We start from the raw sequence: 144,179 nt of genomic DNA, 5'->3' as shown, positions 1-144,179 counted from the left end.
ATCAGCAACTTCTTAATTGAATGCAACGGCATTTTCCCCAAATAATCATCTAGGAGAGTAAGAAAGAGTTGGGAAAGTATTCCCTGAACTAATATTGTGACATCATTCTGAATTTATATGTAAATCAGCCTACCGGCTATTAATCACAAAATGAGATCGAATATAGGAAAATGCTTGGTCCATTATTCAGAACTCCTTTAATGTGATCTATTGTTATCACCATTATCATCACTACTTGTACTATTGCCGTATTTGAGTTTGAGGTTGAAATATATAACAAAATAAACGCTAATTCAGACTAACTGAGAGAGAACGGTCTAAATCATACACTGTTATTAAAACGTAGTGTTACTACAGTGAAGTCCATAGTCTCCCTTAAAGCTACTGCTAACACAATGCAACCAAATAACAGCCTTTATCTGTTCTACTTCAAGATAAAAAAAATCTGTAGCTGACACTACACATTTACATTCTGTAATTAATGCACTAGATTCCTTAGAAAAGAATTTATCCTGTTAATTATTGTAAACATATCTATATATTAAAACCTCATGAATCCAGGCTTCCAATAATTCAGAGTTTAAGCTCATTTTCCTTGTGCCAAAATGAAATATACATTTCTTCCCAGATAATGTAAAGGTATATTTCAGGAAGGTACAAGCTGAATTAATAAAATTTAAGTATATAATCTCTGGAAAGATTCTAGGTGAAAGGCTTTCAAAATCCTCCATTGCTGCCATCTGGTGGCCAAATGTGGTTCTCTACTATAATTTTAAAATGCAATCTATATAGACATAAAACAATTTGAACTCTACCAATATGTGTATTTTGCTGCAAATTTAAATGTATTGCCATAAAGTAAGTGCACATAGAGAATTTATAAATGCACATTCATAATATTAACATGCCTAAAGAAATTCTTCACTTGAACATGTTCTATAATGATTTATTAATTACTGTATAGAGCAAGGTCCCTGCCTGTGAATACAACCCCAAAACAATAAGGAATAGTCTTTGCTAAGGCTATTTCATGCTGTTTTCTTAGCATACTTAGAGTTTAACAATCCGTGAGCTTTTCAGTTCTATTGCCATCGATGCAGGCCACACAAGATACTACTCCTTATTAGTGAAGTGAATTTTGGTAAATAACCCAACTGCTCTATATGCTCTATACCTTATTTCCTTATCTGAAAAATGGGGATAATTATACTTACCTCTCAGACTTGTCGTGAGGATTGACTGTGGATGTATGTAAAGTGTCTGACACATAGTAAGCATATGTTGTTTAATGGTAGAAATTACTATCGTTTCTGTCCTAAATAGCAACATATAATAGACTCAAGGAGAATGTACAGTTCTTGTTTGGAATGTAAGCCTGAATTTTCAGCCCGCTTTTACCAAAAGTGCAAATCAATCGCTCACTTTCTCTCCTTCCCGTGGAAACATTTAGGAAGAGTTTCTTTGCAACTACTCCTTATACTATGAGTTTTGCCTCTTGAAAGGCAAAATATTTTTTGGTATTTTCAAAATAGCCAAGAACATAAGGAATTCACACTAAAACATGGGGAAAATGAAAAACGTCCACTGAATTAACCTACACCTTGAAACAACTTCCTTAAAGAGCAAAGTTCTCAGCCCAAGAATATTCCTCCCAGTGACTGAGTTAAGAGGGAAATTCAGATCCTGATCACTCTCCATATGTCTCGGCATTCCAAAACAGAAGGGGGTATCATCTGGACAGCCAGTTGCCCCCCCCCCCGCCGACTATGCCCTAAAAGAGGTAATTTGCTACCCGTGTGTTAACACTGACTCACCAAGAGTTGTTTCATACACTCTGGTTTTTCCAAGGATTTGACTCAGATGTTTAGCCTTAAGTGCTTATGTCTGTATTAGTATGTTTTGTGGCGGAAAACCAGCATGAGAGGTTTTATCTTATTGATGTGGCATGCTCCGGTGACTACATAACCCCACTCAGAACAGCCTGGCCAGACTTAACTCTCCCAACCTGCAAGCCAGTAACATTCATTAAGTGTCAGATATGTGCTTGCATGGATCACTGTACTAGGTGATGAAGATTAGTCAAAAATGGATAAATAGGGGCACCTGAGTGGCTCAGTGGGTTGAGCGTCCAGCTCTTGACTTCGGCTCAGGTCATGATCTCTCAGTTTGTGACCTCGAGCCCTGAACTGGGCTTTGCACTGACAGCACAGAGCCCCCTGGAGATTCTCTCTCTCTGCCCCTCCCCTGCTTGCATTCTCTCTCACTCTCAAAACTAAATAATTTTTTTAAACTTTTTAAAAAATGGATAAGACAGAATCCCTATTTTCAAGAAACATAATGTCTAGCTAGGAGATACCAACGGTAACAAGAGAAATACTACGCAATTGAATTAATATAATGCAGAGAGAATACATGGTTCTTTGCAACATGAAGAAGGTAGAAATCAGAGCACACTGCCATGATTCTAATCTTTCAGTGCCTCTCACTCACAGTAAGCATGATTATCATGCACTCAGTACACTTCTCTCTTCCACATAGCTCATCATTAGTCTACCTTGCCCCCCGCCAAAAAAAAAAACAAAAAAAAAACCTTAATAGCTAAATTACTTATAGAATCTTTAATTGGTCACCAATTACCATGTACAGAGAGCCTCTGAAACAGTCCAGTGTGATGTTCTTGTTCTAGGAGCATATAAACAGAAATTGGTTTATAAATTTCAGTTAATACGCTTGAAAACAACTGGAGAGGGATTAATGTACAATTCAAGTTTGTCATAATCAACCCCTAGATGCAAGAGTCTAGACAGGCAATAATAAAGATTAACAATCTTATCAGCATTATGAGGCAGCAAATTATTGGAAAAGATATCTTTGATTTATTATAGTCATCAAAGGAATTATTCCAGAGCTATAGAAATGTGAGTCAAATTCCAGAAGAGACAGAGTCAATTGTTAATCACTAAAGTGACTTGTATGTGGGTATCTCAAAAAGTATTTGAAAACACAACAAAGAAATTAATTCTGTCTATCTCAGAAAGGAGGATATGTAGCCAAGTAATCAGTGCACATTTGTAAGAGCCTGAACGACATCAGACCACATCATGTCTTTTGACATAACTCAACTAGTGACGATAATCTATTTACAACTTAACAAAGCACTCAACACTGTTTTGTGATGAAAATCCATGAAAAGTCTGTAGATATGTGGATAAAGGAGCTGAAGGTGACATAGTAACTAATTAATTGGTTTTTAGAAAGGCTTGTTAAATAACAGTACCGTTGCCTATTACCTCTTCTCTTCAGTTCCAAATGACAACACAGATTTTTGATGCATTCCATCTTCATAAATTAAAAGATCTGTCTCAGAGCACATAAATGCTGAAAGCATGGGAGGCAGAAAAGAACGGATGTAGGGAAATAGATCTGGGGGCTGAGAGATTGTGGAAACCTCTGATTGAGAAGAAGAATCACTATCTTGGTTGACTGTCACTTTGCCACGCCCTGCAAGACACCACGAAGTCATGTAAATGCGTGACGTTTGTTCCTTCCAACTACCATGCCGCTCACCCTCAGTGGTGAGGACCGTATTTTCCCCTTTTGTCACTGTAAGCGTGAGAATGTAAATTCCATTAGGGGGGAGATTTTGCATGTTTTGTCAAGTGCTATATCCCTAGTGCTGAAAGAGCGCTCAATAAATAGTTGTTGAATAAATGGTAAGTATGATCAATGATAGTCACTGAAATAATCCATCTGCTGAGTACAAGGTAAATACTCTGAAATCAATCGCTTCTCTCTGCAGTGGTCATAGCACTTACAAATGCAAATGGAAAAATATTCCTTTCACAGAAGTGACAAAAACTGTAAAACAGCCATAATACAAGCACAGCACATATATGAAGAACACTGCAAACATTGCTGAAAGACAAAACACAAAAGAGTAACAAATGCAAAAATGCCCCCTCTTTGGATGAGAAGACAATAAAAAATGTCAATTCTCCCAGAAAGAATAATGTAAATCAATGTAATTCTGATTAACATTCCAAAAGAATCTTTTATTTCAGTAAGATTATCTTTAATTTTATGTGGAAGGATAAATATCCAGAATGGCCAAGAAAAATATTTAAAATCTAATGACAATGAAAGATATACTATAAACCCAATATAATAAAAATCAGTATGGTATTGACATGAAAATAGATTAAAAAGAATAAATCAATGAAATAAAATGGATAACTCAGAAATAGATCCTAATGTATATGTGATAAAGGGTACATTAAATTCATGAGTAATGAATTGACTATTTTCAAAAGCATAATGGTATAGCCAGTGCTCCATAAGGTGAAAATACAGTTAGGTGGGCCTCTATTTATACTATACACAAAACAAACTCCAGGCGTAGATGGAAGTTAACTGGATAAATAAGTAAAATAAAATACAATAAATAAAAATGTTAGAAGAAAATGAAAGAGATTGCATATATGATCTAGATGTAGAAGAAATTTATTAACCAAGTGAGAAAATCCAAAATCTGAAATAAAGAAATAAAGAAGAAGGAAGGAAGGAAGGAAGGAAGGGAAGAAAGAAGGAAGGGAGGAAGGAAGAAGGGTAAGGGAGGGAGGGGGGAAGGGAGAGGCAGGCAAGCCAACTTCAAAAGAGCAGGAGAATAATAGGAATAATATAATGCATAATATAATGCCATTTTTAAAAACAACTGGAAAACTGCCTTCTGTTTGTATGCTTTTGCATATATGACTGTGTCTATCTATAGATATAGTTTGCTTATAACTATAGAGCATGAAGTAAAACACATCTGTAAGGGGTGAGTTCTTCTTGATTTGAAGAGGAGGAAAGGGGAGGGGAAAGAGGCAAAGAAGAGAAAAAAAATTATAGCCCTAAAAAATTATTCTTCACTTAAGCATTTGTGTATGCATGCATACATATAAAGAAAAAAGTTTACTTTAGAAACTTAAAGAGAGAGAAAGGAAAGGAGGAAGACAGAAGAGTGGAGGGATAGAGGAGGAAAGAGGAAGAGGGAAAGACAGAAACAGAAGAAATTCGCATTAGCAATCATGAATCAGTTACATCACATCAACTACCAACTTCATTTGCTAGTGACCTTGACAGTTTTCAACGCTATCAGATTTTTAACTTCAATCCAAAATGTGAGAGTATTTCTAGTGTTTGTCATTTTTCTTTTCTTTTTCCTACCTTTTCCACATCTTCCCCTTTTAAAAACAGGAACAACCTACTGCCAATATTGAATGTCATCTACTACATGGCTCAGAAATTTTACCTTGCTGTGCGCAAACCTTTTAAGCTGATGTGTCCTACAGGCTGATTCTCTAAGCATTTTGTAGCATGTATGAAGTCTCAGATAATCTGTTGGTGGGAGGCTTCTCCTAAAAGCAAAACTGTCCAATTCTAAGAAAAGCTTGCTTTTGCAAAACAAGAGCTTCCATAGAGACTACATTTTCAACACAGAAGAAACAATTTCTAAAACACCTTAATAAATCTCAGTAATTGTTAGAATACCATGAAGTCAAGCAGAAAACAAAGAAGGATATCAATTTCTCAAAAGATCAAGGTCAATAGAATTGGTTTCAGCAACCATTCAGTAATTTATAATGAGATCAAACTTGTCACCAAATATCTTGGGAAAGTAATTACAACAGACATACTTTGAGGCTATGGGTTAGCATAAGGTGTCACCAAGGAATTAAGAATGATGACGATATTATAGGTTTAGAGAACAATGGATGGGGAATACAAATGCCAGGGAAAGAGGTTTTAATACAGACATCGAATCTGCAGAGTAAAATTAATATAAAACTTGAATTGAGGTTAGTATCATTCAAATAATCTATATCCATTAAAATGTTATAGTCAACCCTCATCTAGTCATTCATTCAACCAGCCTCCCTCATCTTTTCCCCGCTTTAGCAAGGATAGAGGACTGACCCTGAAATACATCAATTAATAATAATCCTAGCTCTTTTTTGTTGAACCCCTATTCTGTAAGAAGCACCCTTCCCATCATATCTCATTTAAGCATAATTGCAATTTTATGAAATAGGTATTTATTTGACCACTTCAGACGAGAAGACAGAGGCTTGGAGAGGTACAATGAATATGACCAAGGTCAAGGAGCTAGTGTCAGGGCAGGGATCCACAGCCACGGCTAACTTCACAGCCTGAGCTTTTTCTGCTCCACTGCCATGGGTCTCTGTTTAAGTCCATCCTGTCCTGGAGACAGCCCAACACGGAGAACTCACCATCTCCACAGCCATCTAGCTTGGAGTCCCTGATAGTATTACAGGCATACCTCCTTTTATTGTGCATGGCAGATATTCCGTGTTTGAAAACTCGAAGGTTTGTGACAACCCTGCGTCGAGCAAATGTATTGGCACCATTTTTTTTCAACAGTATTTGTTCCCTTCAGGTCTCTATGTCACATTCTGGTAAGTCTAGCAGCATTCCAAACTTTTCTATTATTACGACATTTGTTATGGTGATCTGTGATCAGCGATTATGACCCACTGAAAGATCAGAAGATGGTTAGTATCTTCTAGCAATAAAATAATTTTTAATTCAGGTACGTACATTATTTTTTTAGAAATAATGCTATTGCACATGTGATAGACTACAGGATTGTGTAAACATAACTTTTATATGCATGAGGAAACCAAAGAAAATGTATTTGACTTGTTTCATTGCGATATTCACTTTATTGTGATGGTCTGGAACCAAGTACGCAATACCGTCACGGTGTGCCTATATTCATACTGGGCCATAGTTGTTGTTAACTCAACATCAGAAGACACAGCTGCCCATCCCATCAGCTCCTCTCTCTAGACACTCATCTAGTGGGAGGACACGCATGCCGTCTGCCCCAATCAGTGCACACCCCACCCCCACCCAGCCACCATCAATATCCCAGACTCCCGGGACTCATAAGTAAGTGACTTCAGGAAATCAGTCATGACCCAAACCTTATCTTCTTCGTTGGAAGCATACACATCTTCTCCTCCTAAGCTCAGAAAACCTCTTGGGAAAAAGAATATTAAAGGCCAATGGGTGATTGAAATACGGCTTCAGAATCTTATCCCTGAGAACATTGTGGGCTAAAGCACTCCCAGACTATGTGAGCTGCGGGTCTCTAGACCGGCACTTTAACTTTACAGCTGAGGAAACTGGCCCCAAAGAGGTGACACGGGGTCCTTCCTGATGCAGCCCTTGCCTACCCCTTTCAACCTCATTTCATGCCCTTCTGCCATCACCCATGTTCCCCAGTATAACACACAACTCAGCACAGGGCAGCTAGGTGCAATGGACAAGTTGCTTAACGTGGCTGTATCTCTGTTTCCTCACTTTCAAAATAGGGACAGTTCAACTTTCAGTTTTTCAACATATTTTTTATTGAGATTCAACCATACTGGGAACTTTCTTGCCAAACTCATAGGGTTTATATGATGGTTAATTCATTAGAATTGATTAATGAGGTTTAAACTCTACATAAAATTCTTAGCCTCGTGAGTGTTAAATAGTAAATTCTCTATAAATTTATTAACTGTTGATAGTTTTATTATTTCCTTATCTCACCTCTGCACCTTGGTACACATTGCCCTATCTGCTTCCCCAGCTTATTCAACTGTCGGGACTCAAGATATCATCTCTCTGTAAAGCCTCCCCTCCTTTTTTGTAGGAACAGACACTGGCTTCTTTCTCCTCTAGGCTTTCTTTGTACATATAATAATTGTAGAGGGACACCTGGATGGCTCAGACAGTCAAGTGTCTGACTCATGATTTCGGCTCAGATCATGATCTCATGGTTCATGAGTTCGAGCCCTGCGTCAGACTCTGCACTACACTATCTATCTTTCCCCTTTCCTTCTGGGCCCTGAGTTCCTTGAAGGCGAATAGGGATGGTGTCTTAGTCACAGTATAAGTTCCTATGGTTAGTGCAACAGCAAAGACACAATGGATTCTCCAGACATGAGTGCTGAAGAAGAGGATGGCCTGCCTGAGTTTTTATAGTCAACTAGCCATAGGACCATAGATCTCAGGTCCCCTGATTTTCTGCCTTTGGCGCTTTTCTCTCTCTCATGCTGCTTCTCTGAATCACTGGGAAGAGGGTCACAATGTGCTGTCGAGACGCTACAGAACAGGGGCACCTGGGTGTTTCAGCTGGTCGAGCATCCTCCTCCGGTTCATGTCATGGTCTCACAGTTCTTGAGTTCAAGCCCCACATCGGGCTTGCTGCTGTCAGTCTGTTAGTGCAGAGCCTGCTTTGGATCCTCAGTCCTCCTCTCTCTGCTCCTTCCCAACCTATGCTCTTCCAAAAATAAATGTTTTTTTTAAAAGATGTTACAGGGCAGTGCTTCTTAAGTGGACTAGGTCAGTCTGGGTCCAGTCAGGAGAAAAAAATCTACACAGCGATTTAAACAGGGAAAGATTAATAGAAAGAAATACCACACTGTGGCTTAAAGGTTACTTTAATATGTAAGAAAGGTCTATACGGTACCGTGGAGCTAAGGGAGAGTACTCAAGGAAAGACAAACATAAGAGGCAGTCCCCTTTCCATGGCTGGAGTTCAGATCTCAGTGGGAAAGGCATAGCTGCAACCCACTAGATGGCAGAGAAGTTTATTGGTCCCCAGTCATAGGGAAGGCAAAAAACAACTCTCTGTGTGCAGGCAAACTATGGCACATGGGCAGGTACACATGTGCAGAGGATGTGGGGGCACAGGTGTAGGCAAGGAGTCTGGGGAACCCAACGTCTGCACTGGGAGAGCTATAGCAGAAAACCTGAGCCAAGCAGAGAGGATTGGGGTGCCAGGGTGGACAGGGACCTAACGGGTACAATGTCTGTGATCGTCAGTCCACACCCGGGCTGCAAGATCATCAAAGGACCCTGCGCTCTGGACTCATGGCTGGGGCAGAGCACCACTGAGGTCCTCACGCCCACACAACTGATAGACATTGCAGCCACAGAACCAACACGAAAAGCCTTTCCTCCCTCCGCATCCTTCCAGGAGCCCTCTATGAGAAAGCTTAATATCATGCTCACGGTCAAGAAAAAAATGTTTACAGTTAGCCTGTCCATTATTGCATAGTAGGTATTGAAAGATGAATTTGGAACTGGCAGGCAATAAATGGATAACTGGCACAAAGCCCAAGTGGAAATTTCAGGGTGCAAAACTGTTTATGCTAATTCTGTTCAGGTCCATGACACTGCCAGTCAAAAGTGAACATCGGGGTTGATCTGAATAATAATGAGACAACACAGGTAAAGATGTAGCACAAAATATGCTTTCAATTAATATTTTTCCCCAGTCCCCTTAACATTGTTATAAAAGTTTGCTATATTAGTTATCTCTTGCTATGTGTCAAATTAATGCCAAAACTTAGCAGCTTAAAACAATGTGTACCTATTTTCTCATAGTTTCTGTGCGTCAGGAATCCAGACTCAGTCTTACTAGGAACTCTGTGTCAGAGTCTCTCACAAGATTTCAATCAGGGTGTCGTCTAAGGCTTTAGTCTCATCTGAAGGCTTACCTGGGGAAGGATTTGCTTCCGAGTTCACTGAGATGGTTATTGGCAAGACTCAGTTCATCGAGAACTATTGGACTGAGGGTCTCAACTCCACAGTGGTGATTAGCTTGAGTCTGCTCAGGTCCTTCCCACATGGAAGGACCAGCTGATTTCATCAGAGCGAGCACAAGAGAGGAGCCAAAAGGAGTGCAAACAAGACAGAAGCTAGTCTTTTGTAACCTGATTTTGGAAGTGGCATTACTAATCCTTGCCATATTCTACTTACTGTAAGTCCAGCTCATACCAAAGAGGAAGATTGCCCACAAGGACAGGTATGCCAGGATGTGGGGTCATTGCAAACCCTGTCAGAAGTTACCTGCCACATTGCCTTTACTTTTCATTTCTCACTATTTTCCTTTAAGAATATAACATTAATCCATAAATTGAATCCATAAAATCTATTAGAAACATTACAGATTAGAAACGTAAATATCTTGGAGCACCTGGCTGGCTCAGTCAGTGTAGCATGCAACTCTTCATCTCAGCATTGTGAGTTCGAGCCCCATGTTCACAATAGAAATTGCTTAAAAATAAAATATTTTTAAAAAGAGAAATCTAAATAGCTAATTCTGGTTAGATAATATATTTAAGAGAGCTTTGATCATGCAGGAAGCAAACATAAAACCAGTTGTCACAAAAAATGCTTCATGATTGATCCATTGGCTGTCAATCACATATCTTCCTCGAGTTAGACTAGTGCAACCATTTGAAACAAATTATGAAATGTTTCAAGAGTAAATCTAATCCCTAAATTAATGATATAGATATCCCAGTCATGCATACTTAAAAATTCTCTCAAAAGTTTCATTGGCCATTTTGTATTTACAGCTACCCAAAATAACCAACTCCAAAGCATTATTATCATCTTGAAAAACATTCATTAAGGATACAATTATGCTCACCACTGTGTATATACACAGTAAGGGTCTTACATTCTAGTATTTACATTCTAAAAGATTTAACCCTGATGTGACTAAATACAGATATGGCAGCAGTAACAGAATCTTATATTACACTTTCTTATCTACTCACAACATCCTTCCAGGAACAATAGGTATTCAGAAAGTGATATATTAAAAAAAATTTGAAACTCATCTCATATTTGTGAAATGCCTATTACATTCCAGAAACTACAGTAAGCACCGGGAATACAGTGATGAATAAGGCAAAAAAAAAAAAAAAGTCCTGCCCTGATAGGGCTTACTCTGTAGTGGGAGAACTAGACAATAAACACATAAGCAAATAAATAATATAAGTATACAAGTGGTAAGTGCTGGAAAGGAAATCAACACAGTTATGTAAGAACTGAGAATTTAGCTTATATCAGGTGATTAAAGAAGGCCTTTTTGAGCAGGGTTTATTTGACCTGAGAGCTGAAGAATGGGAATGAATTTGACTTCCAAAGAGCTAAAGAAAGTATTCCAGGCAGAAGGAAGGGTAAGTACAAGGACGCTCTGTGGAAAAGAGTTTGAGTGACTAAGAAACAGAAAAAGAGACCCTGTGCCTGGTACATGATGGTGGAGGAGAGTGAATATAAGATAAGCTCCTTGAGGGCAAAGGCCCCATCCTGCAGGACCATGTATATAGGCAGGGAAGGGATTTTAGATTTAAGTATAGAAATGATGTAAACTGATTTACTTTATTTTTTTAGTATTTATTTATTTATTTATTTTAAGACAGAGCAAGGAAGGGACAGAGAGAAAAGGAGACAGAATCCCAAGCACACTGTCAGCGCAGAGCCCTATGTGGGCTTGAACTCACAACCCTATGGGATCACAACCTGAGCCTAAATCAAAAGCTGGATGCTTAACCAACTGAGCCACCCAGGCACCCCTGATTTATATATTATTTAACCCCCCCGAGTTCCCATGTGGTAAATGGGTTTGAGCTGGCAGGACCCATACTGAAGCTGTCACAGGTGGACAGGTGTCAGATGTTAGTGGCTCAGACAAAACTTGTGGCAGTGGAATTGGAGAGTGAGTGTTTTCAAAAATATGTTTGAGGGTTCAATGAGAATGGTGAAAAAAAAAATAAGGACCCAGGGCTGGTCCCTAGACTTGGAGGTTGAGCATTTACTGAGACCGAGCAGAGCAGGGCTCTGGGCAGAGCAGGACGCGGATGGGGGCGGGTATGGCTTGCAAGGCTGGAGAGCTCCACTGAAAACATGTTCAATTTGAGATGCCTATTACTCATCCAAGTGGAGGTGTTAGCAGTGACATTTTCAAGGTTATAGCTCAAGAGACCAAACGAGGCTGGAAATATCAATTCTAATGTAATCAGCAAATAGGTGGTATTTCCAACCTTGAGAGCAAATGAGATACCTGGAGACAGACTGTAGATGGAGAAGAAAAGAGTGGCCAGGAGCAAGCCCTGGGGTACTGAGTCATTTAGAGACTAGGTAGTGGAAGATGAGAAGGAAGAGGGATCAACAAAGGAAATTAAGCAGGAGGAAAACCAGGAGTGCAGTGTCAGGGAAGCCAGGAGAGGAGAGCATTTTAAGGAATAGGTAATGGAATCAAATGCAACTGACCTACACCCTGAGACCTGCCCTTCATATTCAGCAGGATGGATGTTGTCGAGGACCTTGGCCCAGGAAGTTTTAGTCGAGTGGTTAGAGACGGAAGTAAGATCTGAGTAGACTGAAGAGTAAATGAAGACTAAGAAAGTGGACACAACTGGTCTGAGAGGTATTGGAAGTAAAGGGAGTCTTAAATGGGTGGCATTGCCTTTAATGTCTTTGAATAACTCAGAGCATCCGAGAGAGCTTTTGCAAGTAAACTAAATGGAGACTATATTAGTCAGGGTCCTCCAGAAATACAGAACCAATAGTGTATAGAGATGTGCAGAACAAGATACATTATGAGGGACTGGCCAAACAATTTCTGAAGCTAAGCCCCAAGACGTGCTGCGCTGTCTGCAACCTGGAGGCCCAGCAGAGTGGGTGGTGGGGTCCCAGTCCAAACCCGAAAGCTTGAGAACCAGCGGGGCCCAGGGTGTAAGTCCCAGCCTGAGTCTGAAAACCTGAGACCCAGGAGCACCCAGGTCTGAGGGCAGGATAAGATGGATGTCCCAACTCGGAGAAAGTACATTCACCCTTATTTTGCCTTTCTTGTTCTACTCAGGCCCTCAGCAGATGAAGGATGCCCACTCACCACGGTGAGGATCATCTTCTTTTACTCAGTCCATGGATTCGAAACACCCACGCAGATGCACCCATAAGTCATGGTGCATCAGCTCTCCAGGCATCCCTTAGTCTGGTCAGTACATAAGATTAACCATCACAAAGACCAACAAATATTTGTGAATAATAATATTTATTTGTTCAAGGTATATTTATTAAGCACTTCATTATGTGCAAATCACTGGTGATTTGGAAGTAAGAAGCTGGACAAATGTAGTTTCTGCCATCTAACCATTACCAGCCTCTTTAGATAGGTAGGGCCAGCACTTTCCAGCACAATATGACGTGCTGGCCTAGAAGTGGTTACGTGAACCCAGACAAAGAACAGCAGGTCTGCCTGGGGAGGTAAGGGAGATGTCGTTACTAGAGTGAGACTGACAGTGAACAATTACAGAGCACTTACTACAGGCCAGGCCCTCCTCAAACACACTGCAGATATTGACTCATTTATTTCTGGCAACTGTGTGAAGTAGGCACTGCTATTATCCCCATTTTACAGATGATGAAACTGAGGCTCATAGGTTTAAATTCACTTCCCAAGGTCACGTGCCCCGTAGACGGTGAAGCCAGGATTCAAAGCCGGACAGTCCCACCTCAGACTGTATTTTAACCATTATACCTGTGGTTCTCAAAGTGCGGTCCCCAGACCAGCAGCATCAGCAGCATCTGAGAATGTGTTACAAATGCAAATTTTTTAGGTTCCACCCTACACCTTTTGAATCAGAAATTGTGGGAAAGAGCCCCACTTTATTTGTTTTAACAAACCCTACAGGTGATTCTAAGGCACACTAAAGCTTGAGAACCACTGCACTGTATTATATTTCCTAAAAAAAAAAGACAAACAAGTTGGCAGATAGACAAAAAGTGGTTAAGTTTTCAGGGGGAGGGAGCGGCGGGTGAGAAGACAGAACAGAAGAACCTGACATATGGTGGACCAGCAGGTAGTTCCATGAACTGAACACGCTCTTGCTTCCCTTCACATCTTCTGAGCACACCTCTTACTCCGGCCACTGCTAAAACATCCAGTTCAGTGCAGATTTTACTCTTCATGGCATGGGTCTAATTTGTTAGTGCCCTTTTTCCCATGCCTCCCACTTCCTGCATTGGGGTTTCTCTGACACCTAGTTGTGGGACATCCATGGGAACCATCTCAACACACACATAAGCTTGTCTGGACATGTGGGGGTGTGGGACCATGTTTTGCAGTGAAGGAGGATGGAAGTAGATGAATAAATGTTCCCTCTCTCATTCTCTAGGCAAATAAGGTTCCTCCAAAAGTCCTGGGAGGATCAGGGACCATTTGCTCACAGTGGGAATCAAACCAATAGAAGACCCCTACATTAGTTTTCTTTCTGATGCATTCCCCAGCCCCTCACTCCTACCCTCTGGGAACATGTTCCCAAATAAGGTGCCGGCATATAAGCCTTTGTCAGCTAGATGAATGAGGAAGGTGAGGACAGGTTCAGAGAACAGGATGTGAGAAAGACCAGGGTATCTTCATGAGTTGAAACAAGTCTAGCATGGGCACAACATAAAGCACAAAGGAAAGAGTGGGTAGAATTGACCCTGGAGAGGGATCTGAGATCTCCTATGGCCTTGTGTACCACGTAAGAAGTTTGTGTTTAACCTCAGAGGGGAGGAAGCCATTGAGGGTTTGAAACAAAGAATGGCATGATCTCATTTGCATGTTTAAAAGCAGACTCTGGCTGCATAGATTAGAGGTGACCAAGGATGGAGACAAGGGCACCAGGCAGTGGGCAGGAGAGATATTGCTGATCTGGATGAAGGCACTGACCATTGAAATGGAGAGAAGTGGACAGAACCTAGAGGTATTTACAACAAAAACAGGAACTGGTGATTGATTAGATATTGGGACTGAAGGAAAAGGAGTGTTCAAGAATGAGCCCAGATTTCAGAGTTGACACCTGCCAAGGTGGTGGTGAGATGGGGGAGGGAGAGGAGGGTGTAGAGAAAAATAGCAAATTCAGCTTTAGACGTGATGAGTTGAGGAATCCATGTGACATTCTAGCTTGGTGTCAAAAAGGCAATGGGATACGTAGATTTGGATATCACGAGTAAGGTCAGGGCTGGATGCAGATTTGGGGATCTCCAGTATATGTAGTTGCTTGAAATCATGAGAGAAAGTAAGATTGCCTAGCAAGAGAAGTTACAGTGAGAATAAAAAATAATCCCAAACACAACCCCCAAAGGAAACCACCATTTAAGGGATGTATAGGAAAGAGGGAGGCAACGAAGGAGCTTGGGAAAATGCCACCAGAGAGAAAAGGATTAACATCAGTAGAGTTTAGTGCTGTATCCTAAGCCAGGGAAAAGGACATTCCTGCCAGAGAATGGAGTCAACACTATCAGCCGCTGCTGGGACTTCAAGTAAGATGAAGAAGTGAAAACATTGGATTTAGTAACCCAATGATGGTGACTGGTGACATCATTGAAAGCCCTTTCAGTTGGCTGGCATGGGGAAGCCACACTGCAGGAAGTTGAGTGATGAGTAGGAACTGAGTTCTCTAACAAAGTCTCACTGTGATAGAGGAGAAAAACAAGGAGGTAGCAGAGAAGAAGACAGTAAGGAGAAGTGGCTGATACCTATGGTGGGGAAGACGTGAAAACTTCAAAGTGCTACTAGAAAGAGCCAAAGGAGTGGCGGCGGGGGGGGGGGGGGAGGGCGCCTGGGTGGCTCAGTTGGTTAAGCGTCCAACTTCAGCTCAGGTCACAGTCTCACGGTTCATGAGTTTGAGCCCTACATCGGGCTCTGTGCTGACAACGCAGAGCCTGGAGCCTGCTTCAGATTCTGTGTCTCCCTCTGTCTCTGCCCCTCCCCTGCTTGAGCTCTGTCTCTGTCTCTCAAAAATAAATATTAAATACGTACATACATACATACCTACATGAATACCTAAACAAATAAAAAAGAAAGAGCCAAAGGGAGGGACAGACGAGACAAGAGAGAGGTAATAACAGAACAGAGGCCCTGAGTTGGCAGGAGGACAGGGGTTCCAGTGCCTACATGCTGGGATCAGCTTTGGTAGGGGAGGTTCTCACTGCACCGCCCAGAAGGAAAGGAGGAAAGAATAGGTAAAGATGTGGTACGCGGTGGGGATGCTGCTGGGAATGTGAAGGGGGCCCTGGGATCTTCAAGCTCTGTGTGAAACAGAGGCGAAAATTCTCTGCTGCTGGGGAGGGAGGTGGGGGACAAGTCTCCCAAGAACGTGAATCAAGAGGTGGAAATGAGGGCTTGCGGGGACCGGGGTGATGTGAGAAGGAATCGGAGTAGGATGAATCACTAGAGCATGCAGGTGTCGATAGGATTTTCCACTTTAGTAAAATACTTCTCTTATACCCGTGACACGAATGGTGGAAACATCATGAGAACCCATAAGATGTGGGTGTCTTTTCCCCAAGTCACAAGAGCAAGGGACTGCTAGTGCCCCATGTCTGCCCGTAGCGAGTCATTTCACTTGGTTCCCCAACCGAGGAAGAAGTGGAGCCGCATCCAAGTTCCTGCCCTGCCATGTATGTTGCGCTTTTTTCACAAAGTGCTTTCCTATCCACAGTAGTGCTCTGGCTCCCATAGCCAAGCCTCTTCACGACAGGCTGGGGTCCCGGGGCCTGAGCCCACCCCTAGACCTCACTCCACACTTCCAGAATAAGCCGGTGCCGGACGCTTCCCCCAGCGCGGTCATGGGAGGGGTGGCTATTCGTGCAGAGACGGTCGTGGACAGTTTGTTTTGCAAGCTGAGAGGACGGTCCCCCTACACACAGAAAAGCCGTGTGGGTGCCGGATAGGGCTGGGGTGCAGGGCGAGCCACAGGGGCATTTTGAGCTGTGTCAACCCTCCATCCCGCCATGTTTTGGTAAGAAACTCTGAGAAGGCTAAGAATTCTAAGTCAGGCTTGATTTTCTAGATCATTATGAATGTATGTTTATCATGGCGGGAAGATAAAAGTGTTTTCTCTTTTTTTAAATTGTTTTCAGTTTACTTATTTGTTTTGAGAGAGAGTCCCAAGCAGGCTCTGAACCACCAGTGTAGAGCTGATGGTTCTGAGTCAGATTCTTAACCTACTGAGCCACGTAGGACTCCAAAAGTGTTTTCCCTTGACTTAACTTTTAAATATTTAGGCAAATGTCATGTAAGTCGCTATTCGTCCTCTTGCCTCGAGCCGCGCAAAGATTGGGTGAACCCCATATTGGGTGAACCGCACAACGATTGGGTGAACCTCCCTGTCCATCCCAGCGGGGTTGACTTGGGTTCTCCTAACTCCTTTAGCGCATTGACATTGCTACTGCTGTGGCAGCAACCTGAAGAATCCAAGTTCTTCTAGTCTGGCCAGATCCGGAAAATCCCCTCTAAGAAAGTGACTTCTCTCTTTGTGAACTGGACTCCATGGAAAGTTGTCTCACCACCTTTGGTGCCTGGCACAGTGATTGAGCTTCAGTTTGAGGACTAGAGTTGTTTCCCAACTATCACTTAAATGAAGTCTGGAAAGTCTAATTCTTTCTCTCCTCTGGAGGGAGGAGGGTGTCTTTGGATTCCAGCAAGTTAAGGTAGCTCTTCCCCCCTCCCCTCCTGCAACATCACCTTCCATTTCCCCTTCCACAGGTAAGCCTGGCCTCCACCTGAGGATTCACTCCCAAATAGAGAAGCAAATTCAGTCCTGTTCTCATTGCCATTCTTAGTCTCATTTCCTCTACCTCCCTCTCTCCCTCCCTCTCCCAGGGTCTCCCTCTCCCATTTTCTCTCTCTCTCTCTGACTTGTACAACTCATGAGTACCAGTCTCCCATTTGCCTTACTCCCCATCTCTTCCTCCCTCCTACTTCCCCTCATTGATTTTCCAATCCAGCTGTGACAGCTGATTTGCCTGATAAGGATTTTGACCACAGGTGACCTACCACACCATTTTTGTTATATATCCTTAAACTTCCCTACTTGCAACTTTGCAGACAAGCTTAAACTCACTTAGTACCGACTTAGAAAATAGGAAACAGTGTCTTTAGGGTCATTTGTTTAGAAGATTACACACAGCCATATGAACTACTCGGTGCCTGCAATTCAATTTACTTATTCATTGCACCCAAACTGTTCCTCTTGGTGCCAACTTTGATCTTAAATGGTTTTTCCATTTGAAATAAATTCAACTTGCTTTTCAGAGTTGGGGGCATGAAGTAGATCACCAAAATAAGTATGTAACATTTCGCAACTGCAAAAAGATGTACCAGTGTAAGATAGCAGATCATTTCAATTCAGAGACTGAGGAAAAGTGTCACATGGGAAAATCAGTTTTTCACTATGTCTCCTTCTAGAAACTTGCTAACAACATCTCTAATGAGAGTAATCACAAATGTTTCTTTATGCTTCTTTGAGAAATCACTCCTAAACTCCCTAGCCAGGGGAGGGGGGGGGGGGCGGGGAACTGCTTCAAAAGCTAATTTGATATCCAAGCGATCCTAATTTAGGCTTTTCCTTCAAATATGAGAACTTAAGCGTACTCCAGTAACATGTATTAGTGTCACATTTTCTGTCCTTCAGTTTTAGTTACATTTAAGCAAAAGTAAACATTCATTTCTTTCCCAGCTGCTGTAATATCATAAAGAAATTTTTTAGACTTAGGGTAATATTAAAACTTATTGAGGTTGACAATTTCTGTTTCGGTCATGTCATCTTCCATTAACATAGGTCTCGGCTTCATTGTCAAAATCCAAGACTGCTAAAGAAATTTGACTGTCCTAAAATTACATTATATGATATGTATATGTATGTATGTGTGTGTGTATGTGTGTGTGTGTGTGTATACTCATATATATATATGTATATGAGAAAGGTGATCACATACTGTTAAATTACAAGTTGCTGATACCCAAATGTATAATTTAAACTCTCCTCTCTGCATAATATTCCATAGTTAGCAGAGATGCAGAATACCAAAGAGAATCATGTCATTGGAAAGGGTGGGATTTATTTGTGTGTTGTGAACAAAGATTTATGTGAAAGTGATTTATCTGCCAAGTAGGCACATAATGGACAACTTATGAGAGAAATGTGCCCTTTTTGCATTTATGAATTGTGGAAGAAACCCCAAGGACCTGCCAAGCCTCAACTTAATAGCTTGACCCTATGGGATTTCACCTGCCTGATTTCAAAACGAAGATGCTCCCATTGTCTCTTCTTCCCTTTCACTTTTTTATGCTTCTAGATAATGAGAATCTCTTATTACTTTTCTTTTGTGTTACCATTATACAAATTGAAAACACTTATTTCCTTGTACAATCTTATTTTTTTTTTTTTTTGGCACTTCTATCTTCTGTCAGCAGTCCAAAATGGTAAAAATGTTTTCACATAATGAGGAACAATGGGAATTACATTTTTTCAGTTTTATTGATACATAACTGACATATAATATTGTATTTGTTTAAGGCGTATAACATAATGACTTGATATATGTATATATTATGATACAATTACCACAATAAGTCGTGTTAACATCCATCACTTAACAGTTATGCATTTTTTTCTGATGAGACTTCTTAATACCTACCTTTTAGAAGGTAATACCTACCTTTCAGAAACTTTTAAATATACCAAACTGTTAACTGCAGTCATCGTGCTATACATTACATCCCCAGAACTTATATGTCTTATAACTGGAAGCTTGTACTTTTGGGTCACCTTCATCCATTTCCTCTAACTCCTACCCCCTGCCTCTAGCAACCACTAGCCTATTCTCTGTTTCTGTGAGTTTGGTTTTTTTAGACTCTACGCATAGACTCCACATCATACAGCACTTGTCTTTCTCTATATGACTTATTACACTTAGCATAACACCTTCAAGGTCCATCCGTGTTGTCACAAATGCAGGATTTCCTTTTTTATGGCCAAACAATATTCCAGTGTGTGTGTGTGTGTGTGTAAAGATCTTCTTTATTCGTCCATCAGTGAACACTTAGGCTGTGTCCATGGCTTGGCTGTTGTAAATAATGCTGTCATGAACATGGAGGTGCAGATATCTCTTCAAGATAGTGATTTCTTTTTCTTCAGACACATGCCCAGAATGGAACTGCTGGATCATATGGTACTTCTATTGTTATTTTTTGAGGAACCTCCATGCTTTTTTTCATAGTAGCTGCACCAGTTTACATTCCCACCAACAGTACACAGGGGTTCCCTTTCTTCCCATTCTCACTGACACTTGTTATCAGTTGTGTCTGATGACAGCCATTCTAAGAGGTATGAGGTGATATCTCTTTTTTTGATTTTCATTTCCCTGGTGATTACTGATGTCAAGCAACTTTTCATTTCCTGTTAGTAATTTGTATGTCTTCTTTGGAAAAATGTCTCATCAGTTCCTCTACCCATATTCAATAACAATGGGAATCCTTCAGCACTGCTCATGGGAGTATAAATTATTAAAACAGCCTCCAAAATAATTGACAAAATCTAGTGAAGCTGAAAAGATTCACACATTAAAATCAAGTAATTCCATTGCTACATATGTGCCCTAGAGAAAACTCTTGTGTATTTATATGGAGACATGCATAAGAATTTTCAAAGCAATCTTATCTCTAATAGAAAAATAATATAAAGAATGCAAATATTCAGAAGAGAATGGATTAATTGCTATGTATTCATATATTGGGATATTACATAAAAGTAGAAATCAGTGAATTAGAGCTACATGTATCAACATGGATGAATCTCACAAATATAATTTTGAACCAAACAGGGGCACCTGGGTTGCTTAATCGGTTAAGCATCTGACTGTTGGTTTCCACTCAGGTCATGATCTCACGGTTTTGTGAGTTCGAGCCCCATGTCAAGCTTTGTGTTGCCAGTGCAGTGCTTGGGATTCTCTCTCTCTCTCTGTTTCTCTCCCTCTCTCTCTCTGGCTCTCCCTGTGTATGCTGTCTCTGTCTCTCTCAAAATAAATAAACATTAAAAATTTGTTTAAAGTGTCCTAATATGTCAGTTTGTTTTAGTTTGTGTTTTCATATAACTATGGTCATTTCCTCATATATCAGTGAGTTATTATCCATTTATTTGAATGTATTTTTATTGTGTCTTCCCCTTTACTATTTTTTATGATTTTTTTTTAATGTTTATTTATTTTTGAGACAGAGACAGAGTGTGAGCAGGGGAGGGGCAGAGAGAGAGGGAGACACAGAATCAGAAGTAGGCTCCAGGCAGGCTCTGAACCGTCAGCACAGAACCCAACATGGGGCTGGAACTCACGGACCGTGAGATCATGACCTGAGCCAAAGTCAGATGCTTAACCGACTGAGCCACCCAGGCGCCCCGTGTCTTCTCCTTTAAACAGTAAGGGGCATGAGAACAAGAATCATGATTTATTTTGCTCGCCATGATAGTCTCAATATTTCCCAAAACAATCAATAAGGATTCATTACATATTTGTTGAATTAATAAGTAAATAAATAAATGAGCAAGCAAACATGAATTCCCACTCAAGAAACTCAATAGCAGAGAAAAGCCACACCCATCATAATCCACCTAACCTTTCATTCATAAATAGAAACAAACAACCGAGGATCACTAGATATTTGGAAAACACGTTTCATACAAGTACTGGGTGACAAAATCTATCAAAATGTAGAACTTGAATATAAAAGTTTGATAAAGAAACAAACACTAAAGACATGGCTTATTGCAGAAAGTTTGAATCGTATATAATAACAGAGAATATGTAAAATGAGGGTGGGAGATAATCAAACAAATACAAAGAGAAAATATTGCAATAATGAAGAAAATCTCGAAGATTTTAATCAATGGATAAATACAGTATAAACTTCTATATCAATAAGAAAACTGTAGCCATCGGTGGGGGGTGGGATGGGAAAAAAGGCGGTAAATAGCTGTACAAGAGTATTATAGCATCAAGTCTAAAATTTTTCATGATTTTAAACTGATTTCCATGGGGCGCCTGGGTGGCGCAGTCGGTTAAGCGTCCGACTTCAGCCAGGTCACGATCTCGCGGTCCGTGGGTTTGAGCCCCGCGTCTGGCTCTGGGCTGATGGCTCAGAGCCTGGAGCCTGTTTCCGATTCTGTGTCTCCTTCTCTCTCTGCCCCTCCCCCGTTCATGCTCTGTCTCTCTCTGTCCCAAAAATAAATAAAAGACGTTGAAAAAAAATTAAAAAAATAAATAAATAAACTGATTTCCATGGAAGAAAGTTGGGACAGAATATACGTGTTACAAACCTTGACTATATGAAAAACAATGTACCCCTGAAGCTGGGAGGTTGAAGAAAAAAAGGGACAGTTCTCACGCTAGGGACCTGTAGACATGCGACTTCCTCACTTCATACAGTGGGACTCAAGAGGACCTGCCTAAAGATGGTATCTCAACTATTCATTAAATGTGCAAAGGTAATCAATGAGCATTAAAATTAATATAAAAAAAATCATAAAAAATGGAGTTATAAAGGACAATCTGAGTTAATTCCTCATTTTTCAGGGTGGGAAGAACATGAGTACTGTATAAATTAATAAATCAGCTTCTAGAGATGAAAGTAGGGTTAGAGAGGTAAGCATTGGAAAAGCTAAAAACAAAAATAATTTAAAAAAATAAATTCAGGGAGTAGAACTGGAGACACAGGATGTAAGAAATTTTTACTTGCCATTGATAAACTTTTGAATATCTTGAGGTAATTTTTTCCATATGTTGGAATTACTTGTATAATAAAAATGGGAAAAATGATGAAAACATAAAAATAAAAAATACATGATCACTGTAAACCTTTTGAAAAATATATATAAAGTTGTTTTAAGTCATGTTTATTGTGGTATAATTTATATAAAATAAAACTCATCTTTTTCTATCAAATTTGATGAATTTGACAAATACATAGTCATGCAGCTACCAGCACAATTAAGATATAGAATATTTTGATCATATCCAGGAGTGGACCCGTCCCCAGTCCCAGGCCCAGCTCTAGGAATCAGTCATCTTATTTCTGTCCCTAAAGTTTTGCCTTTCAGAATTCATATGAAATGAAATCTTCAGTATGCAGCCTTTTGGTATTTGGTTTTTTCCATTTAGCATAATCCTTTTGAGATTTATCCATGATATCGCATATATCATGAATTGTTCTTTTTGTTGCTGAATATCTCATTACTTAGATACGTAACAATTTATTTATCTATTCTAGGTGATGGGCAGGTGGGTTGATTTTTGTCAATTATTAATAAAGCTGCTATAAATACTTGGATATTGGTTTTTTGTTGGATATATGTTTTCATTTCTCTTGGTGGGATATATATATATATATATATATGTACATATATATATGTGTGTGTGTATATATATATATATATGAGATTGCAGAGACATATGCTAAATTTGTGATTAACTTTATAAAAACTGTCAAATTGTTTTCTAAACTTATTTTACCATTTTGCATCCCTCCACAATAATGTATGAAGAGTTCCAGTTGTTTCACATCCTCGTCAGCACTTAGTATTGTCAATCTTTTTAAATTCAGTCATGCTAATAACTTTAGAGAAGTATCTTACGATTTTAACTTTTCATTTCCCATGACGAATGATATTAAGTGTCTTTTCATGTGCTTATTTGGTAGCCCTTCTTTGGTACAGTGTCTATTCAAATATTTCGCCCATTTTTCAATTAAGTTGTCTCCATATTATTGAGCTTGAAGAGTTTTTGTAAATGCTGGAGACAAGCTCTTTTTGGACCTCTGTGTGTTGCAATTATTTTTATCCAGTATTTTGCAAACACTTGGATTATCTTTTAATTTTATTAACAGTACCTTTTAAAGAGCAGAAGTTGTTAACTTCAATGCAATTTATTGATGTTTTTATTTTACAACTTGCGCTTTTTGTGTCCTAAGAAATCTCTCCCTATTCAAGCAAAAATCAAGACATTTTCTTCTATGTTTTCTTCTAGAAATATGGTCTTTTAAGTTTTATTCTTAAGTTTATAGCCCATTTTGAATTAATTTTTATATATGATAGAAGGAAGGAGTCAAGCACTTTTTAATGTTGATTTCCAACTATTCCAGCACCATTTATTAAAAAACAACTATCCTTCATCACTGAAATATTTTGTCCCTTTTGTCAAAAATCAGTTGAACATGTATGTGAGGATCTATTTCTAGACCCTCTATTCTGTTCTTTTGATATATAAGTCTAGCCCTTACTCTATCACACTGCCTTGATTGCTGGAATTTTGTATAAGTTTGTAGTGTGAGACCTCCCACTATGTTTTTTTTTCAAAATTGTTTTTATTCTAAATCCTCTGTGGGTGTATTTAAATTTTAGAATAACTTGTTAGTTTCCACATAAAATATCCTCCTGGGACTTTGATCAGGATTGCATTGAGTCTATAGATGAGTTTGGGAAAAATTATCAAAAATACTGAGTCTTTCTCTCTATGAATCTGATGTATCTCTCCATTTATTTAGATTTTCTTTCATTTCTTTCAGGAAAGTTCTATAACTTTCAACATTTAAATCTTTCACATATTTTATTGATAGCTTTTTCCTTAAGCATTTTGTGATTTTTGGATGCTACTACTAGAATATAAAAATACAATTGATTTTTTACGTTGAAATTTTGTCCTGAAAAAAAAATTTTTTTTTTTAATGTTTATGTGGCAGAGAGAGAGAGAGGAGAGGATACCAAGCAGTCTCTGTGCTGTCAGCACAGAGCCCAATGCAGGGCTCAATCCATGAACCATGAGATCATGACCTGAGCCAAAATCCAGAATTGGACACTTAACAGACTGAGCCACCCACACACCCTTATCCTATAAACTTGTTAATACATGTACTAGTTCTGGTACTTTTTATAGTCCTTTAGAATTTTCTACATAGATATTCATCTGCAAATAAATAGAATTTTACTTTTTTGTTGTCAGTTGAGAAGATGTCTATGCCTTGTTTTTTATTAATTGCACTGGTTAAGAACTCAAGTACAATATTGAAAACAAGTGATGAGAGCAGATAGCTTCACCTTGCTCCCAATTTTAGTGGGAAAGCTTTTAGTCTTCCACAATTACGTGGAAGTTGACGAAGTTCTTAGTTTGATAAGAATTTTTATTAACCAGTGGGTGTTAGATTTTGTCCAGTGCTTTTTATGTATGTTTTGAGAATATTATTATGATTTTCCTCTATATGGCAATTTATATTACTTGATTCACGAATGTTATCAAATCTTACATTTCTTAGGTAAACTTCATTAGTTCACAACCTATAATATTTATTTATTTATTTATTTATTTATTTATTTATTTATTATTTATGATGGACTCGTAAATAAATTGGGAAATATTTCCTCTTCCTCAATTTGCTGAAAAGAACTTGAGTAAGACTGGTGTGTGTGTGTGGTGGTGGGGGGGAGTGTTTTACTGTAAATTTTTACAGAATTAACCAGTGAAATCATAAGGCCTAGTTTCTCTGTGTATGAATGCTTTAAATTATGAATCCAATTTATTTTATAAATATAGGTCCCTTTATACTTTCTATTTCTTATTAATTCACTTTTCAGTCTTTTAAGTAATCTATCCATTCTATCCTAGTTGTCAAATTTATAAGCATAAAGATGTTAATAATATTTCTTTCTTACCTATTGAATATCTATAAGATCTGTAGTGATGCTTCCTATTTCATTCTGTTTCTGGTTATTTGGGCATTGTCTCTTTATTTCTTGATTAGTCTAGCTAGAGGTTTATTAACTTTATTTATTTTTCAAATAACCAGTTCTTGGCTTCTTTGATTTTCTCAACGGTTGTTTTCTACTCATTAATTTTTACTCTTTCTATTTTACATTTAATTTTGTTTCTTTTTCTAGTTTCTTAAGGTGGAAGTTTATATAATTGACTCTACAGCTATCTTCTTTCTTTAATATAAACAATTAAAACTATAAATTTTCATCTAAAGCTCTCTTCTAGCTGCATTCCATAAATTCTAATATATTTTGTTTTTTATAGTGTCAGTTCAACATGCCCCTTAGCTTTCTTTTTTTTTTATTTTATTTTAGCGTTTATTTATTATTGAGAGACAGAGAGAGAGAGCATGAGCATGGGAGGGAGAGACAGAGAGAGGAGGAGACACAGAATCCGAAGCAGGCTCCAGGCTGAGCTGTCAGCACAGAGCCTGACGTGGGGCTTGAACCCACAAACCGCGAGATCATGACTTGGGCCAAAGTTGGACACTCAACTGACTGAGCCACCCAGGAGCCCCCCCACCTTAGTTTTCTTTTTGATGTCACCTTTGACCCATGGGCCATTAGAAGAGTAATATTTACTTTCTAAATACTTGCAGATTTTTCCATATGTTTTTTTGTATATGATTTCAATCCCTTCAATTTTATTGAGATATTTTTATGGGCCAGTATGTGATCTATCTTGGTGAATGTTCCATGTATAATTGAAAAAAAAATGTGTATTATAGTGTTATTGGGTGTAGGGTTTTCTAAATATCAATTGGTCAAGTTTGTTGATAGCATTGTTCGAGTCTTTATATTCTTACTGGGCTTTTTTTTATCCCCTTGTTCTCTCCTTTACTGAAAGAAGAATATTGACACTCCAACAATAATTATGGATTTGTGCGTTTGGTTGTTTTTTTTTTTAGTTCTGTCAGTTATTGTTTTGTGTACTTTTAGGTCTCCTTCATGAACCAATATTATTTAAAAACGTCTCTCAGATGCCTGGGTGACTCAGTCCATTAAGCAGTTAAGCATCCCACTTCGGCCCAGGTCATGACCTCATGGTCCGTGAGTTCTAACCCTGCGAGCCCTTTGTCAGGCTGTCTGCTGTCAGCACGGAGCCTGCTTCGGATCCTCTGTCCCCCTCTCTATCTGCCCCTCCTCCAGGCTCTGTCTCTCTTTCAAAAATGAATAAACATTTTTAATTTTTTTAAAAAGTCTCTCTTTATCTCTGGTATTATTCCTTTCCTAAGCCTACTTTGTCTGAATTTAATACAGTCACTCCAGCTTTCTTACAATCAGCTTTTTCATGCTATATTTTTCCATATTTTTGTCTTGACCTCTGTCTTTACATATAGTGTTCACTAGCCCTAGAATAAAGATTAATGTTGACCTGCCCTAATAATACTTATTAACAAGGCTCCAAAAATCAAGCTAACCCCTAAGTCACATATCCAACCTGTTAAAACAAAATTCAAGTATTTTTTTAAAGAAGACAACAAAATCCAGGAACTCAACCACTGAAGGTTACAATGACAATCGAAACCATTCCAGATAGGCCAAGTAGCAGGAAAATGTTACCTATAACCAGAATATAGATCAGTCAATAAGAACAGTTCCCCCAAATGGCAGTGATAATGAAATTAGCGTAGAAGGACATATTCAGGTACTGATACTGACTGCCTAGACTATACAGGTCTAATCAACCACATCATTTCATTGAGTCTTATCTCAGTATGGATTATTCCCAAGAACGTTCATATGAGATATATAAATGTCCTATCTGACTTCAGCAATGGCTTTCCAGAGCCTATAGCCTCACAGAGATGTGTCTTTAATATACTTAGTCAGTCACCACTCAGGTGCCCAACCAGATAGCTATGTTGCTAGTCATGGCTCAAGAGTCAGTAAAAATAAAACATAACTGGCCCTTAGGAGTTTTTTCTACAGCAACAGAAGGCTCTTTCAATTTAGGCCATTGTGCTGACCTGACCTTATCATAGTCAGTCTTCCAAAATTCTCTTTGGTCTAGCCAGCTGCTGCCATCCAGTAGACACCATTAGCTTTACATTTGGCTCAGCTCTCAGAAAACCAGCTGCTCTTTGTCGGAGGCTCCAATCAGCACTGTTGTTAGCACTAGGTACCTCTGGTTCAAGGACATCCTGGGGCTCATGGGCCCCAAGAGTAGGTAGGGTGGCTAGAATAGCCTGCTGCACTGCCTCTATCTTTGCTTGCTGCTCAGACCCCCAGCTAAATGTAGCATATTTTCATGTCTTATGTATTGGGCTCAACAAAATGTCTAAATGAGGCAGTATTGCCCCCAACTCGCATAATCAAAGAAGGAATTGGGCTTCCATTCTGGTACTGGGGGGCAGAAGGTAGATAACTTTTTTCTTTACTGTCTCAGGAGTCACACTTTGAGCCTCATGACACATTGTTCTCCAGAATTGGACTGTTTCCTATATTTTATCAGAATTAACAAGCCACATCTGTGCTCTCATGTAAATTAGTACGTGCTCTACAGTCACTGCTGCCTGTCCTTTGTGGGGCCTATGGTGCACACACTCCAAGATGGAACTAAATTCAGCCAACAATGACGTGAACTCGGAAGCACATGCTTTCTCAGTAGACTCTCTCAAGGAGAGCCCAGTCTTGGCCAACACCTTGATTGCAGCCTTGTGACAGATCCTGAGGCAGAGGTCTAGTTAAGCCATGCCAGATTATTGAATCAAAGAAACTAAATACGAAATTTCTGTTATTTTAAACTACTAATGTGTAGCAATGTGTTAGCCAGAAATGAGTAACTAATACAGGGCTTGTCTGCAGGGCCTCATCGACACAGTGAAACTAAGCACTTTGAATGGAGAGAGATTTACTTCATGTCTCAGCCTACCTGTTGGTGGCAAATGACATGAGAATTCACATACTCTTATTGCAGTACCGTAAATGTGTACTGAGACCCCAGACAAGTAAAGGCAACTGATCTTGATCTCCTTATGCAAAAAGACTTTGAAAAGGCATTAGCAATGTTCAAGGTGCCACTGTTTTGTTTTGTTTTGTTTTGTTTTGTTTTGTTTTGTTTTTGCCATATCTGGAACAGCCAGGGCTATAATAATCAAATCCAGTGGCAATAACCCACCATAAGTATCCAGCTTCCACTGGCTTCTTCAATGACCACAATGAACTGTTGTAAAGAATTGCATCCTCAGTACCCCTACTGCCTTTAAGCCCTTAATCATGGCTTTAAAATTCTTTACTTCTATATTATAATTCTATATTGTTTGCTGTATAACATGGATGGAACTAGAAGCCAGTCAGTGCCTTCTCCCCTCTACCGCTTCCCACTATCATCTAGGGACAAGCAACTCTTCTCAATTGGGAAAACCCTTTTGCAACTTATAAGCATTTACAGTACAAGCATGTAAGACATCAGTGCAAACTATGCATTCAGCAATGAGAGCAACAACAGTAGTGCTTAACAGTGATTTCAACAGCCCAATCCAGATGATTACAGTTACTTCTCTTCCACATTTCACTCCTTCAAATCTGGCCAATTGAATATGTAGCTCTCACTGCTCAAAAGAACCTGATAAGAGGTCAGCTACCACCTTGGCATAACTGGGCCAGGGCCAAAAAGTGCAAAAGTGCAGCCCATCAACCCCATCTTCACATACTTGCCAAATAGATGTCAGATTCAGCTGTGGTTTTATGAGCAAGTGAACATGTACATGGAGGGCTGTATCATTGGTTTCGATGAGTACATGAGCCTTGTATTAGATGATGCAGAAGAGATTCATTCTAAAACAAAGTCAAGAAAACAACTAGATTGGATCATGCTGAAAGGAATTAATATTACCCTGCTCCAAATTGTCTCCAGTGGGAAATGATTGATGAAGTGAGAAGTTCTTGCAAAGGCCATGTAGTTTGGTTTTTTTAGATGTCCTTTGTTAAGAGCATAGTTCTAAAATATTTCTTCATATTGTTTTGATTACATTTAGTTATTACTAGATGACAATAAATGCTGTGGGAAGGTTTACCCCCATTTAGGGAAGTGTCGCTTACACTGCCTTTTCTTGGTTAAGCCATCCCAGGGCCGACAACATCCTAAGGGAAGATAAACTCTACATCCTAATCAGGGGCATGACAAAGGAACTGAGGCCATTTTTTAATGACTTTCATGACCTTTTTAGGCTTGTTGGAGATGTACTGTAAGAGGTATTTCCTCCCAGATATATATATAACTTGGTATGCTGACTTGTTGGTCAAGGTTCTGGCTGTGGGGATCTGGGAGGATCATCTGACCTCTTTGCTCAGCTAGAGGTCTCTTTGCTCAGTTTGCTAGAACAGTGCATTCCATTAAGAACAGATTTTGCTACAGTTATATTATATGGACACATTTTCACTGACTCATTTCCTGGGATAACAATCTTAGCTATCAAGAAGAATAGACCTTTAATTTGTTCTTGGCGGTGGTGGGAGGTTTGAAACACAGATTAAAAACAGAAAATAAAACAACACATTTCTCTTGCTGATAAAAAAACAAAGTGTCAAAAGAAACAGAAAGCTAAAACTAAGAGCACTTTCAGCTTGTTGTTGGAAGAAGACAGGCAGCACTGAATTTTTACTGGATCTATTTCTGACATGTATTTCACTCACCTGGATGCATCACTTTATCACATTAATGCAACACCAACTTCCAGAAGCATCTTCTAAACAAGTGAACTCTGCCAGTAGGGTTTCTATCTTTACGGAACAATTAGGTTGATCAGTGGTTCTTGCCATATCTAAATGCTTCTCAAGAAGCAGAAGAAAATGTTTGATTGTACCTCATTAAACAAATGGCATAAAATTAGATGCTTGGGAATATTACCAGATTTGGGCAGAGATCATGGATTAATTTATTCATTCAAAATTTTGTGCTGACAAGACTCTACTAAGGGACAAATACTTCTTACGATTTTGAAATACAACATAATAAAAAGCAGTAGAGGAGAAGTGCCTTTTAAAAAGGGGGAGCTGGAGGGCACCTGGGTGGCTCAGTCGCTTAAGCGTTTGACTTCGGCTCAGGTCATGATCTCGCGGTTTACGGGTTTGAGCCCTGCATCGGGTTCTGTGCTGACAGCTCAGAACCTGGAGCCTGCTTCAGATCCATGTCTCCTCTCTCTCTGCCCCTCCCCCACTCAAAAATAAGTAAACATTAAAAAAATTTTTTTTAAAAGGGAGTTGGTAACAGGGGGTGACACTGTTAAAATTACAAGACCACCCACTATCTCTGATGCAGGCTGGTGATGCCCTCAGGAGCAGCACCAACTTGACAGTTCTGTGCTCCATGCTGGTCCGATAAAACTCACACTGTCAGTAATATAGAAACTACCTGTGCAGTTGGTTTGAAAATGCCGAATCATCATTGTGAATTTTCTATAACTGTGCTTGTCCTCATATGGTGTCACCACTAGATTCACCTTTTAGGGGAGTCATTAGTGGACCATTGGAAATATATCAGCCTTTAATATTAGGCCCTAATCAAGATTGTTCATCCATATTGCTAGCTGAGACATAGTACAGGTGTAATTTGATATGGAAGTCTAGAGAATGATGTCATGCCACACAAGAAAATCCCGGTGTAGAAGGCATCGCTGCATTTATTCAACAAAGTGTCAAGACTACCATAATAGAGAAAACAATCTCCATCTTCAAAAAAATATGTCACCTCTTGTCGAGCACCTGTATCTACCTGTCATCATGCTGAGCCTTTGCCTAAGTTCACTCTGCCCTGCAACAATCTTGCAAAAATGGCATCAATATTCCCACACTATTGGTGGAGAAAGTCAAGCTAAAGGAGGTTAAATATTTTGTCCAATATCACGTCATTTTGCCCCAGGTATGCCTGACATCAAAGCCTCTACTGGTTCTATTGCATGAAATAGTCTCAAGTAGAGAAGAGGACCACTAGTCAGTGGTTACAAAGGAAAACCATCTAAGTCAGACCAAAGAGTCATGAAAGGTTTCAGGGAAGCCCTAATGCTGGGAATTCAATCTTAGAAGATCATAGATCTAGTCATTTAAATTTAAATTAATTTGGGGCACCTGGTTGGGCATCCAACTCTTGATTTTGGCTCAGGTCATGATCCCAGGGCCATGGGATCGAGCCCCAAGTCGGGCTCCGTGCTGAGTGTGGAACCTGCTTGAGATTCTCTCTCTCGCCTTCTGCCCCTCTCCCCAACTCGCGCTCTCTCTCTATAGAAAAAAATTCTTCAATTTAAATTAGTTTGCTCATTGTAAGTATAAACTCTCGGTAGATAGTTCAAACAAAGAAAGCTAGAAGCAAAGAGCCAGATCTTTCCTCTTTCCTCCCTCATACCCAGCAAGTCTAGCACCATAGTTAAGAATTAGCCATTGTTATGAATGTTATGAAACAATGAAGACTATGACCTTGGAGTGGGAGGGGCCTCCAAGGCTGAGGGTCCAGTTAGGAGGCCCAGCGAAAGTAGGCAGCACAGGAAAGACAAAAGCATCAAGAGCAGACGTAGGGCACCTGGGTGGCTCAATCAGTTAAGTGTCTGACTTTGGCTCACATCACGATCTCATGGTTCACGTCATGCTCTCGTGGTTCGTGAGTTTGAGCCCCACATCAGGCTCATGCTGTCAGCCCAGAACCTGCTTTGGATCCTCTGTCCCCCTCTCTCTCGGCCCCTCCCCTGCTGCTGCTCTCTCTCTCTCTCAAAAAGTAAATAAAACATAAAAAAAAAAAAAAAAGCAGAAGTAGATCACAAACATGGATGTGACCTGAAGAAGAGGGTGGAGAAAGCCTGAAACAAACTTTCTGTACCTCTGTCCCCTAACCACCATCCACCACATACTACACACATGCACATGCACACACACACACACACACACACACCCCAGCTCTAGTATAACCGACCTCCATTCTAATGAATGCTGTGAATCTTAACCCTTCCACATCTCAGGTGTCACCACATACAATCGAAGCAGGTCAGGGCACTGGGGATTATACAAGCAATCCTGGGAAGACTTCTAAAACAACAGAAGTCCCAGGAAGCCAGACAAACACGGTCCGGGACAATGGCCTGTGGAGCAGCTGACCCTGATGACCTAGATTTACACTAAGGCAGCAGACTCACTGCTAAAACTACCACTGTAAAGTCATCATTATTTTTCTTATACCAACTACCTTTATAGGAGTCCTGGGGATAGTGAGTTCATTGAAAAGGGGGCAGACAGAAAAAGAGCTTCATATTTTGCAGCCCCCCAAACTGCATATACATCCTCCAATATGATAAAGGTTTTCCTGCATATTGATATTGAGATGAGAAGGACTAAGTCAAAATATTAAAGAAAAACAAACAAAAAAATTCCACCAGGGCAATAGAAAATGTAATCGAACCTCAATAGCTCCCTCTGCTGTCACTTTGGGTTAATTCCTAAAATATTTTTGTTTAATCTTTAATTTTGTAATTATTCTATTTGGAACCACATTAAGCTGGGGGGCATAAAAGCCAGTTGACAAAATCCTTACCACTTTACCTTCAATTGAAAGCATCCCTTCTGGGTCATGAATAATGACCATTTTATGATCAAACCTTTCCTTCGTGGTAGAGGTGTTAGTGTCATTTAAAGAAGTGACTACATTTCTGAAGTGAAAGGTGATATATGGGCTTCAATAACAAGGAAACATGAATCTCTAAAAGTAAGACTAATTTTTAAAAATAAAAATTTTTAAAGTTTCACTGGTGTCGGCAATTTTGGGTCACGTGGAAGCTGAAAACATGGCTTTGAAGATGATTTACAGTTGGACGCAAAGAAGAAACACTGGCCAAATTTTAGGCAAAGTTCTTCCACGTGGGATAGCCAGGACGGCTGGAGAGAAAGGAGGGAATGAGGAGGAAAAGCTGTCACATTGAGGGCTTCAAGAGGCCATGCAGTGTGCATTTCATTCTCTAACAAATCTGGGTGAGGATATTTCTCATGTTACAAGGAAGACAACAGACAGGTGCATTTAGTTGTTTGGTCCGTCAACAACCAAGTGAAAGGTTGGGGCCCAGATTTAGAAGTGTTTGAGGTGGAAACTAGGAATTCTGGGCTTGAAGTCCTGGTTCTCTCACTCACTGGGATCTTAGAACTAAGTCAGAGCCTCCCAGCCTGTTCCTTTATCTACAAACGGTGATGGAATCATCTCCCAGGTCCCCCTCCAGCAGTCAAAATGATCTCCAAGTAAGTCACACTCGATCTCCAGTGCATTATTTGACCCAGAGAAAAATCTGATTTAATGAGAATTGAAAGCAATTCTAGGAAAAAGCAAGGAAGGAAAGAAGGGAGGGAGGCAGACTTCAAAGGAGCATAAAGAGAATACTAACAGTAAGTCAGGGAGTGGCACCTGGGTGGCTCAGTTGGTTAAGCAACTGACTCTTGGTTTTGGCTCAGGTCCTGATCTCATGGTTCATGAGTTCAAGCCCCGCGTTGGGCTCTGTGCTGACAGCATGGGGCCTGCTTGGGATTCTCTCTCTCTCTCTCTCTCTCTCTCTCAAAATAAATAAATAAACTTAAAAAAAAATAAAGGTAAAGGAGGATGTTATGAGGCAGTCAACTTGCTCCTTGATAAGGAAAATTATGTCACGTGGCTTCTTTTCAAGCAATAATCAGCAGCACCAACTTTTTCCTACTCTGTGCCTCATGTGTTCACAGGCTGACTTCCGGTTCCCAAGCAATGAAGACCGCCATTGCAGCATTGATGGCAATGGTTGCATTCATCACAATGTAAGAACCAGCTTGGAGGAGTCAATGACTCATTCAACCAGCAGCTATTGAGCACTTTACATGGCAGGCAGTGTGTAGGGCAGGATGGAAGACAAAGGTCCCTTAACTTCGTGAATGGCACACTTTACAGAACAAAGACCATACACAAGTAATTTTAGATAAGTTTCTTGAAGAACACAGAAGGCAAGAGAGCAAAGTGACAAGAGTAACTACTTCAGATATGGCGATCAGGGACATACTCTCTGAAAGTTATTTTAGCAGAGAAGAAAGCAAATATCCAATACAGGTGGAGGACAGAAAAACTTGAAGGTAGGAATGAATCTTAAGTTTTATGGGAGGACAAGAAAGCCAGTGTGGCTGGAGCAGAGTGACAAGGCAGAAAGAAGGTGGGGACCCCAGCGAGAACCCAGGCTGGTTAACAACGGGAATGAAAATACAACTGAGGAAAGCGGAGAAGAGGAATCACTGATTACTTGGCAATTTCTCCTACTCTGGTTACCACTGGCTGTGCCTGGAGCGTATTAAGTACAATTAGTGTCACTGAACAAAGAGCAGAAGAAAAAGGCAGCGAGAGGATGCTGACTGGATGGGGGGAGCGGGTGCTAGGGCAGGGAATGAAGGAAGACCAGGCATAAAGACAAGCATTTCCTTTCAGATACAAGTATCCTCATAAAAACTCCTTACAGATACATAGAAAAACTAATTTTGTGGCACAAATCAAAACCAATTTTTAGTGTTAAACCATTCGTGTTCTTACTGTTATAGGCAAGGAAGTTATCGGATAAGGTGAGGAAAAAGGAAGTTAAAGAGAAAAGTTCAACGGTGATGAAAAGCTATGAATCAATACATCCCTTGTGATGAATATGTTGAGATGTGTACTTGACTTTATGTTCATAGATCGAGAAGGAAAAAGACTGGTGAACGTCTGTAAGAAGGTAAGGGGGTCTGGGAGTGTGATGCTGGGAAGTTGCCAAGATACAACTCCTTGAGAAGTGATTTGTCGGACCGTGTTAAGGACACCTGTTTACACAGAGGAATATGAACACCCCAGACCATCAGCAAAGTGTGTCCCAGTAGAGCAGTTCCCCAAAGGAGTCATCAATGCCAAATGTATATTCATAATCATACTAAGACTTTTCCTCCTTCGTTCTTTCGTAACAGCACAGTCCAGTTTTCCAGAGGATTGTGTAGTGATACTGCAAAGATTGAACACAAAAAAGATGAAAACCCAGATGCTCTCAGATGAAACAGTAAGTTGCTTTAAAATGTTTAACTTCCAGTATGGTAAATGTAGATAGAACCCACATGAACAAAAGCTCTTTGGGTTCCTCAATAATTTGTGTGTAATGGGGTACTGAGACTACTGAGTACCGCTGCCCAACCTTTAATAAACTTGGTATTATTATTATAAATTATGAAGATTGTGTATTACAGATAGGACACTTACTGGTGATAGTTGTGTTATTGATATATCAGGAGTGTCCATTAAGTACGGGGAAGTATAGTCAGGTATCAAAACCATTCAAAAACCCACTCTAAGGGAGTAAATAGTCTGTATCTATAGTGGGCCTGTGGAGTATTCCTGAATGGTGTAAAAAAAAAAAATCTACAATAATGAAACAACTGAGGTTTTCCTTGAAAATAGTGTAAGTTGGGGCACCTGGGTGGCTCAGGTCCTGATCTCTTGTCAGTTCAAGCCCCACATCGGGCTCTCTGCTGTTAGTGTGGAACCTGCTTTGGTGTGTGCTTTCTCTCTCTCTCAAAAATAAACATAAAAAAATGGCAATTTCTGCAAGAAAGAAAGAAAGAAAGAGAAAAAGAAAGAAAAGAAAAAAGAAAAGAAAAGAAAATAGAGTAAGTTCAGTGTGAATGGAATTCATTGTGAATGGAATAGGGTTTCCTCACCAAGCTATAAACATCAACTAAAAAAGGAGAAGCTAGGTACCTATATGTGAACAAAACTTAGTATTAATGTGTCTTTTTAAAATTTGAACCTTCGTGAGAAAGCTGTTCAAAGGGTCTTCTGGAAAATCTTTTTAATATCCAGTTGAAGGGGCGCCTGGATGGTTCAGTTAAGTGGCTGACTTCAGCTCAGGTCATGATCTCGAAGTTTCATGGGTTCGAGCCCCGCCTTGGGCTCTGTGCTGACAGCTCAGAGACCGGAACCTGCTTCCGATTCTGTCTCCCTCTCTCTCTGCCCCTCCCCTGCTTGAGCTCTGCCTCTCTTTCAAAAAATAAACTAAAAAAAAAAAATTTAAATCCACTTGAAAATAAATACAGATGCAAATGAGTTTATTTTACTATATATGTGCTATTGGAAATCATTCCATTGGTTTTTCATTTGTTTTTAATGTGTTTCAAATATTGCCTGGAAAGCAGTAAAAGACAAACAAAAACAAAATGAAAAAACAAGTGTATCTGGAAAGCCTAGGTTACATAATTCCAAAATAACTATTTAATGGCTGACCTCCTCTTCCTTAGGCATTTTTGTTTTTGGCCTTATTAAAAGAGAGAAATGGGGGGAAAACCATCCATTTATACAAGCTCTTAGAAATTAAACATGTGCCTTTCCAAAGGAGAAAAGATTTACTTTCCAAAAGAGAAAAGATTTACTCAAGGCAATTCCCAAGACTCGACAAGGTTTCAGTGGCTGTAATTGTAGACACCAGTAATTGTTACTGGGTATATTTCTTCTCTCCCACATTTCATACGGGAAACATGCCTTACAGCTTAGATATTTGAAATACATACGTAAGTGCTAGCACATTATATTTTCTAAGTGGTATGAATACTTCTCTTTATTACATTTATTTGCAAAGATATCATAACAGCTTATCATTACACATGTACACATGCAACCACAAGCAGAAAATGGTTAACCTGTTTAATGTAGAGGGAAACAAGTTTTGGGACTTAAAAAAGAGTAATTTAGGTTAAAATCTTAAAAATGAACAGTGTTAAATAATGGAATGGATTCATAAGAAGTGATACAAACTTCAAACATTTTAACTTAAAACAGACGTATACTTTAATTCACAGATTATTTTATATACGTCCAAGACTTTCTGATTCAAGTTCCCTGATGTGTTTCTTCTACGAACCATGCCTTTACCTCTAATGCATCACCTAAGATTTCCCACTGGAGTGAGAACTGAAAACCCACTTGCAAACTGCCACATTTTTGACTTTCCTGACAAGTTTTTACAGTTTTATGATCTATACCTAATTAGACAACGGCATCTCTATCAGGTGTTTCCAAACTGTCAATTTAGTTTTCATAGAAACAACTCTTTCAGTCACAAGCTGTTTTGTTTTTTAATCAGTTTACATATTTAAATTGCATAATAAAAGAAACAGGTACAACTGGAACAGGGATGCAAGTATTATGGGTGGTCCAAGCACTGGGTGCCTTACAGAAGAATGCAAAAGTCAGTTTGTACAGCAAGCCCAAGCAGAAAGAATAAGCTTCGTATATTAGTTGGAGATAACAGTCTTAATATTAGCATGCAACAATATTGAGTTTTATTTGTAACCTTTTTACCTCAAGATATAATCTTTCTTAAAGAGTTAAAACTGCCATCTTATTTCATGGATGTCAAAATACCTCTTACTTCCAAACTGCACCATACCGTTGATGAAATACGGAAGTAACGCATCCACATTGGTGTTCGCGTTCTGACCTGTTCATGCATAATGAACAGCTTCATGCATAATGAAGCTACTACTTACTAATGATAAAGGCAATGTGTACCTTGGCCCCCACAAAATGGAGGCTGCCCCCAGTGGCCAGGCTGTCTCAAAACTAAACCTACATCCTGCAAGGAAACAACCTGCAAGGAAACCTAACACACACCAATCACAAGCCTCCAAGTCACCTTCTTAGCTAGCTCACCTTACCCGAGAAAACAGGAGCTGCTAACCAGTCATGACCCGTTTCTGCGTTGCCTGTTCTAGCACTCTATAAAAACTGGCACTTGCACAAAATCCTTCAAGAGTAGAGAGTGGAGTGGAGACCCCTCGGGAGGCACTGTACTCACCAATCCACGGATTATGTTCCCTTCAAGAAAGGACATCAAACTCACTGCTAAATTTAGTAGTTTGTCGTTTGATACTAATATACTTAAATGGTATCAATATCAAGGACCATTTGTAACAAAGCAAAAAATTTCTTCTTAGGATATAATTTTCATCTTTGGCTTCATTTTTCTTCTATTGTTTATAGCTGTTCTCATGTTATTGTTCTCATATTTGCTTTCCTTTTGGCCTCATCTGCCTTTGGTTCTGCCCCACGGCTGAGCACTAGCCAGATAAACTAACTCTATGTTGTTACATCTTACTTATTTAGAAAAAGCGTAACTGACAAGTCACTGAAAACTGGAAACCAAGAGTTGACTTAAGGAGTATAAATGATAATTTAAGCTTTTATTCAGGAAGTGACTGCTCTTAGGATCTCAATGATCTAACAGTATGAACTGAAAAGTAATCAGCTTTCTACCACCTTTAAGCTGCTTGTAAGTAGTGAAGATTACCCCTGAGAAATCTTCAATGACAATCAGTAAATTCTAAATTCTCCCCAACAAATAAGAGCATAGAACTGTTAACATTTGAAGCCTCGCCACAGGCCCAGGGATTGTGCTAAACACTTTTTGAATGTTACTTCATTTAATCCTCCTGAAATAGGATCTATATTTTCTTTATTTTTAATTTTTTAATTGATGAGGAAAATCTAGGCTTGGATCTAATTTAGTGGACCCAGGATTCAAGGACAGGTCTGTAGGCCTCCAAAGTCCATGCTCTTGGCCAGAATATGATGCAGCAGCCTCAGAAGTATCTCAAGGGCACCTGGGTGGCTCAGTTGGTTAAGCAACCGACTTTGGCTCAAGTCATGATCTCACAGTTCATGGGTTTGAGACCCATGCTGGGTTCTGTGCTGACAGCTCAGAGCCTGGCACCTGCTTCGGATTCTGTGTCTCCCTCTTTCTCTGCCCCTCCCCGGCTTGTGCTCTTTCCCAGAAATAAATAAATGTTTAAAACAACAACAAAGTATCTCAAAAGAATTCCATCAAAAAACAGATGCCAACCTATTTAAATCACCCTTCCTTTTTAAAGGAAAGAACCACTGTAACCATAACCGTTTAGCTCCCAACTCAGGGCTTTCAGACCAGCCAAATCTGAATGACCATCCATTCTTACCTATACATGTAAGACCAAGATATTTTGCCATCATCTAAATCTCCTTTATTAATACATCTTCAATCCCCTTGTTAAAAATCATCTTACATACACATTTAGAACTTAGAGCAGGTAGGAGTCTCCATTAGATTCCTCCAATATGCAACTGTTCTGTTGAAAAAAGCGGAAGGGGAAAAGTGGGAAAAGAGTTCTAAAAAGATACAAGCAAAAAAGAAAATGTATTGACACAGCCTGCTGGGATGAGGCTAAACAGTGATAAACACATTCTCACGTTTCTCTTCAAAAATACATGGAGAAGAGGGAGCACAACTACCCACTCAAAGGTGGACTGTGATTCTTTCCAAGTACAGAAAGGAGGAAAAAGAGTGGCTTTGCCATGGATAAACCCAACACTACCTTGGCCAGGTGACCAAGGTCAACATCAACAAGCCTATGTTGGGGCTATGCCTCTTTGATATAATGTGATGGAAATGGCAATTTCCCTACGGGGTTTTCCTCCCCAAAACCCATAACCTCGATCTAATCCTAAGATCACAAAATAAATTCCAGAGGGGCACTCTACAAAATCTGACCTGTACTCAATAGTGTCAAGATCATCAAAAACAAGTCTGAGAAACTACCACAGCCAAGAAGAAGCTAAGGAGACATAGCAACTAAAAGTAATGCGCTATCCTCGATGGCATCCTGGACTAAAAAATGGACATTTGATAAAACTTTAAAAATTTGAAAAAAAGTATGATGATAGTGTATCAATGCTGGTCTATGAATTGTAACAAATGTACCACACTAATGTAAGATGTTAATAGGGAAAGCTGGCTGCAAGGTGTATGGGAACTCAGTATGTACTGTCTTCCCAATTTTTCTGTAAAACTATTTTAAAAATATAAAGCATATTTTTATTTAAAAAACACCCATAAGGATAATATACAATGACAGGATAATGAAGAGGGAAAAAAAAAAAAAAAGACTTGGATTTCTTTGGAACACATAGTCTCTTGTCTCTTTTTATCAATACTATGGAAAAGATGAGGATTTTGTACCAAAGAACTTCAAAAATCATTGAAGGAAAGTAGTAGTCATACACACAGTGTATAAAATCTAATTGAGGTGTTATTTATATTCTGTAAATAAAATTATTTTTTTAAAAATTATATCGGTTTCCAAACTTAGTTTCTAAAGACCAAACATTCACCATTGCTAGAATAGGTCATAGTCTACAAAGCTATTTACATCATAAATCACAAAACCTCAGAACTGCCAAGAACCTTAGATGTATTCTATACCAATCTCCTGGTAAGTGCACTGAAAGAAAGAAATGATTCGCTCAGGGTCAATCTACCAATTAGAAATAACTTGAAGTCTGGTCTTTCTTTCAACTTCCAATTCTAAGACATTCCCTTATAGGATTAATTCCATTCTGATTACAGAGGTGTCAGATATATCCCATGTTTTAAAATGACATTCAACTATCTACATCCCTACGTGTGTTCTATGTAAGGGCATGGGGAGGAGTATTTGGATAGGCAAGTGGGGTGGCAGGAAGGGATGGGGAACTCATCAGTGTTATGGACTCCACACGTTCATCTTCCTTGCATATTGTTTTACAAAAAGCTTGTTTATATTTAGTCCCAAACGGTAACTCAAATTATAGAGTAGACAGATTCTGAACTTAGTGCAGTACACATGAACTGTATTTAAACTGCCACTACCACACGTAGGTGATATTAGTTCTACTTCTCACTACTGCACCAAGAGGAATGAGAAAAGAATACACCTCAAGATTATGCTATCACCAAGTACTGTAATTAGAAAGCTAGTGACTTTGAGTTGGCCAGTTAACTTCTGACTGCAAGAATATTTTGGTTCCAGGGTGCCTGGGTGGCTCAGCTGGGTAAGAGTCTGACTCTTGGTTTCTGCTCAGGTCATGACCTCACAGTTTGTGCGTTCAAGCCCCACATCGGGATTTGCGCTGACAGTGTGGAGCCTGCTTGGTATTCTCCCACTCTCCCTCTCTCTCTACCCTTCACTGCTCATGCTCTCTGTCTCAAAATAAATAAACTTAAAAAAAAAAATCAAACAGGATATTTTAGTTTCTAAACTAGACTTACAAAATCTAGTATCACTAAGCAAGATAAAGCCAGGCTGGTAAGAATTGGGGTAGCCTCAAATATAAATATGCTGATGAAATGCAAACACTCCCTTTAGGAAATGACTGGTAAAAAAGAGGTTCCAAATGATGCCACAGTGTGGGACACCTGGGGATTCTGTAAAATTGTGCCCTCTTCACAGGCCAACAGCGCATCTGGAAAGTTTTAACAGCACAAAACTAAACTCTTTGGTTTCCCCCATCAGGACAAGTACCTTAGATAAAGAGCCCAGCCAATAATCAATGCACCATCCACATTCATCACAGATCGTATCTACACAAGCTCTATCTATCCCAAAGGATAACACAGACTGTTGGAAAAGCACTCCTTGGTACCAAGGATGGGGGCTTAGGGTTATTAGACAGCTGGTACCACTACTTGCTCCCATTACATGAAAACAAATAGGCCTCTTTCTCTTGCTCTAAGTTTAGTACTAAGAGCATGTAATTCAATAAGCTCACTGGAGCAGATAAAGATTAGGATAAACTGTTATCCTCTCTCTAATTCCCCCACTTAATTTAAATGGCCAACTAAAACGAGTGATACAATCTATTTGTACTTGAGAGACGTGTCAATCAGGAAACCCACAATAGGACGGACAAAAATGTGGTTTTCTGGCAAGCAATATATATTTTTGAAGATAAAATGGAAAAAACACAGATATGAGTGAACAATTTTTATTGAAACCCTCAAAGATTAAAGAGGACCAAATGGTGAGTTTGGGTACCATAACAGAAAATCTCACCTAACTGTACCATCATTCACAGGAATGAACAAACCCAAACACGACAAAATTCAAATTCTCATGTAATTGCTACAAGTGAATGTAAATGAACTAATCATTTTATCATAACCTTTCTTTAATCATACGAAAAAGAAGGGAATTTACATGGCATAACAAAAGATATGCAAAACTTAATGAAAACACAATTCTCTTAATTTCTCAAACTTATTTTTATAGGATGCAGAATGCACTTGAAATGATTAAATGACTTAAGCTGATTCTTTTTTATTGCAAACTGTTTTAACATCAGCTTAACCCCCATGCATGGTATTCAAAAAGAACACAGCTTTTGAATTAGAAAGATCACTCGAGTTAAAATGAGGAATTAAGTATTGAAATTAGGAAAAGGCTGGGGTTTCTTCTGAAAGGAATCTTCAAGTACCAATATGTATAGAGAAAGAATACTAATTTTGGTTACATTTTCCCCCTTACTGTTAAATATACAAACTATAATACCTTTCAAAATAAAATACCCACGTAAGATAACTTTAATAAGAAACATTCAAACCAGATTTTGGAAAAATCGGAAGCAAGAAATTGACAGGGCCAATAATGTCTTAATTTGTGATTATTCAAACATTTGATGATGTGTCTCCTGCTGCAGAGCCCAGGTTCTCTCCCTTTTGGTCCCTACAGTTAAGAAATAGTTAGTTGTGCTATTGAGACAATCTGTGATCATTTCATTCAGAGAAAAACCTTTTTGCCATACACTGACAGACCAAGGAGGAAGAGAAGGTAGGTGCTCTGAAGAAAACAATTACCAATTTTGAAAAGACAAAAGTGTTGTTGTTGTTGTTGTTGTTGTTGTTGTCGTTTTTCCAAAGGAATGCTGCACCCATTTCACTTCGTATTAGAAATCCAGGTTAAAGGCACTGGGATGTACTCCTCACCTTGAATAGACTCCTCGATTACATCTGACAGCTGCGTCTGCTACTGCAATCAGCCTGCTCACTGAGTGAGTGACACTTCTTACATAGAAACCTAATGTAAATTAAACAAGTTTGAATCCACTTATAATGTAACTAGTTTTATAAAAATATTCAGAGTTGCTAATAAAGCACCAAGAAAAAGAGAACCTCAGAGAGAGGACTCAGACCCTTTCTACAAGGTCACCCCTTTACAGTTTTGTCTAATAGGACCTCCAGAGTGACAACAGTCAGCTTTGACACGTCCTATCTATATAATCTTAGGGATACAGAACATTGCTGTGGTGACTATACCCAAATGCCAATTTCAGTATAAACAGTTAAGAGACGTGTTACGAGATTTCATGGCTTACTCTTAAAAAGGTAAAATAGGTGCAATTTTCCTTTAAGAAAGTCTTTTATTCTGTAACATACCACTAATATTTTGATGTTCCCTTCAGTAAACACTGATATAACTACACTGGGACTATGAAAGAACTGTGAAGTAGCTACGATTATCTACAAATACTGTATTTTTTTCACTTGAATACAGTATTTGTACCTTTAAGAAAACATTGTACAAAAAAATTATATAAATGAAAGCCTCAAAGAAATATCCGTCACTAAATTTTTGAACTGAAGTGACCAAAGACCACTGTAAATGAACACATTTCTAAACATGATGTAAACATAAATGGAGTAATGCAAAACATCAAGGTATTCAAATCTACTATATTGCTATTTTCACCCTTAATGTATCTTTCTACATAGTTTCCTCCTTTTGGAACAGTAATATAAGGGGCAGTACATTATCTTCATAACCTTATGCCATCAAATCAGTTAATACAGATGCTTGACACGTTTAATTATACAAAATCAATTTGTTTCAAGTTACAAAATTAATGTTGATATGTAATTAATGAAAAAAATAAGATGTTAAAAAGATAACTATAAGAATACCCAGATATATGCTGTATTCCCATTTATATAGATCTGATCAATAAAACATCAACACATTCACTTAGATACTGATTTAATCCATGGATCAAGGCCATATTTTCAAAGTATTTTAAGGATGCCAGGACACTGCAAAAGCTGGAGAAAAGAGTTGAGGAACAGTATATGCTTGCTAAACAAGAACTATTGTTTATTTAGCTAGTGAATACCTAGAATAATAAATTTTTACTTCATGATCGCAATCAGGCTCGCAAACACCCAGAAATAGGAATTAAGGGTTTTAAATGTAGTTATAAAGGTCATAAAAAGTCTGATTAGACTGAGGTACATTTACTCAAAATTTTGAGATTCATTAAGTGGTAGCAAACAAAATAATTCCTCAGACAAATGCACATTTTTCAGTATACATATTATTGGGGGAAGGAGGGGAGAAGAATGTGCATTAACTGGTGAAGTCCACCAAGCTGCATATCAATATTCTGTTACACCAAACGGTTTGAAGACAAGGGAAATGTTCTAATATAATTTCAGATTATGATTCATTTGGCTAAAATAGAGCTTAAGGTTGCTTTGCCATATTAAAAGTTTACTACAATAATTTTTCACATAAACATTTAGACTTGAACTCCAGGACTAAATATGGCATGATTATTTTGCTTTTAATCTGTCAAATAGCTAAAAATTGACAATTTAAAAACTACAACAAAGAAAAAGTTGAAGCAGTGTGACTCTTACATCATTGAACCACTTCTAATGGTTAACTGTTAGTATTTAACAAATTCAAAGAGTTAATGAATCCTTGCATTCATTCAGTCTTCTGTGCCTTAGCTAGGATGCATAATTACAAAAGACAGCAGATACTGGTAAAAGCTTCAGGACAGAAAGTGCTTGACGAAGTTACAGTTCTCAAGTGTGTTTGGTGAGAGTATAAGGGCAGATGCGCTGATGAAAACCATTACAAGAAGAGTCAATTCTGTGTTAGAGTTCAAAGATGTCACCTTAAGCAGAAAAAAAGCTTTAATAACGTCTTCTTTGACTTATTAGGCATTTCCAGAGTCTACATCATTAGTGTTGTAATTCTAACAGGACATCTTCATACGGTTATTGTTTGTTTCTATTTCTCTCCTGAAAGAAAAGCACAGAGAATTTTAATAAAATACTATCATTATTTAAAGACTGAAATTATTTGTACTATAATAAAAAGTTATGCAAATACTAATTTGAGTAATTAAAAAAGATTTACTACCTATGCATTCTATTGAGGGAGGATTACTACAAAACATTTTAAAACAAAGGATTTCAAACAAAAGACCTATATCAAGAGAGCATGACCTTCTCCACGCCCTATTTTCCCGTGAGATTTTAAGGTGAGAATATGAACATCTTTCTAGCCTTTTCATTGAGTTTTTAATGGTGAGGTATTAAGGCCTAAAAGGCCTCTGTGGCAATTTGAACTATTGGCTAGGTAGGGTTATGAGGAGAAGAGATGCATTAAAATGCACTAAAATTGGATTAAATTAAGAATTTAGTGTTAATTAAAAAATACTTCGATTCACAAACTTCCTCTATATCATATTCTCATATTCATCATGTTGTACTTTTTCGTATCAAGAAATCTTTTTTTTTTTTAACGTTTATTTATTTTTGAGACAGAGAAAGACAGAGCATGAACGGGGGAGGGTCAGAGAGAGGGAGGAGACACAGAATCTGAAGCAGGCTCCAGGCTCCGAGCTGTCAGCACAGAACCTGACGCGGGGCTCGAACTCACAGACTGTGAGATCATGACCTAAGCCAAAGTCAGATGCTTAACCGACTGAGTCACCCAGGCGCCCCTAGAAATCTTAATATTTATTAATCATCATTATTAATTCCGTTAAGAAGTTGGAAATCCCTTGAACAAAAGTTAAACTGAGTTATGTTTTCATTTCGTTTACTATCCCAATATATATCTGCAGTATTTCTGTCTGTGAAATAAAGAATGACTGGCATTGTGTATGCCTGTTAAATGTATGCATCATGTAGTTTGCACCACCTTGTAACTCAGTTCTCAAATTTTAGCATTAGAATAATCTGTAAAACTTCTGGAAACAGACTACTGGGCCCCTAATGTGTGAAGCTGAACCTACGAGTTGTAGTTCTAACAGGTTCACAGGTGATCCAGACACTGCTGGTCCAGAGAACACACTTTGAAAAAGACCTGTGTTTAAACACATTATAAAACTTTTTTGTTTTCACTACTCCCATTTTATTTTCCATGAGTAACACATGCTCTATAATAAATATGAATATTCTTTGCAAATGGTCAATTAGTTTCCAATCCTGTGACACCATCAGAAAACTGTATTTTAAATTCCAAAGAGAACTCTGTAAGTTATGTTACTAAATTCCTTTCTTTTTAATTTTAATATATTTCTAGAACTTAAATAACAGTATTTCATACAGAAAGCTAATAAAATAAATGCCCTCCTATATTATATGGTAACTACAAATAAAATCATTTCATACACACATTTCCAGTGGGATACTCTAAAAGTAAATAAAACTTGGGGTGCCTGGGCTCAGTCAGTTAAGCGTCCAACTTCGGCTCAGGTCATGATCTCACGAGTCGTGGGTTCGAGCTCTGCTCAGGCTCTGTGCTGACAGCTCAGAGCTTGCAGCCTGCCTCTCTCTCTGCCCCTCCCCTGCTCTCACTCCCTGCTCTCACTCTGTTTCTGTCTCTCAAAAATAAATAAAAATGTTAAAAATAAAGTAATTAAACAAAACGAAAGCACAGAGCTAGCTAAATCCAACAATATGAAGAAAAAAAAAGGGACAAAAAAGAGAATATAGTACCAAGAAGTGTCATCTGATTGTATACAATCCTTAAAGCTTTTTAAAAAACATCCTGATCGGGGCACCTGGATGGCTCAGTCGGTTAAGTGTCCAACTTCGGCTCAGGTCATGATCTCACAGTTCCTGAGTTCGAGCCCCACATTGGGCTCTGTGCTGACAGCTCAGAGCTGGAGCCTGCTTCGGATTCTGTGTCTCCCTCTCTCTCTGCCCCTCACCTGCTTGCTCGCTTGCTTTTTCTCTCTCAAAAATAAATAAAACATTAAAAAAATAAAATAAAAAACAGCCTAATCATAAAGTTAAGTTCTAAACTGAAGAAAACAAATAGATTTGTGTGAAAAATTTTGAAGCCTGCTTTAATTAGCCAGATATAAAAGCTACAGAAATTTATCAACTCCATGAAGAACCTTCAAACTACTGAAAAAAAAAAGTCACTATTTATTTATTTTTTTATTTATTTAAAAAAAAATTTTTTTTTAACATTTATTTATTTTTGAGACAGAGAGAGACAGAGCATGAATGGGGGAGGGGCAGAGAGAGAGGGAGACACAGAATCGGAAACAGGCTCCAGGCTCCGAGCCATCAGCCCAGAGCCCGACGCGGGGCTCGAACTCACGGACCGCGAGATCGTGACCTAAGCTGAAGTCTGACGCTTAACCGACTGAGCCGCCCAGGCGCCCCAAAAAGTCACTATTTAAGGATAAGTTAGACAAAGGGAAATTTAATTCAAGGGAGATGATCAGCTATAGCAATAAGGATCGTGTGTTATTTAAAATAGAAGTTAGAGATACTATTTCAGTTTCAACTGTAATCAACTATGCACTTTAGCTGAATCAAATTCAAAATATACAAATTACATACGTATTACAAGATAGCTATGTATGTAATGCATAACTTCTAACTCAGTGGCCAGGAAAAGAGGAAAATAAAAAAAAAAACAAAACACATACATCAATACAACAGGACAGAAGGGTTGAGGGGAGAGCCTGAATGAACTAGATTTAATTAGAAAGTACAAAATAAGACAGCAGAAATATACATTTATAATCAAGCATCAAAAACTCTGTTCTTCAATGAAAATATAAATAACAGTTCAGATTTTTCAAAAATCCAGTTATATATGATTTACAAGAAAACAACCTAAAACATAAGGTCACAAAGTTAAAAGTAATGAAAAGACATATGACAACACAAACCAAATAAAGACTGATACAATGATATTAGTACCAGACAAAACTCATTTGAAGGCAAAAACCACTGTTGGGAGACAAAACGGTCACTCGATACTAAATAACAGATATTTTTAAAATAAGCTGCAATAATATTAAACTAAAAAAACAACTTTACATATATTAAAAGTTGTCAGAATTACAAAGAAAATTTGACAGGTTTCTCATTATAGCAGGAGAATTCAACACACTTCTCTAAGTAACTGGTAAAGCACATATATTAGTAAAAATACAGAGTGAATATACATGCTACAGAAAACCAAACCAATTGTAGGGTACACACAGAAAAACCACAGAAGGGGACTACATGCTAGACCAGAAAGCAAATCTCAATAAATACCAGGGTCTATGTCATGCACCATCACATTTTCTGACATCAGTTTTAGGAGCAAAACAGATTAACAAAAAACCTTAACCACATCTGGAAATTCTAAAACCACTCCTAAAAAATCTCCAAAAAAAATCATAATGGAAATTCAAAAATTTTTACATCAGTACAATAATGAAAATGCTTAGTCTAAGTCCCAACAAACACTTAGAAATTTACACATGTAGAACTTTAAAAAAAAAGAGAAAGTCTGAAAAGTAATGAGCTCATCATCCAACTCAATCTGTTAGGAAATGAGTAATAAGCCCCCAAAAGTAGAAGGAATAAAATAGGATAGCAGCAGAAAATAATGAAACAGAAAACAAGAATAAAGAGAACCAGAGAATAAAAACTGGGTGTTTGGAGGGGGAAATCTATTAGTGTTTGGGAGAAAAAAAAACTACCAAGAGAAAAAATCTCTGGAAAGACTGATTTAAAAAGAAGATACATTACTAGCAAAAGACTGATACAACTACAAAATAAAAATACCATTAATGCCAATATGAAAAAAAGGCTTAAGACAAAACAACCTCCTAAAAGTACAATTCATATACATACAATTTACCAAACTAAACTCAAGAATAAGTAGAAAACCTGAAGAGACTTGTAATAAAGGACTTTAATCAACAATTAAAAATCCACCCCCAAAAAACCCCACCAGTCTCACATGTTAAGTGTGTGTGTGTAATTACACCCCAACATTGGGCTTGAACTCACAACCCCAAGATCAAGAGCCAAATGCTCTTCTGACTGAGCCAGTCAGGTGCCTCCAAGCTCACATAGTTTTAGATGTGCATTTAATTAACTGTCCCAGAACTGATAACTCTAAACTTACACCAACTATTCCAGAGACTAGAAAAAGGGGGAATATTTCCTGACATATTTTGAGGTTAGCAATACTTTGATACTAACAGTATCAGGAGAAGCATGAAAAAACTGTCTCACGAGGATCTCCTAAGGGCTGTTTTGCTGGTAATAGACTGTAGGGGAGCAAAGGTGAGAACAGGAAAGCCAGAAAGGCTAGCACAGTAATAATCCAGTACGATAATAGCTCTTAGGCAGGGCTGGAAGATGCAGAGCTAGTGAAGAGCTTGGATTCCAGATACGTTTTGAAAGCAGAGCTGACAAGTTACTTACTGATAGACTGATTAGACGTGAAGTGAGAAAGAGAAGTTTCACAAATGAGTCCAGCATTGTTGGCCTCAACAACTGGCAGGGCAGTGGTGCCCTATACAGAGATAGAGAAGGTTTGGGGCAGGCAAACAGCGTTATATTAAATTTAAGATGTTTATTAGACAACTGTGAGAAGATGTCAAACAGGCAACTGGATACATGAGTTTGGAGATAAGAGGAAAGGTCCAGGGTGGGTATACAAATTTGGAAGTCCTTAGCATGGAAAAAATTCCACCAACAAAATGCAGGTCTTCCTGAATATGGTCAACACCACCTCGGCTTTAAGACAACAAAACAAAACAACCACATTTACATTAACAAGATCTAGAACTGCACCTGACACTGTTAATATTAAACAAATACTTGAATATAATGAGATATCTATGGGCATGCTATCAGCTATAGACCACTAGAAAAATGAGACTAAGTGATGCTGAGCTATCAGTGATAGCTGGATAGAGGGAGAAAGGAAACCCAAATCATTCAAAGGAAGCCATGGTCCAGTACACCTACAAGACTATGTCTTTAGTGATAGTTCAGAAGAAGGCACTTAAACATATACACTCTTTAGGACACAATCCCAAAGTGACTCACAGAATTTTTATTCTTAATGATTGACAATTCAAAAAATAAGTTGTAGAGGAATGCCTTCTCCTCTCCTTTTCCATTAACAGAGCTAGGCCTCAAACAGGCAGATTCGGAGATTAGAGGGCTTTGAGTCTGGTATAGGGCTTCTTCCCCACCTTGAAGTGAGTAGACACTGGAGACCAACATATGATCCTAAGGTCAAGATCCACAAGTTGGCATGTGGAGATGAGCTCCAGGAGGAAGGTTACTTGCCAACCCATGTCTTTTTGTTAAACCGTGAGTTTCACAGATGAGCTAAGACTTCACTTCTCTACCTAGGAAACAGCTTGAAAACAAAATTTTCTTCAGTTTTCTGAGAGAGGCCAACAGCTTGCCTTTAACCTTAGAGATAAATGACTTACTTCCTTTTAATCACTGGTAGGTTTATCATTATAAGCAATATTTCAGTAACCAGACCTGAGGTTTAAAAAGCCACAAGGGAAAAAGTAAATGTGTATCTAAGACACCACACCATCCAAAAAGTAAATGAGAAAAAGCACTAGGAACACAAGTAGAGTAACACAGAACTGCAAAAGGAACCAGTGAATACCTGGAAGGAAAAAAAAAGAAAAAGCAGGCAGGCAGGCACTTGAGACCCAAATGCAAAAAGACAAACACCTTTGTTTATGTTAAAAATCTAATTTTCAAACTGAATATTTCAGTAGATGAATTAAAGGGGAAAATGGTCACAGCCTCATTTAGAAAGTAGAATATTAAGTCTAAGAAATATCTCAAATTACAAATCAGAAAAAAAGAGCTGGAAATCACAAAGAAAAAAAAATTAGAGAACTATAGGGATCTAAGACAAAAGGAATATTCTAGAAGTAAGAAAAAGAACAAACACAAGAGCTGAATAAATAACAAAAAATTTCACAAATTCTTTAATACTCTTTCCTGCATGAGGTGGAGCTTGCTTTTCCTTCTTTAAAGTGTAGACTGCAAATGTCCATCAACTGATGAACAGATAAAGATGTCACACACACACACACACACACACACACACACACACACAATGGAATATTAGTCATCAAAAAATAAAATTTTACCATTTGTAACAACATGGATGGAGCTAGAATGTATTATGGTAAGCAAAATAAGTCAAAGAAAGACAAAGATATGATTTCACTCTTATGTGGAATTTAAAAAATAAAACCGATGAACATATGGGAAGGAGGGGGAAAAGAGAAGAGCAGTAAACAAGAGACTCTTAACTATAAAGAACAACTAAGGGTTGATGAAGGTAGGTAGGTGGGAGATGGCTAGATGGACGATGGGCATTAAGGAGGGCACCTGTGATGAGCACTGTGTGTTGTATGTAAGTGAGGAATCACTTTAATTCTACTCCTGAAACCAATACTGCACTGTATGTTAACTAAAATTTAAATTAAAAAAATAAAATAAAGTGTGGGGCTAGACATACTGACTTGCTTCTAAGAACACCGTATGCAAAAGGAGAAAAGGGACATTTACATTAGAGAAACCTAGCAGATACAACCTTAACCAAGCAATCAAAATTAATATCACAATAAGTTACATACGATCAGATGAGAAGGATGTATCACTTACGTAGTACTCTTCCCATAAACTCAGTCTAATCATGGCAAAGCATTAGGCAAACCAACATTGAAAGACACCTTATAAAACACCTGACCAGTAACGTCTTCAAAAGTGTTAAAGCCATGAAAGACATAGAAACTGTCATAGCTTAGAGAAGATTAAGGAGACATAAAAACTGAATACAAAACTGGTTTTCCAGATCTTGAATAGAAAAACTGGGAAAAGTGGGGAAATCTGGAAAAGCATATGTTTGGATAAACATACTATGATTATATAACATGTCAATATTAGGAGAAACTACATACAGAGAAACATCCTATATTATCTCTGTAACATTTCTGTAAATCTAAAAATTACTTCCAAATGTTTAAAAAATCAGAGTGAAAAGTTAGAAAAATACAACTCCCAAACACATTAAGTATCATACTGGTGCAGTAATATGAAATACATAGATATTCTACAGAGTACTGTTAATTTTAATGGTTGCCCAGCTTCTCTTTTTATTGTTTACAAGAGGGTTAAATTCTGCCCCAAAGTTAAAACCAGTGAATTATCAGACTTAAATAAAAAAGAGGGACACGTTCCAAAAAAAGACAAGATTTTAGATGTACAATGACTGTAGTTAAAATATGTAATAGATTCAATTCTTCAGAAGGAAAATTAATTATTTACCAGAGTTAAAATCTACTCAGACTGGTTTACACAACTGAAAATTTTCACACTAGAGAGTAGAACAAGGGCAATAACAGATGGATAAAAGCCCCAGCTGTTCAAAAGCCTGTACATTTGTCCAGATCCATTAAAGTGTTTTAATACTGAGATAAGCTTCTGACCTGCACTGTCCCAAAAACATGATCATTTTGCAGTAAGAAAGCAAAACACAAAAAATATAAAGGAAATAGATCAATTCTGTACTGTAAAATAAAATCAAAATTAAAAAAAAATCATCAAGGGAAAAGAGAATGATTATGCTTTGGAGGCTCTGTTCTACAAAGCCAAATCTTCGATTTTTTTAATGTTTCCATGTACGTGAGACTTAACATTCTTGATCCCCTGCATGACCACACTATAATAAAAAACTGCTTTAAGAGATTCCAGTGCCCAAGTTTGCATTTATAAAATAAAGAAATATTTCAGGTTTGAAAAAAAAGAACAGATGCAGTCTAATAATTTATAATCAATTTATCCGTACCAACCAAAGATCAAGTAATCTCAAAGTGTACTATAAAATGAAAGAGTTAGGAGTAAGTTCAAATAGTGAAAAGTGGTGGACAACAGTCATAGCATACGTTAGTTTAGGTCCAAATGAGAGTAAGAATATGATTCTAAGAAGCCTTAGAACTAACTCATGTGTTTGAACTGTGATTTAGTTTCAGCAAAATAACATCACTCACTACACTTAACTTTTTTGTTTATGTGTAGTCTTATTTTGGTTTTAGAGTTTTCACTTAATTTCACATTTAAGCCACACTATATTAAAATTAAAATCACACACAAAAAAGAAGCATAAGAAAAAATAAAATGGTCTCTATTTACAGACACTGTGACTGTCAGCCAGAAAATCCTAAGGATGTTCTATTAGAACTCCTAGAACTAATAGATGAATTTACAAAGGTCAGAAGATACAAAATATTTCTATAAACCAGCAACAAACAACTGGAAAGTAAAACTGAAATTACCAATTACATTAAAAAAATACCAAAATTAAGTTAAATATATATATATATATACACACACACACACACACACACACACACACACACACATACACACACACATATAAAATAAATTCTTCAAGAGACATGTAGGTCCTCAATACTGAAAAATATAAAACTGAGAGAAATTAATTATGTTTGTCCAAGCAGATTAAATTCCATAAAGAAAGGGCTATTTATCTTTAGTGGCTTACTAGTAACCCTTGGTATATATCTGCTGGAATGAATAAGGGATCCCAGTTAAGAAAAAACAATACAGGAACTAAATATATGGTGATATAGGTTGACCAGAATACAAGATGTAGATGTGTGCTAGTAGATTCCTCACACAAAATGGCTGATCTGGGGACCCAGGAACAGAGGGTCTTAAAGCCAAATAAAAGGAATCCACACACAATTCTATTTTGGAATCAGAGTTTGGTCTGTTTACAATAAAATGAAAAAAATAAAATTAGTACATTCCAGACTTTTAATTCAAAAGTGGAATTGTTAACTAGTAGCTTTTTGTTACCTTAGTTATTTTATTATATATCCTATTATCTTTCCTCCATTCCCTTTTGTTATTTCAAATGCAAAACAGAACACATCAGTATTGAATATGTAATGTCTAAGAGTTGAAATGCCTTTCTATAAGTTCAAAGTTTTCTGTCAAGAGGCAGTGAAGTGAGTTTCACTCAGAAATTAGAATGCAATATAGCAAGTCAATTTCTAAATTAAGAAATTGCACATACAATTTTTAAAATAAATCATTAAGTAAACTGGAAAGATAATTCAACAATTTAAGTTACTTCCTGAAACTTAAACAAGATAATTCGTATCACCTAAACACGTATGTTCATGAAGTAATAATGTATTTGCTGCTGAAGAAAAATAAGTGAAATACCCATCAAATTTAATGATGACTGTTCATACTGTAATAGGTATGAAAGAAGTATCTCCCAAAGATCTAGCATGAACCCAGTGAACTATAGATAGTTCATTTACTAAACTTCTAAAATTCTTAACCAGCACTGGAACAAAAATACGGCCACTATTAACTCTCCTACAGCGCAAGAACCTTAATCTGAGAAAAAAATAAAAACAAATCAGTACTCTAAAATGTTAATCAGAGCACGTCGTTTCCCCAACTCTGGCTTACAAAGACTATTTACCAAGTGCAAAACACAGTATTACTACACTTAAAACTGTATCATCTTGACTATACAAAAATACCACTCAATATTTTATCAGAGAATTACTTAAATACGTAATATAAAAAGTTTATAGTATTGGGGTGACTGGCTGGCTCTGTCAGTAGACCCATGAATCTTAATCTCAGGGTCGTGAATTCAAGCCCCACGTTGGGCATGGAGCCTAATTAAAAATTTTAAAAAAAGCTTATGGTATCCAGTGTGACACATCTTGTGCCAAAAACTATTTTCCAAAGAAATATTATTCTTCAAATTTTATAGTAAAGATGAAAGGAAAAGCAAAATTTTGTTTTTGTTAATCATAATCAACTCACTCAGTATAAAAGAAGTCCATCCATAAAAAAGTTTACCAAAAGGTAGATGAGAACAGACTTCGACTAATTCTTGATCTTAAAGAACTATAATTTGATTAATGGGAAAGCATTAAACTAAATGTTCTACTTGAGAAAAAGATGCATAGAACTGTCAGAGAAATGTTCACTGTTGTCACAGGTAGTGTTACTGTTGAAGTGACTTCTTATATATTAACAAAAAATTTGGTTACTTTGAGACAGACTATCATCTCATCTCAGAATCAAAAGTATTCCCATTATGAAAAATATTATTGGAGGTACTAAAATTTGCTCTTTCAAAATAACTAACAATATACAATGGTATACATGAGCAAAATGCATAGAAGATTCTAGAAATTAAAACAATTTAATAGGGATTTTATTATCATTATGTCCTGCTTGTTTTGGCATAAACTGCGGGTCTTCATCTGTTTCTGAGAGAACAGGTAAATGCCTTATTTAGGAAGTCACCTCAAAGTTACAAGCAATTGAAAACTCTAATTTCTACAGGGAAATAAAACTAAAAATTTCACTTGGGATTAGATTTCCTGATAAGGATTTATAACCAAAGAATATCTAGTAGGATCTAAATGACTCACATTCAAGTACAGCAGAAGTAATATTTCAATAAAAAGATTATCTAAATAGTCAAAAGTAGATTCTACTGCTGTGCAGATTACTCATATTTATCTGTACAAATATACTCAGAACATTATTAGTTCTTTGTTTTATTTCTCTTATTTTGCAATTAAACTAGCTTTATCATTAGAAGTAATATATACAAATAGCAAGTTCAAGTAAAAAGTAAGCTCCTGTACCCACTCTAGCCCCTTCTAAGTTCCTCCTATGGGTCGCCACTATAACTTTAAGTAGCATACTAACACATAAAGTTCTTGTTCTTTCAATGCAAACACTATCAATTCCCATTGTATATGATAAGTAATGTATTACAGTGGACGTGTTATATTCTCCTTCTCTTCCCCCCCCCCTTACACTAGAAGCCACACTATTTTTAGTTTTAGTGATTGTCTTTATGACTTCAAATAATATGCTTGAGGCACAATTGCTTGATATATCATCTTTAAACAATAATCTGTTACCTTCAGATGAGAAAAACAGTGCATTTATTTACCCTTCCTCAATTCTTTCTCTCCTTCTATTCCATCTCATAACATTTTGTTCTAACTATAATTAAATCTTTTATATACTATTGTCCATTTCTACAAATGGGAAAAACAATCAGCAGCATTTATGTAACTTGAATAACTGAGTACAGAGTTCCTAAATAAAAAAGTACAGCAATTTAAACCAATAAATAAAAATTCAATGACATTCAAACTTTCCCAAAGGAAAGAGATTCTTCAAAGCATTTACTCCTTCAACAAATATTTAATCAGCTACTATGTGCCAGTCATTAGGTGCTAGGGGTTCAGCAGAGAACAAAAGCAAGCCCTGCTCTCACAGAACTTATGTTCTGTGAACATGATTACTTAGAAACTTTTTATTTTCTTTTAGTTAGAATTTTATTTTCTTTTTAGCTTCCTTCACTTCTCCAAGGTCAGTGGTTCCCCACTGAGGGCTCATTTCATCTGTCAGGCTTTAAAGACCACAGTGGAGATGCTTATAGTCCTGAGATACACTACATACAATGAAGACCTGTCTGATACATAGAGTCTGCCCCTGCTGAGAGATACTTGTTCTAGTATAACCAGTTACCAGGTATTATCTTTCTTGAATACCTTTTGCATTCTGCTAAAAAACCTCTTCAGGTTACCTTCTCATGAAGGATATGCGGCTACTCTTGTACACCTGAAATTCTCTTTAGTTTGCATTTCCCCTTCACTGATATAATGGGACACTGACCTTAAAAATATAATTGTATATACCCCATTACCCTCTACTCTAAGATTTTCCATAGGAGTATCAAGAGTTGTAGATGGAAAAATTCTGATAGTCTGATTCTCCTTCCCTTGTAGAAGGCAGTTTGTCTTTTGCTCAGGAAGTTCAAGATTTTCTCTTTATCCTATCTTTAATTCTTTTCAATTGGAAATAATGCTGCTAGTCACTCAGCTTGAGCCCATTCCCACTGAAAACATACAACCTTTGGCTCTGGGCATTTTTCTCTAACCATTCTTCCCTTTGATGGTTTTTTTCCTACACTCTTTCAACACTCCTTTAGAAAGACAGTGGGCGTCCCCTCTTTCCATCACTTGTTTTTACCTTTTGTATTTTTCATCTCTATTACTCCACACATGGAAATTTCTTTGATTTGAAACTCCAGATAAACTAGCTCTAAAACATGAGCATTTATTTTACTACCTGCTGGCTTGCTGTATTGTTTTTATTTTGACATTCGTATTTCTCATTTCCAAAAACATTTTCTGGCTTTCTTTTCTTTTTACATATGAATCCTAAGAACAAAATAAATTTTGTTTTATATTTTAAATTATCTTCTGTTCCTGAATCCTTTTAGTGAGTTTGCCTTGGTTGTTCTGCCATTAAGCTTGACTTTAATAAAATATTTTGGTATCAAAAGTATGTGTTAAAATATTAAGAATGAAGAATGAGGCAAATACTATGATAATTAGCACGGATTTCTCTTCCAGTTTTAAGTTTCACCAATATCCCTTAGTTTAAAAGAGACAGCATGACTTTCTAAGTATTATACAACCTGACAGGATGTCTAGCAGGCTCCTCCACTGAGTGCTTTGCTGGCAAGACAACCTGGGGAATTCCTCTGTTGTCAAAATAACCACAAACAAACAAACAAACAAACAAAAGTCAATTAAAGACCCAGTGATGAGAAGATGGACTTAGCTTCTTAAAAATCCTTCTTTTATCGTAAGTAGGCCTAAGAACTTAAATAAAAACATGAACACTAGAAAGAGAAATGAAAGTTATAATAACCACAGACCCAAATGTAAAATTTAAAACTAGTAACTCCCTGAAAAAGCGTAAGAAAAAATCTTCCCAAACCAGGGAAAGGCAAAGATTTGAGGTCAGATTAGTATAAGCTTTCTAAAACTGTTCTTACTATTTAAAATTATTTTGGCTAATTCTATTTTGGCTATTTTAGCTTCTCTACCAGATCTTATACTAGAAAAAAGAAAAAAAATGCCAAAAAGGACAGTGAGAATCAACTTATAATAGTATTGTGGTTATATACCCTTATCCTTAGGAAATAGACACTATACTTTTTGGGGGGTAAAGAGCCATGATATAGGGAACTTACTCTCAAATTTATGAAAAAAGCAAACAGGGAAGAACACTAATAGGTGAATCTGGATAAAAGGCATGTGTGTGTTTCACATATTATTCTTATTCTCCCAAATAAATTAAAAATTATGTCCAAATAAAAAGAAGGAAAAAGATTCACACATAACAGCTGCATGTAGCTATAGTTCAATCAATTCTACTCTATCATTATGGCACCAATATATTTCGGTTATTTTCCTGATGATAAACATTTAGGTTGTTCCCAGTCTTTTTACTATTATCTACATTCTTGTGTGTCTTCTGATGTATTTAGGAAGTTTCTCTTAGCTATGTATGTGTGTGTGCGTGCATGTGTGTACACAAAGAACTGAATTATAAAATATATGAAATTTTGTTCAGCTTTACAAAAAAATGCAAAATTACTTCCCCACATGGCTGTTATCAATTTAATGGTCCTATCTCCAGCTGTAGAAGAGCTTTTGTTGATCTACAGTCTAATACCTGATACTATCAAATTTCTCAATTTCACCAAATAAATGGATATAAAAAATTTTTTCATTATACTCCTGATTTGTATTTCCCTAATAAGACGGAGTATCTTTTCATATACTTTTTTGCCATATTTGTTTCAATCTATCTTTTGCCCATTTTTCAACTGGGTTCATCTTTTTTCTTAAACTGATTCACAGGAGTTCTTTCTACATTCTTGATACTAACTAATCTTTGGTCATTTATGTCCAAATTCCTCCTCGGGCCTTACATGTCTTTCTACCCTCCTTAAAGCATCTTTTGATGAACAGATTTTTTTTTTTTTTTTTTAAGTAGACTCCATGCTCAACATGACGCTTGAACTCACGACCCTGAGATCAAGAGTTGCATTCTCTGACTGATGAGCCCCTTGATGAACAGATTTTAAACTGGTCGAATTTCATCAATCTTTTCTTTTATAATTAGTGCTATTCTGGGTCTTAAGAAACCCTACTTTACCCAAAGACTGAAGAATTTGCATCTGGGAAAATGTGACCTCCACATATCAGAAGCTTTGAAGAATTTCAGCAAAACACAAGACAGATGGGGTCATGTTAAAAGAGAACACTAAACAATGACTTGCAAATCCTTTTCTTTAACAAATAAAATGGGCATAACAAGTAAAAAAAATAAAAATTCTAGCAAAACACCACTAATTTGTCCTTTTTGATGGAGCCAAGGAGGACCTACAACGGAGGGGGAACACATCCTTTATCACTGGGTTGCCGAGCGTATTTAAAAGCAGTTATGCTGGAAAGCTAAAGTGTAAGCACAACATTATCTAAGAGAAAATCTACAAATGAAAATTTACACATTCCTGCTGGACAAGGGATAACAGCACCAGGAAGAAAACTGGGCAAGGACACGTGATACCCCAAATGCAAAACAGTCAATAAACAGAGAAAACAGTTTCCCCGTGATACCCCAAATGCAAAACAGTCAATAAACAGAGAAAACAGTTTCCCCGACATGGCCGTTTCAAACTCAAAGAAAAGTTAAATTTCACCCACTAGCATATTCATTGTACTGGCTCTCCCTTCTCACTCTTCACAGGCTGATGAATCATTTGACTGGTAAAGTTAACAATCAACAGGATTCTCCTGTCTCCACATTTGCAGCAGGAAGAGAATGTGAAACTAACACTAAACATTAAAAGGAAGAAAGGAAAAAAAACAACAATAACCCTGTTTTGGAGCAAATACCTGACCTGGATGATCCTCTTCCAGGTTCAATGATGACAGAAAAAGGTCAAAATGAGTCTTAAAATATCATTTCACAAAAAAGGATACTAATAAAACTACAATGAAACTAAAAAGCTTCAGCACAGCGAAGGAAATCATCAACAAACTAAAAGGTAGCTTACTGAATGGGAAAAGAGATTTACAAATGACAGTTCCAATTAGGAGTTAAGGACATGAATGAACATTTTTCCAAAGACATGGCCAACAGGCAAGAAAACATGCTCAATATCACTAATCAGTAGGGAAATGTAAATAAAAACCACAATGAAATCTCACCTCACACCTGTCAGAATGGCTAGCATCAAAACAAGAAATAACAAGTACTGGCGAGTGTTTAGAGAAAAGGGAAACATTGGGCAGTGTTTGGGCAAATGGGAATTGGTGTAGCCACTGGTGGAAAACAGTATGGAGGTGCCTCAAAAAATTAAAAATAGAAACACCATACAATCCAGTAATCCCACTTCTGGGTATTTAACCAAAGAAAACAAAACCACTAATTTAAAAATATATATAACACCCCTAGGTTTATTGCTGCAATATTTATAATAGCAAAATATGCAAGCAATGCCAAGTGTCTATCAATGGATGAATGGATGAAGAAAGATGTGGTGTATATACATACACGCACAATGGGACTTTACTTAGCCATTAAAAAAAAAAAATCTTGGGGCGCCTGGGTGGCGCAGTCGGTTAAGCGTCCGACTTCAGCCAGGTCACGATCTCGCGGTCCGTGAGTTCGAGCCCCACGTCGGGCTCTGGGCTGATGGCTCAGAGCCTGGAGCCTGTTTCCGATTCTGTGTCTCCCTCTCTCTCTGCCCCTCCCCCGTTCATGCTCTGTCTCTCTCTGTCCCAAAAATAAACATTGAAAAAAAAAAAAAAAAAATCTTGCCACATGTGGTAACATGGATGAACCTAGAAGGTATTATGTTAAGTGAAATAAGTCAGACAGAGAAAGACAAATACCATATGATTTCACTTATATGTGTAATCTAAAAATCAACAAAGTTGGGAGGGTGGGGAGGGGTATAAGAGGTGAAGAGGATTAAGAGGTACAAACTTCCAGTTATAAGTACAAAAGCACAGAACAAGGTATAGTGAATATGGTAATAACTCTGTATGGTGACAGTAACTATACTTACAGTGGTGAGCATTTTGTAATGTATGTAAATGTTGAATCACTAAGTTGTACACCTGAAAATAACACTGTATGTCAACTATACTTCAATTTAAAAAGAACTATACTGAGTCCAAATCACAGTTGCCAGAAGTAGATATGGGGGAAGAATGTTAATATGAAGGGATAGTACAAGATAGCTTTCCCAGGATGATGATATTATTCTGTATCCTGATCATGGTGATAGTTATACAAATCGATAAGTGTGTTAAAATTCATGGAACTGTACTTCTCAAAAAGTGAATTATACTATGTAATTTTTTTTAAACTTTTATCTTTTTTTAAAATATTTATTTTGATAGAGAGCACCAGCAAGGGACAGGAGAGAGAGAGAGGGAGACAGAATCTCAAGCAGGCTCCGTGCTATCAGCACAGAACCTGACGCAGGACTTGAACTCACGAACACCGAGATCATGACCTGAAAAGAAATCAAGAGTCAGATGCTTAACCGACTGAGCCACTCAACTACCCCTAAAAAACTTTAAAAAGGATATATACACAAAGTTATAGGACCTTTATTTACATTCCCCAAAAACTAGAAACAACTCAGAAGTGCTTTAAAGGATGAAAGATAAAAACACTATGGTGAATCCACACAGTGGAATGGTACTTAGTAATTAAAAGGAACAAAGAATTGATATATAAAACACTGATACACTGCAAAGATATCATGCTAAGTGAAAGAAATCTTAAAAGATTACACACTATGTAATTTCGTTTACATGACATTATGAAAAATGCCTTATAGAGACAGAGAATGGATTGATCAAAGGGGGAGGGAAGCACTTGACTAGAAGTCAGCAAAAGGGAATTTACAAATTTACAATTTTACTGTAGGTAAATTTTAAAAAACTAAACAAGTTGAAAAGTATATGGAAGGAGCACCTAGGTAGCTCAGTCTGTTAAGTGTCCAACTCTTGGTTTCAGCTCAGGTCAAGACCTCACAGTTCATGGGACAGTGTGAAGCCTGCTTGGAATTCTCTTTCCCTCTCTGCCCCTCCCCCACTCACTCTCTCTCTCAAAATAAATAAACTGAAAAAAAAATTATCAAATATGTCACATAAGGCTGAACAACAAAAAAAAGATTCAAAATAAACATGTCAAAGATGGATTATATACCATCAAAAGACTGGCAGTAAACTCTGAAACAATTTAAATGTAAAATTTTTAAGTTTAAAAATTAAGTTTAAATCACTGTGGTATATACGTGATTATAAAAACAATATGTAACTGTCATAAATAATGCCTGAGACAATTATATTAAAAAAAATAATAAACTAGGGCTAAATTTGCAGACCGGGTAGGTAAGAAATGTGGAAGACATACAAGGGTGACCACCCCTTAGTGGTGGGAGAGAAAAAAAAATTGGTAAATATTTCCTTGCCATGCATCATTTTCCCCTGAGCAATCTCATCCCACTTTCGTGGAATCAACTATTTAAGAAAAGAAAGCTCCCAAATGTGTGACTCTCACATCTAACCGCTTAATCACAGATTTCACAGTCCATATTTCTCAAAAACACCTTAAAACCAGCACCTCCTCAAAAAGAAACCTGCATCCTACTTTTCATACCCCAAATCAGTTCTACTGATCCACTATTGGTCATGGCAATTACAGTATGACCATTTACTCACCTGCTGAGTAGATTTTTCTGTTAAATACAGTACTGTAAATGTACTTTATCTTCCTGATGATTTTCTTAATACCATGTTTTCTCTCACTTACTCGACTGTAAGACTACAGTATATAATTCATGTAAGATACAAAATGTGTGTTAATCGACTGTTTATGTTATCAGCAAGGTGGCTTCCTGTAAACAGCAGGCTATCAGTGGTTAAGTTTTGGATGAGTCAAAAGTTACACACAAATTTCCAACTATGGAAATTGGGGGGTGGGAGGGGGCACCCCTGACCTGCACATTTGTTCAAGGGCCATCCATTGATCAGATTTTCCTACAGCGGAAGAACAGCTGCATTCCAAAAAGCATCCCAATAATTTAAGCAGCTTAAGGTTTGCAAACTACTGTTCTAGAATTATTATTTCAATATTATTCACCAGTGAGGAACGTTTGCTCAAATAGTTCCCTTGTCTGCAAAAATTAAGAAGCCACAGATATTTAAGTTCACACATAGAAACAAATTACTGACATTTTCTACGTAACAGCTTTCCATAGTAACCAACATAATTTCTTAGAAGAGCTTCTAACTTGGGGGACCCGGGTGGCTCAGTCAGTTGAGCATCCAACTCTTGACTTCAGCCCAGGTCATGATCCCAGGGTTGTGAGATTGAGCCCTGCATCGGGCTCCATGCTAAGTGTGGAGCTTGCTTAAGACTCTTTCAACCTTGGCCCCTCTCCCCTGCTTGCATGCTCTTCCCGTATCTCTTTCTCTACCAGTCAATATTTTAAAAAAGCTTCTAGTAACTTTACCCTTGCGGCATTTGAAAAGAAATTTGAATGTACTGTCTATGGAAAAATCTGCTAGTTGTCTACTATATCCATTCTCTCTTTTCCTCCTAAAAATAGGACCCCAATTTTCTTCTGCGGTTTGGAACAGAAAACATTCCCCAGCTGTCTTGCCTTTGTGCCCCGTGACCAAATTCTGGCCTACATGACGCAAGCAAAAACAGTGCATAACTTCAGGAAAGTCTCACGAGTTTCAGAGAGGGTCAATAACAGAATAAGAAATCAAATTCTTCAATCAAAATCTCAAAGTCCATGCATTCCCAACTCTCAACTGCCTTCCTAAAGTCAGATCCTCCCTATACTTTATACAAGTGCTTAATTTAAATGTACAAATTATGAAAATGTTTCAGGAAGGGAGTGCCTGGGTAGCTCAGTTGGTTAAGGGTCTGACACTTGATTTTGGCTCAGATCATAACGGATCATGGTTGGTGAATCTCAGCCCCCTTACCGGGCTCTGCGCCACCAGTGTGTGGAGCCTGCTTGAGATTCTTTCTCTCCCTCTCTCTGTCCCCATCCCCTGCTTGCTCACGAGCTCTCTCTCAAATATTTTAAAAAAACGGTTCAGGAAGGAGTTTCGGGGAAAAATCTGTTTTCTCACAAATACAAAATAAATTATATTCAAACATTTATTTAAAAGCTGTTTCAAAATCCTAAGCACGTTTTTGCATAAAACTAATGTTTAAAATTAGTGATTACAGTCCCTCACCAGTTCCTAAATTTGCTTAGTTATAAATGCAGAACTTACTAGGCTTTGATGAATACAACTCAATGACCTTTTATCCCCTGAATATAAAGAACAGGCAAATTCAGAGTAAGGATGACACTTAGGAAGGAAAGAGAAAAGGATTTAATGTGCCTCTGAGGCCCTCAAGGGAGTTTGCAGAGTTCTGTTTCTTAAGCTAAGTGGTTGGTTTCCTTCAGAATAAAGTTCCTAAACTCAAAATGTAATATTAAAAGGCATTAAAGAACACCCATCCATATGTACCACCCCAAGAAAAAGACCCTACATACAAAAATCACTGTACTCTTACCCTACGCATGGCTTCCTCCTCTTCTTGACGCTTTTCATAATGTGCAAAGTCATCAAAGATTGAGGTGGTATGCTTGAAAGTAGCAATTATTTTAAGCACTTGCTTAGCTTTTTCTAGGGGTACCTCTTGAGTGTCCCTCGAATTGGTAACTGGTTTGTTGTCATTATTTTCTAAGCGAATATGCCGTAACTGGTTATTGGGAACATCTTTGACAAAGATCCATTTAACTTCAAATTTGCCCTTCCACTTATCCTGAGACCAGACACCAGCATATGCATTATAGTCCACAACAGACTTCATTTCAGCCACTCCACAAAAATGTCCACTGCCATTCACACTGAAGAGTAAATAGAGTGGGCCTTTCCCATTCAGGGAACGGTAAGCTGCATCCAAACGCTTATTACCATGCTCAGTACTACACCAGATAGAGTACTTAATGGATCGGTGTATGTCATCCTCAGAATAGCTTTTAATTATAAACACACGTCCATTCTTCAGGTTCCAGTCAAAGTCTTTGGGATTATAATTGTTTATGGCCTTTAGCTTTTCCAGCACTGGATGCACTTCTACACTAGAAGGTGAAGCACTGACAGGAACAACACCTAAACCAAAGTTTTCACCGCCCACTCCATTGTTCTGGTTGAATCCAGCTCCCCTATTCCGAGGAGCTACCCAGCGATTCTGCAGCTGTTGCTGTTGGGGCTGCACTTGGTGAGGCTGGGCCTGTGGCTGAGGTCCTTGTTGCTGCTGTGGTTGTGGTGGCTGAGGCTGCTGTTGAGGCAGTTGGCTTTGCACCAATGTTGGTGGTTGAATTAATGGCTGAGGCTGCTGGATTATAGTTTGAGGAGGCAGAACTGGTTGGGTTGGTGGAGCCTTTACCACTGACCCCTTTTCATCCCAAGTTCCAATATTCATGTTGTGTTTTATAGGAGGTGGTGGCACAGCAGAACCCCCAATTCCCACATTGCCCTTGGGTTTAAGTTTCGGTTGAGGTTTGGCAGGCTTTCTGGCAATGGCAGCCCATGAGGTCGGTTTAGGCGCTGCACTGCTAACTGGGGGCACACTATTGGTTGCAATGCTAGTCATACCACTGCTGCTCAAGGCTGTACCTACAGTTTTTGTCACTGCAGCTGTCAGGTCACCACCAATTTTCAGTCCAGTCATGCCTTGCTCAATACTGCTAATGCCAGGCACCTTACTCAAAGTATCATTGCCAAATCCAGCCTGTCCATCCGTAATAGCTCTCCCAAGAGAACTAGGTGGATAGCCATAACTGCTACTATAAGCAGAACTTTGTGTTGATTGTCCCTGAGATCCACTTGTCCCCCATGTAGAGAAATCAGCATTACCAGGAAAAAAGTTAAATCCATGTTGACCAAGAAATGGAGGGGTATTTCCTAATGCCCCAGGTTGACTAAACACACCATCTGGTATATAATGATGTTCTCCATTACTCATTTGTCCATAGGTTGTCAGATACGGCATAGGTTGGTCTCCAGCCGTGGACCATGCTGCTTCCCCAAGAGAATATGGAAATCCAATGGATGGAGCATAGTAACTAGGCATGTATGGATCTGACATTGGTGGATAGCTGTTACTCTGGAAAACAAAAGATCATAATCAGGAGCGAAGTATCCTCTTAAGACCAGGGGGAAAAAAGGACTCTCAAAGATTAAAAACAAATAGTTTTAAATAAATGAAAACCAAATGCACTTCTTCCAGATAAAATGAAAATTTCAAACCCAATTTTATCGAAACAAAAATGTGCTGGTATTTTTATTTTAAAATATTCGTTATAAAATTGCAGGGTTTGGGGGAGGGGAGCGAGGAGGTGGGTAGGAGGAGGATTATTTCTAAGAGTCAGATCCTCTGGCACAATTTAAAAATATCATTTCTACAAAAATCTGGTTTATAAACTCTGCAGACACAAATTGATCATTTACAGCCAACTTTATTTTAAACAGTTAATGTATCCAAAAACTTACATGCAAAGATCAAACAAATCTGGAACCTATGCCAAATAATAGAAGAATTTTAGAATATAGAATACCTATCTATATGATGGAATCCAATTTAGCAGTTACATTCTGTACTTTCATTAAGAAACAATAAAAGAGGGGTGGCCTGGGTGGCTCAGTTAAGTGTCCAACTTTGGCCCAGGTCATGATCTCAAGGTTCATGAGTTTGAGCCCTATGTCGGGCTCAGTGCTGACAGCCTGGAGCCTGCTTCTGATTCTGTGTCTCCCTCTCTGTGCTCCTTCCTCGCTGATGCTCTCTCTCTGTCTCTCAAAAATAAACATTAAAAATTAAAAAAAAAAAAAAAAAAAAAAAAAAAAAAAAAAAAAAAAAGAAATGCTCACACTATGAGAAGAAAAAAATGACAAGATTATACCTATGGCATGATCCAAATTTGCTTCTTTTTGTTTTGTCTTGCTCATTTTGAAAAAAAATCAAAACAAAATCCTTACTGTGGTTTCTAAATGGTGGGATAATAGGTGCCGCTTTTTAGACTCTAATTCTGAATTTTACCCAATAAACTATCACCTTCCTAATCAGAATTTTAATTTAGAAATATTGAGTTCCTGCAATTTTTTCCAGAATTACTGCAATTAAATCAATGTTTACTTGTGAATAGTAACTAATGATTCATTTAATGATTTGCCATAAAAGAAAACACCAAATTCTATTTAAAGAAAAAAACCTCAAACTTGTTACTAGCCAATGTAAAAAACAAACATTTTAAGGATTTATTTTAAAATTGGTTTAAGCCAAAAACATGTCTGATAATAGATTTTCACCCTTTGGTTTAGGTATGATTTTTTAAAGCATTGAACAGACCTCTGAATGTATAGAATTAAGCAAAATGCAAGAATTAAGCTAGTACCTAATCAGGACAACTGGAAGTCACCTTTCGAGGATGAATACCATTCTGAAGGCCGACTGTTCACTTAATTTACATAGGCATTCTTATTCAAAGTTCCTAGAGCAAAGTATTTAGCTTTTTTTGTTGTTGTTACTCTCTTCCACTCAAGAAAGTATTTCCACCACTTCTCTACCACCAAGAAAGTATATCAATATAAACGTGTGACAATAACATCATAGATACTACCTGGTATTCACATGACATTCTTTTAAGGGCCTATCACTGGCAATTGACATATTTTATTATTATGAAGTTACTTGTGACACACTTTGCAACTGTCAAAATTGTCCTCTATGAGAAAGTTAACTTAATATTTTGTCTTCTGCAATGATTCCAATAAAACTGATATAAAAATAAGAGAGGGGTGCCTGGGTGGCTCAGTTGGTTAACCTTCTGACTCTGGATTTCTGCTCAGGTCATGGTCTCACAGTTCATGAGTTTGAGTCCCGCACTGGCCCCTGCAGAGCCTGCTTGGGATATTCTCTCTCTCTCTCTCTCCTTCTCTCTCTCTCTCTCTCTCTCTCAGTCTCTCTCTGTGCCCTTACCCTGCTCATTCTCTCTCTCGAAACAAACATTAAAAAAAAAGTAACTTAAGACAAATAAAAGTTGCATTGAAATTACTAATTATGACACAGATTTATTGAGCATTTCCAGCAATGCTTGGTCTTAAAGACAAAAAAACCAATTCTGTCACTTAGTACTATTTAAAAAAAAACAATGACTCTTAAAATATACTTGATACAAGTATATTTTAACTACATTCAGAACGGGAAATAAATGGGTTACTGTTGACTAATTTAGTTGAGTATATTCTTCAACTGTATTAGCTAATTATTACCTATATAATGCTCAGAATATTAATATGAAGGAAATGAAGAACATCTTTGAAACCACAACAGTACTGGCATCGTCGTACAGACCAACACTGGAAATACTGACTGCTATATTTAATACTAGAGAAATTTTCAGGAAAGCTCAAAATCACCAACGATGGTTTGCAAAGAAAAACTTCTTGAAAAAATTAGTAACGATTATTAAACTTAGTAGCCATGAAGATCACACACACTCACGTGTGTATAATCTGATCACTAAATTATTTATTAAAAATAAAAGCACTCATAGGGCTTCACACTGACAAGGACGTCCCCGTGACATAAAACTCCAAAAAGCTTAATAAAAATGAACAGGTCAGCCAATATAACATGCATAATAGATTAAAATATTTTTTAAGTTATCTTTTTTCAGCTTAAAGTTACTAAAACTATCCTTTTATTTATTAGTTTATTATTTACTTCACCCAAGCACTTATTGAATGCCTGCTTCTGAAAAACACAGATACATTCATTCTAAAAGAAAACCTACAGTTAAAAAGACATAAAATACAGGGAAGTGAATAAATTCCACATTAGGGAAGAATACTAGAGTGTGCTGAATAGGGAGGTAATCAGTTTCAAAGTCTTAACTTAAAATGTTGGCATTAAATGTGGACTCAGTATTCCTTACCTATTGTGGGAGTGGAAAATCAGACCAGGTAGAAAGTTTTTAAAGTTGAACTCTTCATAATCAAATTTTTTGCAAAATTACACCTCTAACTTATGTTGAATATTCTTATTTCACCATCACAGATAAGAAATTTCACACAGTTACATACCAAGTTCCTAACTTATCTGTAACCATAATAATTCAGAGGTTAGCAAACTAAAGGCCAAAGGGTAAATAGGCTGCTAGCTTAGGGGTTTTTTCAGAGTGCAGAGCATAGAGTGGATCTGATCCCTGGGCTATAGTTTGTCCACCCTGTTTTAACTGATGGTCTCATCTGTACTCATTCCTAAAAAACCAGAGCCAATTTTCTTTGGAAACCGGGGAAACAAATTTCGCCAACTCTGTTACCTGTGGGGCTGGAACAGGCCCAAACACTTTTAGGTGTGGGGGCTTTTATTAGAGATCTTTTCCATTGTTTTTTTAATCGTAATTTTTACTCCTTCACCTCTCAATTACAGACTTTGTAAAAACGGCAAGTTTAAATTACTTTAAAATGCGTTCTGTTAGTCATGAGGGCTACCAAAAGGACAGCTCTGGCTAATAAGCAGGCACACTGCTGTCCCCGATCTGATTATAGAGCTGTCCAGTGTTATTTCCACCACCTACACTTCATCAGTATAGTGGGTAACTGGCCTGCTTTCTGCAGTTTATCAAACAACACTAACCATTTATTTTTCCAATTCTTTCAGCAGTTTTAGCCCCATGAAAGTACTTAACCAGATTCTAAAGGCAAGGCTTCATTTTGGGTTCTAGTAAGAACAAAACTATAGAGGGCCACCTGGGTGGCTCCGTCGGTTAAGCATCCGACTTCAGCTCAGGCCACGATCTCACAATTTGTGGGTTTGAGCCTCACGTCGGGCTCCATGCTGACAGCTCAGAGTCTGGATCCTGCTTCGAATTCTGTATCTCCCTCTTTCTCTGCCCCTCCCCTGCTCACACTGTCTCTCTCAAAAATAAACATTAAAATTAAAAAGAAAAAGAAAAAGAAAAAGAAAAAGAAAAAACTATAGGAAACTTTCAGAGTTTAAAAGATACGGTCAAGACATTTTGAATTAGTAGAGCTTCAACAGTAATATTAAAAAAGATGTTCTGCTAAATTTAAGATAAGTTTTTAATTGCTAGCTAAGTGGAATATCAATTAGAGGAATGTACCTTGGTAGTGAAGAGGAACAAAAGTTCCACTTACTGATGATGGAAAAAAACAACTCAAAACTTACTTTCACCTTTTACTTCAAACCTGGTTATAATGAGACATAATCAACTGAACAGTTTATGTTCAAATAATCACTTGAATAATTTATTCATTATTTGTAAATTGGTCAGTTATAGTTAAATTTTACTATATTCTTTGATAAAGATATGCAATCTTTAAACCAAATGATGTTGAAATGTTTGATGTTTCCCTCATTATCAAAAAACTATTTGGAAGGGGAAAAATAACAATAGGTAAATACAGGTGATGGCACAATCATTGGCTATAACGAAAGATACTTATAAGAAGAGATCTGCAGACCCTTTACCCACAGCATAAACTTAGAAACAATCTGGGGAGGCCATTTAACCTAAGGTTGAAGTGAAGTCATGAGGTATCTGAACTCTAATCACAAACCAGGTACTCATCGGCTATGTGAAAGTAGCCAAGTTACTTAAACTCTGAATTTTTTTCTCATCTACTAAAAGGAAATAAAGATACAGTGTCTAAAACACATTAAGTATTCAATCAACGACAGTTACATTTGTGACTACAACTTACCCCTTTAAAATGTAAATTAATCACCACACACATGATATAATTTCAGACCTAGTCCATATCTTAAGAGTATAAACTGCTGTTGGGATGTAGTAGCTAAGGACACAGACTCAATTCTTTAATCTTTTACTTTCTGTGTCAGTGATCTCTCAGATCATATTTCTCTAACCCCGACTCTTTGGTGGTGAAATGGGAGTAACACCTGCTGGTCTTATCAATTGTAAAGATTTAAAAAATCTACTCTGTTAACTACAAAGAGCTATATGGATATAAAGTATGGGAGCTTAAGCCTTTTACCTTTAGTTTTGTGTTGTTTTTTTTTTTTTAACTTGGAAACTAAAATACAGAAAAGATTAAAAGATCTTCCTTAGCATTTTTAAATCATTTCTAATTATTATTCCTTAGCCTTATGAAATAGATCAATTGTCCTTCTAGTATCTCTAAGAAAATCTGAACAAGAAGTTCAAGATCACTGCTCTGACTTGACACATTTTAATACAACTCAATTATAACCAGTCTTTCACTTATAGCAACCTAAGATCCATTTTAACTTTCCTTCCAAGAAAGAAGACTATAAATGTCTCATAAGTTCAATTAAAATAGAAAAGGCACAATTCACCAATAAAAGTACTTCTGTAAGGAGAAAAACAAAAACTTTTCCATTAAGAACCTGAGGTACTTCAAACTCCAGAAATCACTTCTGTATTAAAAAGTTAAGTGAAGGGGCACCTGGGTGGCTTGGTTGGTTAAGCGTCTGACTCTTGATTTTGGCTCAGGTCATGACCTCGAGGGTCATGTCTAGTATACTTTTAATGCTTATGTGTATTTTCTCCTAATACTTTAAAAAATATTATTGTGCTTTTCAAAAAGTATACTCTACACATATCTAATCATAAGGATGTCACAAAAAATGTTTTATACATGGTACCCAGTTAACCTAAATATTTCATCAACTGTAATTCTTTGTTCCTTAATTCTAGCAGATAACCCAATCCGTTCATTCAATACTTAATGCCTACTATGTCCTAGATACAATGCCAGTCATTGGAGACACAAAGATGAACATGGTCTCTGACCTGGAACACTTCCCAGGTCTAGTGAGGAAGACACATGTACACTACAACTTGACAGGTACTATAATGGAAGTACAACCAAAGCAAAACTTTCTGGGAGAATGAGAAAAGAATCATGAAGGGATAGACATGAGTCTGTGTATGTCTGTGTATAAATCATATACACAAATACAAAACAGATCATAAAGGAAGATATTCAGAAAATACTTATTTTTCCAGAAAATAATGAGTCCTATTTCCCCAAGCAAATTAGATGGAGAAAGCTGACCAAAGATGAGGGAAATGGAGCAATTTTAAGGCCATTCATATAATAAGCGTATCCACTGTTGTGAAGCTGTGGTTACTCTTTAACATGACAGTGACACAATCAGACTCGGACTTTAAGAGGACTGCTGAGTGGCAATATAGAATTATTAGTTAGAAAATCATTCCAACAGGCAGAGATAATGCAAACTTTAAGGGCAGTTTTCAGAATAACAAAATTCAAAATATTTTTTACTTTCTTACTCTCCATGCCACTTCTCTGATAAACATGCTTAGGAATTTATTTCCCCATATATACAAGCAGACAAGCTCAACCTTCATTTTTCCAACTTATTCTTCAAATTTGTATGCATATATTCCATGGCATCTGTAACAGTACCAGTTAAACCTGAATTTTCCGATCAACTTAATCATCAGATTATTCTGAGGAACTTTAGAAGACTAATTTTAAGACCTGAAGGACGAACATTTACTTTCTAAATTACTATAAAAATTATCCCTTAAGAAACTGAGCACTAGAAAACAGAATACTCTACCACAGAAGGCCAACAACCTGTGTTAAAGTATCCCTAGGTTTGATACGAATTAGATCTAAGTATACAAAACAATTTAAATCATTAGCCAAAAACATTCACCACTTTTCCAGATAAAAGATTCATTTTTGTTATTTATAATACTAAAACCAGATGAAGGCATTTAATTTTAAAGATACATTACACATCTAACTGCAAAAATTTTTAATTAAACAATTACCAGCTAGATCAGAGCAAGGAAATATAAATGCTTGCATAACTGTAATCTGTGAATAATTACTTGAGATATTTCACCAACAATTCTAGTTTTCACGAACCTGCTTTAAAAGGTCCATTTTAAAAAATTTTCTTTTACCTAGGTGTTATTATGAGTAACTTGAATTCTTGTACTCCTAAGATTAAATTGTGAAACTCCTAAGATTTCAGGTAATTTTCAATTTTTATCTCCAATAAACCCAGTTTTCAACATTCCAGTGTTAGTACTCCTTAAAAGGTAAATGTGTGCCCTGATTACAGATAATTATTTTTAGTATTACAGAAACATAATTGCTAAAACCTGTTCACTAGTACTGACTAGGAGAGGGAGGATAATACACCCTTACTGGCATCAAATTTTAAAACTTCTCTTTAAACAGCATATGAGGGGCGTCTGGGTGGCTCAGTTGGTTAAGAGGCCGACTTCGGCTCAGGTCATGATCTCACAGCCCGTGAGTTCGAGCCCCGCGTCGGGCTCTGTGCTGACAGCTCAGAGCCTGGAGCCTGTTTCAGATTCTGTGTCTCCCTCTCTCTGACCCTCCCGCGTTCATGCTCTGTCTCTCTCTGTCTCAAAAATAAATAAACGTTAAAAAAAAAAATTTATAAAAAAAATAAACAGTATATGAATATACATTCAAATTATAATAACAATTTAATATAAAACCTAAAACCTTCTATTTAAACACCACATTAAAACAAACCTTTGTAGGTATTTTTATCCCAACATAAGGAAACTTTTATGAGACAAACTTAAAATTGGGTTCACTACATAAATACTTTTAATTCTTAAAAAAATAATGGTTTTCTGAAACTTTGAAAGTTTTTTTTTACAAGTGCAATTTTATGCAGAATTCCAATATATAAAACAGACAAAAGAAGGAAGGGCACAGCTCTGGTTGCTGCATGGGTGGGATCACGGGTGCCCTTCCCTGGTTTTCCCTAGGCAGACCTGAAGCACCTCTGTGGAATGCCAAAAAAACCAATCCTCTAAGCCCCTGTGACAAATAAATTATACAAGATCTGTTACCAAGTAAAACAAGAGGATTCTTACTGGTTGTAATTTTCAAACATTTAAATTCCATTAAAACTCCTTGAAAACAGAGGCTGAACAAGTCAGAGGATCTTCATAACTGCATCCTTGCTTTAGAAGATCATTTTATTATAGTCGAGTATGAAATCAAGTAGCAAAAAAATTCAAATATTTAAAATTTAAAACAATATCAAAAATTTATCTGATCACGAAGACCTTTTTGAGAAAATATCTACTATACCTCATAGTATCAGAATTTCTCAAAATAAGTTGGCAAACTCAAAAAAAGTTGGAAACACTGCCATAAGAGATGTTAACCGAGATTACTGTATGGGCCCAAATATAATAGAATATCGTATATATTTCTTTTAAACCTTGCACTACAATTCAAAACAAAGATCTTCTTCTATTTTCCGGTGATAGCATTCTTTGACAACCTTCAGGTGGAAAGTAAATATCTGTTATTGAGATCAGAAAATTAGATTATTTAAGTATGGAATGAATTTTTTCATTCTTTTATGAGCAGCCAAACTTTCATAGATTTTATCACCCATTTTTATTTTCTCATTTATTTACTCCCTCCCAACATAAGCTAGGAATGTAGATCAACAGATAGGAGGGGGTGGTTAACAAGAAAATGACCAAGAGGTAGATCAGATTGAACATAACCATGGCGCTCCACAGTCCTGAAAATAATCCTACATACCACAAATTGGGAACTACTTCTTTTCAAATTTTCCCTACAACTGTAAAGGTCTGCAGTAATATTTGGTTCCTTATTCTTTTACAATGTAAACAAAATCTAGAGGTTAAGATTTCAAGGTACATTTTTCATCTACTGTTTTTTAAGCAAAACAACAAAAGCAGTTTTCATTCCAGAATATTCTCTCCCAAGACACTAGTTAACAATGAAAGTTTCTTTTTTAAATTTATTGCTAGTGGGGACATATTTTTATTAATAAACAAACGGATGCAGATATGGTATATAGAGACCAAAGAATACTCGTTTTTCAATGCTGAAATCTAAATTATACCTGTTTACAAATTCACAAGATTATTTGTGAAAAATCCGAACATAAAAGAACCTCAAGAGTCACCAGTTGATTTTATGAAATTCTCCAAGCCTATAACATAGAAGGCGAGCATGTTTATAAAGTCTTCTATTCGCTACGTTACCTAGTTGTATTAAAACTTTAATTACCAACAAAACTCAAATTGGAAAAGAAAACACTATATTAACCAAAAATTTCAGGCATAAACTAGTCCTTTCCCACAAATGTGTAGCTAATTAAATCTTGTAATTTGCTTTGGCTATAAAGACATGGCAGCGACATTAGAAGGTTAAATTCAACGTTCAAAAAAAATCTAACCATACCGCATACAAATAATGTCCATCTTCAAATCTTTGTATTTCGCACTCTAGTTTCAGCCAGGTAGAATTTCTAAAGAATTCTCCTGTACCACAAAGCTGCAACTGCTATTCACTATTATGCAGGCACACTAGATTAATACATGTTATGGTTAGCCTCATTCAATTAAGACATCTATTTGAAAAATCAATAAATACTAATGTAAGTTTAATTTCCTAAATATGGGACTGTCAGACTTACCTGATTTGTCTGGCTACTTAAGTATGGCTCAAAATCATCATCATTTACAGCATCTTTTTGATGAATCGAACCGTTTTGTACTGAAACTAAAAAATATGTTTATATTAGATGTGTGGTAATTACCTTTATGAAACTGACAGAATAACCTAAAATTTTCAGTATTTTTCGACCAACTCAGAAAAAGTTATCCTGAGTTGTTCTTTTCATTAAAAAATCCTCTTAGAAATTTAACTTGATTTAGATACAAATATTTATGTGTCACCAAAAACTTACAAAGCTTGTATATACCCAAGATTACATAAACTATATACACCTCCCATTACCAAAAACATAATGTAAACACCCCAATATCAACATGGTAGTAAGCAATTAAATTGTTGGAAGGGTTCCCTAATATTATATTTGAATCTAAAATAACTTCAAATAGTGCTGTAGATCATAGAATCCTGAATGTTCTCTACCTTTGTTATATCTTTATATTAGTCCAATAAAGGCAAATAAAGAACGAAATTAACTTTCTTTGTAACTAAAGTCAGAGTAAATGTCTTAAAGAAAGTGGCTAAAGTTCACTGAAGCAGTTATCACAATGAATAAATTATAAAAAATCTAAAGAAAAGGGGTCTTAATTCTAAACCAAAATATTATAAAGACTTTCACTTGGAAGCACAAATAAAGTTAAGACACTAAAGAGAACCATGGTTGTTCTTCCAACACATAAGAAAACCAGAGAATAGTTTATAATGCCTTACTTGTTCAGAGATCATTTCCAAAAATGCTCTATAAAACTGTCATTCTGACTGCTGTCTCAGAGGGCTTTTGAATACAGACTAGAAGAAGGTCCTGGGTTCCAATCCCAACTCTAACACTGAGAAGCTGAGTGATATCTAGTTAGTGACTCAGCCTCTCTAACTCTCTCTCTTTATACAAAGAGGTTATTATTAGTACCTACCTCATTGATCTCAGGATTCAATGACAGTATTCAATAATCTTGGATATTATTTGACATAAAATATTACAAGATCCAAATAAGACTAAAAATTCTTTAGGACCACATAAACAGAAGTTTTACAAGGCTAAAACTTGATATAATGACACTGTCTAAATATACTATTCTACTTTTGAAACACATGCGAGATGAAAAAAGCTGAAAGTTTCTAACGGATGTTGACTAATCCCTCAGAAACAACAACAAAAAAAACCCTGCAGTATGTGAAAATTTATTGCTTAAAAATACAGTGTCACAAAGTATTATAAATTAAAGCTGGGGGTATGGATTTAAGTTGTGTGTTTCTCTATAGCATCATTACATTTTGATTTACCCTAATTTTTCCAAAGAGTTTAGATAACCAAAAATGTAGTATTATAAGCTGACAGTGGCACGGGAGCAAAGATAGGTGAAATACCTTAGTTCTTTGCCACCCACTGAGTAGGGATGATCACTCAAAGAAATGATACTACTCTGTGAAGCCTTCAAAGTAGACCTCTTATGATACTACATTGCCCTCAAATATCAAAAGAGCAACATGAAGGTCACCTTGATCCTGGCTCCACCGGGGTGGTTTAACTGTATTTGGTAAGGATTGCATTAGAGCCAAGGTTGAACTAAATATGCTCCCTAGAATTTAAACAGGTTAACAGCCACTAAAACCAAAAATAAAGAGGTGGTACCTTAGGTTATTTCTGCTGGGCTAATCATTTCAGCCCACAAGATTCTAACATACCTGTTCTCCTTTACCACCCCTTCATCAAAGGGGTCTGTCTAGTCTCTCTTGAAAAAAAATCTTCACTACGCTATTGGACTATTACACTAGTACATACTATTATCTGACACAGCTACCCATTTCAAAATTACACCTATCTATTTCTTATATTCATTAGATTCTCAGAAATTTAGCCCATACTGCTCATATAGTAAACAAAAAAAAAAGTACCCCCTTAAAATCCATCTAAATGTATATTACAGTGCTATTCTTACTCATTTCCTCTGTTCTATTCTTTCTCTTCTAATTCTAAGATGCTGAGACTAAGAACAAAATATTCTCATGTACTAAGTAAATATACAGTCTGTGCATACGTGATGCATGAATATGTCTAAAAAGTCCTAAAAGATTATTCAAAGAGTACATCAATCTAAGGAAAAAATATTTAATCAAAAGTACTGCACAAATACTGACAAGCGATTTGCATTAAATTAGAATCTGAATAAGCTAGCCCTTGAGTTTCAAAACCATACCTTTCCTTAAGAAATTCAGCTGTCTTAAAGACTGCAGTTTTTGAACATTACTTAATGACAAACTAATGTCTTGGAACCTGAAAGCCATTAAATAGTAAAGAAATCCAAGCCAGTTCCATAGTCTGTACAAGTTCTTCAGGGAAAAAAGAACAGATGACTTACATGATTCTTCGCCTGTTTCCTCTGCTCTATGAAGCAGAGTCAAATCAAGATAGAACATGGGCCTTAGGAGCCAGGTGATTCTTTGCTCTGGTCCTGACTACATCAAGTTAGGAAAGTCAACAGATCTGTGCATCATGTTTTCCCACCTACAAAAACAGCGACAATACCATATACCCTCTATCTCCTTACAGGAATGTTTTGAGGATTAATAATAAAATGAAGCCTAAAATGACAATAAAGTGCTTAGCAATCATTTCCAGAGGGAGTGCGGGGAGAGGACAGAAAAGAATACTGCATTTTCTACTACTTTTCTGAAACACTAAATAACAGCCAAATTCAACCTAATTCTTTTAACCTGCAGTTGTTCCAAGCAATTCTGTCCCTCTGTTGGAAAGGGATGGGGGAGAGAGGAGGGCAAAGATAAACTCCTTTCCATGTACTGGTCTATTTTTACACTTAAGGCACAGGAGAAAGTTGGTAGCAAGACTACTAGGAGTATGGGATCTGACACTTTTATCTGTGGTGCCTGCGGGAAAAGGAGAGGTTCCCTTTTATCCTAGCAAGCAAAACTTCTACTTATTAATAAAAAACAGTGATATAATACCAATTTTAAATTACAGACCGATATAAGTAAATAAATAAATAAAGGACCAATAGTTAACTAGCCTTAAATTTCTACTAAGCTTCAGTACTACCCTAGCCACATATAATAAAAGAGTTCTAATATTTAATATAAGGAAAATCTATTAACTAAAAAGAACTCAAACTTCCAAAAAAAGTACACCCAGAATTACAACGTATACTATGAAAGCATTTTTGCCTCACAAAGAGATTGATACAGAATTCCTTTCACATTTTAGCTGTTAGTGCATATCGTTAAGGATATGCAGGGAAAAAAGCCTTAGAAAATCAAAAACACTAAAGACAGGTGTTAGGCTAACGCTGTCAAATGAAGATAATTCAGAAAAGAAATACAGCATCTCTGAAATTATAGTAAGTCAACTGAAGAGGATTCTGCTTTCAGAACTCTGACAACTCCTCAGCAACATATATTTTTTCTGTTTGAGAAGGTCTGAATTCAAGTTTAGTACTCATATTCTTAAACCACTCAGGCTGTAGTTCAAGAAAAATAACTTTGCTTTCTGCTTCACAAAAGTAAACAGAATAACTGTAAAACACTTTTACTAGCTTGAAAACCAAGTCAGCTAAGGCACAGGAGTTTTTCTCAAACACACACATAGCTACTTGTATCAGTTCACTGGAGTGCTGCCTTCGCCTTGTAATTCTCCCTGCAGGGGCATAAAAATACAAGTAATGTATATGTGTATTTGTGCACTTGCGGCATGTACCATTTTAAAGCATCTTAAATGATTACCAATACTTTTAGGCCAGTAGAGTTTTTCCCTCCTGCCATGTCTTAGAAAAAGTCTCCCTGCACCTTAAAAATAGATGAGGTGAGGCAGGTGAAAATAAATCCAGCAAATAAAATGGCCACCAGAGCAGTGGACTCCCGTAATTGTCATTCCTCATAACATACAATAGGATTTACAGCTAGAATTACCACTTTCGTTTTACAGATAGAAGGGGAAATTCTGACCAAAAGGTGCAATGTGTTCAAGCTCACTTGGCAAGTCAGTAGCCACAGGAAGTATTAGAACACAGGTCTCCTAGTGATCCCAGTCCATCGTTCTATCCATGGATAAAACTATGAACGGGACAATAAGGGTGAAAAAAAGAAAATTTCTTAGAATAAAGAGCTATCCAAATAAATACTTTTGTGTGTCTAAATACATCTAAAAGAGGTTACACTGATGGATCAAAAAAATTTTAATAACCAAAAAATATTTATAGTCAATACGCAATAGTGTCATAGGTAATTTACAACTATAACATCAAAGATACCACCTAAGTGAAATGACTATATCACAGATTAGTTCAGTAATGGCTTACAATGCTGTAGATGCTTTATGTTGTTTTGTCAAACAAGTATGTACTTCATTGAACTTGCATACTTACCTTAGAGCAGGTAACACAAAACACTTAGCATTTCAAATAGCCTTGCAAAGTGCCACCTCCCCACAGATCTAGGATAAAATAATTTATGCTAGGCAATAATGACCACAGATTTCATAGATCTCCAAGTCTATATACTTCCTCATGAGCAGACTAGCAAAAAAAAAAAAATTAATGGATCATTCTTTTCAAATTTACAAATGAGTATTTTAAAACATTTAAAATAAACAACATCGAATTGAAGTTTATGCTTACAACAGAAAATAATTCTAAGATTAAAATTTTACCTCTAAAAATTAAAAACTGAAATTTCTAAATACGTACATACTCCCCAAAAATACATCCTTAATCAAAAGAAATTCATGGTAAATTCATGGTATCTGATACAGTGCCATTTATCTGGTATGTACAAATTCTCAAATAAAATGCACTACAACTCAAAGAAAATTAACTGAGTTGAGTACTCAAAACCTATTCTTTTCGAATTTGCAAAGGCAAATAAAAACACTAAGAGTATAAAGAACACCAATAAAGACTGTGAACTTGTATCTCAAAAGCTACTGTACATCTTATTTTTTAGGTAATACCATACTACTGAAACAAAAAACAGGAAACATAATTCTATTTAGTCTGATATCAAGGCCTATTACAAAATGTTATAAATATATAATTCACTGTAATGTTAATTGGCACTGTCCCAAGAAAGCAGTTATTGTTCTATACTTACTAATGTCACATGATTAATGTCATAATGTTTCAGTCAGTTGACTGTATTTTCCATATTAAGAGGCACAAAATACACTTATTTTTTTTAATGCTTTACTTTCAATAGTACTTTTTTTTTTTTAAAGACTAAATCATATCACCGTAGCAGAAACCTCACAAACTATTTCCTTCTCAGTCCTTTCTAAAATACCAGCTTGAGTCACACCTTGCCACCAGGACTGTGCCTGTTCAGTTTTGATCTCTCTGGTGTTACTGCCTCATTGCAACTGACTTCAGTAGAACCAGTGATTAACAGTACAATTTTCACTAACGTGACATGGAATACAACTTGAGTTGCATTCTCCAGTGTAACCTAGCAATGTCGAACAACATGTCCACTTATCTGCACACGTTTGTAGAAATTTTTGTGGCAGAAGTTACATAATACAGATAAACTGCAAAATTAAAGACATGTCACCACATTCCTAGTACCTCCTTAACTGAGATACAACTAAGAAAACTGTTTCTCCTGCCACTCTGGTTTCTATGAAAGTGGCTTCAAAGCAAGGGAACCACAAGTTTGGGACAGCATTTCGCTGCTTTAGCCATGATGAATATTTCTCTAAACATACATTGCAAAACACACAAACCAACCAACCCCCAAAATGGTGCAAAAAGGCCCTCTCAAAGTTTAGAAGTCACATCGAACCAACATTAAGAAATAAGAGAAAAATACTCAAACTCACCTTTATTTCCTTGCCCTTTAGGTCTCTGCGCAGCAAGACGGAAGGTGTGATAATGAGAAGAAAAAAGAGAGAGAAAGTGTGTTAATCAAAGACATTATCAAAGACAAGTTATTTTCAACAATCCGCGTAGGAGTAAAACCCACCACATCCTCCATAGCCTCCAATTTCCCAACCACCCCCAGTCTTTAAACCTCCCACCCGCCACTCAAAACCCGTCTCCCAGACCTCGCCTGGTCTCAGCCCCACGTCGGCCGCCCTCAGATGTGCCCTAAGGCCCCCTAGGAGCGGTCCTTCCCCCACCCACCGCGGCCCCGCGGCCTCCCGCCTCGGCCGCAGGCTCGGGGGCAGGGCGCACGCCCCGGCCCGGGCGGCAAGACCGCAGCAACTTGAGCCCAGAGCACCGTTATGGGGCCGGCAGCGGCGGCGACGGGGAGGAGCCCGAGCCCCACGCGAGGGTGGAGCTCCGGGGCTCGGGCCTTCGCCGAGCCTGAGGCCTCTGCTCCCTCACCTGATCCACGCTAGTGGCTGACATTCTTCACCGCAACCCGAGAGCTGCTGCTGCTGCCGCCGCCGCCGCCGCCGCCGCCGCCTGGGCCTCTCCCCGTGCACTCACAGCAGTTGGCTGCCGCCCTCGGCCGAGTGACTGATCCAGCCGCCGCCGCTGCCGCCGCTCGCCGAGAAGCCAGAAAGACGGCCTCGCGCTCGGGGGTCCGTGGAGGGGGCCCTTCTGCTCGGCGTGCAGGCTGCTCTTCCCCCTCTCGCTCTCCGCTCCTCGGGTCCACAATGGCGGACAGACTCCCTAGTCTCACTTCCGCTCCGAGCCTCCCTGACCTTCCGCTCTCCACTCTGACGTCCCTGCTCACCTCGCTCTTCCTCCCCCACCCACCCGCCCGCTACCGACCGTGGCTCCGCCTGCGCGTCGCCACGTCACCGGAGACGGGGACCGCGGGTCGGCCCCTGGACGCATGCGCCGGGGAGGCAGTGCGCCTGTGCAGCCGCGAGCGCCACCTTCCAGGGTCGCTTCTGCGGCTTCTTTTGGTCGGGCTCGCATGCTGCGGGGCGCGCGGCGGGCGGCTGTAGCGGGAAGCCGGCCGGATTGGGATGCCAGCGCACTCTGGGCAGGAAGTGCGGCTGCCAGGGATTGCGGAGCCGGGCCGGAGGCGCAGGGCCGGCGGCGCCCTCCTTATGACGGAGAGGACGTTGGTGGGTTGCAGCGTCGCAGCCACCGCCGCACCGCCCCGGGTGCGCGAGCAGCGGTGGCAGGGCCTCCGCCAGAGCCTCCTGAGGCCATCCACGGCCACGTGGGCGGCTGGGTGAGTCAACCACCCTCGGGACAGAGTTGCTGGGCCTTCCGCAAGAGTTCGCACGTGCAGCAGCGAAAGTGGCCAGGTCAGAGCTCTGGGCACTAACACTTAAAAGCAAATAGGAGGTGCGCCGGCAAGTGTTGGTTCTCATCAAAACCCAGGCACATGCTCAGAATAACTCACAATGCTTCCATAACCTCTGGAGTCAAATTTACCACCCAATTCCTACACTTGTGTTCCCCTCCCCTAATGTTAAGTTGATTTTGTCGAAGAAGTTACCTCGGCAAAGGTACGCTTAGTTAAGCGAAGCTTTTTAGTCGGAAAGTTAATTTCAAAAGAAACTGGTAAAGTTACTCTTTTGCAAATTGGCAAAACGAAAGTAGCCGATTTGCAAGATTTTGAAACTTATGTTGAAATAATGTCTTTGCAATAAAGACAAAGATTTCTTGCCTAACATATAATGCGGACTCTAAAAAAAGAAATAATTTAGATTAGTAAATTCTTTCTTTACTTAAACGCCGTCAAATAAGTGATAATTGAGAAAGTATGAAATTGTTGAATGATAGGATTCATTTTGTGTTTTACACTACAACGCATTTTAGAAGCACTGAGAAACAGAACTGGAACTTATCTTGAGAGTTTACTGCTTATTGTAAATCACCAAGAGGCATTTTTCATATGAGGGCAGCTTCCCATGCTCTCTTATTTTGCCACAGGTCCCAGGGACTCAGGTGGAATTTCAGCTCAGGTTGATCACTCTTGCCACTTCCCAAGACTTCTCCCACCCTTCCAATTACTCTTCTCAATCTGCGGTGTACCCATTCTTCATTCCCATACAGAACTTTATGGCGTGCAAGAGTTTGCTGCTACATGCTATGAGGGGGGAAAGAATATACAAGAGGAAGCTTGTGAAATCTTACAGGCCTTGTCCTTAATTATCTTTGTTGAAAACAATGGCTTTGGAATCCAACCCACTGGAGTTTGAATTCTCACTGGGCTAGAATTAGTTGCATAACCTTGGGAAAGTTACTGAAACTTTCTAAGACTTAGTTTCCTAATAAATAAAGTAAGGTCAGATATGTACAATTCCTGGCAAAGAGTGAGCTTCCAACAAGCATGGCCAGTTTCAGATTCCTTTGCTAAACAATTACCAGAATGGTGGGAATAGCTTACGTTCATTGAGTGAATGTTCATTATATGTCAGGCACTGTAATTATTTAAATCCTCACAGCATCTTTGTGTTTGAGTTCTGTTGCAAAAACTAGCACACAGTAGGTTAAGAAACAGAATAACACAGCTAGTCACTGGGAGCCAGGATTTAAACACAGGCAGTCTGGCTCCAGAGCTTGTGCTCTAGCCACCATAAAATACTGCCTAATGACATGATGTTGCATGAGCTTTCTGTTCTCTTTCATTTCTGCTCTTCAACAGTCTCCTTCCTTGCTTATTGCGCTTCCTAGCACTGAGGTCTGAACTTGCAGAATGGAGTGGTAACTACCATGAAACATAAGCCCATTTAATTTAGTATTAAATATTATTGTTTGGAGTACTTCAAGGGAACTACCTTAAATCATCTCTTCCAGAAGTATGCAGATGAAATTTTCGAAAATTTTTGGAAAATGCTGCTCTAGAGTTTAGATTCTAGACAAAATTTGACTTTTCTACAGGGCCACCAGTATATATCAGGCTCTTGGTAAACAAAACACTATTCAAAGCTTGGAAAGGAGTGGGTAGGTTAGGGTTCAGCCCCCATTTACCCGTCGGCCATCCCGGTGCCCTATCCAGTAGACTTCTGCTTCTCTATAACTCTAAGCGATGGCCCTGCATTTCTGCATGACTTTTTCTATCAGTTCAGATTAGGTTCAGCTGCAGGTGACATCAAGTCCAAATAATAAGAACTTAAGCTAGAGGTCTGTTTTTCTCATATATATATATATATATATATATATATATATACACACATACACACATGCATATGTATGTGTGCATATATATGTATATATATATATGTATGTGTGTATATATACATATGTGTGTATGTGTGTGTATACATATAAATCTGGACATTGTCAGTCCAGGGCTTGGGCTGTTGTCACAGTGTTAGGTATCCAGACTCCTAGCCTGTTGGTCCACTGTCCTCACAATAACACTGTGATCCAAGATGGCTGCTCAACTTCCAGGCATCATATATTCCTACCAACAGAAAGCAAGGTGAAGAAAAGCATGTCTCTCTCCTTCATGGACATTTTGAGAAATTGCATTTCCTACTTCTGTCTACCTCCTACTATCTAGAATAGTCTTATGAAAACACCTAGTTGAAGGAAACTTGGAAAACATTCTGGGTAGCCATGTGTCAGAGAGTTTACTACCAAGGAAGAAGGGGATGGTAGGTCATGGGAGATAACTAGTTAATACCAAACTGTGTGCATAATTACCCAGATTGACTTCCTTAGCTCATACTAGAGTGTTCATTTGAGGGTTACAAATAAATTTTAACTGAGTAGGCATTTGCAAGTACAGAAACACAAGAATAATAAGAATCAATTGTATTTAAAGTGACAAGTATAGGGGTGCCTGGGTGGCTCAGTCGGTTAAGCATCCACCTCTTGATTTCAGCTCAGGTCATGATCTCACAGTTAGGAGATTGAACCCTGTGTCGGGCTCTGCACTGACAGCATGGAGCTTGTTTGGGATTCTCTCTCTCCCTCTCTCTCTCAAAATAAATAAACTATATATATATATATATATATATATATATATATAAACAAATAAAGTGACAAGTATAGTGATCGACACAGTGTAAATAATAATTAAGAGTTCCTTTCCCTTGCAGGTATATACTATGATATTGACTTGTTAAAACTTTATATGAGTACTGTGGTTCTCTAAGTTAAATATATTAAAAAGCAATGTGCAGATTAAATATGTCATACGTAGTTGATTAAAAGTCTTGGTTGAATCATAGAATGTCAGATACAACTTTCTAGCCTATGAGAAAATCAGATTTAGCTTAAATGTTTTAAAATTAGAACATTTTTCCAAAACACAAACAATCCAATTAAAAGATGGCCAGAGGACCAAAATAGACATTTTTCCAAAGGAGATAAAGACATGTCCAACAGACACATGAAAAGATGCTTGACGTCACTCATCAGGGAAATGCAAATCAAAACCACAATGAGATATCATCTTATGCCTGTCAGAAGGGCTAAAATTGAAAAAAGGAGAAATAACTGTTGACAAGGTGTGGAGAAAAAGGAACCCTCATACACTGTTGGTGAGAATATAAATTGGGATAGCCACTGTGGAAAACAGTATGGAAGTTCCTCAAAAATTTAAAAATAAGAACTACCATATGATCCACTACTGGGTTTTTACCCAAAGAAAATGAAGACACTAATTCAAAAAGACATACACACCCCTGTATTTATTTTAACATTATTTACAATAGCCAAGATACAGAACTAACCTAAGTGTCCATCAATAGATAAATGCATAAAGAAGATGTGATACATACACACACACAAAAATACATGGGAATATTATGCAATTATTAAAAAGGCTAGATCAGGCCATTTGCAACAACATGGATGGATCTAGAGGGTATAATGCTAAGTGAAATAAGTCAGACTGAGAAAGACAAATACGTGATTTCACTCATGTGGAATCTGAAAAAAAAATGAATGAACGAAAAGAATCAGATCTATAAATACAGAGAACAAACTGGTGGTTGCCAGAGGGGAAGAGGATAGAAGATGGGCAAAATGGGTGAAGGGGAGTGGTAGATACAGGCTTCCAGTTATGGAATGAACAAGTCAAAGGAATAAAAGGCACAGCATAAGGAATATAGTCAATGATATTGTAGTAGCATTGTGTGATGATAGATGGTAGTTATGCTTGTAGTGATAGTAAGATGTATAAACTTGTTAAATCACTGTGTTGTATACCTGAAACTAATGTAACATTGCATATTAATTATACTTAAATTAAAAATTAAAAAAAATAAAATTACAACACTTTTGTCAATACTAAATCCACCATAAGCTCAAAGACTGACTACATGTAATTAAAAGGGATTTGTACTTCCCGGAATTTCACATAGATATCAAATAAAAGATTTTAAAAGGAAAAAGATTCATTTTTAATGTGAAAATGTTGAAGAATTCCAGTTTTGCTTATAAGTGTTTTTTTAATTGGAAACTTCAAATGGAAAATTTTCATATTTCTGATAAATCTAACAATTAGATTTGGATTGAAAAGAGTATAAAAGGACAATACTTGTAAATGTCATTCAAAAGTCAGAGTGGTACAGTCAAACTTCTGACTTTGACGCAGGTCATGATCTCATCATCCATGAGTTCGAGCCCCACAGCTCTGTGCTAACAGCTCAGAGCCTGGAGCCTGATTTGGATTCTGTGTCTCCCTCTCTCTCTGCCCCTCCCCCCACTCACTCTGTCTCTCTCTGTCTCTCAAAAATGAATAAAAAAATTTTTTCTTTAATCAGAAATGTAACTGGGTTTTTAAAACAATGAATATGTTAATTAAATCTTGTTTAATAATATTGAGTGTATAAAGCTCCTGAAACTGACCAAAGACCTCTTCTTTATAAAAATACTGTTTCTTATTGACAAATATTGAATGCTTTCTATGGTTGTAGCACATTGTGAGGCATTTTTGGGGAAATGCAAAAAAGACATGAATCTTATACTTAAGAGAGCTTGTCTAGTTACAAAGATAAAATATGCTACAGTAATACTTAGTTCGATAGTGATTTACAGTTTGTGATTTACATTCCTTTTTTCTTCTTCTTCTTTTTTTTTTTTTTTTTAGAGAGAGAACATGCACATGCGCAAGCAGGGGAAAGGGGTAGAGAGACAGAGAAAATCTCAAGCAGGCTCCACACTCAGCAGGGAGCCCGACCCACAGCTTGATCCCATGACCCTGGGATCATGACCTGATCTGAAACCAACAGTCAGATGCTCATTCAACTGAGCCACCCAGGCACCCCTGTAATTTACATTCATATGTGGGGCATAACCTCAGTGCTCTGAGGTAGGATAGGTAGTATATAATTCATTTGCAAAAGAAGAAATTTAGACTTAAGTCTCAATAGTAAGTGATAAAATGATTCAGCTGGAATTAGAACACAGTTTTTCAGATGGTTAGGCCAGTTTTCTGAACAAGTTTAAGGCGATTTTTTGGAAAGGCCTCTGCTTTTTCCAAAATAATAAAATTCACCAGCTGAGTGCCATAAGAGTATTACAAGAGCAGTAGGTGTTAGGAAGTGAGCTTTGAGTGGATAGCATTTACATGGACAGTGAAGAGGAAAAATGTAGATGGTGGGATCATGGAAGCAATAACTCATCAGTGGTATAATGGAGAGGTGGAGAACAAGAACCCTGGAATTTGCTGACTTACAGAGAAGTACTGATTCTCTCCAACTGACCTTAATAGGACTCTTGCTCCTTCATCTACCCCACCCCCAATAGTGCAATGGGACTAGACAAGAGAGTTCTCTTCCCAGGCCAATGAGATGAGTTACCACTGATTTCAGCCCAGCAGGTTGCATGTGGAAATAAAGTAGCTGCCCCCCCAACTCCAAACCAAAGCGCTCACCTCTCCCTTATGGGTATGGCTGCTCACTGCTCTCAGGCTGCATTTGTGACAGTTTTAGAGAATAAAAGGATCGGGTTCCTCAGGTATAAGATAGAGTAGGCTCAGTAGGCTACTCAGTAGGTTAAGTGGCTCAGTAGGTTAAGTGTCCAACTCTTGATTTAGACTCAGGTCATGATCTCACAGTTCGTGAGATCGAGCCCCGAGTTGGCCTCTGTGCTGACAGCATGGAGCCTGCTTGGGATTTTCTCCCTCCCTCTACCTCTCTCTCTGCCCTCCCCCACCTGTACCCTCTCTCTCTCAAAATAAACTTTAAAAAAAAAAAAAAGATACAGAGGGGCCGGTGCCGTGACTACATCTATTTCTGCCATTACAATAGTGACATGGGTAACTGGCAATGGTCCACACACGTAAATACAGAATTACAGACTGTTGATAGCTGAAGGAGGGATGTTTTTTGAACTACTCATCAACACCAGTGGAACTAACAGATTCGAGGGTCACAGTCCCATTCTTTTGTATGAAAGCGCTCAATTTTGTGACCCTCGTTCTTCCAGGCAGGGGCAACTTATAGAATCATGTTTTTATTTCCAAAAGGCTTCTCCGCCTAGTTGTCCTGTCTGGGTTCCTTCAGGGTGCTATAACAAAGTACCACAGCCTGAGTAGTTTATAAGGCACAGAAATTTATTCCTCACAGTTCCAGAGTCTGGGAAGTCAAGATCCAGCCTTCAGTATGGTCATGTTCTAGTGAGGGCCTTCTTTCTGGTACATAGCTGGCACGTTGCTGTGCCCTCACTAGCAGAAGGGGTAAGAGATTTCTGGGGGGCGGGAGGGAGTATCTTTTACAACAACACTAATCTCTTTCATGAGACCTCTGCCCTCATGACTTAATTTCCTCCCAAAGGCCTCACACTTCCTAACACCATCACATTAGGCGTTAGGATTTCGGCAGATGAGTTTGTGGGGGACGTAAACATTCAGACCATAGCATGCCCTTCTTCACCTGTTAACATTTTTCCATTCTTCAAGATCTAACTGTGAGTTTTCCTTTAAGGCCTTCAATGTTATCAGTCAAAATTAATTGCCCCCTCCTCCAAAACCCCAGAGTACCTTGTAAACAACCAACTATCGTATCAGTCTGACTCATAACTACGATTAATTGAGTGCCTATTACATGGCTAATGTGTACCAGGTCATTTACATACATTATGTAATTTAGCCTCACTGTGGTATATCTCCATTTTATACTTGAGACAACTGGCATTTGAAAATATTAAGTAATTTGCTTAAAGTCATTTGGGGTAGTCATATGTTTGTTTGTAATGTGCCAATAAAACACTCAAGTTGGTTTGTAACAGTGTAACAAGAACTCCCATGACGAGGTCTTTGAAATAGAGACTGTCTAGGAAGGCTTCACAAGGTCAAGGAGGCTGTACAGAAGTGGTTAAGAGGGCAGACTCTGGAGTAGGACCTCTGAGTGTGTATCCTGACTTCAGCATTCACTGTAGCCTTGGGCTAATTTCCCTCCATCTCTGCTTAGGTATTGCCTGTGCCTCTTAGGGTTCTTGAAATGATTAAATGAGAGATAATTATGTGCAGTGTTTGGCACTGTCCTGCGAACACAATAAACACCCAGTAAACATTAGCAATTATCATTATCACCATCTTCTTTATCATCCTCCTGATCATTAAATGTTAAATGTACCAAGCAAGATGTGTGATAAGAGCTCCAGAATTTTACTAACAAAATCTGGGTTCATATCCCAGGAATGCGTCTTCAGAAGGCATGTCTTCAACAGGTGTCTAACACCGTCAATTCCAGTTTCTTAATTTCCAAAATGGAGAAAAATATATTAGGGTTGTTTTGAGCATTAAGTGAAAAATCATGTTCAAAAATACTTGGTGAAACTGTTAAAGGTTTTTGCAACAATAGTATTTATTATGAACTGATCTGTAAATATTTTGAGCATTTTATACACTGCTTGCACCACTTAAGTTTTAAAAATTACTAAATCCAGAAGTGTATGGCTAATGATGAAAAGTTGGAGATCTTCACTAATACCTGTTTTTCTTCTCCCATAGAGCGATGTTAGTGAGCAGGTGTTAATTCGCTTGTATATGAAATGGTGACCATCTTGCTTAAACTGTGACAGTTCAGTTTTGTTTTTGTTTTTGTTTTTTTTAATTTTTTTTTTTCAACGTTTATTTATTTTTGGGACAGAGAGAGACAGAGCATGAACGGGGGAGGGGCAGAGAGAGAGGGAGACACAGAATCGGAAACAGGCTCCAGGCTCCGAGCCATCAGCCCAGAGCCTGACGCGGGGCTTGAACTCACGGACCGCGAGATCGTGACCTGGCTGAAGTCGGACGCTTAACCGACTGTGCCACCCAGGCGCCCCTGTTTTTGTTTTTAAGTAAGCATACCATAGGGCTTGAACTCACAATCCTAAGATCAAGAATCATACACTCTACTGACTGAACCAGCCAGGCACCTCTGTGACAATTCATTCCTAAAGTACTTAGAACATACTTATTATGGATTGAATTGTGTTCCCCAGAAGGATACATTGAAGTCTTAATCCCCAGCACCTCAGAATGTGACCTTATTTGGAAATAGGACCCTTACAGGTGTGATTAGTTAAGACAAGGTAGGACTAAGGTGGGCCTTTAATCCAATATGATTGGTGTCCTTATAAGAGAAACAGAAATACAGACATAGAGGGACGAACGAATGCAATGTGATGACAGAGGCAGAGATTGAAGTGTTACAGCTACAAGCCAGGGAACACTGCCAGAAAAACACCAGAAGCTAGGAAGAGGCAAAGTGATTCCTTCTTACAGGTTTCAGAGGGACCATGGCCCTGCTGACACTTTGTTTTTGACTTCTAGCCTCTGGAACTGTCAGATAATAAATTTCTCATTTTTTAAGTCACCCAGATTGTGGTACCTGGTTACAGTGGCCCTACGAAACCAGTACAATACTTTATGAATCCCTTTTAAGAATGTCAGATGAATTTAATTTTTAAAAAATCAGACTTATTTTGGGGAACTAAAAAAATTCATAAAAAACTGAAATATTATAAAATACCGTCTTGGACCAATGGTCTACATGAATCCAGAATTCTGTGACAGGCAATGAAAAAGAAAGCGAACACATGGATTTTTCAGTCCTATATATTTGGCTTCAAATTCTTGCCAAGCCACTGAATAGCTGTGTGAATTTAAGTTATTTAACACTTGCTCAATTTCCTCATTTTAAAAATGGGATCATCGTGCCTATGTCACAGGGTTGCCTATGATACAGTGTTGTTGAGAAGCATTTGTCCAGCATCTGGAATGAGCAGGCAGTTAGCCAGTGTTCTCTCTGAGGAAATGCCAGGGGGTTTTCTATACAGCACCATGGTGATTGCACTTTAACTCATTCTCAGATTAAGAAATGCAAGTAGGGGCGCCTGGGTGGCTCAGTCGGTTGAGTGTCCGACTTCAGCTCAGGTCACGATCTCACGGTCCGTGAGTTCGAGCCCCGCGTCGGGCTCTGGGCTGTTGGCTCAGAGCCTGGAGCCTGTTTCCGATTCTGTGTCTCCCTCTCTCTCTGCCCCTCCCCCGTTCATGCTCTGTCTCTCTCTGTCTCAAAAATAAATAAACGTTAAAAAATTAAAAAAAAAAAAAAAGAAAGAAATGCAAGTAATCCTGGGGCGCCTGGGTGGCTAAGTTGGTTGAGGGTCTGCCTTTGGCTCAGGTTATGATCCCATGGTTCATGAGTTCAATCCCAAGGTCGGGCTCTCTGCTGTCCGCGAGGAGCCTGTTTCAGATCCTCTGTCCCCCTTTCTCTCTGCTCCTCCCCCACCCCCCTCTCTCAAAAATAAATAAAGGGGCCTCTGGGTGGCTCAGTCAGTTAAGTGTCCAACTTTGGCTCAGGTCATGATCTCATGGTCCATGGGTTTGAGCTCCACGTCAGGCTCTGTGATGACAGCTCAGTGCCTGAAGCCTGCTTCAGATTCTGTGTCTCCCTCTCTCTCTGCCCCTCCCCAACTCACTCTCTCTCTGTCAAAAATAAACATTAAAAAAAATTAATTAATTTAAAAAAAAGAAATGCAAATAATCCTAAATTTCCCATTAGTAACCCACTAGAAATATTTCATTCAGGAATCAAGATTTTCCTTATGAGTATGAAGCAGAATACTAATCTTGTGATACTTACCAGTATTCATGCAGACCCTCTCTCTTTCCTTAACATTTTCTCCTGTCTTCTTGGTCTTTTCTAAGCAGCAGCTAGGCTCCTTTATTTGTACTCAGGAAAGGAATGTGGCTGCAAGGGAGTTGGGGGTATTCTCTTTTGGCTTTTGAGTTTTAAAAGCAGGCCTAGAGATAAAAAGAAGATACTGATGAATAGACAAAGAGTGGGGAGATTGCATCAGTAAGAACACAGCTTCCTCTCTCTCTTCCACAGTCTGTACCCTGGCAAGCAAGAATCCACAGGCTTGAAAGGAATTTCAAGAGATGAGGCGTGTTGCTGGAGTCCAAGAGAAAAGTGCTGTCCCTGCTGAGTGACAGGTGTAGCTCCATGCCCCTGGGCTTACCTCTGGGGCGGGCTCTGTGCCCTCTGCAGTCCCGAGGAAGCAGAATGAGTCCCACAGGCCCAAGGATGGAGACAGGTAGAGGAGAAAAACCCTGCTCAAAAGAGGCACCAAATAGGAAAGGGAAGTCTCCAGAGAAACCCTCTTGGACTAATTCAACGTGGCCAGAGGGTATTGATGTCTTAAGTGACTGAGGGGACAGATGACACTAAGGACAGATGAGCTCTCATCTCAGTATCTTGGCTTTATGCAAATAGTAGAGAAAAAGAGGGAAAGATACTGAATAGACCAAGACAAAATTTTTGCCAGCCTGGTAAAATGATGCCTTGAACTGGAAATCCAGTTGAATTGTAAAAATTAAGTTACGTCTCTCACGCTTACGAGCTTGTCGGTGAAGATTCTGGCCTAATGGACCTGATTTATAGAGCTGGCCTATACAGCTCAATTTTACTCAATTAATGTTTTTGAGTGCCAACGGAGCCAGGCAGTGTTCGTGCCCATGGGATGTCTATGGCTCAGTACAAGGTAGGTACAAAAAAAAATTGCAGGTCAAATAAACATTACCAAAATGGAAGTAAGTACACAGGATCAGAGACTGAAAGTATTTAAGCTATATGTTGGTACAGTAAACATCTCCCTGGGGAAATTGTGTTTAAACTGGAACATGAAATATAAGAAGGAATACACTCAAGGCAAAATGAAATTGAGAGAAACGCAGTAGAGGGAAAGCAGAGGGAAGAGCTGTTTCAGGATTGAAAGTGAAATCCAGCACAGCCAGTGAATAGTGGGCATACGAAAGAGTAGCCTTGGACTTGAAGTTTTGTTTTTATTGCATTATTTCTTTGCGAGGTAAGTTGACTGGAAAATAAGGTAAGGTCGCACACTTAGGTCTAAAACAAGAGGGAAAGTCTAGCCACTATTTAAAATAGCATTCTGTCACAATGTGCCAACTGAGTTTGTGATGACTGATAGCTTTAGAGTAAAAATGTTTCACTCCTACACCTTGTGCCTATTTCTAGACATTATCGGTAGCTTTATATTATGTCTAGATGGGAGTTCTCTGAAGGTTTTAGAGACTATGCTCTTGTAATTATGTCACTATCTTTCACAACGTTCTATGGTGTTTACAAGTATAAATGAATTCAGAACTTTAAACCACTTCCATTGGAATTCATTACATTACAAATGTTTTTTTAAACTTTTTTTTTTTTTTGAGGGGGGGACACAAGTGAGCAAGGGACAGAGAGAGAGGGAGAGAGAGAAATAATCCCACAAGGGGCAGGGAGAGAGAAAGAAGCAGGGCTTGTGCTCACCTGAAGCGGGGCTCAAGTTCACCTGAAGCAAACTCAAGCTCACCCAATGTGGGGCTCAAACTCACAGTCAGAAGCTTAACCAACGGAGCCACCCAGGCGCCCCTCAAATGTTTCTTTTGATCAGAATATAGTAAGTTGTGTATACTTCTGGGTCGGCAGTCACCATCAGCACATTTATTGTGTCATATCTGTGTGGGTTAGAAATTTCGAGCTTAAAATGCATTCTTGCATTAAACTAATATTATAAACAGTGACTTACACCAGGATATGCCTCCTGCAATAATGGCGAATTACATTTTTCTGCATGGGACTTTTGATTTGGCTCACCTGTTATTGTTTCACACAGCATCCATCCTCTTTCTGTTTCTGTTACTTCTATTCATTTCCCCTCCGCACTGCACAAAGTGTCAGTTTACCAAGCCCCATCTGAATCTCACCAGTCCCACCAAACCCCCTTCCTAGTTTAGGCTGTCACCATTTCTCACATTGACTAATGCCTCTGAACTGCCTGCATGCTTTCTCCCACCAACCGTCCTTCACCCTCCTGCCAGAGTTTCAGATCTTGTTGCCATCCCTCTCCCCTTCAAACCCTTCGTGGTTTCCCCTCACCTAGAGCAGTTGTCTCGAAGCTTCACTGACCCCAGAAAAACAGTTTTGAGCATTCATCCCCAATACAGTCAAATTCATTCATTCATTCATTGTAAGCTCTACACCCAACATGGTGCTTGAACTCATGACCCTGAGACGAAGAGTCCCATGCTCTACTGACGAGCTAGCCAGGTGCCCCCCAGCCAAATGTATTGTTTAATAATTTGTATATTTGTGTCACTGTACTAATAATAGGTGTCACATAAATTACCTTTTAAGAAGAATTTTTGAAGATAGAAACTAAACTACATACAAATAAAAACGGTAACTTCTTCCACACTGTAGTGTACTATATTGAACATAACTCATTTTGTACACGTCTATCTTACGTTCTTCCCTTTAACTCCTACCAACTCACACACACATGCGCTCCTACCTGCTGGCCTCAATATACCACGTAGAATCCTTTCAACGTGCTACATGCACTCCTGACTCTGTATCTTTGCACAGATTATTGCTTCCGCCGGGAAATCCCTGTGTGCTCCCTTTTTCCCTAGCCTTTTCTTTGAGGAACTCCTACTCATCCTTCAGGGGCTCGTTTACTGTCTTCCAGGATACCTTCCTTGATCCTATTAGGTGAGGTCAGACACTTTGCTCCGTCTTCTCTAGCACCTGGGCATCCCTTGTATTGCCCATGTCCCTGACTGGCTCTTTAAGCTCCTTGAGGATAAGGACCAGGGATTCCATCTGGATGTCAACTTCGCCTAGCATATTGCTCATATTGGTGGAAAGCAAGCTGGCCAAAAAGGTGGTCTTGTAACATTTTCTGCATCTTTAAGAATTGTTACCTATTTTGCCTTTTCTTTTAGCTCCAGGAGAAGGATTGTACTTTTAAAAAATGTGTATTTACTTATTAGAGAAAGAGAGGACATGCTCACATGTGTCTGTGCGTGTGAGAGAGGGAGAGGGGCAGAGAGAGATGGAGAGAGAGAATCCCAAGCAGGCTTGGTGCTGTCCGCATGGAGCCTGACGTGGGAACTGAACTGTGAGATCCTGACCTAAGCCAAAACCAAGAGTTGGATGCCTAATGGACAGAGCCACCCAGGTGCCCTGGATTGTTTTTTTATTTTTTAATTTGTTTTTAATGTTTATTCACTTTTTTTGAAAGACAGAGACAGAGCATGAGTGAGGGAGGGCGGGAGGGCGAGGGGGACACAGAATCCGAAGCAGGTTCCAGACTCTGAGCTGTCAGCACAGAGCCCGACGCGGGGCTCGGACCCTCGAACCCTGAGATCATGACCTGAGCCAAAGTCGGACACTCAACCGACTGAGCCACCCAGGCGCCTCCGGATTGTTCTTTTTTTTTTTTTTTTTTTTTTTTTTTAATTTTTTTTTTTTTTCAACGTTTATTTATTTTTGGGACAGAGAGAGACAGAGCATGAACGGGGGAGAGGCAGAGAGAGAGGGAGACACAGAATCGGAAACAGGCTCCAGGCTCTGAGCCATCAGCCCAGAGCCTGACGCGGGGCTCGAACTCACGGACCGCGAGATCGTGACCTGGCTGAAGTCGGACGCTTAACCGACTGCGCCACCCAGGCGCCCCCGGATTGTTCTTTTTTATACTAATTTATTTTCATCTAATTGGAACCGCTGTGCACTATTCATCACTTCAAAAATTTGATATCCAATAATTGGTAAACTGTAGAAAGGTATGCATGATATTAGATTACAGAAAATTAACACTTATGTTTTATATAGAAGAATCTTGGAGAATATAATCTCAGGTATTAATAAACATTTTATTTTGAAAATAGGCTTGTATTATTAAAACACTTCCTGCTCATTACAGAAAAATCAGAAGCCACAAATAAATAAACTAAATTAAAAGAGAAGTAAAATTTCATCATCCTAGAAACAGCTGCCTTGTGGGAGAGAATGGGAGGAGAGGAGAAATGTATAGGAATTGATTAGTGACTGACTAGGAAAAGGGTAGTCTTGACAAGATTTTGGGAGGGAAACATAAAAGGTCAAACTAGGAGGGATATTTAAGCCATATGCTGGTACATATAAGGTAAAACTAGGAGGGATAGTTTGAAATAAATGAGTTTTTTTTGAAGTAGCTAAACCAATATTCTCCTATCTCAGATCAAAGCACAATTCATCCGTTCGGTTTGCTAGTTCCCAGGGTCCCTGGGTGGCTCAGGTGGTTAAGCATCTGACTCTTGATTTCGGCTCAGGTCATGATCTCATAGTCATGAGATGGAGCTCCACATCAGGCTCTATGCTGAGCTTGGAGCCTGCTTGGGATTCTCTCCCCGCCGCCCCCCGCCCTTCCCCACTTGTGTGCACTCTCCCCCCTCTCAAAATAAATAGATAATAAACATTAAAAAAATATTTAATTTACCCCAAATCTCAATAAATGAAGCATGCATTCCCAAGCCTTTATTTCCAGTGCCATTTTCTTCTGATACTCTATTGCAGCCCCGTTACGCTCCTCAGCCTCCCCCCAGATTTGTCCCTAACATCCTCTTGACTTTACATCTATGCACAAGTTATTTATTATCATGAATGCCACCAATCGTGGTCTGACAAAATATGCTCCCCTTTCAAAGCTCATCCAGAATATTTTCTTCTTCGTGGAGTCTTCACAACCAACCCCTATCACCCTCCTACGAGGAATCTCTTCTCCTTGACACTCCATAGCACTGTGTATTTTGTTAATGGCCTCTACGTTCTGGTAGTGTGGAAAGGGGGCAGGGCAGTGAATTTGCGAGATGTGCCACACTTTGTAAACTTAAGAGCACCGTGCAAATCTATGATGTTACTATTGTTTCATCCTCAGAGCCAGTTTATGTAAGTGCCTTTAGGGCAGAGACTCTATCTTATGCAACTTTTCGTCCCCGCTTCCTAGCGTGATGCCTAGCACATAGTTATTTAATTAATACTTGTTCAGTAGCACATAACAATTCTTTTCTGCCTTTCCCTAGTACTCATTCTTCAGGAGTGGCCTTGGGTCATAAGGAAATGCTTCTTGTCTTTATGAACCCATTATCCACAAATTTTACAAAAGATTCTGTGCTGATCATGAGTCTAAGAAATGCACCTTCCGCACTGGGTTTGTGTGCAGGTGCAGGTGTATAAAGTTGTTTATTTCCAGGCATAACACTTTTGTTATGTGTTATAATGATGATGAATTTTCCTGGGCCCTTTCGGTTTAAACCAGTGTACAGATTTGTGTTGGCATGGGTGAGGGATCCCGATGTAAGGCCTTCTGTAAGGCCCTCAGAATACAGGCAGAGCTGGCCAGACTAGAGAGAGGTAGCAGACACTGGTTCTGGGGGCAGCACCTTCCCGATACCTGCACTTGCTTTGCTGTATCTGCTACATGTTCCCTTATACCTCAGATCGTGTTTCGTAGCGCCATCAGAAGGATTTTCCCGGCCTTCAGTTGTCACAGAAGGCAGGGAGTTTCTTCCATGCTGGCCTTTCAGATTATCTTGTCCCTTAAGACCTTTAAGGACAGGTGGAGTCCAGCATAAAATGAAAATGCTTGGCTCTCTCAGTCTACCAGCTATTTCTAGACCATATTGGACTACCAAACAACATAGATTTAAAAAAAACACATTTTTTTAAGTTTATTTTTTTATTTTGAGAGACAGAGAGTACAAGTAGGGTAGTGGCAGAGAGGGAGGGAGAGAGAATTCCAAGCAGGCTCCACACAATCAGTGCAGAGCTGGAAGCAGGATTCAAACTCACGAACTGTGAGGTCATGACCTGAGCCGAGATCAAGAGTCGGTCGCCTAAACGACTGAACCACCCAGGCGCCCCATAAGTTTTTATTTTTAAAATGTGAGTTCTCAGGGAGGAGAGTTGGAGATAAATCACCACTAGATACAGAATTACACTGTTAGATTTATTCGTCAGAAAACTTCCTTCATAGATGTGCATTCATTCATGCATATGTACTTACAGAAACGTGTTTGCTTCTGCAGAGACCATTTCTTTAGATCAGCACACATTTACCGTAGTCTTATTTTGTGCCAGACTCCCTTCCCTCTCAGCTCCTGAGGATAAAGAGTTGAATGAATTGAAGCCCTTGTCCTATAGAACTTAGATACACCTTGTAATATGCTCAGGAGCTCACAGTGATTTGGAAAAATAATTGCAATTACCATGAAATGTAAGATTATAGCTGCAAAGCACGACAGCAGCTCAGAGGAAAGCGACATCATCTTAGTCTAAGAGAACCAAGGAAAGCTTCATAAAGATGGCGAGAATTTTGAAGGGTAGTCAGGGGGTCAACAGGCAAATGCTGGAGGTGAGGGCATTCTAGGATCGGGAAACAGTCTATATAATTGCACGGGGGTTTAAAGTTGCATGGCAAGTTTGAGGTGCTACGGTAAGTAATGTCTGAGTGCCTCAGGGGGTGTGCAAGGTGAACAACTGGAATACCAGGTAATACATTAGAATTTCTGCAAAGAGACATATAAATTAAATGTAATTAATTAATATGTTAGTAATATATTAGAATATATTAATATACTAGTAATACATTAGAATTTCTGCGAAGAGAAATATAAATTAAATCTCTACTGAGATGCCATTTCTCTGTCAGATTAGCAAAAATCCAGAACTTATACACACCCTTGATGAGGTTGTGTGCAAACAGGTGCACTTGGCACTGTGGGTGGGGGTGTAAATTAGTACAGCTGCTAATTACAAAATTACAAAATTACAAACACACATAGCTTTTGACCCAGTAATCCTCCTGGTAATTTTATGATAATATTTTACATATTCCGTATCTATATCTATATCTAAATAAACACATAACACACACACTTGCGAAATGGCATGTAGAGTATAGGTGTTTCCTTGTTGCATCGTTTGTAATACTTTTTTATTTATTTTTTTTTAATTTTTTTTTAACGTTTATTTATTTTTGAGACAGAGAGAGACAGAGCATGAACAGGGGAGGAGCAGAGAGAGAGGGAGACACAGAATCTGAAACAGGCTCCAGGCTCTGAGCTGTCAGCACAGAGCCCAACGTGGGGCTCGAACTCACGGACCGTGAGGTCATGACCTGAGCCGAAGTCGGACGCTTAACCAACCGAGCCACCCAGGCACCCCCGTTTGTAATACTTTTGTGATTCATCCATGTTATTGCACATACTGACTTCATTCCTTGCTGAGTTGCATTTCATTATATACGTATGTTTATCCATTTACCAATTAATGAGCATGCACCTTATCCCAAATCTTGGCTATTACAAATAGACATTTGCCCACTGAAGTTTCCGGTGTTTTCATTCCTCTTGAACAAATGTGTAGGGGTGGAACTGCTGGGTTGAATAGCAATATATGTTTAAGTTTCTAATAAACCCCTGAACTGTACTTCTAAAATAGCAGTATCATTTTGCATCCCCACCAGCAATTTATGAGAGTTCCACTTGCTCTATATCACCATTTGTTATTGTCATCCCACATAGGCCCACTTAGACATTCTAGTAGCTGTGAAGAACTATCTCATTGTGTTTAATTTGCTTTTCCTTAGCGACGAATGGTGTTGAATATCTTTTTGTGTGCTTATTTGCCACCCACATTTCTTCCTGCGTGATGTGTCCAAATCTCTTGCCTCTTTATTGGATTGTTTGTCTCCTTATTGGGTTCCGGGTGTTCTCTATATATTTAGGATGCAAGTCTTTTATCAGACATACATTTTACAAGCGTTTTCTCCCAGTCTGTGACTTTTCTTTTCCTATTCATAGTAGTACCTTTAAGAGACCACAAGTTTTTACTTAAGTCTAATTTATTAATTTTGTTTTTTAGGGTTCATGCTTATTGTTTCCTAAGAAATCTTTATCCAAAGCAAGGTCGTAAAGATATTCTTCTATGCTTTCTTCTAAAAGTTTTATAGTTTTAGCTCTAATATTTAGGTCTATCATCCTTTTGGAGTCAAATATGTGTACATTGTGTGTATATATTAATCTTCAATAAAAATTAAACAACAAAAAAAGTTCCGGCTATGCCGTCCTTTATTTTGATGAGACTTTTAGTATTACTCCACCTAGTGGTTACTTAAAAACTCACACCTTTAATCTGTTAGTTCGTATAATGACGTTTTAAATATAAATACAAAGCAGAGTTTTTTGTTTTTGTTTTTTCAAAATAAGTGTTTTGAAAACATATTTCTGGAAATAATCATTTAATTTTATTTTGAAATAGATATAAATAGAAGCGCCTGGGTGGCTCAGTCGGTTGAGCATCTGATTCTTGGTTTCAGCTCAGATCATGATCCCAGGGTTGTGGGATCAAGCCCCACATCCGGCTCTGCACTGAGCATGGAGCCTACATAGGATTCTTTTTCTCTCCCTCTGCCCCTGTCCCCTGCTTGTGCGTTCTCTCTCTATGAAAATAAAAAAATAAAAGTAAAGTAAATAGATATAAATGTCACCTGTAAAAAGTCTCTTATCTCTACACACTTGGAAAACTTGGGAACAGATTTTTCTAAGTTATTTTAACTACTTCCACTTTAAAATGAGGCATGCCCACGGGATTCAAGCACTTTTTTTTTTTTTAATTTGAAAGTACAGCATTTTCCACTTACTTGTCAAGAACAGTGAATTGATATTAGGGAAGGTGAATTTTTACTAATGATTTTTCAATAAAAACTTCTAAGTGGATCAAATTGAAAAATGAATATCTACATTGAAAAATGTATCTATCATTGAAAAATGAATCTACATATCTTTGTGACCTACTGTTTTTTAAATAACCAAGTGTCAAAATAAGCTTATTCTCAATTTTTGGGTTGCTATATCAAACTGATAATCCAAGATTTTAATTTTTTAAAAAATGTATTTATTTTTGAGAGACAGGGAGAGACAGAGCACAGACAGGGGAGGGGCAGAGACAGAGAGAGACAGAATCTGAAGCAGGCTCCAGGCTCTGAGCTGTCAGCACAGAGCCTGACGTGGGGCTCAAACTCAGGTACCGTGAGATCATGACCTGAGCCGAAGTTGGACGCTTAACTGACTGAGCCACCCAGGCGCCCGGATAATCCAAAAATTTAAAAGTTGATTGTGCATATTCATTTGGCACTCACCAAAAATATAATTCATAGTAAGAGCCTTGGTGGCTCAGTTGGTCAAGCGTTTGACTTCAGCTCAGGTCATGATCTCGCAATTCATGGGTTTGAGCCCCGTGTTGGGCTCTGTACTGACAGCTCAGAGCCTGGAGCCTGCTTCAGATTCAGTGTCTCCCTCTCTCTCTGCCCCTCTCCCGCTCATGCTCTGTTTCTCTCTGCCTCTCAAAAATAAATAAAAAACATTAAATTTTAAAAACTTAATAAAAAATAGTAAGAGCAAAAAGGATTTTCGTACCATTAATAAAATAGGGGTGCCTGGGTGGCTCAGCCAGATAAGTGCCTGACTTTGGCTCAGGTCATGATCTCATGGTTCGTGAGTTCCAGCCTGCATGGGGCTCTGTGCTGACAGCTCGGAGCCTGGAGCCTGCTTCAGATTCTTGCCTCCCTCTCTCTCTGTTCCTCCCCTGCTCGCACTTTCTCTCTCTCTCTCAAAGGTACATAAAGATTAAAAAAATTTAAAATAAAATAAAATGTTTTTAAAGTATTTACTTCCTATTTATGCTACACTATAAAATGCTCATCTGTATTTCATAATATATATAACTTATAACTATATAAATATATAATAATTAGATGTACCTTTGAGCAAATTATTCAATCTCTCGAGGTTCCTATATTCTTACCTATAAAATAAGTGGCTTTGATTACATAATCTGTTCAACTTGCTTTAAAATTCTTTGATTTTGCAATTCTATGCCTGGAGATCCTCTTTTTAGCCTGTATGTCTACATTTTTTAAATGATACCATCATCAGCCTTCTTTCACGTGCTTAAAAACATGTCAGACCTACATTTTTTTGGGAATTCTGGCAGCTCCTTTCCCCCTGCCTGAGGTCAATCCCAAAGTTATGCAAGTATCCTTTGAGATTTAAAAACAACTGTTTTTCACTGGAGAATAATGGAGGCAGGGGAGATCATTTCTATTGCATCAGAATGAAGCATGAGAGAGGGATTTACTGAAGGTGGTGTAAAACAAAAATAAAAACAGATGTGGGGAATGACAGAAGAATTTATTTTGAGCAAAGAAATGACAGATCTGGTGATAGGTTGCAGATACGAGGGATTTTACAGAGAGAAGAGTTAAAGATAATTTAGAAGATTCTAGCGTTGGAGATTAGAAGAGAGGTGATATTATGGACAGGTTTATGAACATATTAAAATGATGCCCATTTGTGAAAGGAGAATGTTGAGCTCCATTGCAAAAGTTAAATTTGAGGTAATTTCGGCACATACAGTTTTCTCTACTTCTTTATTAGAAAACAAATCAGATTAAGGAAAAAAATGGGTTAATATCCGTAGTGGATAAAGATCATCTACAAATCAATAGGCAAAAAAATACACTTCCAAAAGAAAAATGGGCAAAGACAATTCCCAGGAATTCATCAAAGAAGACACTCAAATGACTCAATCTTACAGTTTAAGAAATGTGAAATTAAAATAATAATAGCCTGTAATATAGATGATCAGGATAGGCTTTTGCCATAATTATATTGCTTCTTTGGAGAAACAGTTCTTTTCTCTCATAGAACTGGACACGAATATGCTTAGAATATATTTGGAAGCTGTGACTTACGTGCCCTGGCTTATGGGAACCTGAGAGGGAGAGAGAGACAGGGAGCCTGGCTGGGGCACAGCAGGTTGATGTGACATAACAGGTGGTCCAGTAATGTAGCTGAGAAGGGCTGACAATTGGAGGAATTAATGATGACCACATCAAGTGAAAAAGATAATCGTTGGCAAATTGAAATGATATGTCTCACTTCCTAAGATGGAGAAAAAGGGATGGACGTACATCCCCTTAAACCAGCTAACCAGGGATTCATTAATGTAGTAAATCCCAACACAGCCAGAGGAGCTGACAAAGCTCCAGGGAAATACTGAAAAGCACCAAAGGTGCAGAACCCCACGTGTATCAGCACAGAGCATACAGCTTGTCATGTACACTCCAATCTAAGATACGGAATTTTGTTTGAAAATCCAGAGGCTGCTCTAGGGATTCGGAAGAGAATGAAGTTAGAGAAAAAACATCAGGGGTGCCTGGGTGGCTCAGTCGGTTAAGCGTCTGACTCTTGATTCCCGGCTCAGGTCATGATCTCATGGGTTCGTTCAGTTCTAGCCCCGCATCGGTCTCTGCGCCGACAGTGCAGAGCCTGCTTGGGATTCTCCCTCTCTCTGTCTCTCTGTCTCTCTCTCTTTCTCTCAAAAATAAATAAATAGGGGCGCCTGGGTGGCTCAGTCGGTTAAGCGGCCGACTTCAGCTCAGATCATGATCTCTCAGTCCGTGAGTTCGAGCCCCACATCGGACTCTGTGCTGGCAGTTCAGAGCCTGGAGCCTGCTTCGGATTCTGTGTCTCCCTCTCTCTCTGCTCCTTCCCCGCTCGTGCTCTCTCTCTGTCTCTCAAAAATGAATAAACGTTTAAAAAAAAAAAACCATCAAAAATAAATAAATAAACATTGGGGAAAAAAAGAAAAAAAAGTCAGGAAAACCAGCAGAATTTCTCCAACTCCATCTGATATCTATAGAAAAATTAAGGGACAAAACGATGATGAAGAAATTTCACTTTACCAGCTTCACGACTTTTGGCGGTGTGTTTTATGACGTTTTAGTCTTCCCAACAGTAGTACAGTTAATTTCCTAGCCTCCTTCTGTGTGCACTGTACTGACAATTACTTATATGTCTTTAGTGACTACCTGCTATTCTAACTGAGTCCTTGAAGTGCCTGTTCATTTCGCAGAGGCTGAAATTCCCGAAGCCCCATTACCATGCTGTGTTGAGTGGAATCTCAGGGCCGGAAGTTCTCTCGCATATAGGCTTTGGGAAGACATTTTTTTTAAGTTCCAAGGGGACGCTGACCTTGGCCTCCGGTGTGCTTCCTTGGATCATCTATCTCCTTGGAGAGATAGTGGACTTCATTCAGAAGCAATTGTTTGCTAGGCTTCTCAGTGTTCACAGAGAACGGCAGTTTTCTGAATTGTCTGATAACACATTTGAGTCTCTATTTAAACGGCAACATAGGAAGCCTGTCGTTCAGGTAATGGTCAAGCATGAAACATGAACTCAAAGGTTGCTGCAATGTTATGGAGGCCTTAGCTGAAAGAAGTAACGTTCAGGGAAGACTGACCAGAAAATTTATCTGCTGTGGTGGCGTCCTGCCCAGATCCCCCCTTCTCCGTAGAACCGAGACACCCATTTCCTCAACCACCCGCACTCTTGGCTGCTGATGGCTCACAGACCTCCCGCAGGAACTGCACTCAGAAGAAGTTGTTTTGCCCAAGGTTACCCCACCTCCCCAGCAACAGCCTGCAGTTCCTGGTTGGGGTGGGGGCCACAGATCTCCTTCCCTCATCTCCGAAGGGTGATCCAGCTGTGAAGCTCAAGCTGGCTCTGGGATTGACTCTCTCCAGCAGCTGAATCATGGCTCAACTCCTGCCAGCTTTGCTTCCCTGGTCCCCTAGGGGTGCTGTTTCTGAAAGCAATCCCTAACACCTCCAGAAAGCAGATTGTCACAGCACGTGCTCCTTCCAGAGAGCCCGAACTAAGATATACTCCAAATATTCTTTCAGATATTGTCGACTCAATCCCTGGGTCTAGTTAGACCATGAGAGAGGTGGCTTTCTTGGTAACTTATATTGGCCACCCTAGAATTACTTAGTTCAATTTGCTTTGAGGGGTCTTACACCTGCCTTTGTGGACTAAGGCTGTAAAGATCAGCCCCGCGAGACATGTCATTATTTCTCCTCTAAGGTTCTTGTTACTTCTACAGTTTCATTTTTAGGGAGTTTATCCTAAGGAAGTAATCTGGTTTGCAGGCAAAGATGCATAAAGATAATGATTAGAACAGTTTATAGCAAGGGATTAGTGGAAAGTATATATTCACCACATATATAATAGTTAAAATTGAAAAACACATAACAATATGAACAGTTTAACCTGATTTTTCAAATGTCCTACATATGTTCATAGATGAAGACACCTGAAATTTGACATGACAAGTCAGGACATTAGATACAGATACAGCAATTACCTACATAGAGGTGAAAGTCAACGCGACATCGTTCTTACAATTCCATAAAATTATATATATTTGACACATTTTTGTTTAATTTTGGACAGAGTCTAATAAAATGTATATAAAAGGTAAACACTTTGAGTTGACATAATACAATTTAATTTTTAAACAAATTCTAATCTGTAAAAATTCTACTAATGTATAATAAAGGAGTTTTAACGGTTGTGATAGGTCAATTCTAATACCCATAAAATGCATTTCCATCATTACTAAATGATTTTCGTATCTATTTAGTTTAAGTCAACAAACCCAGATACGGTTATTATTTATTGATAATCTCTCTCTGTACTAGTTATTTTTTTTGCACTATTCATATCAGCACTATAGAAGTCAACTTTATTCCCATTTATTTTATTGAGAAGAAACTGACCTTGACCTTCAATAAATTTTACTACTTAGCTGAGGTTGAGTAACTAGTTCATGGAAATTTGGTCAGACTCAAACTGGAGGTAGTCTTTTTCAGTTTTTTTGCTCTTGCTAATTAGCCAAAACATATGTTCAATTTATATGTATTTTTAGTGGATTCATCCATGAAACATTATTATAGATAAAAATTTAATAGCTTAATGTAGCCAAAGAAGTGCTAAATGAAAACAGTACTATGACATACACTCCATTTTAAAATATAAATGTATAGGGGCACTCAGGTGGCTCAGTCCGTTAAGCGTCCGACTTCGGCTCAGGTCATGATCTCGCAGTTTGTGAGTTCGAGCACTGTGTCAGGCTCTGTGCCGACAGCTCAGAGCCTGGAGCCTGCTTCAGATTCTGTGGCTCCCTTTCTGCCTCTCTCCCACTTGCACTCTCTGTCTCTTTCTCTCCCCAAAAAAAAGAAACATTAAAATATATATATAAATAACACTAAATAAATAGTAAATATTAAATATAAATAAGTATTAAAATAAATTAAAATTTTGTTTTTAATAAAATTAAATATAAATATTAAATATAAATAAACATTAAAAATAAAATATAAATGTATAGACATGGACATAGAAAAATGTTTGAACTGATATACATTCTTGAATGGTGGAATTATGAATGGCCTTTATTCTAGTGTACTCATTCTTATTTTGTAAAGTACATAAAATGAGTATTTCTCAATTTGTAACTAGAAAAAATGGGATTTTTTTGTACAAATATAAAGTTATTCCTTATTTTTCAATAGAGCATATCAATCTCCTTAATTGCTTTAGGAACTGCATTTTATATTGAGCTTACTTTTAAATGACCCCTTATTCTCTTTACATTTTATTTTGCCCATCCAAGGCGGATAGAAAAACCAATTGATTTCTTCTAAAGTTCCACTAGGTGGTGCTATGGTGAATGAATTGCTTTTTTTTTTTTTTTTTTTTTTTTATCTACTCGGTTCTCAAACTTTTGGTTCTGTTTTGCAGTTCAAGATGTTATTCTCCCTCCCCCCCGTCAATCTCTTCACCTATTACATATAATAAAAAATTTATTGATTTATGCTAAGTGATAATATAAACGATGGTCTCTTATAAACATTAAAGAGATGTGCATCCAACTCTGATAACTGTGAGTTCCTTGGAAATAACTGGAGGTATCTGGACTATATTTTGTGAAGCATAATTTACAATATAGTGCTTTAAGAAATTTGGATCAGTTGGGGCGCCTGGGTGGCTCAGATGATTAAGCATCTGACTTTGGCTCAGGTCATGATCTCACAGCTTGTGAGTTCAAGCCCAGCATCGAGCTCTGTGCTGACAGCTCAGAGCCTGGAGCCTGCTTCGGATTCTGTCTCCCTCTCTCTCTGTTCCTTCCCCGCTCATGCTCTGTCTCCCTCTCTCTCAAAAATAAATAAACATTAAAAAAAAATTTTTTAAAGAAATTTGGATCGGTAATTTTCCAATTACCAGCAGTTCTCAACTTTCAGATTTTCAGCTATAAGAATCCAAAATTATGACACACTGACGATTACATGCATGTGATTATGTATGACATTTAGAGTAGTCTGTGCCAAAAGCCTAATTTTTCTGGCCCAGACCCTCTTTGTCAATGAGGCTCAGGAAATTTGCCTCTTCGCTGTACATTCGCCCTGCAATGATCTCTCTGGCTCATGGCCTCAGACACCACAGAATTATGCTAATAGATGCTCCTCAGCTCTGTTCCTAGTAATACTATCAATAATACAAGTGAACTTTAATGCCATTAGTTGTAATATTGTGCCATTAGATAGATTTGACAACTAAAATGTATGTCAGATTTTATCACTTCTGAATAAATTTATGTAGTGTGTATAAAAGCCTGATGCAGTGGTAGGCAGGATAATGACTTCCAGCCATCCACATCCTAATCCCTGGAAACTGTGAATCTTATACGACAAAAGGGACTTTGCAGATGTGATTAGATGAACGGTCTTGAGATGGGCAGACTATTCTGGATTATCAGGGTGGGCTTGATTTAATTACAACCATCCTTGTAGGAGGGGCACAGGAGGAGTCAAGGTCAGAGAAGGCCATGTGATGATGGAAGCAGAGATTGAAGTGATGTGCTTTGAAGATAAAGGAAGGGGCCGTAGCCAAAGAACACAGGCTAGAAGCTAAAAAACACAAGGGACTAAAGGCTCTTTTAAGAGCCTCCAGAATAAAGCAGCTTTGCAAACACCGCCACTCTAGCCTAGTAAAACTGATTTTGGACTTCTGGCCTCAGAATGGTACAAGAATAAATCTGTGTTGTTTTAAGTTAGTGGCAGCCGGTCACAATGGCAGTAGGAGACTGATACTGCTTAAGCTACCGACCCTATTAATATAGCATTGCTGCATCAGTATCCTAACCTGCCTATTTGGCACAGTTATTAATTAGTCCAATTTTTCTGGAAGACGGGGTAGCAACATGTATCAAGATATTTTAAAATGTTCATATCCTTTGACCCAGTAATGCTAGGTGGCTAAAGAAATAGCTATAAATACATAGAAAGACCTAGGTGCAAGGATGGGCAGGCATTACAAGGACATAATAAAGATTAGAGGAGATATTAATGAAATAGAAAAATAAAAGAGAAAACAAACAAATACCCCACTTTCAAAAAGGAACAGAAGAGTGTGGCAAAAGATCAACAAGAAAATGAAAACTTGAAGATATTATAGATCAACTAGACCAAATAAATATCTATAAAATAATCCATCCAACAACAAGATGACATATTTTTCTCAAGACCACATGGAAGATTCTCCTATATAAATCATATGTTAGTTGACAAAAAAGATTAATCAGTAATATCACTATAATCAATGTATCAATAAATTAAGATTGAAATCAAACAAAGATCTTCTCTGACCACAATGGAAGTAGAAATCACTAACAGAAGGAAAACCAGAAAATGCACAAATCTGTAGAAATTAAACCACACGATCCTAAATAACCAATGTGTCAAAGAAAAGCATCATAAAGGGAACTAGAAAACACTTTGAAATGAATGAAAAGTAAAACACAACATATCAAAATTCATGGAATGCATTGAAAGCAGTGCTCAGAGGGAAATATATAGCTGTAAATGCTCACGTTAAAAAAAGATCTCAAGTCAGTAACCTAACTTTCCACCATAAGGAACTGCAGTTCTAAAACAAAAAAGCAGCAAACTAAACTCAAAGGTGGCAGAGGGAAAAACATTATTAAGATCAGAATGAAGATAAACAAAATAGAAAATCGAAAAACCGTAGAGAGAATCAATGAAACTGAAAGTTGGTTTTTTGGGGCCGCCTGGCTGGCTTAGTCTGAAGAGCATGTGACTGTTGATATCAGGGTTGCGAGTTCGAGCTCCACATTGGGTGTAGAGATTACTAAAAGAAACAAATAAACTTAAAAAAAGAAAACGGTTCCTTGAAAAGATCAACAAAATCGACAAAAGTTTAGCTAGATTAAGAAAAAAAAGAGAGAAGTCTCACATTACTAAAAGCAGGAATGAAAGAGGGAATGTCACTACAGACATTACAGAAATAAAAAGGATTGTAAGTGAGTCCTGAGAACAAATGTATGCTAACAAATTAGATAGCCTAGATGAAGTTGACACAGGGAAAGACACAAACTCTCAAAACTGAAGCAAAAAGAAATAGAAAATATGAATAGACCTACAGCAAATAAAAAGACTGAATTGGTAATCAAAAAAATAGTTCACAGGGACGCCTGGCTGGCTCTGTCAGTAGAGTGTGTGACTCTTGATCTGGGGTCGTCAGTTCGAGCCCCATGTTGGGCCCAACATGAAGACTCAAAACAAAATTTTTTTTAAACATCTCACAAAGCAAAGCTCAATCCCATCCAAAAGCAATAGAACACACGTTCTTCTCAAGTGTACATGGAACATTCTCCAGGGTAAATTGTATGTTAGGTCACAAAACAAGTCTTCATATATTTAAGAAGATTGAAATCATGTCAAAAATGTTTTCTGGCCACAGTGGTATGAAACTAGAAATCGAATACGAGAAGAAAACGGGAAAATTCACAAATATGTGGAAATTAAACAACATGTTACTGAACAACAGTGGGTCAAAGAAGAAATCAAAAGAGAAATCAAAAAATACCTTGAGACAAATGAAAAGGGAAATACAATATACCAAAACTAACAGGATTCGGCAAAAGCAGTTCTAAGAGAGAAGTTCATAGCAATAAACACCTGCCTCAAGAAACAAACAAACAAATCTCAAATAAACCACCTAACTTTACACCTCAAGGAACTAGAAAAGAGGAAAAAAACTAAGCCCAAAGTTAGCAGCATTTTTCTTTTTTCTTTTCTTTCTTGTTTTAGATTCCACAGATCGGTGATACCATGCAGAATATGTCTTTATCTGTGAATTATCTCGCTTAGCATAATGACCTCTGGGTCCATCCATATTGTCGCCAAGGGCAGGATTTCCTTCTCATTTATGGTTGAATCATCTCCATATTGTATTTTTTAGCAATACAAACTTAAGCAAACCCTATTTGGAGGTACTATCTGAACTTGGTGAATTTGCATAACTGAGCTCCAGAAGGAACTCAAAGGGCAAGGCTAGGTAAACACATGCCCGAGTTGGTCTTTGGATATTTACAACACTGGGGAGTGTACCAAAGGCCACCACTGAATAAACAGACTGCAGATGCTGATTGCCTCATTCCTTCCAAAATCTTTACATATCCACATTTATTCTTATTTCTCAAACAGGACAATTTACATATATGATTTTCATACAACAGAAAAATTACGTATTAACATTTACCTATGAAACAAGACAAACTGGCACTGTTCATAGTCTTAATCTGATGTTAGATAATAACTACAGTGCAGGAAATGTCTTCCCTCATATGCAGGTGCTTTCTCAATCGTCACTCCACTGCTGTCATCCTGTTTGTTGGGGACAGGAGATCTCTTAGGTTAGGAGTTCTTCTTAGTGTTGATTATACAGACCGTGGGCTATATAGATGTAGCTACTTACGTTAATTTTCCTTTCCACCATACAGAAGCATTTCCATGCAAAGATTTTAAAGTTTTCTTTCTCTTTTCTTTTTTTTTTTTTTATTTTTTGAGAGAAAGAGACAGAGTATGAGCGGGGGAGGGGCAGAGAGAGAGAGAGAGAGAGAGAGAGAGGGAGACACAGACTCTGAAGCAGGCTTCTCACTGCCAGCACAGAGCCCACCTCGAGGCTCGAACTCACCAAACGCGAGATCATGACCTAAGCCTAAGTCGGATGCTTAACTGACTGAGCCACCCAGGCGCCCTGAGTTTTACATTTTCTAATGGTAGCCATATAAATGCTCTCATTTAAGGTATTATGGGAGAGAGCAACATTTAGGTTGATAGAATCAGAATGTTTTAGAGCTTTAAAGTTTATACCTCAGAAAGTATCTAGTCTGGTTCTTTTCTTTTTCTAGAGAAGGAAGAGAGATTGAATGAGTCTCTGTCACGTAAGTTTTGAAATAAGCTGTTTTGGGTTAGCCAGTCTAAAATAAAGTTTCACATGATCTCACACAGTGCCTGGCACACAGGCATCACTTTACAAGTATTTGTAAAAGAAATTGCTGCTGCTGGAAGATGTCAGAATGATTTCTCTCAAAATTGACTACCAATCTCTACGAGACGTAATATATGAAGTGCTTGGAATGATTCCCGGCACATAGTTAGCAGGTATGTGTGTAATAGAAAATCCCATTCCGCAGTTCAACATTCAACGAGTACTGAACTACGTGGCGGTCATCTGTCCTGGATGTCAAGGGCGCTGAATGGAGGCAAACAGGATTCCTCAAGGGGACAACTGGCGGACGTTAGAATCTCAGTGCAGTCTCCCTTTTACAATGAATGTTATTTATCATAATTATAATTTGCACCCGAAAATGGCGACTTTACTAAGAAAGGGCCATGTGGGTTAGGTTTATGAGCCAGCATTCTTAAGAGATTTCGTGGTTCCTTCCATACGTTGTGGTTTGCAAGTATTAACTTACGGGTCTCTTTGATGAAATGAGGTTTAAGGTAACTTCAATAGCCCAAAAGCTCCAATTACGTATCTAAAGCCTTAAGGAACAGGTCTGTGTGCCTAAATAAGTGGCATTCGGGTCATCAGATACTATGTTAACAGATGTGGACATAGGCTATTGATATAATCCCTTCCTTAACTGACTGTATTTTAACAGGACAGAATTAAAACTACCCACTGAGGATGTACATTCCTGCATTTAGGCTAAGTGGAACTTAGAAAAGCTACATTTTAGGGTTTTTAAAGGTGACGTTTTTGAGCATTTCCCTTTTGAATTGTTCAGAGAGCTCCAAGATATCTCCTTGATCAGCATGGTAGCTCATCTAGATGGAGGGCCTGTATCATGCGACTTTTAGAGTTATTAAATCTGTAGGCATAGATCTGACGGTAATCGATTACCTTCAGTCAGTGATTCTCAAACTTGCTTTATCCTAAGGATCCTCTGGGTGTCTATTACAAATGCAGATTTCTAGGCATCTTCTCTGGAGATTCTGATTAATAGGTCTGGATGGGGCTGGAAATGTCTGTCTCTAACAAAACCCCAGGTAAATTGTTCCATTGTCTGTTCCAGCTTGGGAAATAGAATCTTCATTACCATTTGCTAAACAAAAAGGCTGTTATACTAAAACTCCTATAGAGAACTTCTTTTGTAGCTACTACCCCCAACGACTAATATCTTAAAAGATTTAACTGGTTCGGACCATCAGGACTTGATGCGGTACCTCTCACATAAAAGATTGTAACAGGGAGAGATACTGGTAAGTAGGAGTTAGAGTCATAATTTAACTCAAGACTAAGAAGTGAACAGAATCAAAGTACAGGTAAAGCTGATAGATTATTTTATCAAAGCTAAGATGTCATTGATTGTAAATGGCACCATGATCATTTAGGAAGAAAAATATTATGATACAATGCTTTCTTATCATCCAAATACTTTATATTTATAGAAAGAGTTTTTCAAACTTAGGTATTTTTATCCTATACAACTCAATAACTCTTATTAATACATAAGAAGGGAAATATTATATTTCACTGAGTCTAAAACACATTTTTAAAAAATGTTTAATTTGAGAGAAAGAGAGAGAGAGAGTGTGTGTGTGTGCGCGTGTGTGTGCGCCTGTGAGTGGGAGGAGATTCAGAGAGAGAGAGGGAGAGAGAGAATCCTAAGCAGGCTCCAAGCTGTTAGCACAGAACCCATCATGGGGCTCGGTAACATATACTGTGAGAGTATGACCTGAGCCGAAATCAAGAGTCAGATGCTTAACCAACTGAGCCACCCAGGCACCCCTAAAACACATTTTTTCCCACATTTTTATATTGCTAAAACCAGGAGGTATATTATAATCCATGATGCTATAGCAATGCATCATAAGTTAATGCATCTTTACTTCTATTATATATATATGTAATATATAACATATATAATATTGTATTATAATGTATAGCACCTTAGATTCACTGAAAGAGGGTATTAGCACTATATTGTGGTTAGTGCACTCCTAAACTTCTTCCCGTCCAGGGACTATCTCTTTTGTATCACTCTTTAATTCAGAGTCATCCATGTGCACAGTTTGCCACTCAACTATTATTCCCTGTGGCGTCAAAATGCAGCATTTGTTAGAAGAATCCATGGAAGAATGAAGTCCATTGGTTCTGGATTCTAAGCCAGGTTTACAATGAAATACAGCTACTTTATTTTGACATTGGGGATGTTGAGACCCCCAAAGTCTCTGGCCCATGACCTTTTGGTCTGTACTCTCAATCTTTTGGTTGATGGGGGATAAAAGATTACACCAATTTTTTTTTCTTTTCACAATGGTTTTTTATTTTTACAATTTTTTTTAAAAGTCGGCCCAACATGGGGCTTGATCTCACAATCCTGAGTTCAAGAGTCTCATGCTCCACCAACTGAGACAGCTGGGCACCCCAAGATTACAGCAATTGCAGCCTCTGTGGAAAACAGTGTGTCAGTTTCTAAAAAGGTTAAACAGAGAACTACCAGATGACTCAAAGGCCACATCTCGTTGTATATCCAGAGGACTCAAACAGCTACTTCTACACCAGTGCTCGCAGCAACAATAGTCAAAAAAAAAAAAAAAAAAAAAAAAAAGAAGCAACACAAGCGCCCGTGGACAGAAGAATGGATAAAGAAAATGTGGTATATACAAACAATGGAATATTATTCAGCCATTAAAAGTAAAGCCATTTTTATATGTGCTACAACATGAATAGATCTAGAAAACATTATGTTTTCTACTTATATGAAGGTACTTATATGAGGTACTAGAACAGGCAGGCTGATAGACACAGAAAGTAGAATAGAGATTGCTAGGGGCTGGAGAGAGGGAAGTTATGGGTTAATGGCTGCAGAGTTTTGGTTGAGGGTAATGAAGAAAGATTTAGGTCTAGATAGTGGTGAAAACCTTGAGAATGTATTTAATGCCACTTTATCGCACACTCACCAAATGATTAAATCAGCAAATATTTCCTCATGATACGCTTTACCACCGAAAAAGTTCACGGCACTCTTTTCGTTCTGGATTTTCTTCCATGTCACTCACACCCCTTCTGCCAGTCTGGCCCTTTAGGGTCTGCAGCAACATCTGCTATGTCACAACCGTGGTCGGACGGAGAGTGGCTGTAAGCCACTTACATATATCCCAATTTCAGAGATGTAAAATGCAGGAAAGTGTGTGTCTCAGCAATGAAATGAGGTTTCAGGGATTTGGGATAGAGTTGGGGTTCACTGTTTAAGGTCAGAAAGGAAAGAATAGATTCTGAACAACTCATGTCATCCTGAGATCAGTCACTGGGGACACGGATGGTGAAGGAGCAGACTCAAAATTAACTGATTTAGATTAGTAGTCAGCTAAGTCAGAGTCACAAAACAAGGAATGGGCATAAGCGTTTTGGTATATTAGGGTCAGGGGTAGGGTTAGCAAAATATATAATGAATCTATATGACCATAAACAGACCTTGAACACACAGAGCATAATTATCTTAGCCTAAATTTTTACTCACTTACCCTATACTTTCACGTGTATTATCTCATTCGAGTTGAGTCCAGAAATATTGTCATATGGTAAAAATGATCCCCACTGAGTGAGGAGGAAAGCTAAGTCTTTACTGCTCAGGTATTTCCTGAGTAGCACAGATCTGGTGAGAAACAGAATCTCATTCCAACTCTTAATGTACCTCCAATGCCCAGGGCTTTTCAGCCACAGAAAATACTGCATCATCTGTTACCATTGAATGTAAGGATGTTTGCGTGATTGAGTTCTCTGAGTCCAAATGAGTGAAAGATATGTACTTGAGTAAGGAGAGGTATTCTAGGATTCATTCTCGGCTGTTGTATGTTCAATTTAATTAGAGTCAATTACCATGTCCCCCTGAGAGCGGCCTACATTATCACAATGTTCCTAATATGCTGGTGGCTCAGGTAGGCAGATATGTAATGTCAGGACCTGGCTTTAGTCATCCTGCTCAGCATGTAAGAGCCAAGTGGCATTAGGCTGCATTGCAATCACCTCTTGAGATCCAATTTTCTCCTTTCTAAATAGGGATAATATTACCCCACACTGAAGCTCTGTTACAAAATTAGAGATAATGTATGTAAAATACCTAGCACGGTATCTGGAAAAAATGGTAGGTATTAGTAATCTGAATATTTACTCAATGGTTTTATTTTTAGGCATAATGATACTACATTGACCCAATTGGTCATTTCTGTATTAAAATCGTTCGCTTTCCACAATTTAAATTCTTATGAAAAATGATTGCATGTTTGATGCAACATAGCATGGTGGTTAAATCTTAATTATAATTAAGCAATCTGAACTGGACTAATACCAGCTGTGTGGTGTTGGGTAAGTTACTTAATGTCTCTGTTCCTCAGTTTCCTCCAAAATAGTATGGGAGTAATAGAATCTACCATGCAGGATTGTGATGAAAATTAAGTGACTTAACATGTTTTTTTAAATTTTAATTCCAGTATAATTAGCATACAGTGTTATATTAGTTTCAGGTGTTTAATATAGTCATTCAACAATTCTATACATTACTCAGTGTTCATAATGATAAGTGTACTCTTTAATCCCCATCACCTTTTCACCCACTCCCCCACTCATCTCATCTCTGGTGATCATCGGTTTGTTCTCTATAGTTAAGAGTCTGATTCTTGGTTTGTCTCTCTTTTTTTCCTTTGCTCATTTGTTTTACTTCTTAAATTCTACATATGAGTGAGAGCATATGGTATTTGTCTTTCTCTGACTGATTTATTTTGCCTAGCATTATACTCTCTAGTTCTACCCATGTCATTCCAAATGGCAAGGTTTCATTTTTTTTAATGGCTGCATAATATTGCAGTGTGTATAGACCACGTTTTCTTTGTCCATTCATCTATCAATGGACACTTGGGATACTTCTGTAAGTTGGCTATTGTCAATAACGCTGCAATAAACATAGGAGTGCATGTATCCCTTTGAATTAGTGTTTTTACATTTTTGCGGTAAATACCCAGTAGTGTGATTACTATACTGGAGGGTAGTTCTATGTTTTTAATGTTTATTTATTTATTTTGAGAGAGAACAAGTGGGCACAAGTCGGGGAGGGGCAGAAAGAGAGAGAGGGAAAGAGAGAATCCCAAGCTGGGCTCTCTCATGACCGTGAGATCATGACCTGAGCTGAAATCAAGAGTCAAACGCTTAACTGACTGAGCCACCCAGGCATCCCAGGGTGGTTCTATTTTTAACTTTTGGAAGAACCTCCATACGGTTTTCCACAATGCCTCCACCAGTTTGCATTCCTACTAACAGTGCATGTGAGTTCCTTTCTCTCTACATCCTTGCCAACACTTGTTGTTTCTTGAGTTTTTGATTTTAGCCTTTGTGACAGGTGTGAGGTGATATCTTATTGTAGTTTGGATTTGCATTTTCCTGATGAAGAGTGATGTTGAGCATCTTCTCATGTGTCTGCTGGCCATCTGTGTGTCTTCTCTGGAGAAATGGCTGTTCACGTCTTTTGCCCACTTTTAATTGGGTTATTTTTATTTGGGGTGTTGAGTTGTATCAGTTCCTTATATATTTTGGATACTAACTCTTCATCAGATATGTCATTTGCAAATACCTTCTCGCATTCAGTAGGTGGCCTCTTAGTTTTGTTGATTGTTTCCTTCACTGTGCAGAAGTTTTTTATTTTGATGTAGTCCCAATAGTTTAATTTTGCTTATATTTCCCTCGCCTCAGAAGACATATCTAGAAAAATGTGCCTACAACTGATAGAGAGATTACTGCCTGGGCTCTCTTCTAGGATTTTTACGGTTCAGGTCTCACATTTAGGACTTTAATCCATTTTGAGTTTATTTTTGTGTGTGGTATAAGAAAGTGGTCCAGTTTCATTCTTCTGCATGTAGCTGTCTAGTTTTCCCAATACCATTTGTTGAATAGACTATCTTTTTCCCATTGCGTACTCTTCCCTAAATGAGTTAACATTTGTAAAGAACTTAGAATTCTACCTGACACATAGTAGGGGTATATACACCTTTGTTTAAATAAACAAACTTTTATATAGGCTTTTACACATGTCATTTTCAAATAAATGACTGCCAGCAGTAAGCGAAATAATATTCCTAACAAGGGGAACAATTTTTACTCTACTAATCCACATGATTCTTGATGCACAACTAAAGAATGGCATGCATGGTTCAAAAATGAAGAAATAAGTACCTAGTTTACGTATCTAAACAAGTGCCTGGTTCACGGATGTGAGGATCTTTGAGGAGAAGCTGGGTCCTTTGAGACCAGTTCCTGTGCTCCAACAGGTGTATACCATGACCCTTCCCCCAAGTCATGCCCAGAGGTACCTGCAGCCATTTATCAGAGTAAGAGAACAAGGATAAAGAGAAAGACCTAGTGCATGGGAGGGTTACCAGACATTACGAAGGTAATCCCCAGGGCCCCAACATACCACTGTGGTCTCCAGGCAGAACGGGGCTTGTGGAGGTCAGGTGATAGATGAGGTCTTCACCTGAGTTTATTTTACAATGGACCTGATGAGATAGGAGATTGAGCCTATGGTCATTTCCTCACTTTGCAGAATATATAATACAATTAAACATATTTAGTATCTGGCAGAATCCCCATATTGTTTACGACCCACGGAGTAAGTGCTATCATAGAAAAAGCAAACAGAGGCCCTTGAAACTGACCACCCTGCTCCCCGCCCCCTCCCATTCTTCCAGTATCCCCCAGAGAGTAAACCAAAAGCAGTACCACATTTCTAGGTAACTGCCGAGGTTGGGGCTATTTAACTTTCTCCTTTAGTTAGCAAAAGCCAAATGAGTTTTAACGGATGACTGTGGATTATTGCAAAAGTAATCAGGTGGTGATAAAAATTATTGCTAAGGTTCTAGATGAGGGAGTTTAACCAGAACAAATAAACATTGTGCTACTGACATTGAAAACAGGCTCTCCAATTTTTATCAGTGAAGATAATCAGACCCGAGTTTGCCTTTACACAGCAAGGGATTGTGATCTTACTTCACTGTTGTGTAAACTCTCCAGCTTTTTTTGTATAATGTAGTCCAGAGACCTTAATCATCTTAATGTGCCCCACTGGTTGGGCAGACAGGGTTCTGACCAGAAACAGATGGTATACTCAAATTCGACAATTTAGGATAGTTTCACAAAGGGACTATTTACAATAGTGAGGGCATGGGCAACACAAAGTCACCACCACCCTTAGATTTTCTACTGGGTTGAACGTTGTCTGCCCAAAATTCATACCCTTCCCAGAACCTCAGAATGTGACCTAAGTTGGAAATAGGTTCTTTGTAGATGTAATCAAGTTAACATGAGGTCGTACTTGATTAGGGTAGAATCTAACCCAATACGACTGGTGTCCTTATAAGAAGAAAATGTAGACATGCAAACACAGGTCAGGGAGATGGCCATGCAGCTATGGAGGTAGAGACCAGAGTGATGTAGCTACAACCCAGGGGTGCCAAGCACTACCATAAGGACCTGAAGTTAGAAAGAGGCACAGAACAGATTCTCCCTCACAGTCTCCGAAAAAGCAAGCAATCCTGCCCACACTTTGATTTGGCACTTCTACCTCCAGTATCGTGAGAATAATTTTATTTTTTTTAACATTTCATTTATTTTTGAGAGACAGAGAGAGACAGAACATGAGTGGGGAGGGGACAGAGAGCGAGAGGGAGTCACAGAATCCGAAGCAGGCTCCAGGCTCTGAGCTGTCAGCACAGACTCTGATGTGGGGCTCGAACCCATGAACTGTGAGGTGGTGATGTCGGCCGAAGTAGGACACTTAACTGACTGGGCCACCCAGGTGCCCTGAGAAGAAATTTTTATTATTTCATCTTTCTTACAGCACTTTGTTACAGCAGCCCTACCAGACTAATATAGACCTGAGCAGACGAGGGGTGGGTAGTTATGGAAACTCAGAGAAAGTAGCTGTAGCTATAAGAAAGGGCTGTCGAAAAGGCATGGTGGGCTTTGATAAAGGGATACAGTCAATATGGGGCAACCCCATCGGGAGGGAGCTGGGGGAATAAGATCCTGACCTCAAACTCTTCCCCGTTGCCTCTGCCAGCTAAGCAGAACTGGGAGCCAGAGGGCAAGGAGCACACTGGGGAAATCAATCAGTCAGCCTCACGGCGCACAAATGGGAGAGGAGAATGGAGGCTGTACATCGGAGGTGAAAATGGAAAATACTCAGCACTGGATATTAGATGACTCTGTGGAACTGTTGCTATTTTTTTTTTTTTTTGGTGCGAAAATGGTATTTAGTAATATAAAAAAAGAAAAAATGCACATTATTTATGAATAAAATATGATAGGTAAGGATCCTTTACAATATTTCAGCTTTTTTTTTTAATTTTTTTTTCAACATTTATTTATTTTTGGGACAGAGAGAGACAGAGCATGAACGGGGGAGGGGCAGAGAGAGAGGGAGACACAGAATCGGAAACAGGCTCCAGGCTCCGAGCCATCAGCCCAGAGCCCGACGCGGGGCTCAAACTCACGGACCGCGAGATCTTGACCTGGCTGAAGTCGGACGCTCAACCGACTGCGCCACCCAGGCGCCCCAATATTTCAGCTTTTTAAAAAAGTGGGAGAGGCAGACAAAACAAGATTGGCAAAACAGCACTGACTGTTGAGGCAATGTACTACTATTGTCTCGATATGTGTTTGAACGTTTCCATGGTAAATACTACATCGAAAAGTTTGAAGTGAGGTTTCCCAAGTGATGTAGGATAAACTCTGTGCTTCAGTAGAAACCTAGGCTCTGTATAGACTCTAAATGACACCCTCTGGATTATCGGATTCTGATTTCATCTATACTGTCTCACAACTTTATAAATTGCAGGTAACTGATAGCAATGGCACTTAACTCTTATCTCAGAAAATGTGAATTCTGTCCTCTCTGGTAGAGTTTCACTTGGCCTCCCTCCGTCACTGTGGAAGAAGTTAGTCTTGCCTCTATTTGCATATTCATCTTTCATTTCGTATAAAAGTATGCTGCTTTGAAATCTCCTTTGAACCCGTTATAACATCTCCCCGGTTCTCTGCGTACAAGTTAAAATAGAAGTTTTAACACACGTTCACTTTTATGTCTGCTGGAGTAATGATTGTACCTCTTTTTGAAAGTTACCTCTTAGCAGTGATAGATAGTATTTATGTCTTTTTTGTGAAGCTGAAAGTCAAATAAATGAATGCATATACTTATGAACGATTATGTGTTAATGAATAATTAATTGCTAAATAATTTCAGAGTAAATAGTAAGCTACTTGTACGAATAGTAACTAACTTTTCCTCTATTTGTTCCTCATACCATTAGTTCCAAAAACCCCTTTGGAATCTTTGTACCAGAGGACTAGATGGATTTTCAGTAAACATGACAGCTCACTGAAGTGAAATATGCACATAGCAAATTCGAAATGCTTCAAAACAAACATTGAGTAACATCTGAAAATCTGTGCTAAGAATTCTAAAGTTTTATATAGATACAAGATACGTTGTTGAAAGACACAAGCATGGTCTGTGTTATTATTTTTTTTTAATGTTTATTTATTTTTGAGTGAGAGAGAGAGAGAGAGAGAGAGAGCAAGGGAGGAGCAGAGAGAGAGGGAGACACAGGATCCGAAGCAGGCTCCAGACTCTGAGCTGTGAGCACAGAGCCCAACGTGGGGCTGGAACTCATGAACCTCGAGATCATGACCTGAGCCAAAGTCAGACGCTTAACAGACTGAGCCACCCCGGCGCCCCACGTGGTCTGCGTTATTTAACAAGTAATCAAGTTTTAGGGTAGGAGTCTCGCCTTATATGTCTACACCTCTTCTGCAATTTCTTTTCTTTCTCTTTCCGTTGACATTGCAGTCTTTTCTTTAATGGAACTGCAGACACTGGAATTTCTTCATGTTTTGTTACAGGTATCCACTGCTACCACTGCCATTTCTCCTGGTCATCTGGGCTCCGTGTTGGTTCCATTTTCGCCAAGTTTAATGGCAACCAATCCATTGGTCAGTATTCTTTTGCATTTCTCTTATAAGAGTCTCACAGATCCAGAAATAACAGGACATCAAACCCATACATGGCATACTTCCAAAAAAGAATACCACAGCTGTGTCCATGAGCTCTCACTGAAGTTTCTGCCCACTTTCAAAAAAGCAGATGCTAATTTCTAAGAACAAGTAGAAGAATGTGTTGAAAAATTTTGAAAAGGAAAACATGCTGTACATACACTCTTAATTCACTTTTATTTTTTTTTAATTTTTTTTAATTTTTTTTGACGTTTATTTATTTTTGGGACAGAGAGAGAACGGGGGAGGGGCAGAGAGAGAGGGAGACACGGAATCGGAAACAGGCTCCAGGCTCCGAGCCATCAGCCCAGAGCCTGACGCGGGGCTCGAACTCACGGACCGCGAGATCGTGACCTGGCTGAAGTCGGACGCTTAACCGACTGCGCCACCCAGGCGCCCCATTAATTCACTTTTAAACACATTAAACTATTAGAGAAATCTGGCTTCCCTGTATTTCTTTTATTGCGACCCAATACCTTCTTCCCGACCGCCCACTTTCTCCTTTACCGGGCAAACTGCCAATGCACCACTAAAGCCAAGCAAATGTCCCCCTTTTAGCGTACCCAGATCTCCGAGAAGAGACCAGTAGCCTTCCTCTGTGTGTTCACGGCACATTCCCAGTACTTGTTTCATATCAGCCTCACATTGAATTTGTAACACCTTGAGACCAATAGCTTTCCATCTCACTCCCAAGTAAAAATCAAAGGTTGGAATCTCTGTCTGTCATTTACATTGTTTTTCCATGGGATTCTGATGATTTACTGGACTGGCTTCCCAGCTCCATCAGACTGGAAGTCACAGCCCGGAGCCCTGCAATCCCAGATATCCCTGGGCCAGCTTCCTCACCTCTTCCAGGGGTTCATCCGAGCATCACTACAGGTGCTATCGCCCTTCCTTGCTTTGTTTCCCCATAGCACGGATCCCCATCTCTCATACCACAATGTCACTTACTTGTCTTGTTTATTGCCTGTCCCCATCCACAAGAATGAAAAGTCCCGGAAGACAAGGGTTTCTGTCTGTTTCACTCACAGGTGTATACTCTGCACCTTGAACAAAGTCTGGAAACGCCAGCAACTCAATAACTGTTCTTGTAATGAATGAAATGGCACGGCCTCTCACCACTGTCTCTTAAGGCAAAGATTTGGCTTTGTTTGTTTGTGCAATTCTAGCATCTACCTGGCACATGGCGTAGATTCGGTAAGAATTAGTCTCATGGATTTCCCTGCGGGACGCAGGTCAATTCTAGGACAGCTGCGGCGGGTAGAGATCAAGAAAACGCCAATGTAACGACCTTTCTGGTTCCCACATCTCATCTTCATTACCTGGGCTCACTTGGACGAGGTCATACACCTTTGGCCAGGCCACTGAAAGACTGACTACACACGGTGGAGCCCGGGAAGGGAAGAAGTGCACGGTGTTTAAGACTTTTTTCTTTTTCTTTTTCTTTTTTTTTTTTGGCACTTGCTAGTCATCCGTGTTTATCGCTAACAGTATGAAGTATCAAGAACGGAGAAGACTGCCTGGCTTTGGAGGAAGTGGCCAAGTAGGGAGTCTGTTAAGGTGGCATTAGGGAGTGTTTTTTGGAAACCACTGTGGCAATAAAACGTTTTTGAGACGGGAAGTCCGCTTGGAACGTTAATGGGCGTAAGGAGGGGCGCTCAGTAGTACTTGGGCCGCAGTGCCATCAAATGGTGTCCTTCCAGCTCCAAGATGAGAAAGCGATTATGAGAGAAAGAGCAAAGGGAGGGAGAGAGAAAGAGAGGTGGGAAGGAAGCAAAGGCAAGGAAAGAAGGAGGGAGGAAGGCAGGAAAAGAGGAAAGGGAGGCAGGGAGGGAGGGAGAAAAAGACGCAAAAGTTTCCTCTAGTAGATATTTATTTATTTATTTATTTATTTATTTATTTATTTAGGAAAAACATCCAAACTCATGGCAATCAGCGTAGGCGAGCAAACTTTCTGACATCCTCCCTTTGGCGGTGGACACCACGCCTTCCCTCGCTGGAGAAAGAACGGCTCGGGTTTCCAGAAGGAGCAGCACCGTGGTGGACACCACGCGGCTCCGGGAGCTGGCGCACACCCTCGCGGCCGCGCGAGGCCGGTCGCGGCCCCGCGGGGCGGGCGGGTGGGGGTGCGCGGCCCGCCGTCACCGGGGGAGGGGCCGGAGGGTGGCGCGGCGCCCGCGCTTTTCCCGGCCACCCGGCCCCGGGCGGCCGAAACGGCGGGGCGGGCATGGCAGAGACGCGGCCGGGGCCGGAGCGGGGGCTGCAGCTCAGCGCGCTGCCGGACCAGTCCCCGCTGTTGCAACCCGCCCTGGCCGAGCTGCGGCGCCAGGCCCGGGCGGCCGGCGCTCCGCCGACGCCGCTGCCCCTCACCGATTCCTTCCTGCTGCGGTTCCTGCGCGCCCGGGACTTCGACCTCGACCTGGCCTGGCGGGTAAGCGTGCCTCCCGGCTGCGTTCCCCTCCGCGGGCAGGGCTGGGGGCCCGCCGCGGCTCGGCCCAGACCCCCGCGAAAGCTCGAGTCGCCTGCAGAACCGTGGCGGGAAGGCGCCCCAGACGCGCACCGGGCGGCGGGCGCGGTGGCTGCAGGTGCTCTGAGAAATCCCGCGCGGGTCCTGCCAGTTTCTCAGGGTCTTGGAAACGGAAAACCTAGAAAAAGCTGGAGCGCTCTGGGGTGATGGCCCGTTTGACCTCCAACCACTGGAGCCCTGCTCTACATGAGCCCCCCGAACCCATGAAGTTCGGGGCGAATGCCTTTCCTCTCCCTGGCGCAAAGCCGGTGATAGAAACCAAAGTAACAGCTGACAAGGAGGAAGCCTGGATTTATCACATCTTAGCAGACCACTGCACGTGTGGCCGGGAGTATGGAGTTGCCAGTAAAACTGAAGGTCTGAGGCCAAATTCTAGCGAAAGAGTGCCATTCCTGATCATACTTTGCAGGACGGTAAAGCCGTGCGGTATGTTTTGAGTGGAAAGGTATGGGACGAGCTGGCTCTTCTGTGTTTCCAGGTTTGCTACAGATGGTTGAGAGAAGGGGTGGTGCGAAGACAGGAATCGAAAAGACAGATGTAACCTTGAGTTCTGTCACTTTGGGCTCAGCATCCTTTCCTGTTAAATAATGGTGAGAAAGCCTAGCCCACTGATTTCGAGAATTGAACGTTAGCCAATCTGGCAGAGAGCCTGACCTAAGAGTGAGCACCCAGCGATTGAACCTGATCTCGCCCTTTTGCCAACTGGCTTGCTCAATGTCGTGTTGCGAGGTGGGCCGCAGGGGACGTATTATAGTACAGAATCGTAAACATGTCTCGGTATGAGTTTTTGTTGTTGTTGTTAACTAATTTTTAACCAAAAAAGTAAAGAGCATGGGGGATTTAAAAAATCCGTAAGTAGCAAGGAGTGCAAAGTAAGTTTCTAAAAGTAACTTTCTAAAGGAACAAACTTCCCCACCCAAAACCTTCATTTCATTGGTCGGTTACCCAGAAGCAGTTACTGTTACATGTTTCTCCTTCTGGGTATAGTCTGAGCTCAGGCGGCATAGGTAGGTGTTTTACGTTTGGCCTTTATTTTATTTTATTTTATTTGTTTACATAACTTCTCATAGAGATCAGCCTATTTCAGCATGTGTGCATACATTGTATTCTTTTGGGGAGCTGTGTGCAATTCCATTGTATGAATTAATGATATTAACATTTATTAACAGTCCCCTGTTACTGGACATAGGAGTTGTCATCAGCCAGCAGCAATGCCATCAATGCATGCTGTTCATTCCTTCAACGATTATTTTTTGAACTGCAATTAGCCTGGCGGTGTACAAAATGCAGTAGATAAGAGACACGGGGTTTCTTCCATCACCAAGTGGACTTTGTAGTATGTCTTTATACATTTGTCTTTGTGCAAAAACAGGAATATATCCTTATAAGGTAAGTTCAGCCCGTACAGTTGCTGAAGAGGTGTATTTTCAATGTTGATGAATGCAACAACTGTCCTTCAAAGTGTTTGCACTAACTTTATCACTTTTATGCTACAGAATGGTGACTTTTTCTTCCTATTATCACCCACCCTGTACTATCAAACACTATGATGTGTGTCAACCTGCTTGGTGAAAAATTGTTTCTCACTGTAATATGCATTTTTTAAATTATAAGTGAGTTAATCATGTTTCGTATACTTAAAATTTTTTAATTATTTTCCAGTTAACTGCCTGTTTTTACCGTTTGTTAATTCTCTTCCATTTTGTTCACATAAAATATACATATAATTTTTTATTCATAAAATATCTTTATGTTTAAAGAAAATAAGCCTTTCTCCTAGTTTGTTGTCTTTTGACATTGCTTGTACTATTTTTTTTTTCTCGGCAGAGTTTAAACATTTCTATGTAATCAAATATATCAGTTAGATTGTTCTTTGATTGCTTCTGGGTCTTATAAGCTCTTCTCCTCTCCAAAATTTTCTATAGTAATTTATGACTTCTCTTTTTAATGTTGGAGTTGCTAATCTACTGAGATTTATTTTGATGTTAGGAATGAAATAAGAACCTGACTTTAATTTTGTTTTGTCAGATGTCTACCCAGGTATTCCAACATCATGAGCAATGAACTAAATGCAGCAACTACTAAATACAAACACAACCTTAGGTCCTATGAAGAGTACAGTTCAAATGAGGCATAAACATATAAATGTGTAGAGGTAACTAATAATAAAAAAGTGAATGATTTACCGATTTCATTTTAGCTGCTTTTTAAAAGTAATGTCTAGGGGCGCCTGGGTGGCTCAGTCTGTTAAGCGTCTGACTTTGGCTTAGGTCATGATCTCACAGTTTGTGAGTTCGAGCCCCGCCTCGGGGTCTGTGCTGACAGCTCAGAGCCTGGAACCTGCTTTGGATTCTGTGTCTCCCTCTCTCTCTGCCCCTCCCCCGCTCACGCTCAGTCTCTGTCTCTCAAAAAATGAATAAACCTTAAAAAATAATAAATAAATAAATAAAAGTAATGTCTAAACAAAAGAATAAAATTTACTCCCAGCCTCTGCTATATATATTATTTCCTGTATTCTTTATTTTCCTGAATTGTTTTCATTGCACCATATCCTTGAGGAATTGGCCGGCAAGACTGTCTAAATCCATTGGATAGGGATCAAGTGTCTGTGAACGTTTTGCCTCACTTTTCTGCCAACTGGAAAGGAAAGGGAAAGGCTTAGAGTGTGAAACTATTTTTTTTTTTTCATTTTCCACCATAAAAGCAGCTAATTCAACTCAAAGTCCCTTATTTATAATATAAAAATCCCAAAGTTTTAGCATATGAAGAAAGCTTGATAAGCCCCTCAGTTACATTGAAACTTCTCATTATTCTAGTTTTTATGTTTCAAGTTATAATGAATTAATGAGGTTTTTATGATTCTAATAGCTTATGGAGTACCAGGTATTTTGGTAAATAGTGTTTGTGCGGATTATGTCATTATTCACTTATTTTGGAAGAAACTGAGATGCAGAGAGTAACTAGTCCGAAGTCATTTATTAAGTGGTAGAGCAGGGATCTGAACTTGGCTTGATGTTTGCAGAGCCTATGCTCTCAAGCACACTACACTTGACCCTTCTGTTTAAAACAATGAACTTAAAACAGCCAACTGTTAACCTTTGCCTGTCCCACATATTCTTGTGAATTCCTGTCTTTTACAAGTGACTAGTTCAGTTCCTTATATTTTTGCTCCGTGTGGCAAGTTTTTTTTTATCTTTTAAATATTTTTATGGTTTTCCCAAAGTCTTTGCAGCTTTCAAAATCCATTGACTCTCCCTGCTAATTTCCCTTTCAATGTAGCTTCTTTTGTAAATGTAGCTTCTTTGGTGTTTTCTTCTCCAAAAAATTGGGTAACAGTAGTTACCTCTCAGGATGGTTGTGAGAAGGAATTGAAATGATGCCATTGAACCCTATAAAAGCTGCACAAACATAGTCCTTATTTTGTTTGAAAGTACGTGAAAAATGTAAGAAGAAACATACTCGATTACAACGCATAGTTAAAGTAAACCATAGCTTTTATTTATTTAATGATTCCTAATTGTGGTACAAAAGAGTTGCCTTCCAGTAATGAATATTGACCTGCTTCCAGTTTTCTGTTGTTGTGGACTTTTGATGATTTGTTTGAGAATTGCTCAGTAGCAGTTTACGTCATTTATATAACTTATTTATATGTCAGCCGGGGTTTTGAATTGATTTATCAGTGGAAAAGTAATCATCAAAGATCCGAGTTTAGATATTTCAATTTGCAAAAGCTGAATGTCCAAGCATAAGAGTGATTTGCACATCTTTACAAAAGCCAGTTTCTCAGGTTTGTGAATTCAGCTGGCTTACTCATGCATTCATTTATTCTTTCATTCAACACATGTACCTATCTCCCTGGTGCCCAGCACTCTGCGGAGATCAATCAGCCGAAGACCCTGCCTCCGTTACCTAACAGATCCCTTTTAATGAGCCTACAACTTCTATGGCTCCATGGTAAATTCAGATCATTCTTTTTATATAGGTGCTGGTATGCTGCGTCTAGCGTTTTCCTTGAATCAGTATTAAAAGGACTATTTGTATATCTGAGGGACCATCGAAGTAATGAGCATTGTAACATGCCTTTAACCTTTGTTCTGATGCCCTCTCAGACAGGAGGAGGAAGAGAAACTCATAGAGTAGAATGAATATATCAGAATCTACAATGTACCTTTTGTTCTTTCTGCTTTTGGTAGCTGCTATTTAGGTCACCAAGTATTTCGTTGTTGGCAGATTTATGGACTTTTTTCGTTCTTACCTCTCAGTTTCATTTAACTTGTAGCAACTCTCTTTTTTTAAAACAATTCGGAAAAGTTTATCAAATGAAGAAATGAGAGGGAGAAAAACAGAAATAGAGAAAGTTGGAAAGACAATATCCGTGCGAGAGAGAAAGGAGAGAGGGGCAGCTGGCACACGTAACTTCTCCCTCCCTTCTGTGCATCACGGTATGGTATCGCTTCTCCTGTATATGGTCTGACCAGCTTTTCTAGTTCTTCAGCCTTTTCCAGCCACTTACATTGTCCAAGGGTTGGAATTCCCCCTTCTGCTTGGTGTTTGAATTTGTATTTGTAGTTTCTCATCCAGAGCATAACAACTTTGTGATCACACCTGTCATGTTTATTCCAATGACAGTGGGATCCGTCCCTTCCTTTCATCTGAACCTCAGTTCCCCATTGCTAGCAGACCTCTTCAAACGCAAAACAAACATGTTGGCATTTTACAAAAATTGAGAACACGGAAAATCGTGACGAGGAAAATTTTAAAATCACAAATTTTACATGCATAATTTGATTTTAGGATTCTCCACAAGGCACTGGCAATATCTGTTTTACTTGTAAATGCAGAGTAACCATTACTGGTGGTTCTTTTAAAACAGGATTCCTTCACACTTTGCCACGACGTACCATCCAGGCATCCTGTTCCACCCTGAACGCAAATCTCAATTAAAACATTGATTTTGGGGGCACCTGGGCGGCTCAGTCCATTAAAGATCTGACTTTGGGTCAGGTCATAATCTCACGGCTCGCCTTGTGAGTTCGAGCCCTGCGTCTGACTCTGCTGACAGCTCAGAGCCTGGAGCCTGTTTTGGATTCTGGGCCTCCCTCTCTGTCTGCCCCTTCCCCGCTCATGCTGCGTCTCTCTCTCAAAAATAAATAAACATTAAAAAAATTTTAAACATTGATTTTTGTCGTTTTTCTATTAGTAGAAAGAATAGTAGTGGTATAGAGATGTTCCTTTGTATCTTTGATTTAGCCCATGTTTTTGAAGGAAAAGAAAATGAAACCAAAAAATCCTAGTTACCTTTAATATAAACCTGCACTAAGATACTTGGATGAGCCATATAAATCCAAATAACTCCCAATTATCACAACAGCAGTGGTAACCACCACTCATTATGCCCGTGTATGATTTAACCCTACCGGGCAGATATAGAGAAAACAAGACTCAAGGGAGTTAAATATTTACCCAAGATCACACAGATAACGAATGGTAGAGTTAAGATTTCTCTGAAGCAGCAGCCTGGGAATTTAACTTTTCACTACAAAACATGGCTTGTATGATGCAGCGGTTACTGACAGGTTAGCTCCAAGGAATGCAAGCATTTTACTCTGCTCATTGTTGTAACTCAAGCCCCTACACAGTGTGTGGAACATTGTAGATGCTCCCAAAATACTTGTGGAGCGAATTTGTTTGGTTTCTCTTCTTCCTTGTTTCAGAAAGGACTAAACGTGGATGTTTCAGTTATCTATCGCTGAGTAACAAATCACCCCCAAATTTAGTGGCTCAAACCACAACTATTTATTTGTCTGTGATTCTCTAATTTGGGCAGGGCTGCGTGGGGCTCATCTCCGCTCCACATTGCATCAGATGGGAACTTGGCTGAGATCAGACTGAGAATGGCTCTGGTTGTCCAGTGTCTCTCTCCACCTAGACTTACCATTTGGCAATCTTAGTCTTTTTTTTTTTTTTAATTTTTAATGTTTATTCATTTTTGAGAGGGACAGAGACAGAGTGTGAGCATGGGAGGGGCAGAGAGAGAGGGAGACATAGAATCCGAAGCAGGCTCCAGGCTCTGAGCCGTCAGCACAGAGCCCAACTCAGGGCTCAAACTCATTAGCCAAGCCGTGAGATTGTGACCTGAGCTGAAGTCAGATCTTTAATGGACTGAGTCACCCAGGCTCCCCTTAGTAATCTTATTCTTATGTGATATCTTGATCCCAAAAAGCAAACACAGAAAGTCCCAGATTTCCTAAACTAGCACAGTGTCACTTCTGCCAAAGCAAGATGTAAGACCAGCCCAGATTCAGGGAGGAGGAAGAGGAGGAATCAAATGGATCCCACCTTTGATGGGACGAATGGCGCATGTGTACCAGGAGGGGTGGGTATTTGCGGCTGGTTTTGGAGACTACCGGCCATAGGAGACAAATGAAAATCACTCAACTCTGAATTTGTGGTGAAGTCTTATCACCTGAGATCCTTGATGAAGAGAACTTTAATTTTTACAGCTAGAAAAAAAAATACGGCAGATTACAATCCTGACATAATGGATGGAAGGGGCCACACATAATGCCAAGGCTTTGCTACCATTTTTACGAAGTGCTTACCAGGTATGTTATCTGTAGACAATTTTTATTTTATTTTTCAGTTGCTGAAAAACTATTATAAGTGGAGGGCAGAATGTCCAGAAATAAGTGCCGATCTACGCCCTAGAAGTATCCTTGGCCTTCTGAAGGCCGGTTACCTTGGAGTTCTGAGAGCCAGAGATCCCACTGGCAGCAAAGTTCTTATTTACAGAATCGGTAAGTCACACGTAGTACTTTTTCTCTTTTTCTTTTTTTTTTTCTTGACTGCCCTATTGAAAGCTTTAATGAGTCCATATTTAAGAATTCAGCTTTTTAGGTTTTCACTTAGGTTTAATTAAGATTCTAATGTCCCTCAAATATAATAAAACTGGCAATTGTGAGAAAATTAAAAACCAACGAAAATCTTACTTCCATTCTTCCACACAGTCAACTGTATAAAATAAGAGAGAAAGCAAACAGAGTAGAGAAATAAGGAAAAAAGGTGAAAACATCAAGGTAAAGGCTTTAAAAAGTACTCAGTAGGAAATCCAAATAAGAATTCTGAACTGTAATAATGCCACATGAGAGCATGGATTTTGTCTGTTCAGTGTGTCCCAAACACTGAAACGAGGGCCTAATACTTAAATACTTCTGGAGTGAGTGAATGGCTAGTGGGTTAACCCCCCAGGTCTGGGGAGGCAGGGGCCCACTCTCTGGGATGAGAAAGGAGCATTCCCAGGTAGTCGGAAGACAGTGTATTTATTCCACATGGCCCTCTCGTCACATCTTCCCCCTTTTCACATCAGGCCTTCCTGGTACTTTCCGTAGGTTGGTGACTGCCCCTTCCTTTGACCTTTGTGTGGCTAAAAATGGTGCGTAACGGAGGACTCACATGGCCCCCGGCATCGTCCCTTGGCCCAGTGGGAAGGACAAAGATAACGCCTATTTCATGAGGAGGATCTCATGAATTATAATCTTACAAAAACTGTTGCATCTGAAAATATTCTAGGGAACTTTAAAATATCTACAGATTTGCTTTTTCTGCCTGATTATAGGTAACTCAACTGTTACCTGTAAGTCAACTGTTTATGATCTTGCAAGAAGACACTGCATTCAATTCTTTGGGGTATCAGAAGATGGGGTAGGAGGATTCTGGTTTTCACTCCAGCTTACGTATTGAGTACACCTGGGTCAATCGTGAAGCTGTTGTCTATAAAGCAGACATCACAATGTCCTGTCTTCTTGTTGCCCCGCCAGTGTTCTAGGAAGATGAAGGACGTTCCCCAAGTTATTTAGGGGTAGCGTTGCCAGAGTTAAGATAGTATCCTTGTTTTGTATAGCAAGTAAACATACATTTTATGAAAATATGGTGTGTCCAGTTCGCATTTGAATTTCAGATAAACAGCAAATAAGTTTTTAGTATGCATGGGGCACACTTACGTTAAAAATTACATCCTGATCATCTGAATTCCAGTTTTGACAGGGAGTCTTATATTTTATCTGCAATGCTAGTTGGAGGTCCCAGGAATATAAAGCTGAAACCTGCAGGGGATTCTTTCTGCAAGTGTCCTGACTGTACTGCCTGGCTGGAGTTTTTTGTTTTTTGTTTTTTGTATTTTTTTTGTTTTTTGGGTTTGTTCATAAATTACCCGGGGGCAAGTTAAGAAGTAAAAATGACACCTTGAAAGTAAAAAGCAAATGTACTACTTTGATCATAAGTACCTTAACACCGGGGGCACCTGGCTGGCTCAGTCAGTGGAGCCAGTGACTCTTGGTCTCGGGGTTGTAAGTTTGAGCCCCACACCGGGTGCAGAGATTACTTAAAAATAAAATCTTTAGGGGCGCCTGGGTGGCTCAGTCGGTTGAGTCCTGATTTTGCACTCATGGCTTAGAACCTGCTTGGGATTCTTTCTCTCCCTCTCTCTCTCTCTCTGCCCCTCCCCTGCTCAAACACACACACTCTCTCTTTCTCTTGCTCTCAAAATAAATAAACTTTAAAAAATTAAAAATAAAGCCTTTATAAATACATACATACATATATACCTTAACAGTGAATCAATAGTCTTCTATTGCTTAGGGAGGGTTTCTTGTAGTACATTAATGTTTAAGTATACTGTTTAACTAAAAGAGATTTTAAAGTCAAGAAAACATGTAGGTCAGTGATGGTCAGGGCAGCAAGGCATGTAGCAAATTTCCTGTGTGTTATGTAGAATAAGACATTATTCTAGGGTGAAAAGGAGCATCAGGAGAGGTTTAGGAGTAAAATGAAAGGATAGAATAAAGATTTATGAATTTCCTCAACTTAACTGAATTAATGGGAGGAACTGAAGGAAATCTGTGGTAGAGGGTTTGGGACATTAGCATCACCCCCTTTCCCTAGGTATCATGTCTGCAGTAAACGCAGTGACAAAATGTACAGAGCCTTTTCGCCATCCTGTCAGGGCAATACAAGGTGAAACTCAGTTTTTGCCATTATTAGCTCACAAGCCAGAGCATATCATTTTATGCTTTGGGGACCCACTACTATACCGCAGCAGCAAAAATACAATTAGCAGTGACCGTTAACTTTGACCGTGGCGTAGTTCTTAGGAATACAAGTTCTACAGCACATTGACCAGGTTGGAACTCCAGCTCTGCTACTTTCTAGCTACATGGGAAGTCGTACCTGTAATCCCATTTTCTCATCTGTCAAAAGGGCATAGTAAAAACCCATCTCACAGGGTTGCTGTGAGCGTTAAATCTCACAATATATACGAAATATAATTAGAACGTTACCTGACATATAAGAAGCACTCGATAAATGTTAGATAGATGCTGAAAAAGGAATTAGAAATCTAAGGCATGTTTTTCTTTTGCCTCAAAGAAGCTTCGAGCCTAGACCAGTGCTATCCAGTGGAATTTTCTATAATGATGAAATTGTTCTGCAATAGCCACTAGCCACATGTGACTACTGAGCACTTGAATGTGGCTTTTGCAACTAAGAAACTGAGGTTTTAATTTTACCCAATGGTAATTAATTTAGGTTTAAATAGCCACACGTGGCTAATGGCTACCATATTGGACAGCACAGGTCTAGACAACTATGTTGGTGAGCTCAGAAATTTAGGTCAGCTACTATTTTCTTAACTGCAGACTTTCAATCATTCTGCTCCTAGTTTTCACCATGGTAGCTTTCTGCCAATGTCTGAAGTAGTATATTATATTTGAGCTGGGTTATCCATGAATTGATTATTCAAATTCTTACCAGGCAGCTGAGGCTCTTAAAAAGCAAGGGGCAATCCTATTGTGCCTACCTGGGAATACTTCTGATGGTCTCTTCTCCATATATCTTTGAATTTTTCTTTGCTTGTAGACACTTCCCATCAATATTTAAATCTGTTAAGGGTCAGCCATCCAAAACAAAGTGAAAACTCCTCCTCAATCCCACCAGACCCTCCAGCCTCCGCTCCAGCTTTATCTCCCCACTCCTCATTCTTGGCCAAACATCTTAAATTAGTGATGTTCACCATCTGTATTTTCTCAGTTTTTCACAATTGCTCTCAAGCCACCCTGGCCTAATTTCACTTCCACCTCTGTGCTGAAATGAACTTAACAAATCATCAGTGGCCTTCTTTTCACCAAATCTAATGGACATGTTCGGTTCTGTTTGACTTGATCTCTCAACACAGCAAACCACTTCCTCTTACTGGAGATATCCTCTTTCCCTGGCTTTTCTGATGCCACATTCTCCTGATGTTTTCCTGGCTTACCTCCTTCTTAGTCTCCTTTGCTGGCACCACCTATTCTATGACCCTTTAAATTCTGAAATTCCTTAGGGTATTGGCCTCAACCTCCTGTTCTGATGCTACTTTCTGCATAGACCTAAGACAATCCCTATTGTGCTGTCTCACCCCCATATCTCCTGTCCCCAGGGACCCATACAACCAGCTCCTTGTTCCATCTGTATCCAGTTAGATGTCTCTCAGTCACCATTTTTACATGTCCAAAAGTATGTATGATCTTTTCCTCCCCAAACATTTCTCTTCCACTGTTTTCTATCTCAGTAAATGGTACCACCATTCTACCCAGCTGTCCAAGCCAGAAACTGGTGCTTTGAAACTTTGCCATTACTTACTCATGAATCTTCCCCCCCTCTTTTTAATTTGTTTTGTTAGACACTCCATGGAACCTTCAATATGAAGACTTACATCTTTTTCCACGTTGGAACATTTTTCTCTACTGTTACTCCCCTTTCCTCTATTCCCCATTCTCTGCATTATTACCTTCCAGAACTCTAATTAGTTGGATGTTGAAACTTCTGCTAGCTGCCTGTCACCAGCTGCATGAGTCTTTTGATACATACATATCAATTCTTGGCTCTTTTCAGAGAATTCCTCAGCTTGGTATTCCAAACCATTATCCACTCGTTGGCTTTGTCTTTTCTGCCATTTGTCCCTTCAGCTGAGATTTGCTTGAATTGCCATCTTTTTATTTCCAAGATCTCAGCTGATTCTTTCAGATAATATTCTGTCCTGGGGCGCCTGGGTGGCTCAATCAGCTAAGCATCTGACTCTTGGTGTTGGCTCAGGTCACAACCTCACGGTTTCTGGGTTTGAGCCACACATCTGGCTCTGCACTGACAGTGCAGAGCCTGCTTGGGATTCTCTCTCTCTCCTTCTCTCTCTGCATCTTCCTTGCTTGTGCTCTCTCTCTCTCTCAAAATGAATAAATAAACTTAAATAACAACATGTTCTTATAATAGCCTGCATTATTCTTTTTTTCCCTTCACAAACTATTTTGCTTCTTTTTAATGTCTCTTGCTTTATTAACTGTTTTCTTGCGTTTTAGTGCCTTTATCTATTGAGTGTGACTCCCTTCTTCCTTGAATGTGTATATTTTTAAAAATTCTTATAATACTGAATGACTGCGTATCTTCTTTTAAGATCACCTGTTTACCTGTCTGTTACTGCCATTTCTCCTTGCCCTGGCCTGCCCAGGGATGGTAGGGGAGGGGAGAAGACTAGAATGTCAGTTAGTCTTCTAGTTGTTTCCCCCTGGGTGTGGGCAGCTACTGGAGTGCTTCCCTGTCTCTTTTCCAAAGCCCACACTTACTGTTCTGGCCTGTTCAGACATGACGGCTATGTGCTGTTGCTACTGAGGAGTGTCTGAGACATCAGCCTGCCAATCTGCTGTTCACACATTTCCCTTAGCAACCTCTTTGGTTACTACAGGGCCCTAGGTACTCCTTTCAAGGCTTTATCACCCAAAAGCTTTTCTCATTTCCAATACCTCTGAGCTTGGAGCATACCTGGGGGCATTCTCATCTTCAGCCACAGCTGTCTCCTGCATGGGGTGGGCGTAGTTTCATCTGGCAGTCAAATCTAGCCTGCATGCATTCTCTTTTCCCCCATGCTTTTAAAATCTGTTCTTTATAGGGATATGAGGGTGGAGGGAAAAGCAGGAACATGTTTTTAGATCTATTTGATCTATTATTCAATCCATGATCATTGTACATGTTTTTATTTCTACTGATCTTTTAAGTCTTGAAAGAATTGGTTTCCCTTTGTAAATCTTCCTGAGTTTTTACACTATGCTGAGATATACTATTTAAAAATTTTCTTTTTTAGCACAATGGGACCCAAAAGTTTTCACAGCTTATGATGTTTTCCGTGTAAGTCTAATCACATCCGAGCTTATTGTAGAGGAGGTAGAAACCCAACGGAATGGTATCAAAGCTGTCTTTGATCTAGAAGGCTGGCAGTTTTCTCACGCTTTTCAAATTACCCCATCGGTAGCCAAGAAGATTGCTGCTGTTCTTACAGTAAGTGTATATTTTAACTCTTTGGGATAAATTTGTAAGGGATGGTGCATTTATCAGAAAATTAAATAAAAATTTTTAAGTGATACACATAACTCAATGACGCTAAGAGGAAGTAAAGGGTGATTAATTCATGAAACAAAGAACGTTGCAAGAAACCAAAAATACGTTCAAAATTAGTAACCACAGGATTTATACATTTAAACAACAATGTGGTAATTTTCTCTTTTTGTTATTAAATTTTTCTTCCTAAATTAAAAGATTGACTCAAAACAATATTTATAGCAATGGTACAATAGAATGTAACATTCTTGGTAGGTATAAATTGATGCAGTTCTTTCAGAAATTAAAAGATTTTTAAGATGGCCATCATCTAATACTACTTTCGGGGGCCTAGCCAAGGAATAATCTTAAATACGGTGAAGACTTTGTATATACTATGTGCCAGGTACTTTGTTAAGTGTCTCAAGTGCATTACCATTTAATGGCCAAACGAGCCTATGGCTATTATTTTCCCATTTTACAGATTAATTAACTGTATCGGAGAGATCACAATGCCCAAGTACACACATTATGTCAGTAGAGAAGCAAGAATTCCAGGTCAGGTCATCTGAATGTAAGAGTTGTGCTTTTTGCCTTATGTAAATGAAGACAGTTGCTTTGGCATCAATTTTTATAGACGAAAATTAGAAACAGCTTATTAGTGCAGTAACAGGAAAATGGTTACTTAAATTATGGTACATCCATTTAATAGATTATTGCAATGATATTAAAACTCATGATGTGTAAAAAAAATCGTATTGTCTCAATAAAACAAAACAGGGTGCAAATTATTTAGAGACCATATTGGCAATTATGTTTAAAATAAAATTATTCACAGAAAGAATCTGGAAGGAAAAGCTCCAAATTGATAACACATCTCTAAAAGCTATGCATAGGAAAAAAAATTTTTTTTATGACAGAAACTTGGGGAGACAAATCAGTACATTAACAACACATTTTGGGTAGGAAAACTATTGATGAAGTGTTTTTTATTTATCCTTAACTTTCCAAATAAACCTATGTTACTTTGATGTGAAAGACTTAACCTGGGTTAAAGGTTTAAAAGTGTGTGTTTATTCTTTCAACTTCTATGAAGTTTTAATTATTTTCTCAAAATAAAAATTAGGAGAAGATGGTTAACTATAAATATCCAAATGACTGATTGGTTCCTTGAAAGGACATGTATACGTGATTAGGGAAGATAGTTTCTGTGTCTTACTTACAAAAGATGTAGATGGGTCTTAACATACTTTGTCTAAGCTGTAAGGTGAAATCTTTTTTAGAGATTTTCCTTACTCTAGCGACTGTGAACTGGAAGGGAGGCTATTGTATTGATACAATACATAATTCTGAAAATAAAATCCCACTTTAGGTCCTGCATGCACTAGGTATAGCAAGTGTTCAAAGAATGGACTGCTCGATAGGAATATATGTTAATTTATGCTTTGTTATTAACATTTTTTTATTTTCAAAAGGATTCCTTTCCATTAAAAGTTCGTGGTATCCATTTGATAAATGAGCCAATAATTTTTCATGCTGTCTTTTCCATGATTAAACCATTCCTGACTGAAAAAATTAAGGAACGGGTGAGTAAAAAACATATTCAAGTCACTATTCTTCTGTAGCAGACATTCCAATCCTTTTTTTATTTAAGGATGGCATTATTATCTCCCCTCCCCTCCTCACAATTAACCCAGTGTTGTAAGTATTTGTCTAACAAACCAACTGCTTTTGTAAATTAAGATTCCTTTTTGATTTTGAAAAACCAAGCTAGTGAGATTGGAGAAACTGGGCCTCTCGTTCATTGCTAGTGGCAGTGCAAAACGGCATATTCCCTCTAGAGGGCAGTGTGGTCATAGTTACCAAAATCACAGTCCTTGCACTTCTGGGATTTTATCCCACAGATCTACCAACACATTAACAAAATTACATGTACGAGAGGATTCACTGCAACAAAAGATTGGAAACCACCAAGTGTTCATCATCGGGGAACTGGTTATATAAACAGACACATCAACTCAATAGAATATGATATAATTTGCAGGATGTATTGTAAAGTGAAATAAGCAAACGAAGGATAGCTTTTATAGTATGCTACCTTATGTATAAAAAGGGGAGAAATCATGGGGCGCCTGGGTGGCGCAGTCGGTTAAGCGTCCGACTTCAGCCAGGTCACGATCTCGCGGTCCGGGAGTTCGAGCCCCGCGTCAGGCTCTGGGCTGACGGCTCAGAGCCTGGAGCCTGTTTCGGATTCTGTGTCTCCCTCTCTCTCTGCCCCTCCCCCGTTCATGCTCTGTCTCTCTCTGTCCCAAAAATAAATAAACGTTGAAAAAAAAATTTAAAAAAATAAATAAATAAAAAGGGGAGAAATCAGAATCTCTGGTTACAGCTGCATTAAAAGGATATACAAGAAAGCAACCTAAATGGTTACCTAAATGGTAGCAGAGGCAGATGAGGTGTGAGTAGGGACCAGGGCATCTCACTGTGTATCTTTTATCTTGTTTTGATTTCTAGCCATATGAATGTGTTATCTGTGAAAATAAAAAATAAATGTATTTAAATTAGACATGCATGACTGAAAATCACAGTACCCAAGGTATGTGACTTAATGTCATGTTAGTTAAAGCAAAACGATTTGATTGTTTTTGTTTTTGTCTTCTTTTTTGACCTATCCTGTGGAGGCTTATCTGAGGTGACTAATGTCTTTTAGGAGTTTTTCAAGTATCAAAAATAAAATCTGAGTTCCCAAGAATGGCAACCACTCTTCTACATTAATCTGTAAAGGATAATCTGTAGAGGTTATTCAGTAGGAATTTCTATCTGTCTTCAAGAAGAACCACACCTATGAAGATGGCCACTTTTCATTCTAGTATTTTTAGAAAAGTCAGTTTTGGGGTGTTCATTATTGTCTCTCTTCAGTGTAGCTTCATAATGGCTGACCACCTTCTGTTTAACTCTACTATGTCTAAAAATAAGTATTTCTATTTTGGGGTATATTCTGGACAAATAAAAGCAAAAATAACAATACACTCAACCTAACAAATAGGAGAATATGAGCAAAAAAGAAAGAAAAATTAAAAATTGAGAAGGAGGTGAAGCATTTCGGTGAAAGTTAATTGACATGAAATGGACTTGCCACAATTAGAGAAGTGGGGACCCAGTCCAGCCCTTCTCCCATTCAACCTTTTGCCAATACCCTATGAATGTTCTTATTTGGCCCTTCCTGAGGAGATAGGAGATTTTCTTTTCAATGAGCTGATGATATTTTAAACATTTCAGAAGAAGCCAAGAATTGGGGCTCTGAGGTTCCTGAGGAACTTGTTTTATTCTTCTAATGCACAGATGAACATTTTACCCTAGCAGATGGAAAAAGGGTACTTATTTGTTTCTAGCAACATGTGCTAAAGGTTCTAAGTCTTTATTTTAACTTCATGGCATTATATGATCAATTTTTATAGTTTAAAGTATTTGAAAATTTAAGGTTCTCCACCATAATTGTCTCTTAATTCTTTAATAGCCAATTTAATAGCCATTAATTGTACCACATAAATTACTCCCCACATACATAGCTGTGTGTGCAGATATATGCTTTTATTTCATATGAACTGATACCAAGTAGCACATTTTTTTATCATCTATAGAAGAGTCTCAGGATGTTAGATGTTTTGAATCACATGTACATTAGGGAACAGAATGTATAAAATAATTTTATTTAGAGTTAAAAAAAATCTATCTTTTAAAGTTTATTTACTCAAGGGGTGGGGGGATGGAGGGGCAAAGAGAGAGGAAGAGAGAGAATCCCAAGCAGGCTCTCTGTTGACAGCATGGACTTCACGAATGGTGAGATCATGACCTGGGCCGAAATCAAGAGTCACATGCTTAACCGACTGAGCCACCCAGGTGCCCCTAAAAATCTATTTTTGAAAGAGGATAGAAGATCTTTTTATAAATCTTACATAGTTATCAGAATACAAACATGTATAAAAAACAGTAAGATGATTAGACTCATAAGCAACACAATACAAACTTAAGTAAAATTCTTACATAAGTAGAGAAATAAAGGGCATAGTGTCTATTCATGCTCTCCTATCTTGAAAGTCATTAGAGTGCCTTATTTTATGGTATTGATTTTACATTAGAAATGCATCTAGTAAACTGAGAGGCTGGGACATATCTTCTCAAACATTTTGGCTATTTCAGATTCATATGCATGGGAACAATTACAAACAAAGCTTACTTCAGCATTTCCCAGACATTCTCCCTCTGGAATATGGTGGTACAGAATTCTCCATGGAGGACATTTGTCAGGAGTGGACAAATTTTATAATGAAGTCTGAAAATTATCTCAGCAGCATTTCACAGATCAATCAATGAGAAGAAGTTATTTAATGTGAATATTAAATATACATGAGTGAGATCCTACCTGGTTACATGAATGAAAGAAAAATAATCTTTTTAAACTAGTTAATGCTTGCCTGATTGATCTTCTAAAATGTAAAACTCTTCTGACATGAGCAACATAGGGATTTGGAAAACTGCTTTTTAAATGCATTTTATCTTTCAGGTAGTTAAATGTTAGTACTTCTTGAAAGCATAGAAGAGATTCCTCGTTTTTGTACTTGAAGTTATCTCTTAAAGTAGCTATTCATGTTCACCTTTGTATATTTCTGAAAAGTTTCCTTTTAACCAAGTTATTTGACTACATTGGTTTAGGAATTAGTGTCCTACAAATAGTCCATGAAAAAGAAGTATGAGTGCAGATCATCTGATGATAAAAATCTATCAACATCCATCATGGGTGGGTGTCAGATTAGATTATAATTCAGATTAAAATCTGAATACACTTTTACAGAGTTATTTCTATGGGCCAGCAAGACAGTTTATCTCAGGGAGGTTCTATTTCAGCATAATTTGCACAATAGAAAATTTTGATTGAAGAGTCTAGATACCATAAACTATTGTATGTAGCATCTAGAGGTCTCTGAAATTACTCATGTTGACAAAATTGATAATCAAAAATAATTTAGGAAATATTTTAGGTATAGCTGATGGCTTCTTAATACTATTTCTGCATTTTCAAACAAATCAAGAACGTAATTTTGACTTCTGTTTTTAGTTATCTTATCAAGACTACACAGAGACTTAGAAATGGAATAATACTTAGTAGTCATACATGGACTCTATTTTTAATTGAACAATAACACAACTACACAAAGGAAAGGAAATGTTTACATTTTAAAAATCACTGTCAGTTACACCTGGAACTTTTCAGATTATGTATGAAATAATTTAACTTTTAATATATATCAGAATATTCTAGACAAATTCTATAATTCATATTTACTTTAAAAAATCAGTAGTTAAAATGTGCTGTTTATATTATAGCTTATGTCATAGAATATTTCATTTATTAAGAAAGATACAGTGTCAATATAGCTTTCAATTTATGACAGTGTTTCATAATTTTTAAATTTTATTTTAAGTTTGAAAAGAAAAAAACAGCGCAAATTTGTTACACATTTGTTCAACTTTAATCATGCAATAGTATCTTTGTGAAAGGATATATGAAGGGTATTTTTCTTTATAAGAAAATTATTCTAATCAGGTGAGCTGATAATTTTAATTCTCTGTACATATGTCTATGAAAAAATTGAGAGCAACTGTGAATGTTCATTAGAGAACAAATTTTGATTTAGCATTGGGAAGCTAACTTTACATTATAATTTTTATTAAAAAATTAGATTGTGCCTGTTTTCTAAAAAAAAATCATAAAGACTTCCTTACAAAATTATATAATTCACAAAATTGTATGATTAAAAATAATAGCAGAATAAAATCATTGAAAAACAATAAACAATAACAACAACAAAAAGCTCTGGTTTACCCAACTTTTATTTTTCTATAAAGGAGGTTTATATCCGAGTTCCACTTCATTTACGTTTGGATACTTAAAACACTTACTCATGACTCTGTGAAGGAATGATTACTTTAGCACGTGAATAAAGGATAGTATTTAAAAATGTTGTTTAAATGTGATTCACTGGTGATGTTATTAACAGTAAATAGAATTAAAATATGTCAATCAGTAGAAGTGCATTTCATGATGGTACTGTGACATATTTTTTTAAATGCAGCAATTCACTGAAGAACATGAAAAGAACAAGGCGAAATGAGCAGGCAATTTTATAAGGTGGCAGGATAAATAACTATCAAATTGTCTGTATTACTAAGTTACTGTATATTACTTTACTGTAATTGCACCAGAAGTGCCTTTTACAAGGTTAACTCTAACATGTGCTCATCATGTTACTGAGCTGCACAATAATTTGTGTTAATATTGTTCAAAAATAATAAAGATCTTTTACATAAGCTATAGCTGTTTCTTTCTCATTTTTAAACATAAATATTAGGCATTCATTTTCAAAAATTACTTTTCCTTACAGGTAAGCTTAGGAAAAACTTACCAAATCTGGTTGTCCAGTACCCAAAGGCTAGTTTTCCTTTGTCAGTTTTCATTGCAGGCTGGTTTTCCCGGCTGCTTAGCTCAGCATCATCTTTCTCTAATGCCTTTGGCTGTGCTTAAAGGGACCACAAGCCAATTTCATGAAACTAAGCCATGCAGACTTAAAGAAGTTAAAACTTCTAAGTGAAAAAAGAGTGTGCTACTTAATCAGATAATTTAATTTTGAAACCAAATCTGCTGTTAGCCTGGATCATGACTTTATTTGTCAAACTATATATTTTTCTTACGGAAATAACACTGAAGTCATACAGCACATACTCTCTTTGCCACTCACCTGAATGAAGCCTAGAGCTCACGGAACAGGTCAAACATACAAACCAGCCC

The 144,179-nt window shown here is 38.5% G+C and overlaps 2 protein-coding genes across 17 annotated transcripts; one reads left to right on the top strand and one right to left on the bottom strand.

Moving 5' to 3' along the window:
- Positions 1 to 42,233: 42,233 nt before the first annotated feature.
- Positions 42,234 to 82,604, bottom strand: YTHDF3 (YTH N6-methyladenosine RNA binding protein F3). 8 transcript variants are annotated; one of them, XM_047841735.1, is made up of 6 exons: positions 82,239 to 82,603; positions 81,731 to 81,755; positions 78,267 to 78,412; positions 75,872 to 75,957; positions 64,892 to 66,490; positions 42,234 to 45,343 (listed from the first exon to the last, which is right to left on the bottom strand). In XM_047841735.1, exons 3-6 carry the CDS (start codon positions 78,322 to 78,324, stop codon positions 45,320 to 45,322), a joined length of 1,767 nt encoding a protein of 588 aa, XP_047697691.1. In that variant the 5' UTR covers positions 78,325 to 78,412; positions 81,731 to 81,755; positions 82,239 to 82,603; the 3' UTR covers positions 42,234 to 45,319. The 8 variants fall into 8 exon arrangements, with proteins under 8 accessions (XP_047697691.1, XP_047697686.1, XP_047697689.1 ...); XM_047841730.1 differs by lacking the exon at positions 42,234 to 45,343 and adding an exon at positions 57,908 to 57,974 and having other exon boundaries at positions 82,239 to 82,604; XM_047841733.1 differs by lacking the exons at positions 42,234 to 45,343; positions 82,239 to 82,603 and adding exons at positions 57,908 to 57,974; positions 81,956 to 82,220.
- Positions 82,605 to 82,919: 315 nt separating this feature from the next.
- Positions 82,920 to 143,697, top strand: TTPA (alpha tocopherol transfer protein). Of its 9 annotated transcripts, none has more exons than XM_047841743.1 (8): positions 82,920 to 83,043; positions 122,257 to 122,346; positions 123,438 to 123,949; positions 124,315 to 124,837; positions 131,577 to 131,730; positions 137,100 to 137,293; positions 138,808 to 138,918; positions 141,533 to 143,697. In XM_047841743.1, the coding sequence occupies exons 4-8, from the start codon at positions 124,634 to 124,636 to the stop codon at positions 141,704 to 141,706; spliced, it is 837 nt and encodes a 278-aa protein (XP_047697699.1). In that variant the 5' UTR covers positions 82,920 to 83,043; positions 122,257 to 122,346; positions 123,438 to 123,949; positions 124,315 to 124,633; the 3' UTR covers positions 141,707 to 143,697. The 9 variants fall into 9 exon arrangements, with proteins under 9 accessions (XP_047697699.1, XP_047697700.1, XP_047697696.1 ...); XM_047841740.1 differs by having other exon boundaries at positions 82,987 to 83,119; positions 123,438 to 123,603; XM_047841741.1 differs by having other exon boundaries at positions 82,987 to 83,119; positions 123,438 to 123,820.
- Positions 143,698 to 144,179: the final 482 nt, after the last annotated feature.

This window comes from Prionailurus viverrinus, chromosome F2, assembly GCF_022837055.1.
Source record: "Prionailurus viverrinus isolate Anna chromosome F2, UM_Priviv_1.0, whole genome shotgun sequence".
Taxonomy (NCBI): domain Eukaryota; kingdom Metazoa; phylum Chordata; class Mammalia; order Carnivora; family Felidae; genus Prionailurus; species Prionailurus viverrinus.
This window is presented reverse-complemented; position numbering and strand designations above follow the sequence as displayed.

What these genes read in the sequence shown, in the direction of transcription:
- YTHDF3 (XM_047841730.1), bottom strand. Translation starts at nt 78,324, where the DNA reads ATGTTCTATCTTGATTTGACTCTGCTTCATAGAGCAGAGGAAACAGGC. An exon ending in GGAAACAGGCGAAGAATCAT is followed by an intron (nt 75,958 to 78,266) that starts GTAAGTCATCTG and finishes CATATTTTTTAG; the next exon opens with TTTCAGTACAAAACGGTTCG. An exon ending in AGGAGGAAGCCATGCGTAGG is followed by an intron (nt 57,975 to 64,891) that starts GTAAGAGTACAG and finishes TTTTGACAACAG; the next exon opens with AGGAATTCCCCAGGTTGTCT.
- TTPA (XM_047841744.1), top strand. Translation starts at nt 124,634, where the DNA reads ATGGCAGAGACGCGGCCGGGGCCGGAGCGGGGGCTGCAGCTCAGCGCG. An exon ending in ACCTCGACCTGGCCTGGCGG is followed by an intron (nt 124,838 to 131,576) that starts GTAAGCGTGCCT and finishes TTTATTTTTCAG; the next exon opens with TTGCTGAAAAACTATTATAA. An exon ending in CTGAAAAAATTAAGGAACGG is followed by an intron (nt 138,919 to 141,532) that starts GTGAGTAAAAAA and finishes TGGCTATTTCAG; the next exon opens with ATTCATATGCATGGGAACAA.